Source organism: Rhineura floridana, chromosome 1, assembly GCF_030035675.1.
Source record: "Rhineura floridana isolate rRhiFlo1 chromosome 1, rRhiFlo1.hap2, whole genome shotgun sequence".
NCBI lineage: Eukaryota > Metazoa > Chordata > Lepidosauria > Squamata > Rhineuridae > Rhineura > Rhineura floridana.
The window spans coordinates 172,503,702-172,638,570 of NC_084480.1; the positions used below are offsets into that span (position 1 = coordinate 172,503,702).

Consider the following 134,869-nt stretch of genomic DNA (forward strand, 5'->3'; position numbering starts at 1 on the left):
CAGAGATTCTCCCAATCATTATCATCATCAACATACAATTTATATATCACCTGGCATTCAGGGAAGAAATACCAAAGTTGTTCACAAACAAATAACAATGAACAGCTAAATAACAAGGATAAGATCTATTATAAAAATTCAGCAACCCATCGTTAAAATACATAGTAAAACAACTACATTGCAACAGTAAAACTTCCACAATTAAAATACATAATAAACAAACTGGTTAAAACAGGGTAACAGTTGAAACAACTATCAAAACAGGAGGTTCCAGTCAGGCGTTCCATTCTACTTTATATGTGGATGAGGAGGCATAGAAACACTAGCTGTGGCTTCCCCTGTAACATCTAGTTTGGCCCTATGGCACATCCCTTGTCAGTTAAGCCCTGAGAGGAATGATTACCAGACAGTTGCTGATTAGAAAAGCTGCACAGCAATGGGCAAGGAGACAACTTATCTTGAGAGTTGCCAACGTGGTGCCCGGGGCTGCAGAGGTCTTCCCTGGAGCTCACAAGGTCCTGTTCCCCATCCCTTCCCCCCTGAAGTTTGCCTTGAAAGAAGCATTTGGTTGCAGTGTATGCTTAGCTGCAGTGTGTATGTGGTGCCCATGACAGTTTCTCTGGTTTGCAATTGTGCCCACGGGCCCAAAACGGTTAAGGACCCCCAACTCATCTCCTATAGCAAGTCTGGGCAAGGGCCTGGCCCACCTAGATGATGCAAGGCAATATGTGGTGGGACACCTCCTGTTCAAAGGTCTGGCAGCCTTGTGTGGGCTTCCCTCTGTGAAACAGCAAGCTCCTGACATGTACCTGACTGCTTACTGCACCGAGAGCTCATCTTTTTCTGCCAATCAATGTCAGGTGCCAATTCACAGTCATCAGCATTGGAGATGACAGTGTATTAATGACTGCGCTCAGGAACAGGCAGCCTCCACCACGTGAGGAGGGATAATGGTTCTGGCTCACTCTGCCTCTCCAGTCTCCTGTCACTTACTCTTTGGAGCCCTGTCAAATGCATAGTATCCTCACCCCTCCTTTCATCCTGACAGAGTATATCACTGCTCCCAGAGCGATACACCCACTCTTGCACATATACAAACAAACTCACACAGAAGCAGAGGACCCAGATGGAGGAAAGCTTGCACAGAGAAAATGCACAGACCTGCAGAGAAAACACAGATACCTATAGATAGTGCATCTTTAAGGAATGATACCCATACAGAGGCAAGACACACCCACATGTATTCTCATTCTGCTGATTTATCAAGCATGCAGCCACCACATATCTACAGAGGCAGGGTTTTATGTTCTTATCTAAACGATCAATACATTTTATACTCAATAAATAAAATAAATGTGCACCAAAATAATAAAATTATATGCCAAGAAGATCTGAATGCTGCAATATTCATTAAAATTGCATATTTGTCTTATAGATATTTATTCATTGTCTGCTAGCTATAGGTTAAGGTAAAGAACTATTTAGGGCAATGAAGTCCTCCTCACTCACCATCTGATAACTAGCAATTCTGCTGAGCGCCATCTGCATTTTTTTAATTCAATATTGTCCATGTATCTTCAAGCCTATCTTTGTGACCATACGAGTTAGGGAAGTACTTTTTTTCAAAAACATAAAACAAGTGGGAGTGCTATTTTGTGTGTCAGCTTTTTTGTGGGTAGGGCTTAAATATTTTAATACATAAATAAAAAGCTGAGACAATCAGGATCCTGAATTCCATGACCAATACCAAATTTCAGGACTGCAGGGTGAGATCACTGAATATGCACATGACAGTCTGTCTGCCCCACTCCCAAACCCTGTAGGATTCCTTTCCCACATCTGGAAGAATAAACCACAAAACTTGCTTCCTGATTTAGTGGCAACTCTATTTGTCCCTGCTCAGTTCTCTGAATTAACCCTCTGCTCCTCCTCTGATTCATTGCCTCCCCATCACCCTTGCCTCTTGCTGACAGCTGTCATTTCTTGTCATTGCTCCAGAGCAACATTGACACACAGAGGTTTAATTAGCAAGTGCTTGTATGCAGGGAATCCATCCTGGGCCTTGGGGTGGGAAGGTGGACTTTCCTTTCCCTTTCCTTGGCCTGGCAGTTTCCTCCAGGTAGGTATCACCAAGGTGTCCCCACTGGCATCACAGACAGGCAGAGATGGAAACAAGAAATAGAAGAGAACAAGCAAGGAGGTTTTGCCTGATTTGTAGACACCCTAAGGGCAGAAGCTGCCCTCATTATCCAAGGACACGATTCCTCCACATTTTTAGCCATCCTTTGTCTTCCATCACTTTATCCTCTCTGTGGAATTAAAGATACAGTCACTTTTGCAAGATGTCTGAGTAGCTGTGGAACAAAAGGCAGTAAAATGTGGACTAGTGGCGCCTCTCAGCATCCCATTGGATTCCTTTTATGTAGTTGTTAATGTCCACGCAGGACAAAGCAAAGAGGAACGGCTCAGGTCCAAATGCTTACACGACAGTCACACAGCATTCACCAGCCCTGATACACCTAGACCTGCCCCCTCCTGAGAAAATACTCAGAAACTAGATGTTTCTGGCCAGTAGTTCCCAGAGCTTTTACTCCATGGACCATTTGAAATGATACTGATGGCCTTGGCAAACAATTCAATGATTTGTTGAATTGTATTGCACTGTGCTAGATGCTGTATAATTTTTAATTGTATCTCTATTGCTTCTTGGATTTCTTACATTGTATTTTATGATACTAATTCAAATTGTAATACCATAAAATACAATATAAGAAATAACAGAAGCAACAAAAATACAATTAAAAATCAATATGATTATTTAATACAGACATACCATGTACCACCTGAATGAAGTCCATGGACCACTGGTGGTGCATGGACCACAGTTTGGGAACCCTTGTTCTGGACAATACCACTCTTTGGGCCCCTTTCACTCCTTCTTCTGTCCTTTGGCCATCAACGCATGAGCCAAACTCACTTTCTCTGTCTCAGCTTATCACCTGGTTCCGTGTGCATGTGTTAGTTTATCTATATGCAAGTAAATTTACTGCCATTTTTTCACTGAAAGCTAATGTGGTCCTGTTCCTACAACTGTTGGGTGATCTCTCTACAAACATGGGGGGGGCACGATACTTTGTGTATTAGAGAGAGCCTCATGGTGAGAAATGCCTTATATCTTTCAATATAAGATCCTCAGATGCCCAATTTACAGGCATTCCTTCCTTTTGAAAGGATACCCAGAGACATACAGAGACAGGCTTCAGATGATACAGAGGGAGAATGAAGAAGAGGTAAGTATTAGCAATTTTATAAGGACTTTTATATGTTGTGCAATATATCAGCTTTCCAAGTTCAGTATTAAAATTATGTATGCAAGCTTGCAGGAAACTATCAGAGATCAATTATTAGCAAATACTGTTGATTGATTAGCTTGCTCTTGAGCAAGAAGCCGCTGGATGAGGTCATCCAGGGAGTTGGAGCTCAGTGTCATCAATATGCAGATGACACCCAGCTCATTATACCATCTGAATCAGATGAAGCTGTACCGGTTCTGAGCCATTGTCTGGAGGTAGCAATGGGCTGGGATGCGGTCCAATAACCTGAGGCTGAATCCTGACAACACAGAAATACTGATGGTGAATACACCATGTCTGGGAGGTGGGTAGTTGGCCTGTGGTAGATGGGGTTATACTCATCCTAAAGAAGCAGGTGCATAGCTTGGGAGTACTCCTGGATTCCAAACTGTCACTGGAAACTCGGATGGCTTCAGTGGCAAGGAGTACCTACAACCGTTCCTAGACCAAGATAGCTTAGTCACAGTTATCCATGACCTGATAACTTCATGGTTGGACTACTACAATGCTATTACTAGCAAATGGACTACTACTAGAAAATGGCAGGAGGACTGCTGTACAGGATCCCAAGATGGAATCATGTAACACTGCTTCTGCAGGAACTGTACCAGCTGTTTGTATATAACCAGGCCCAATTTAAGGTTCTGACACTAGTATATAAAGCCCTAAATGGCTCAAGACTCAAATACTGGAAGGAGCACCTCTCCCAATATGTGCCAGCCAGTGCCTTGAGATCACAGGGAAGACCCTGTTAGTGGCCCTGTGCAATAGCATGGGGGGGGTTCCTTCTCCACAATGGCATTATGACTATAGAACTCCCATCTTTTAGCAGTTCAGTCCTCCTCCTCACTGATCTTCTGATGCAAACTTAAGGTGTTTCTATTCATTCAGGCTTTGTGGGAGAGATGATAATGAGAACCATGTTTGGACACTAGAATGCTGTGCACTCAAAGCCATCTGCAGCATATAATGCTTTAATGTTGGTTTGAAATGTTATTGTTGAATTTTATGAGCCACTGTATTTCATGGATTGTGCATACAGCCATGGGGACTGGTTCGGCAAAGGGTAGGGTAGAAATAAAACTAATATACTATATATTTTGGAAAGTTGTTTGCCTATTTGCTGTGTGTCTGGACACCTCTTAAGGTATTGCAACCATAACGGTTCCTGATAAGAAAGAGCAGGTTTTCATCTATGCTTGAATACAATTGGACACCATTTTGAATCAAGATGGTGGACAACATTTCAAAGCTGCACTAATTTTTTTGTTGCTTAGAATTCCCGAGCAAGAGCAGGTATGGACTGCTAGTAAATAAATAAAATACATCCAGGTATGAAAAACAGTGCCATATAAAATAAGGACAGTGAAACTATAAGAAAAATATAGTTTCTTCATATATACCTGCCATAGGCATCTGACATCAATTTCACAAAAGACATATACAATTGAGGGCCAATACCCCCAAAAGGAACATAAAAGCAGAATTCTAGGTCTCCACATCTCAGCCCAGGATGAGGAAGTAAGTTGTGTTCGGTCCTAAAAGTGGTAGAAACTGGAAGAAGAAGAAGAAGAAGAAGAAGAAGAAGAAGAAGACGACTAAACCGTTCTTTGAATGTGGGAAGGGGCCTCATATAATCCTGTTTTCTGCATTGTACTGTAGGGTTGGATTTTGGTTTTCTCTGTTTCTCATTTTTCCAATGTTAAGTTCAGATCACCCCGTTTTCACGTTTGCAATTTTTTTAAAAGTATGCACTAAAATTCCTATGCATTATCATAGGCATTTCCCTCAATATATGCATTTTTCTATGCAATTTTGCTCAATATACACATTTTTGCAAGCCATTTTCCTAATAAAATGCATTTCTTAACATTGTTTTCAGTAATACAATCATTTTGCATGCACTTTCCCCTAACATACCTTCTTTTATCTTCTTTTTTGGGTTGGAGATCTGCATAGCATAACCTGAAGGAGTGCACATTTCGAGGGATAGTTATTCACATATTAGTTCAGAAAGTACAAATTAGGAAAGTTCGCATGAAAATGAGAACCAAATGAATCCCTATGGCACTGCCTTTGACAGATGAACTGCTGTAAACAATACTGAGCCTGTATTGCCCTGTTATCATGCTCCCACTGCGCCTTTTGCCATTCGTTAATATACTCGCTTCATTGCCTGCCTAAACAGTTTGCGTATGTGGAGATGTATTGTTTTTGAAATAATAATGCAAGGATGGAATACCCAGCATGAATGATGGGGCTGTAATGATGCCAATCAATAGGTGACACACTGAACAATGTCTCCACTCATATTAGTGCCAAATTAAGCTGTTTACTGAAACTTTTCTCACCCAAAGAGAAACCGAATCTATAGCAGGGTGGGAGAGATGGATGGCTCGCCAAGGGCCCTTTACGAGTGATTTTTCTTACTATGACAGTTTTTTTTTAATAGGAAGAATCTCTCTTCACTAGTGATTTGAAAGCTCTGAAAAGAAGAATGAAGGTAAAGTAGGGAGGCACCAAAGCTCCTGTATTGCTGAATGAACTTTCAAAGAATCGTATGCTCTATCAGAGCCTGGTGATGGTCCTAGAGTAGGGTCCCTGAATTCAGGTGCTAGAAGTGATTGCTTGAGTCTGAAGTGCAGCAAGCAGATGGTACCATTGTATTCACTATAAATGGACAGAAGGCCAGGCTCCCAAGATTTGCATCAGCTTGGCCAGCCCAGAGGCTTCATGCTGCCTGACAGCTGCACGTCCCTATTTTCTTCTGCCCCTCAAGAGCCCTGAGCATTCACTGCCAATTTTTGCCCACTGGGTTAGGTCCCTGACTTAGTTCCTGAGGTTCCTGACTCAAGCCCCTGAATCCCCGTGATTTGACCTTGTCATTCTTTGGGAGCAAATCTTAAGAGGAATGGTTTGCATTCACTTCCTTTGAGAAAGAGAACAGATTGTATACAATATATACAATGAATAATGTGATGTTTATATGAATGTCTCCTATCCCTGAAACCAGGACAAGTGATTCCTACTTGGTTGAGCATCACAAATCCACCCCAAGCCTCCTTAAACAGCAAGACACCCATCTTAGGTAACTATAAGCAATTTCCCAAGTCAAGCATTAAGAACATCCTGATCTCTGGAACCCCTAGAGAATGCAACCTTTCCCCCTTTAGGTCTTCAACATGACTGGTTTATTGCCTACCTACTGACATTTTCAAAGGCTAGCTAACCAGGGATACAACAACATTTAAACTCTGCCCTGTAAGGTCCTGTGGAGAAAATATATCTATGCTTTTTAAGTACATTAATTTTGGAACTGGCCAAAGAACCATTTTTTGTGATGTAAGGCCTGTAAGAACCAGAGCACCAATTTTCAGACTCAGACATTTTCTCTGAAATGGAACACTTGATCATTATCCTGTTCAATTTAGTATTTCCTGGCAGATAGGACATTGCAGAAATCTTATTTTCTCTTTTAAAAATATTTTATTCAATGTATGAAACAAAATAAACAGTATAACACCTCCTCCAGACCTTACAAATGGAGGAGAGATGGCAAACCTCCAGAGTACAATTGGGAGATTAAAAAAAAAAATCATACAAAATTGAGAAAGATGAACAGAGGAAACCAATATTCCCTTCAAATTTGCAGGAGGGGAAAGGAAAGGAATTCTGTCCTTGTAGATTCTGTCTGCCAAGGTTCCCTTTTCCTAGCAGGTAGCTAGGATCAAATCTACATAATAAATACTGTTGATTGGCTCTAAATTACTTGGGATGGGATTATCACTGGAACATCAATATCAAAATGTCATTTTTAATCTCATAAATTTTGTGTTCACTTTTGTATATTTGACAGTGCAAATTCTATATCTGCCTATTCAGAAGTGTCTCGCTGAGTTCAGTGAGCCTTACTCCCAGATGGGGATGGGAGCCACTTGTTCTGATCTGATTCTGGCAAACTGGAAGGCTGTTCCATCCCACATTTTTTGTTTTCGCTATCTTCTGCAGTTATCCAGTTCAGTTCTCCCCTTGTCCCCCCCCCCCCGGTGAGATTGCAAGGAAATTTAAAGGGTTAATCATTCATCATCATTGGCGATCACTCGTGGCCGAGTAAGATTGTCTTCCAAGATAAGGTCTTTAACAGTGGGTCCGTAAGTGACTGTGGAGGCCAATTCTGGATCCACACAGCTTCCCACAGTGAGGACATACGCTTCCAGATGGAAGATGGTCGTGATGAGGATTTGTTTGACGTCCCTTCCGCTTGGCTCGTTTGTCCCGTTCACCCTGTATTCGTGCTTCTTCAAAGTCCACAGCACCTTTGATAATGGCGTTCCTTTTAAGGGGCGTATTTGCCCTCACCATAATTACAGGGAAGGCTTGTGAACATTCTAGAATCAAGAGTTAGGAGCCACGTGAGATCAATCAACCAATAGATGAAGGCACAGAGCAGCAGATATAAGGCTGCTCCGTCCTTCCCGCGCTTGCCTTTTTCGCCTTGCGGCAGCTGCGTTTATTCTCCTTACACATTGCTCCGTTTGCGGTTTGGGCGTTCCTGCTAAGTATTTTCATCGCTAGAGCTTCGTTTGCCAATTGTTTCCTTGTTTAAGCCTCTTCAGTTGCTTTATCTGATCTCCGACGATCAGCTGGGCGGCGGGCTCCGCCCACTCGCCCCACGGCGCGGGCGACACGCAAGCTTTATTATTTCCTTGTCGTGCTACCGTTACAGTTATTGCCTTTTCAGTAAGAAGGGTTGGAGTTGGTTGATTCTTTGTTCTTGTTACAGTTTGCGTGCATTTAAGTAATTGTGCCCTATCTATCGTTAACGTTATAATATTGACCCCTCCCCATACGTTCTTGTTGAGTTCCTTTAGTTTGCTTGGTGATCCTGTGGTTTAGTTGGCAGTTGCCTCATCTTACTTTGAGTAAACTTTTAAATATATTCATAATTATTGCTTAAGTTAATTTCATTATTAAGGTATTGCATTAGTTTTAAATTACATTTCATAGTGGTTTATTGTTCAGTTTATTAGAGTGTAATACATTACCCCACCCCCACCTCCCACTTCCCTTTACCTTAAAAATTCCCCCCTATATCATAGTCATATATACATAAATAAATAAAGAATAAGTTAATATATTAGAAATAATAATAATAATAATAATAAAAGTCAAATTTATTGTTATAGTGTAATTAGCACTTATGTGTGCCATTTATTATTAAATTTGTCAACTTTATAATCTAGTAGAGATTGCATTTTGGTACGTTGCATAATTGTGTGGATTGTTTTTTACAAATATGCCACCCAGGAAGGCTCAACAGAAAAAAGGGGTGCGGGTTGTGAAGCAAACGACAAAGCGTCCTCCACCCCAGCAGAACTTGTCTTCTGACGAAGAGGAAGATTTGGAGACCATCCGTGCCTTGGTGGCTAGGGTGGAGGCGCTGGAAAAGGAACGCAGACAGCCCCTGGATGCTGAGGCTGGCACAAGTTCCGCTCCTGCAGGTAAGAAATCTGCAAGGTTGGCTTCCAGAATGCCTACAAATCGTCTTCTTGCTGATTTAGTTTCTAGGATCAGAGTTCTGGAAGCGGCAGCGCACTGTGAGGAGCCAGCTACCCAGACGCGTTCCGCTTGTTTGCCAACTGTTCCTGCCTCCGTTTCTTCTGTCACGCCTTCTTTTCAGCCGGCTGTTGGGACTATGCAAGATCAGCTGCCGGTCCCGCATGATGCTGCCGCGTTTACTCCTAGGGCTTCCGGGTTGGCAGCACAGCCCGGAGTTGCCTCTCATGCTGCGGATACAGGTGAGCAACTTTTGCACTCACGAGCTCACAATACACATGTACAAGATTCCAATGCCCTTAACAGGGAGGTACAAACGACTGGCTCTCCTTTGTCGGGAGATGCTACGCACCCAGTAGTTTTTATGGGAGGTGTTTTGGTCCCCCAGCACCCACAGCTTCCGTGGCCGGCGGCTGCCGTGAGTCCTTGGCAGCTGCCTTCGACTACCTCTTCTCCATCACCTGCTTATTTGCCCCTTCCACATGGGGTTTATCCGCAGGCTGATATTTCCCTTCCATTAGGTGATCATTTATTGTTAGCAACGAAATAAAAAATATGGAGGGGAGAGTATATCGATCTGTTTACTCTCCTGTTTCGTGAAAATGAGGCTAAGATTAAGGATGGTCAGGAAGTTAAAGAGCGTGAGGCAGCGATAAAACGAAAGATTGATCGTGTATGGCCTAATTGGTTGAACGCCTAAACGATTTATATGGGCATTATGATCCAGGCTTATCCGTCTAGGGCTTTGTCCATGATAAAATATCAGGATATTGTGCATAGGGCCTTCCGAGAATTCTCTGGAACCGCTTGGTTGACATATGATACGAATTTCAGGCAAAGAGCAGCATTGGATCCCACCCGTCGTTGGGATATTGAACATGCTGGTCTGTGGCTGAGATCTATGACTTCTGCCAGGCCCACTACAGGAGAGAGAGCCGATAGTGGGCATTTATTGGCACGTGCACAGACTTCCACCTATGGCTCCAGCCAAGGCGGGCATTGGGTTCAATCCCAGCAAGTCTGCTGGACATTTAATAGCAATGGACGATGCTCTAGGCGTCCCTGTAGATTCAGACATGTCTGTGCATTGTGTGGAGGAAACCACTCTAGTTCCTCTTGCCAGAGGGCACGTACTGCTCAACAAGGTACAGGGGAGCATCAACAGCCAAAACGTGGGTCTGGCAAGAGCGGCAGTACATCGCAAGGCCAGTAGCCCAATCAAGCTGGCTCCTTTAGCAAAGCTGTTAGAGCTCTATCCCAATAGGCAGGCTGCTACTTTTCTACTTCAGGGTTTTACGGATGGTTTTCGTATCCCTTTTGAGGGCCCTAGGATTGCTACATCATTAGTCCATCAGCCCACTCTCAGTAATTTAGCGTCTGTAGTGCTGGCCAAGCTTAATAAGGAGATACTTGCCGATCGTATATCAGGCCCCTTCAGTTTTCCTCCTTTGGAAAATTTGAGGATTTCCCCTTTAGGTATTATCCCTAAGAAGCAGGCTGGAGAATATCGCCTTATTCATAATTTGTCTTTCCCGAAGGGAGCCTCAGTCAACTATGGTATTTTCCCATTATATGCCTATGTCAGATATACTTCTTTTGATGAGGCAGTGAGAGTAGTTAGGAAGGCTGGAAAGGGTGCTTTACTGGCAAGGTGTGATATAAAATCCGCTTTTCGCCTTTTGCCAGTACACCCTGCAGATGTGATTTGCTTGGTCTTAAAGTTCAGGACCAGTTTTATGTAGACAGAGCTATGCCAATGGGTTGTTCGGTGTCTTGTGCTGCTTTTGAAGCATTTAGCACATTTCTTGAATGGGCATTGAGGAGGAAAGCATTATCCTCCTTCTCTGCTCATTATCTTGATGAATTTTTTTTTTTTTTGTGGGGCCTGCTGGGTCTTCTCATTGCTTACATCTCATGCAAGCCTTTGATAATTGAACTGAGGAATTGGGAGTCCAGCTAGCACCTGAAAAGTCGGAGGGCCCTACTACTTCCCTTATTTTCTTAGGGATCCAGTTAGATACTGTAGCTCAGTCTTCCCGTGCTGCTAGAGAAGTTGGTGGTACTGCGTCAACTGCTTCATTCAGTCATAGGGCTGAAGAAGATACCATTGGCCCAGTTACAGGAACTTGTGGGCCATTTAGTTTTTGCTTCCGAAATTATTTCACCAGGCCGTGCGTTCCTCAGCGTTTATGTGACGCCATGAAGGGAGCTCGCTCTCGCTTCCATTTCATAAGGATGACATCAGGGATGAGGGAGGATTTGCATATGTGGCTGGAATTCCTGACGGATTTCAACGGCCTTTCCTTTTGGCTGGAGGAATTGCTCTTAGAAGCCGAATTACGATGCTGCCGGAAGCATTGGCTTCGGAGTAATATTTAGATCCCAGTGGTGCGCTGAGCGATGGCCTGAAAGTTGGCAGGCTACCGGAATTACTTCAGATTTGACATTTCTGGAATTTTTTCCAATAGTGGTAGCGGTTCATATCTGGCCACTGGCATTTCAAAATCGCACAGTGCGTTTCTGGTGCGATAATTTTGCCACAGTTAGCGTTATTAATGCCCAAACTTCTAAGTCTCCTCGTGTGATGCGCTTGGTGCGTGCTTTTGTATTGCAATGCTTGCGATTTAATGTTTTATTCCTGGCCAGACATGTTCCAGGTTTGCAGAATACAGTTGCTGATGCACTTTCCCAATTACATATGGCGTGCTTTCGGGAGCTTGCACCTGGCGCGGCTCCGGATCCAGTACCAATCCCTCCTTTCCTGTGGAACCTTGGCGACTAGAAGTTGGGGTTGCTATCACAGCTGCTCTTGCTCCCAGTACTCAAAATGTGTATAAGCGATCTTTTGCGAAGTTCCAGGCTTTCCTCATCGGCTTGAAGCTGCCATTTGACTGGCCTATTCCTGTGGCTCATTTATTGCAGTTTATGATATATTTAAAAGGGCACAATAATTCTGTTTCCACTGTCGCCGGCCACCTCTTGGCGCTAGCCTTTAACTCCAAGGCGAGGGGGCTGCCGGATCATTCTGTAGATTTTAGGGTCAGAAAGGTCCTTGTGGGTTGGTCGCGTTCCGCTCCCAGGTCCGCTGGCCGGAGGAGGCCAATCACGCCCGATGTCCTCCTCCAGATCCTGGCTCTATTTAATTCTTTATGCTCATCTCAGTATGAGTCACACCTGTTCACCGCAGTAACTCTGACAATGTTTTATGGTGCTTTTCGCCCTAGTGAAATACTTGCCCCTTCTAAGCGTGATGTGACTAATCGAGCCTTATGCTTTGGCGATTGCACATTAGGTGCGGTTATAGTGAGGTTCTCCCTGCGTGTCTCTAAGACCGATCAAAAGGGCCGTGGCAGTATTGTGGTTACAATGATGCCAGGTCCCAGTATTGTGCCCTGTGTCTGCAATGCGGCAAAAGGGCCGTGGCAGTATCGTGGTTACAACGATGCCAGGTCCCAGTATTGTCCCCTGTGTCTGCAATGCGGCAATTCTTATCCATTCGGCCAGCGGGCCAGCGTTATTTGTTTCTACATGCAGATGCAGTTTCAATTTTGGGCCATTGTTCGGCGGGCCTTGTTGGCCAGTGGTTGCGCTGTTGGAGTCTATGGGCTGCATTCATTCCGGATTGGTGCGGCTATGGCCGCGGCCCTCGTGGGCACGAGTATAAGCGATATACAGGCGATTGGCAGGTGGCGTTCCGATGCATTCAAGTCTTATGTCAGGTTTTAACAGAGGAATTTGTTTTTGTTTCCCATAGGTTTGACAAACATCCCAATTCCTGTGAGGATCGTCTTGTGTGGCCACTCAATTTTGTTTTGGGCTCACCGGAGGGCATCCTCCTCTGTTCCGGGCACACAGCTGCAGCTGTCGGCCTCAGCTACGGTTCAGTGGGATGCACGGAGGGGCATGTTATGGGATGCGTTGTTGCCTGCCATGTGCCGAATCACGTCCTCTGCTAATAGGCCACACATCGTGTTGATTCATTTGGGAGAAAATGATTTGGTGCAGCGTCCTGCGTTGGATTTGCTGCTGAAAGTTATGCGTGATCTCACATGGCTTATCCGCGTATATCCCAATCTTATAATTGTATGGTCCGAAATGCTTGTTAGAAGGATCTGGAGGGGTGCATTGCACCCCAATAAGATAGATAGATCTAGGAAATGGGTTAATAGGAAGGACAGGGAGCTAGTTTTGTCCTTGGGTGGGGCAGTTATTCCTCATGAAAGGATTAAGTTCCATGCCCCACATCTGTTTCGTGATGACGGTGTTCATCTTTCTGAGCAAGGGTGTGACATTTTTTGGAGGATCTTATGGGGGGATTAAGGGGTTTGTTATCTTCATTGGGTGGAGGGGACCAAGCTTAAGCTGATCCCCTCTTGTGGCATAGAATTCGGGCAGGTGAGGTATATGGGGGTTAAAATTAGGCGGTTAAGGCATCCTGAAAAAGGGGCACTCCACAGGGAACCATCAGGGCTTGGTGTCTGGTGGCGATCTGGGTTGTGTCCTTGTGGGACCTGCTTGCGCATCAGGGTGAACGCCTGTACTGCGGGGCCATGGTGTGGAGGTGGGAACCTCACAGCTGGCTCCAAGAGCAAGGAGGGAGGAATTCACACACGTCCTTGACTCTTGGGTTACGTAATGACATGAATGGATGCCTTTAGAAGGTGAGGGTGTAATCCCTCGTTGTTAGGTTTAGCCTCACCTGCCCAAAGAGTTGGATATTTGAATAATTGGCTGTATTGCATTTGATTTACGATGTTATATTTTAATAAATATAACATTATACCAGTCTGGTGTCACGAGTCTTCCTTGTGTGGGGGCAATGGCTGACCTCCATTTCATGGGCCAAGACTTCCCAGTTCTCGATGTTCATGTTACATTTTTTTAGATTCGCTTTAAGAACATCTTTAAACCTCTTTTGCTATAAACCGATGTTCCGTTTTCCATCCTTAAGTTGGGAATAAAGTAGCTACTTTGGAAGACGGTGATCAGGCATTTGAACAACATGGCCAATCCATTGAAGCTGATGTTGAAGGATCATTGTTTCAACATTGGTAGTCTTTGCTTCTTCCAAAACACTAACATTAGTCCATCTGTCTTCCCAAGTAATTTGCAGAATTTTCCAGAGGCAGCGTTGGTATACTCTTTCAAGAAGTTGGGAGTGTCGTTTATAGATGGTCCATGTTTCACAGGTGTACAGTAAGGTCAGTAGTACCATGGCTTTGTAAATAAGCATTTTGGTCTCCCTGCGAATATCCCGATCCTCAAACACTCTATGCTTCATTCGGAAGAATACGACACTCACAGAGCTCAGATGTTGAATTTCAGCATCGATGTCAGCTTTTAAAGAGAGATGGCTGCCAATATAGGGGAAGTGATCAATGTTCTCCAGCGTCACACCATTAAGCTGCATTGATGGTGCTACAGAGGGACTAGTTCGCACCTGTTGATGAAGCACATTGGGTTTTTTAATATTAAGTGAGAGGCCAAGCTTTCCATATGCTTCTGTGAAGACATTTAGGATCGTTTGAAGATCTTTCTCTGAATGTGTGGAGACCACATTATCATTAGTATGTTGAAGTTCTACGACAGAGGTTGACATTACCTTACTTTTTGCTTTCAGCCTACTGAGATTAAAAACTTTCCATCTGTTCAATATATGATTTCCACACCAGTAGGAAGTTTCCCCTCAATAAGGTGTAGAATCATAATAATGAAGAAAGCAAATAAGGTAGGAGCAATGACTCATCCCTGTTTTACGCCTGATCTGACTCTGAATGGATCACTCTGAAAGCCATTGTTATCCAAAACTGTCGCTGTCATGTTGTCATGAAGGAGTCGCAAAATATTCACAAATTTATCAGGGCATCCAGTTTTCAGAAGGATGGTCCAGAGAGTAGTTTGATTCACAGTATCAAAGGCCTTAGTCAAATCAATAAACGCCATATACAGAGGTCGATTCTGCTCCTGGCATTTTTCTTGAAGCTGTTGTGCAGTGAATATCACGTCCACTGTCCCCCTGGAAAGGCGGAAACCATTTTGAGATTTGGGGAGGACATCCTCTGAGATTGGCAGGAGGAGGTTTGCGAGGATCCTTGCAAGGATTTTACCTGCGGTAGCAAGAAGAAAAATACCTCAATAGTTCCCACAATCTGTTCTATCACCCTTCTTAAAAGGGGTGATAATTATGGCATCCCTAAAGTCTTCTGGGATCTCCTCCCTCATCCAGATTTTTTCGATGAGTTTATGAAGTTGTTGTGTAAATTCGGGCCCACCTTCTTTAAAGACTTCAGCAGGAATCCCATCAGGTCCACTAGCTTTGTTGTTCTTCATTTCATTGATGGCTTTACTGACTTCATCCAAATTAGGGGATACTGCAAGCTCATCTCTAATTTTTTGTTGTGGGATTTACGAGAAGACCTCACCAGCCACGATAGAGTTACGATTAAGGAGGTCGTGGTAATGCTCTTTCCAACGCAGTGCAACAGACTCTTTATCCTTAAGAAGTTTGCTACCATCTATTGAATGTAAGGGATTTGTACCGTGATTTGTTGGTCCATAGATGGCCTTTGTGGCATTAAAAAAGCCCCATACATGGTGAGCATCTGCAAAGTGCTGGATTTCTTGAGCTTTCTTTATCCACCAGGCATTCTTAAATTCTCTAGTTCTTCTTTGGACCTCAGCCTTTCCTGGCATAGAATTTTTTCTTAGCAGCACAGTTAAAGTCTTTCTGCCATATCTGGAAGGCTTTCCTTTTCTTGTCGATGATATGTTCAATCTCACTATCATTCTCATCAAACCAATCCTGATGTTTCTTAGTTTGGTATCCAATAGTTTGTTCACATGCTGCAATAATGGATGTATTCCGTTTAATCCAGTGTTCCTCAACATTTTCAGGGAGCTCCGTCGGTAAATGTTTCTTGAGAGTTGTTTGAAAGCAGGCTCGCTTCATAGGATCTTGAAGGGCATGGATGTTCATTTTACACCTTGGTTTTCTTCCTTGGAGCCTACGCTGAGGAACAATATTAATGGCCATAGTGGATCGAATTAATTGGTGATCTGTCCAGCAGTCATCAGCACTCGTCATGGCCCTGGTGAGGAGTACATCACAATGATCTCTGGCACGGACAATTACATAATCCAGGAGACGCCAGTGTTTTGACCGAGGGTGTTTCCATGATGTTTTAAATTTATTTTTCTGGTGAAAGAGTGTGTTTGTATAACAAGATTATGCTCTGCACATTTAATCAAAAGTAGAATGCCATTCAGGTTGCTATTGCCAACTTCCTCTTTCCCAATGGTTTCTGGCCATAAATCGAAATCACGCCCAACTCTTGCATTGAAATCGCCCAAGAGGATAATTTTATCCTCCTTAAGTATCTCTGACAAGATGGTGTCCAGCTGGTTATAAAAAATTTCCTTGATGTCTTCATCAGCATCTAATGTTGGTGCATAAGCACTTAGAATAGTTGTCTGCTGGTTTTTGGCAAGTTTTAACCGGAGAGTTGAGAGTCATTCATTAATGCCAGTAGGAAGTTCTGACAAGAGCTTCACAAGATTATTTTGAATAGCAAAGCCTACTCCATGTATTTGTCATTCTTGTTCTGGCAGTCCTTTCCAGAAGAAGGTATAACCGCCTTTTTCTTCCTTCAGTTGTCCTTCTGCTCTTCGAGTTTCTTGGAGTGCTGCTATGTCACTATTAAAACGTCTCAACTCCCTTGCGATGATGGCAGTCCTGTGTTCAGGACGTTCACTATCTGTATTGTCCAGCAATGTCCATATATTCCATGTTCCAAAACTCAGTTGTCTTTTGCGACCCCTAAGTGGTGACCCCACTAGATGCAGTGATCCAGTCAGGGAGAGAGATGAGGCAAACTATGTTTAGGGCACCTTTTCTAGCCCCCTCCCCATATGAGGTGAGCAGAGTGGATCCTGAATAGGACTGCTCAGTTGTGGATGTAGCTGCCAAACTACTCAACTGCCTCGGTCCTTGAGCCAGGATGACTGAGTCTGTATCCACCACCCATGTGCCGGTCCATGACTAGGGGCTTCCGGATTTCACAGTCCTGCTCCTGTCGCCATTCGCCAATCACCATGGGACTTTTGATTTGGTTTGGTTGGAAGATGCCTGTGCGTGAATTTGTTTTATGTGGGGAGATCGGCGCACAACGATCAACACACAATCTTGACAGAAAAAGGCTTTAATCAAATGGCATGGATACCATGACGATTGGAAGTCTTTTATCTGCTGCAACCTTCATCCACCTTCACAGCCGTTGTAACGTACACATTGTTAGATTTTTGTATCAGCTTGGGGGCTAGTTTTTAAATATTTTTGCTTTGGCTTTGTTGTTGAGCTTTATGATCATTTATGCTTTGATGTGTGATTATACTTTTTATTATGTGTTGCATTGGACTATTTGTGTGAACCGCTTTGAGCACGTGTATTTGTGAAAAAAATTGGTATATAAATAAATTAAATAATAATAATAATAATTCTTATCCTCTGCCTGTTCTGCTGTTGAGGACTTTCTTGGATTGTTCTTTGTCTCGTTCCTCTCCCTTGACCTTACCGCCATGGGTGACCCTGCTGGGAGTACATGACTCCTGATGGCATCGCTCACAGGGTTCACTGGAACACGCAAGCCCACTCACTGCTACAAGGTGACGATCCAGCGAGGGGTAAAGGGTTAGGGCTTGTTTACATGGGACCCTAGATCCACATTAAAAATGCTGCTTTTTCCATCGCAATTGATTTTGACAGTTCACATACTTCCACCCTTGCTACGAATAAATTGGCTGTTTTTCTTTGTAGCATTCACATGCGTGTGCATTTATTGCTATCAGCATTTCCTTGTTGCCATGCCCACACATTAGCATGTTAACTGTGGAGGCGGGGAAGGGGCGGTGTTTCCCTAAATGAAGGAATAGGCACTTGAAAGAAAGGGAATCTCTCCCACCTGTGGCTGTTAGGCTGTCCCTGCGCGAGATTGGTGTGCCTTTGGCACCCTGGGACAAACCTCAGCATGCATTCTGGGAAACATAAAAAACTCCAAACAATTATCTTTAGAGAGACATTAAAAGCAGCTACTAAAGGAAGCACTGACCATTTAATATTATCGCTCTCCATGAGTGGAGCAGATGCTGTGATGAGATGTCAAGGCAGCTCCCCTTTCCCCTGTGCTTTTGGGCGCTTATAAATTACCCCAGTGGCACCTTCGCCAGCCTCCTCTCACTGTGGCTGCGAAAAGGGCACATGCATCAGCCCGAGGGGGGGGAGATCCAACTTTGGGGGAGAGCGGAGGGATGCTACGAGGCAGAAAAGGTCCTCCACACACACACTTTGTCACACTCTCTCTCTCACACACACACACATGCTAGACGTAAACAACAGTGCCAAAACCACAGCTCCGAGGAAGAAATTTTACGAGCTCCAGCCCTGCTACCCTCGGGGAGTTGTTGGTGTCGCTGCAGAAGAGAAAGAATGAAGGGGTGGGGGAAAAACCCACTCACATCACATGCAGAGAGCTTTCACAGAATTAGATATTCTAGGGTGAATAATTTAGATGAATGTGATTTTGTTTAAAGGAGCAGGGTAGGAAATGTATTGGGAGGAAAGCGGGAGAAAGGAAGGTGAGAGCAACCGGAAGTTGCTTTGTCAAGGGCAGAAAACAAAATGAAGCCCAGAGACAGTTAAAGGGGCGGAAAAAAGGGAGGATCTAATGGCAAAGAAACTGCACAGACAAAAAAGGCGCTTAAAAGGTTATACACAGTAGAAGCAGATGCAGATTTTAAAAGCAAATGCTGGTTTTTGTCACATCCATTTAATCCGGAGTTAAAGGCAAAAGCAGTAGAATGCACACGCATTGGCTAAAATGTCAAGTAAACGGTCCAAATTAAAAGGATCTGCAAAAAGCACTAGATGCAGATTTTTTCAGCATGTAAACAGGCCCTTAATATCACAGAGTTGAAAGGCAAACCCAAAGAGTCTCCTCAACTTGGCCACATACTCAGTGCCCACATTAAGGAGATCCTCTAGGCTTCCTCCTAACATCTGCACTATTAACCCCTTAAATTCCCTCCAGCAGCAGGGTGCAAGGGAAAAACAGTGGTCACAACAGCAGCTCCAAGCTGGAGTAGATCGCAGAGGAAGAGGAACCATCCTTGCACGACACATTCTGGTGTGGGGCAAGCCATGGCAGTAGTGCTTGCAGGCCTGCAGGCAGAGGTTTGGCTCTCTCTCTCTCTCCTGATTCCTCTGTTGTCCCAGTCTTCCAGATCACTCCCCTTCCCTTCCTGCCCTCTCCTCTGCTTTCCCTCCTACTTTGTCAGTTGCTCCATTTTCTGTTCAGCTGCTCAGGTGCAACTTTGAGCCTGCTATTTCATCTCTTACATACATTTCAGTGGGGAGGGAGGTAACTCACCTCGCCATATCGTGATGAAGGTGGCAGTGAGGGGGGCTTAAGCAAAATTCTTACCCAATGCAAATCTGATATCCGGGAAAAGCCACTGAGTTCACAGCAAGCATGCAAACAGAGGGAGCAAGCAAATTATTATAAAATTCGGTGTCAAAATCTGACTTAAGCAGAATTCTCGCCCACTCCCAGATAAGCTGTATAGGTGTGAAGTCTGAATGACCTGATTATGTACACAAGGTGTTTCTTTGAAAACAAGAAACCTGCCTTTCTCTGGAGAAAAAATAACTTTGGTTTAAATATGTAGTTTTTACTTATTCCAAGAGTCACACTGGATTTGATATTTGTCATGTCTAAAGTTAAACCTATATATAGTTAAGCGTTTTTTAATCAATTAAAAAGAGTTTGCATTGGTGTCCTGTTTCCCTGAATAAATTTTATCCTCATCTAGGGTTTAGCCCAAGTTATTCAGAAGTTCTGACTTCTATCCATATCAGCCTCGATTCCAAAACACTTAGATATTATTCTAAAAAGGATGGGCGCTGGAACTGCAAAACTCCTGTACACACATGAAACGAATAAATAGTCTTGGCATCAGTTGCTCCTCTTTGTGTTAACTGGGTAACTTCATCTACTGGTGCCCACTGGACCTGTTGGGGCTGCTAGGAGGTCATAGGGGTGTGGTCAATGAGGTCACAATGGTGTGGCCAAGTTGTTCTGATTTTCTCCCCATCTTCCTCCCTTGCAAAGATATTGTAGGCATTTAAGCATTGCAGTTTTACAAATATGGACCTGAGAGACCAGGGTTCGAATCCCCACACAGCCATGAAGCTCACTGGGTGACCTTGGGCCAGTCACTGCCTCTCAGCCTCATGAAAACCCTATTCAGAGGGTAGCCATAAGTTGGAATCGACTTGAAGGCAGTACATTTACATTTAACTAAACCGAAAAGTGTCTTTCTTTGGTTCAGAAGGCATCCCTGTTGTCACAGTTCCCTCAAGACTAACAAATTTATTATGGCATAAGCTGTTTTGGGCTAGAGTCAGCTTCATCAGATGCATCATTCTTGGCAATCTATAAAAACTTGTGAAGAATACATTTTCTAGCCTTAAAGTGCCTCTGGACTGTTGTTTCATTTCTGCTGTAAGCCATGACTAGCTGGCTATTTCTTTGACTGAAAGTGCACCAGAGTAATGTGTCCACTGTGCACCATACAGTGAGCATGTGACAGGGAGGAGGGATTTTAAATTAGGCCTCCAGATCTTCTAGTAGACTCTTTTGTTTTCTGTTTTGTTTTCTGTTTTGTTTTTTTAAAAGGTGTAAAGACAAGGAGGCTTACTAAGAAGGAAAATGTGCAGGCAATATTCTACCCGATCAAAGTATTGATAAAGATAAATAACCCCCTTAGTATGTTGTACCTTCCAAATGTTACTTTCATTGCAGTCACGTAAATATTACCACCATCTTCACACGTATGCACTTGTTGTTTTGCTGTATTCTTGGCCTTATAAGGCAATGTTCTTTTGTAACAGTTTGTGACTGAAATTATGGGATGCAGAGACAGAGCCCAGGCAAAGTGTATAAGTATTCTCTGTTTTTGCATTTTGGCGCGCTGTTGGCTGAGCTTGACTCCCTAGCGCCTTGCTGCAGCAATAAAACTTTGTTATACCTACCTTGATCTAGTAATGCTTATTCTCAAGGACATCCCTTATCATTTGGCACCCCAGATGGGACGCGAGAATAGTGCATTATTGTAGATTGTGGTATTCCACCTCTCTTTGCAAGTGGACTGGCGGGGCAAGGGCCCGGCCGAACGTCACCAACGGGAGTGCGCCGAACGAAGATTTACTGTTCGCCCTGTGGCACGAACGGCCGGCTCCTTCTCCAGCACCTCCGCTAGAGACTAAGGGGGTAAAACAAACTTTCCAGTAAAAGACCGGCCGGCACGGGAAGGGACTGATCCACCAACACACAGGAACAGGCGAGTATAGTGGGTCCCTTAGACAGTTCTGGCCAGTCCTTAAGGACTGAAGGGGGGACAAGGCCAGTCCCTCACCTGGAGTCATAGGAAACGGGTTGGTGGGTTTCCTGTTGGCATGAATGGTGAATGAGTGGAGTGAAACGTTCGAAAGTGTGTTGCCCAGTGATGAAAGTCCGGAGTAAAGGTACCTCTGGACCTGGCTAAGCACTAGTGTTTCCCGCTCCTAGTGCCTCTGGCTCCAGGCCAAGTATCACCAAGGACTAGTAAGCGCTGGTGGCGACCACAAATAGAGCGGAATTCACTGAGAAAAGAAAACCCTCTTGTTGACCGCCCTGTAGAGACCCCTTACTCTATGGCGCCTTACACCCGCTTTTGTGTTTACTATCCTAATAGATATTAGGAATAGGCAGGATGGGAAAAGGGCAGAGTACTCCCTTAGATGTGGCCACTGCCCAGTTTAAAAATTACTTTGACCAGACAAAATGTAACCTGAATACAACGAAGACCAAATGTGAGGAAACATGGCCTAACATGGCCCCTAGTTTCATTTGGTGGCCACCGGAAGGAACATTTTATGTACCGGCCGTCGCAAGACTGCTTAACTATGTGATAGTTGATACGAATCCGGGAATACTGCCTGATGATGCCGGTTACACTCTAGGCTGGTTGGAACTGAGTAAACACCCGCCCAAAACAGTTAAGGCCATCCAGAAGAAAGAAGGTGATGGACCTGCCAGATTGATGATAGCGCAGTGTAAAAACCAACCAGAAAAAAGGTCAAGACCACCGGTGTTGGAAGATTCCCGGCCCCCTGAATTACTACCACCATATGTGGCAAATACTGCGAGGCCCCAGCCCCCCCGAGAATTCTGACAGAGATCAAGAACCAGATTCAACCCAGCCAAATGATAATTCCAGTGATTCTCCACTCTGTCTATATCCAGAACTCTCGCAGCTGTCTGTTGACATACGGCCTATCGTGCCATCTGCCCCGCCTGAAGTTCAAAGACTTACCCCCGAACAGACTAGAAACCAAAGCCGTATCAAGAAAGAAGGAATACTGACAGCGCCAGTTCGAGTCACGGCAGGAATAGTACCCCAGACTGATGATGATGGACAAGTACAAGGAATAGTAGTGGAAACTCGGTCTTATGTGCCCTTTTCAACTGCAGATTTATTAAACTGGAAAAATCATGGTCCCTCTTATGAAGCAGATACAAAGAAATTCATTGACATGCTGGAAGGCATAATTCAAGCTCAAAACCCGACATGGGCAGATATTCAGCAATTAGAGGCATATTTGTTTACAAGTGAGCAGCGTCACACTATCCAGGGCAACATGGAGAGTGCCGTACGACAGGCAGCTACAGCCGCAAATCAAGCTGATCCGTCAATCTGGGTAAGGGAAAGAGCCCCACTCACCAACCCGAATTGGGGTCTAAATACAGCCGCAGGACAAGCTGCCCAGGCAGACTATCAAGCGCTCTTCCTAGAGGCAGTGAAGAAAGGGAAGAAGAAGTTGATGAATATGCAGAAAATTCATGATGTGGTCCAGAAGAGGGAAGAAACACCCGGCGATTTCTTGGAAAGATTGCAGGAAGCATACCGAAAATACAGTCCCCTAGACCTTGAAGAGGAAGGGAATAGGTCTATCATAGTAATGAGTTTTGTGGCACAGTCAGCTCCTGATATCCGGAAGAAATTGCAGAAGACCGAGGGGTTTGAGGGAATGACCCTATCACAATTAAAGGCTATAGCGGACAGGGTATATACCAACCGGGACGCCGAGGAAGCTAAGGAAAAAGATAGGAGAATGAAGGACAAAGCATGTTTACTGGCTGCAGCATTGCAAGGGACAGCTGGGCCAATTAGAGGAAGAGGCAGGGGCATGGATAGAGGAAGAGGAAAGAGAAACGTGGACCGTCCAGTTTTGGATCGGAACCAGTGTGCATACTGTAAGGGATTTAATCATTGGAAAAATGAATGCCCAGAAAGAAATCAGAATAGTCAACGGCGAATGGAAGCTGAAGGAACCATGACGGAGATCAGAGGGATGCTCCGGGAACGAGGAAGGCAGCAGGGAATAGGATACAGAGGGAGAGGCAGAGGCGAAGGAATTCAGAGAGGAGATGAGGACAGATTATACCCTGTCCAACGTTAGGGAGGCCTACGGGCAAACCCCCCTGAGCCCGTATTGGAAATGGAGATTGGGGGAGTAACAGTCGCAGGACTAGTAGATTCAGGGGCCCAACGGTCAGTTTTAAATCAACCCCTTGGGAGTTGTAGCAAACATACAACTCCCATCATCGGAGCATCAGGGAAGTCTGTCTTGGCAATTAATTTAAAGGGGCAACCAGTGGCAATTGGATCTCAAATACTTTTCCATGAATTTTTGTATATGCCCGAGTGTCCTGTCCCTCTTATTGGAAGGGATCTTCTGTGTAAAATGCAAGCTACCCTGGAATTCAGCCCTTCGGGCCAGGTGAAGATGAGTACCCCAACCACAGAATTACCCGTACTGTTATGTCCAATACAGGAGGCCTGGAGATGTTATACTTCAGTGTGTGTCATGAGGGTTAGGACATCTGAAGAGTGGGAACTGATACAATCTGTACCTGGGGTGTGGGCTGAGAACAACCCGTCAAGTTTAGCAGTACGTGCAGAACCAGTCCGAATTACCCTGAAACCTCAAGCCAGCCCTATACGACTTAAGCAGTACCCAATTCCAAGTGAAGCCAGAGAACCAATTCAACATCACATTAACAGGCTGATGGAGTTAGGGGTGCTGACAAGTATTACTTCTGCATGGAACACACCTTTGCTGCCTGTTAAGAAGCCAGGGACAGAAGGCGATTATCGTCCAGTACAGGACTTGAGGGCAGTAAATGAATCCGTCATATCCATGACCCCTATAGTACCTAACCCCTACACTTTGTTGGGAAGAATACCTGGAGGGAGTACTATCTACACAGTAATTGATCTGAAAGACGCGTTCTTCAGCATACCGTTGGCTGCAGAAGCAATACCTTTGTTTGCCTTTACTTGGGAAGATGTCCAAACAGGAGTTACTAGCCAGTACTCTTGGACCCGGCTGCCCCAAGGGTTCTGCCACTCCCCATCTATTTTTAGCCAGCAGTTGAATAAAGACTTGATCAGCTGGCAGGAGGAAAATGGGCCCCTGTTAATTTATGTGGATGATATTTTGCTTCCCAGTCCAGACTTTGATACTTGTTGGAATATTCCAAATCTTTGTTGCAAACCTTGGAGGCCCTGGGTTACCGGGCAAGTCAGAAGAAGGCCCAGATCTGTCAGCTGGAAGTAGAATATTTAGGATTTATAATCCAGAAAGACCAAAGGTACCTTAGTCCGGCTCGTACTGCTGCAATACACTCACTACCGAGACCTGAAACTAAGAAAGAGCTCCGTACATTGTTAGGAATGGCCGGGTATTGCAGGATATGGATTCTGGACTATGCCACCATTACAAAACCATTATATTCCATGTTACAAGAATGGAGGCCAGAAACTGCCCCTTTAGATTGGGAGCCCTCCCACGTTGCGAGCTTGGAAAAACTGAACAATGCCCTGCTAAACCCACCAGCATTAGGGATACCCGACACGACAAGACCATTCAAACTATTTGTGGATGATAGAAGAGGAGTTGCGGTGGGAATGCTGACCCAAGCCTTGGGCTCCTGGGAACGCCCCGTGGCGTATCTAAGTAAGAAATTGGACCCCGTAAGCCAAGGCTGGCCAGGCTGCTTGAGGAGCATTGCGGCTACATCCTTGTTGTTAACTGAAGCATTGAAACTCACCTTCGGGAAAACCATTCAAGTGACTGCATCACACTCCATTCAAAATCTGCTGGAAAAACAAGGGCCAAAATGGATGACGAGTTCCCGTTTAATTAAATATACTGCCCAGTTGTGTGAAAATCCAAACGTGATTGTACAGGATAGGGCAACATTGAATCCAGCTACATTAATGCCAGTGCCAGAGCAAGAGCCAGTACACGATTGTGAAGAAATAATGACTAAAGTGTTCTCCAGTAGACCGGACCAAAAAGATCAGCCATTAAGGAAGGGATGATCCCTATTCTGCGACGGAAGTAGTTACTTACAGCAAGGGACTAAAGTAGCAGGATACGCAGTAGTGGAACAAGGAGGACATATAGTCCGGCATGGCAAGCTGCCCCCAGGAACTTCGGCTCATAAAGCTGAAATTATAGCACTTACTGAAGCCCTACGGGAAGGAGCAGGACAGGAAGTGACAATCTATACAGATAGTAAAAACGCTTTCCTCACCTTGCAAGTGCATGGAGCCCTGTATAAGGAAAGAGGATTCCTCACCTCTGAAGGAAGGCCTATAGCGTACGCACATGAAATCAGGGCACTCTTAGACGCAGTGTGGAAACCTAGGAAAGTGGCTGTGATACATTGTAGGGCTCATAAAAGACAGGATGGTCCGGTCCATCAAGGAAATGCTCAGGCCGATAAAGCAGCTAAGTCTGCAGCTCTTAAAGCCCCCCCTGTTGTCAGGAGTTTTGCTCACCTGTATTATGTAGAAGTCCCCACGGATGTGGGAAGTCCTGTCTACACTCCAGAGGAAAAAAGAGAAGCTCAAGATTATAGTTACCGGGATGTGAGTGGATGGAAAGTCTTGCCTGACGGTTGTGTCTGGATACCTCAAAATTTGGCTCATCCTATAGTTTCCAAGGTTCACCAACAATGCCACTTGGGAAAGATAGCTCTGGAAACGTTGTTAAAGAAATGGTATTATATTGACCATATATCTAAATGGTGTGATATGATCACCAAAGAATGCCTTACCTGTGCACAAGTGAATCCTCATCGTGGACCAAATCTGACCCCAGGAGCCATACTGAAGGGCACTAGGCCCTTTCAAGTGATTCAGGTTGACTACAGCCATATGCCAGCCGCTTGTAGACTAAAGGTATTGCTCGTTGCTGTTTGTACCTACACTGGATGGATAGAGGCTAAACCAGCAACAGGAGAGACAGCAGCTGTAGTGTCAAAATTTATTTTGGAAGAAATTATTCCTCGATATGGTTTACCAATACAAATCAATTCTGATAACGGACCAGTGTTTGTAAATACTCTAGTGAATAGCCTATCGACGGCATTAGGGTTGACTTGGAAGTTACACTGTGCATGTCGACCACAGAGTAGTGGAATGGTTGAGAGGGCAAATCAGACCATTAAGGCTCATCTCACTAAGTTATGCATAGAGACTAAAGAAAAATGGCCTCGGCTGTTACCATTAGCCTTATTATACACCAGATGCACCCCACGAAGCTCAGGCTACACTCCGTATGAATTAATGTATGGCAGACCACCACCTCTGCCAACTGGAGTTGAGGTATTAGAAGATCATGGACAAGTACGCCTTCAGAAACAGCTGCAGGCTCTGAATAGGATTGTTGGACAATTACAACAGTATACTGATCCCAGTCCATTACAAGTTACAACCATCATGCACGCCTTTGAGCCAGGGGATTTAGTATGGGTCAAGGTATGGGATGATAAACCATTGCAGCCTAAGTGGAAAGGTCCATTTGCAGTAATAAATGGTTACTCCCACGTCCTTGAAGGTTGAAGGGCAGACTCCATGGATTCACTGGACCAGAGTGAAACCAGCAGCGAATCCAGAATGGGAAGTAGTAACCAACACACCAGGGGCGTTGCGGATGAGGATCCGGAAACGTGCCACTACTGGAAGCAGGGACACGACGGGAGAAGCCTCCTCGGGACCGGCAACCGAGTGAGCGAAACCACAGAGGGTGCTGCATCCCCTACTTACCCGGAAGAAGTAGTGGGACACCGCCCAAAGATCCAGATCTATCCAGAAATAGCAGTTATGTCCTGTTGTAAATTGTCTTATGTGATCATTTTGTTTCAGTTCTTAGTTCTTTTGATTCTGATATTGTTTCCCCCTTATTGTCAAGCATCTGAACCCCCAGGCATGTGTCAAAATTGCCAAGAAAATACCTTTCTAACATTGGTAAATCAAGTGGCAAAAGAATTTAGATTGTCAAATTGCTGGATTTGTGGAAATCCTCAAGGGTTTCCTCAATGGCCGTGGATGGCAATCCCCTTAAACCCTAAATGGTTGTTAAGCAACAAGAGTGATGTTCATAATGGAAGTGACCTTTGGACTACTAATCACAATTGGGAAGTCCGCTGGAATCCTGGAGGTCATTATTGCATACAACAGAATTTGTCGGAGGGGGTCTTGGTCGGAAAATCATATTGTAATTGGACTATGCAATGGGAACGATTTTGTGTTATTGCCTACTGTCCCATTACGGATTGTAGCAAAGAAATGCATAGGTGGAATCAAACCCATATTCAGTTGAAAAATGGTACTTGGTGTGTCTGTACTCCTGGTAATGATAATCCACTTATAAAATGTGATGTGGTATGTGATGCAGCAAATTCCACCACTTTGTTATGTCAGTTGTATAACTGTACTTCAGATCAAATACTTGAGGATTGGGCCTGGCAATGGCGCCATCCAAATGGAACCATAGTAATGGGGTTCAGTCAATACTGGAGTATAGCAAATGATACCAGGACTGGTAGAAGTTGTAAATTTAATAACTCCACAGGAATATGGAAATGTACACTTCAGGGGACAAAGGCGGCATTGCTGACAGGGCCACTGGGGAATAAGGATACAAAATATTTCTCATATGAACATTGAGCTCCACAATTACCTGACTCAATCCGATATGCCCTAAAAGGACATTACTGGATATGCGGTCATAAAGCATATGCCATCTTGCCAGTAAATTGGACAGGTACCTGTTATGTAGGAATCATTCAACCCATGTACACCTTAAAAGGGGAAAATCTAAACCCCTTAGTTCCAGTGTTTGCTGATGACAAAGATGCTTGGAGAAAGCGGACCATAGATACAAGTATAGCCAAAGGTCAGGGAAATGATTGGGAGGACGAATGGCCACCCGAAAGAATCATTGCCACTTATGACCCTGCGTCCTGGGCACAAGATGGTATGTGGGGCTATAGGACTCCTATTTATATATTGAACCGTCTCATCCGATTGCAGGCGGTAGTGGAAATAATCACAAATCAGACTGCTGGAGCGCTGGATCTCCTAGCAGACCAATCCACTCAAATGAGGGAAGGTATTTTGCAGAATCGTTTAGCCCTGGATTATTTATTGGCTAAAGAGGGTGGAGTTTGCAAACTGTTAAATCTGACAGAATGTTGCTTAAAGATTGACAACAATGGGCAGGCTGTAAAAGATCTTACAAATAAGATGAAGAAACTCGCCCATGTACCCATACAAACCTGGAAGGGAATAGATTTAGGTGATTGGAGTTCGTGGTTCAATTGGTTTGGAGGATTGAAAGGGTTAATAGGTATTGTCACTGTATTATTATTGTTATGTTTGTTGTTGCCATGTGTTTTGTCAGTAATCGTAAACCGCTTTAAAAGTATAATTTTAGGTACAGTGGAAAACCAGGTAGCCCGACAGATGGTGTTACAAGCCAACCGATATCAGCCAGTACCTCAAGAAGAAGAAGAAAAAATTCATTTGTAGTACAGTATTGTGTAATACTTTAATTATTAAAAATAAGAAGTTAAAGTATTAAAGGGGGGAATGATAAAGATAAATAACCCCCTTAGTATGTTGTACCTTCCAAATGTTACTTTCATTGCAGTCACGTAAATATTACCGCCATCTTCACACGTATGCACTTGTTGTTTTGCTGTATTCTTGGCCTTATAAGGCAATGTTCTTTTGTAACAGTTTGTGACTGAAATTATGGGATGCAGAGACAGAGCCCAGGCAAAGTGTATAAGTATTCTCTGTTTTTGCATTTTGGCGCGCTGTTGGCTGAGCTTGACTCCCTAGCGCCTTGCTGCAGCAATAAAACTTTGTTATACCTACCTTGATCTAGTAATGCTTATTCTCAAGGACATCCCTTATCATTATGATGCAGCCTAAGGAGTTTATCTTGAGCATAGGATACATGGTTTGGGACTATGAAAATGGAAATGGAAAAAAATGACATGATCATGCACAGAGTATGCCTGCTTACCCAATGAGGAATCTCTGATTTAATAACATGATTCCACAACAGTAACTTCAACCTGAAATATAAACTCTTCATTGCAAGTGAGGTACATGATACAGGGTACATGGAATCACTACTGGTCTTTTACCAAAATGCCAAGAAGGAAAAAAACATAGAGGGCAGCATCCATGTAGCACGGGACATGTGCAAGGATTTCTGCTTGCGCAATGGAACTTTCTTCCCTCTCCTCCTCCCACTGGGCATGCCCTGCACCCTCCCCAAATCTGCTCCAGAGGAGTTGGAGAAATCTGTTCGATTTAGCGGTGCACAGGGGAGGAACATGGGGAAGTTCCGTGCTGCAAGCAGAAATCCTTGCACTGACAGAACAGTTTCCTTAGCACAACTTTGACTACAACCCACAAACAATTGGCTCTAGCACCATCAGATAGTAATCACTGTAAAGTTAAGGGAATCTATGCTTTATGTGTTCCAGGTCACTAGAGCCTAGAGCACTTCCAATGCAGGTTTTACAAAACCCTCAGGAGCCTAGGCCCTGACACAGTTGAAAGATATAATTCTGGGGGGGCTTTTCTCATGCCTAACATGTGTTCCAGTTTGTTGTAAATAAAATGATTTGGTGACCCTCCCTTGTGTAATGAGTACACCTTACAATCACCACAAGATTATTGTACTGCACTGTCTTCCTGCACCATACTGGCAACAGTAATTGGTACATTTACACAATAAATAATCCTAGGTCAAATCAAGCTGTAAACACACAAGCCCCTTCTTAGACTGTATTCTTATGTGACATCCCTGTAGTATATGGTATTCCTGATCATGCAACTGGAGCAACAAGACTCACAACATCTATTGCCTGGCCAAAAATAAATACATGTCCCAACATGTCTTTGAAGAAAGAAATAAAACCATCCTGCCTCTCTTCTTCCCTTCTCTTCCCTGTCCTCTTAGCATTATTATCTTAATTCCATCAGATTTTAATGAAGGTGGACTGCTACAGGAAACATGTCAAATAAAAAAAAAATATTGTCCTCCCAATCACCTTCATTCATTAAAAATTGTATTTTTAAGATATATACATATATAAAAATAAGAGACTTGCAGTGTGTCCAGTGGAGCTCACACAAATAGTGAAAGGAATAAAGAATCAGTCAAACCACAGGCTGGTCAGGGAAGCTTTCTTATGTAGGTGTGGCCTCCAAGGAACTGGCTCTTAGCATACTCAGAAAGTGGATCTACCCCAACAGTAGACCTACTAACATTAGATTGTGTGGCTGGATTGCCTGCATGACACAACAAGAGGGAGGAGGAAACTGCACAACCAAGGCTAAAAGCCAGCAGCTCTATTAACATACACATAGTATTTCTTTCTGGAGGCAGATGGGTGGGACTCCCTGGCTGTAGCAATGCTTTTGGCCTGAGATTAGCTGACGGATGCAGAGAGCTGACTGGCCAGAGAACAAGAGATTGACAGAAATGTCTCCAAAAACCTCTCTAAATTCAAATGGTTTGTGGCAGGATGTGTGGGACAGGAAAGAGTATGGCTTGGAGATTTGGTGGGAAACTAAAAAAAAAAATGCTTGACATTTCACTTAGTAGGGCTAAACGCCTGGTTGCCCAAGTGGACCAGCCTCCACTGTCTACCTGGCTATAAACACATGTTAAGATGTCAGCAGTTAATCTTAGTGATTTGGCAGCATGGAAGCTAATTAGCCTCCTCCTGTTTTTCTGTTTGCTGCATAAAGTGTGGAGCTGTTCTGTGAGATATTCCTGGATCCCCTTTTCTTGGTCTAACAGCAATGGGATACAGCAGTCTTACTGAAGCAAAACCTGAGCTTGGAAAAGTTACTTTTTTGAACTACATCTCCCATCAGACCCAGCCAGCACCATGCTAGCTGGGGCTGATGGGAGTTGTAGTTCAAAAAAGTAACTTTTCCAAGCTCTGAGCAAAACAGTTTTGGGCCTAGCCAGTGGGGGCTTGGGTGGGATATCACTTGAAAACCCTCTATATGCCATCTTCAATTTCCTGGAGGAAAGGCGTAAGGCAAGAGTGGCTAACCTGTAGCCCTCTAGATGTTTTTGGACTCTAGATGTCTCATCATCAGTGACCACTGGCCATGCCAGCTGGAACTGATGAAATATGGAATCGAACAACATCTAGAGCAGTGGTTCCCAACCTGGGGGCCGCAAAATAATCTGGGGGGGCATGAACAGTCAATTAATTAATTAATTAATTAAAGTCTTCCCTTCCTGGATGCTGTCTGCTCCCCACTGCCGCTGCAGATGACACCTCCCCCTTGCTCCAAATCAGAGGGGAGGACTTTTGCTGAAGCGGCAGAGTGTCTTTCAGGTACTCTGAGGGCAGGGGTCTCCGTCTGCCTATAAAACATGTGGCAGATGCCAAAGGAAGCTGAGGGAAGAGCTACCAGGAAGAAGAGGGGATTACTGTTGCTGACTCCCATCTCCTTGCATTGCCACTGCTGATGATGCCCTTGCTCAGAACAAAAGGAGAGGGCTTTTTGTGAAGCAAAAAGAAACAAGGCTGCAAGGAAAGGCTGTTTTCTCCCTTCCTTCCTGGCAGTCGGCCTGCCTGCCTTTCTTGGCTCCTGCTTCGCTGCCACCTCCTTTTAAAAATTATTATTATTTGCGAAGCTGCCCAAATCTCGTTTTCAGTCCAGACAGAGCCAAGAAGCAGTGAGGAAGCGTGGGACTTTGCTCACCCTCCATTTCTGAGGCTAAGTGTGTGTGCCAATGTCCCCTCCTTTCTTCCACCTACACTCCGCTCCCCCCAATCTCTCTCTCCAAGACTCTGCAGCAGTTGAGGGCTTCCCCACTCCCACGTGCCTGAATGCATGCACGCCTGCAGATGCTTGCAAGAGGGGCAGGCGTGTTTGTGTGTGCGTGCGCTGATCTGTCTTCTGCTCCTCTTTCATTCTCCAAGTGCACACTAACCAAATCATCAGTTCTGATGATCACCAAAAGCACTAACACCCCTCCTCAGTCTGTGCACCTTGTTGTCTGCAGTGCACAGTCTAGCATCCCCATTGCTAAGACATTGCTGCTTCCTGATTATTATTAAAAAGAAGAAGAAGAAAAAGCTCAGTGGGTTGGCTGAGGCTGGGATCCTGGTATTGCAGCAGAAACGTATTTATTTATTTAATTATTATTGCATTTATATCCCACCTTTCCTCCAAGTTGCTCAAGGTGGTGCACATGGTTCCCCCCCCCTTTTCATTCTATCCTTACACCAACCCTGTAAGATATGTCAGTCTGAGAGACTGTGTCTGGTCCAAGGTCACCCAATGGGCTTTATGGCTGGGTGGGGATTTGAACCTGGATTTTAGTTCAATGCTGTAACCCACTAGTGTTGGGAGGCAGGACTGTACATCTTCAAACTGTGGGGCGGGGTAGGGGGATATCAATTTGATTGGATCTTGGCATTAAGAAAAGAAAGCAATACTTTCCTGTCTGCAGGGAGCTTTTAATGGAAAGGGATATTTGGAGATATGATTTTGCCACGCACCATTTTTTCAATTGATGGTAAAATTACAATTAGCGTTGGGGGGTCATGAAATTTTTTGAGCTTACGAAAGGGGTCCCATACCCATAAAGGTTAGGAACCACTGATCTAGAGGTTCACAGGTTAGCAACTCCTAGTTGAAAGTGATCCCTGATTTCTTAGGATTGCCCATGTGGCCTTTATTTATTTATTTATTTATTTATTTATTAAATTTCTATACCGCCCCATAGCCGAAGCTCTCTGGGTGGTTCACAACAAACAAGCAAAACATCAAAATACAATTAAAACCAATATTAAACAATTTAAACACATTAAAAATACCAATATACTAGCATACTAAATAGTAGAATGTAATAGGATGTTAAAATGCTTAAAATGCTTAAAATGCCTGGGAGAAGAGGAATGTTTTAACCTGGCGCCGGAAAGATAATAATGTTGGCGCCAGGCGTGCCTCAGCAGAGAGATTGTTCCATAATTCGGGGGCCACCACTGAGAAAGCCCTTTTTCTTGTTACCATCCTCCAAGCTTCCCTCTGTGTAGGTACCCGGAGGAGGGCCTTCGATGTTGAACGAAGTGTACGGGTAGGTTCGTATCGGGAGAGGCGATAATGGACTTCTCCTGCCCTTATTAACCCAAGCAAAACACATAACTATGTAGCTAATCAGCTTAACCCTTTTCCTTTTCCCCTCCTTTTCATTCTTATTTATTTTACTATGTCTTTTTTGTTTGGAGGTATGAATCATGGTTAGGTATTTTAAAAGCTCATTAAAATCCATCATTTTTAATTGGGGGGGATTTTACAAATGATTTGCAACTGCAAAGATTGTGATAAAGAGAAGTGGGAGGGTGCTGGAAATTTAATGAAATTGCAAACATACATATGATAAATTGTTTCAAATTAATTTTATTGATTTACAGATTTGTACTAATAAAACGTAAGTAATGGTGGCAGCAGAGTGGGATGGGGGATGCATAGCATTGTGACATCATTATATCCAATAAACAATTCCACATTGCCTGGGATCACTCAAAGAGGAATGAAACATAGAGAGAAATGGTAATGAATGTAGCAGAAGAGGAGAAAACAGTGACTGCAAACAGTCGCCAAAAAAGCTTAGACATAGGGCTTTTCAAGGGGTTAACTTCAAAATCATTGCTTTCAAGGCGAAGGTTGAAGCTGGAGAACATTCACCTCTCAGCACTAGAAATCAATGTAATATCAAATCCAGGCAATTTATTCACACAGGAAATCAGGAAATGCTTCATATATGTCCATTGATTTTCTGTAATCCCATATACACTTTAGGTTCCCTAGATCTGGACCCTAGATCACTGTTCTTCAACTTTGGGACCCCAGATATTGTTGGACTACAACTCCCATAATCCCCAGACAGCATGGCCAATGGTCATGGATGGTGGGAGTTGTAGTCCATGAACATCTGGAAACCCAAGGCTGAAGACCAGTGCCCTAGATCACAGATATTCAAGATCCCACAAATAGCCAAAGAAAGAACCACCATGGTCAAAATCATGTCAACATCACCAGTCAACACCAACAGCTGTCATGATTTATTGATACTCTATGTCAGCTTTAGCTGAATTCTCCTAGGGCCAGTTTACACTTGATGACAATCTTGGGATGATGCTGGACTGCAGCAAGGCACATGGAGGGTGCCTCTACATGAGGCTTGTATATCTTGACGTTGTGATCTGGGTAACTATAGTATCTTGAAAAAAGTATCTCTGCAATCATAGAAATTGCAGCAGCTGTATAAAGGCCTCCATGTGAAGTCAGCAGTTAACACATATGGCACCTTTACTGGGGCTGTGGACACATTAGGCACTTCAAAAGCAGAGATAATGTTTTTTCTGTCTGCATTTGGAAGCAACTCTGCCGGACACACCTCCCTTCCCTACTGCTGACTTTAGGCCTTTCATGACTGCCCACAGCAAAGTGTTGGGGCAATTCTGTCTCTGCCTGCTCAGAGCAAAGTGTTTCCATTGGCCGCACCTGGAAGGCAAACAGGCTGATCTACCAATCAGTTGCAAAAGCTCTCGGAAGCTGAATTTTTAAAAACTGCACTCAAGTTGATCCAACAAGGTTTTAGAGTAGAAAGGGGCAGAGTTTGACTAGTGTTGTGTGCCCCGTTTTTTAGAAAAGAGAGGTGGAGACACAGTGGAAGCAGCACAACAGTAAGTGTGTCTCTACCCGTAGACACGGCCTGCTACAAACCTAGCACCAATCCTGTTCATGTATGAACAATGCCTGAGTGTTCTGTTTTTGGAAAGTTGTTTTCAGAAACTGGCTGAACACAGACTCTCCTATTCTGGCGAGGATGAACCCATAGGAGTGTGGAGGAAGGAGGTTAGGCAGTGATCTTGAATAGAAAGCCAGAGCAACAAACAGACATGTAGACAGGCACTGTATCCACTAAAAGTTCAAGAGCCAAACTTTTTCCTTCCTTTCCTCCCTTTCTCCCTTCCTTCCTTTTCCCTCTTTTATTTATTGAATGGTATGCCTATTAACAAACAAAAACAACATCAACAAGAAATAACAGGCATATATCCAATAATAATAATAATAATAAAGATGATGATAATTAGCATTGGCATTGGCATTAGCATTTATTGCCCACCTTCACCCAGAGGTCCCAGGGCAGGTTACAACTTTAAAACATAGTGTTAAAAGCAATTAAAAACAACCAGAACAACAAAATAGGGTGGGTCCTAAAAATATACGCCTCAGGCCAAGATAAAGAGGTGTGTTCTCAGCATTCTCCTAAAGCTGTACAGTGAGGTTGCCAGATGCACCTCGGTTGGGAGGGAGTTCCATAACTTAGGGGCTGCAACACAGAATGCCCAATCCCAGGCCACCATCACCCGGGAGCTTGTCAGGGTGGTACCTCATCAGGGCCTCATCTACTGATCTCAACACCTGAGAGGATCTGTAGGGAAGGAGGTGGTCTTTCAGATATTTGGGGCCTAAATTGTTTAGGGCTTTAAACACTAGCGTGAGCACCTTAGTTTGGACCCAGAAACAAACTGGCAACCAATGTAGCTGTTTCAAAACAGGAGTTATATGAAATCTAAAAGGAACCCCACTCAGTAATCTGGCTGCTGCATTTTGGACCAGTTAAAGTTTCTACGTTGTCTTCAAGGACAGCCCCAAGTAGAGTGCATTGCAGTAATCTAATCTGGAGGTTACCAGAACATGGACTCCTGTGGCCAAGTCATCTCTGTCCAAAAGGTGTTGAAGCTGGTGAACCAGCCGGAGCTGGAAAAACGCACTCCTAGGCACTGATACATATCTATAACCTCCTCCTTCCAGTGGAGTGCGACCCCATCCACAACAGGTCTCTCCACCTTCTGGACATGAGAACTCTCAACCCATAACACCTCTGTCTTTTCAGGATTCAGTCGCAATTTATTGGCCCACAACCAGTCCGTCACCACCTCCAAGCACAGGTCCAGCTTCTCAACTCCCTCTTCTAGGTACAGTGCACTTCTTAAGGTGTTCTCCTGCTTTTAGTTAGCTTCTATAAAAAGTCAAATGTCTCCAGATTCCTCGGAGATAAACAGTACTCCCATCATAATGAAAAACACAGAAGAAGTAAGATAATAAATCAAGATAATAAATTTACAAATTCAAATTCAAAAGAACAGACCTGTTTACAATATAACATGTTTTGGTATATTAAATGGTTGAGAGCCTTAGTCGCAATTTATTTAAATATACTTGTTCATGAGCAAAATTGTACAATTGCTCTTAGTTTCTTTGTGTATTTAATTGTTGACTGGTCTTATGACTGTAATAAAGTGATTCTGATTCTGATAATAAAGATTGGGATCATATCAGGTGCTCAGCCTTTTCCCCATTTTTGTGAGCAAAATGGATCTCTGAAATTCAGTACTGTTTGTATAGGTAATAAAGCTATTCCAAATGACAGTGTGGTGTTTCTCGGCCTTTCACTGTTCTGATTTGCTGTGCGACTTTCTCCTTTACAGCTGTGTTCCACGAAGAGTTTTCAAGTGATGGGCTATAGGCAGTCTGGCTGCAACTATCATATAGTTAAATTTCTAGATATAAAAGACTCATTATTTCCCTCAAATATATTTAATAACATTAACTGTGGAGTCAAAACTACTGATTTGTTTAAGATTTTTGACATTTCAGAGTGGACCATCTCCAAATAAGTGACCACTTCCTCATACTCCCAAAAAAGGTGGAAGCATCTCCCCATCACCACCGTTCCACCATTCCACATCCTCTCCAGCATTCCAGTGTTATAATCTGTAAATTACAAAACAGTCATGGTCACCTGTCAGATATGAGAGGCAGAAAAGAGAAGAGAGCCTTCACTGCTAGAGCATGTGGAATAATTTTCACTGACCTATGCATTGACCCTATGCTTCCATCTTTGCTCTGCTCTGACCTGTATGTAACTGCTCTGCTCTGAACTATATGTAACACGTGCAAAAGTGAGGAAAACAAATGACCATAAGAATTCTGTGACATTTAAACTGCCTAACTGCTGCAACCGCAAAATGCCCTACTGGCCGAAAAACATGCTTTTGTAAATTTCCATTGCCTATCATAAAAGGGAAGTTTGCTTGCTTCTATACAAATCATATACCTATAAAAGATGCTGTTTTAACTTCAGCAAGCAGAGAACTGGTGGTGACAGTCTGGGTTACTAGCTGTCATTTTCCGCTCCCTCCTTGCATGCATGTATCTCTGTTTATAATAAGAGTATCTTTCTTGACCTGGTCTCCAAAGTCTATGGTGGATTTCCACAACAAGCAGCTAAAAGAGTAAGGAGTGAGAAAGAGCTTGGAGGCTATGGTGGGAGCCAGGGAGGATAAGAGGCAGGGATGGAAGGATAGTTTCTCTCCAGACCATTTTTTAATCTGAGCTGGAGAAGAACCTTTGGAGTTGTAGTGCTTGCTTTGCATTGCAGCTTGCTTGGATTAAAGCTTGCTTGGATTCATCTCCCAAACTGTGCTGGGATAATGTTTGGATCATCACAACTTGCATCCACATCTGACACTTACATATTAAAAGAGAGTTTGTTTTTCTCCAAATGTCTTGGAAGAGATCCCAAGGAGTGACAGCCTTCATTCCTTTTCACTGCACATGCCTCACAATCCTATGAATATTTATTTGGAAGGCTCACTGAGTTCTTCCAAAAAGTATGTTCGGGGTCGTAATCTAAATGTCAATTCGCCGGGACTTAGACTCCTATTTAATAGCAGTTAATCCTACTGAGGTGTCCAGAGCACAGTCTTGTCATGTTTTGTTGGATGAGTTTCAGTTCGTTCAGCTCGAGGACGTGGACAAGGTGCTTGGACAGGTTCGTGCGACCACTTCGGTACTGGATCCTTGCCCCTCTTGGCTAATTAAAACTAGCAAGGAAGGAACAGTTGGCTGGGCCAAGGAAGTGATTAATGCCTCTTTACGAGAGGGAGTGGTCCCTGGCTGTCTGAAAGAGGCGGCAGTGAGACCACTCCTGAAAAAACCTTCCTTGGACCCAGAGGATGTCAGCAGCTACAGACCAGTAGCCAATGTTCCGTTCCTGGGCAAGATCCTGGAACGTGTGGTTGCTGACCAGCTCCAGGCGCTATTGGATGAAACCGATTATCTAGATCCATTTCAATCGGGGTTCAGGCCTGGTTTTGGCACTGAGACTGCCTTGGTCGCCCTGTTTGATGACCTATGTCGGGAGAGAGACAGAGGGAGTGTAACTCTGTTGATTCTCCTTGACCTCTCAGCGGCTTTTGATACCATTGACCATGGTATCCTTCTGGAGAGGCTTGCGGAATTGGGAGTTGGAGGCACTGCTTGGCAGTGGTTCCGCTCCTACTTAGCGGGTCGTCTCCAGAAGATAGTGCCTGGGGAACATTGCTCGACACCGTGGGTTCTCCAATGTGGGGTCCCGCAGGGTTCGGTTCTGTCTCCCATGCTTTTTAACATTTATATGAAGCCGCTGGGGGCGGTCATCAGGAGTTTTGGAGTGCGTTGTCATCAGTATGCTGATGACACGCAGCTCTACTTCTCCTTTACATCTTCTTCAGGTGAGGCAGTCGACGTGCTGAACCGTTGCCTGGCTGCGACAATGGACTGGATGAGAACTAACAAACTGAGACTCAATCCTGACAAGACTGAGATGCTGTCGGTGGATGGTTTCTCTGATCGGATGGTGGATATATACCCTGTCCTGGATGGGGTTACACTCCCCCTAAAGGAACAGGTGCGTAGTCTGGGAGTCATCTTAGACTCTTCCCTCACACTTGAGGCTCATGTAGCCTCGGTGGCCCGGAATGCGTTCTACCAACTTCGGTTGGTAGCCCAGCTACGTCCCTATCTGAGTAAGGAGGACCTCTCATCAGCGGTACATGCTATGGTAACCTCGCATCTGGATTACTGCAATGCGCTTTACGTAGGGCTACCTTTGAAGACGATTCGGAAGCTACAGCTAGTGCAAAATGCGGCAGCCAGACTGCTAACAAGAACTAAGCGGTCTGAGCATATAACACCTGTGCTAGCCCATTTGCACTGGCTTCCAATATGCTTCCGGGCCAGATTCAAAGTGTTGGTATTTACCTATAAAGCCTTATACGGCGCGGGACCACGATATCTGTCGGAACGCCTCTCCCGATATGAACCGGCCCGTACACTACGGTCTACTACGAAGGCCCTCCTCCGGTTTCCGACTCATAGGGAAGCCCGGAGAGTGGTGACAAGATCTAGGGCCTTCTCAGTGGTGGCCCCCGAACTATGGAATGGTCTCCCCGAGGAGGTGCGCCTGGCGCCGACACTATCATCTTTTCGGCGCCAGGTTAAAACCTTTCTCTTCTCTGAGGCATTTTCATTCCTGTTAATTGTAAATTATTATATTTTGATTTTAGACTGTACAGTTTTGTGTACAGTTTTGTGTTATTTTTATTGTATTTTTAATGTTCACCGCCCAGAGAGCTGTTGCTAGTCGGGCGGTATATAAGCTTAATTAAATAAAAATAAAATAAAATAAAAACTGAGAAAGCAAACAAGCCAGATGAATCTCAGATCCATCCTAAACTTGTGGTGATCATATGTGCAGTTTCTCTATTCCAGGATCCATACCTGCTACCTTCCCTGGCAGTCACTGCCTTTCATGATTCTACCATGCTCACAGGTGGTGCTTTTGTTCTGGTAAGGAGGAGGAGGAGATGAGGATAGCCGCTGGGGACGGTTTGGCAGCGAAAGGTGTGTATGTAGTGGATCTGTTTGAGGCAGTTCCTGAGTCAGTGCTCTGTTCCTTCCTTGTCATTCCTGCATCTTCAGTTAATAAGACAGTGCCCATTTCCTCTGTGTTGGACACGAGTGTCAGCCCACCTTCTCCCCCTCTCTCCCATGCTGAAAAAAGCAAGCCATGGGAAGGGGAAGCTAGCCTCCCTCAACAGCTGTGATCAAGAAGAGCTGCAAGATGTATTAAGCCCCAAGCAGGGTTTCTCAAAGAAGAAGGAGGCGAGACCGAGCGAAGCTTCTCCTTGAGCATGAAGAGCACTCTCACCACCAGGGGGCGCACCGTCAACCTCAATCTTTCCAAAGAAGGTGTGCTATTGACTGTGGGCCAACAAGGTCACAATCTGCAAACCATCTAGTCAGGATACAGAGCTGGCCAACTTTGAATGAAGCCACTGTTGTGAGAAAACATGCTCCATCACTTGATATAACAAAACAACTATGTAGGCATAGATGCAAACACAAGCAGGTGTATTGATATAGTCATTCTAATAACTATCTAGAAATGGATAATTTTAATGGATACATGTAAGACCCAGAGGCTTCTATTACTGTTGCTATATGGTTTGCTGTCTAATACTGCTAACATGGGTAAATAGAGTGTGACATTCTCAGAAAGGAATAGTACAGAGGATTTACAAAGTAATAGTGCCCTGACCTATGTGAGGAGGCCCATTGAGGATGTCTTGTCCAAGCCCCCGCCATTCAAAAACTGAACCTAACACTGCCAAGGATAATACACTCTACACTTTATCTGTTAATTTTAGCACTTTTCATTTTTTCACAATTATTAATTATTATTATTAGTTGTTGTTTGTTAGGTAAAAAATTTCCAAGTGACTTAGATTTAAAAACATAAACATAAATCTATTATGCCATTTAAAAATCTTATAAAACATTAAAATTTTCATACAAACACCTACCATTCATTAATAAAAGTCTCACACGGTCCCAATCCCTAGCTTTATTCGGAACCCTCCTCCATCATCAGAGTCCTTTTCATTTTTGGAAGAAAAAAAAGCTTGTTCTGAATGGGTCCATCATTTTAGCCACATCTAGCTTTTTCACAAAGTTGCCACTGCTTCCAGTCATCACCACCACATTTGGCACTCTTTATTAAATGGATTGGATAAATAATCATGCACAAGTGCAACTGCAGAAGTACAGCTCTATTTAAGGGGGTTGATTTAAAAAGAGCCCCATAAATCCGGAATTAGGGCTGGAAGAACAAAGGGGATTCTGAAAGGAAGAACAGTAGTTTGCTTGTGGCTCTATGCAAGAATGCAACCAGAAATTTCAACTCTACATCTGTTAAACTTAGTTTGCACCCAGATTCATATTTCTAAGAGGGCCAGGCCCTCTGAACACAACAATTTTCATGTAGATGAGCATCCCCTGGTTGAATTCTCATGACAGACGTAATCTCTAAATAAAAACCTAACTGAACATAGTTCATTAGCAATACCCAGGAGGGGCATGTTGAAAGAGATGGGCTTGTCGTTTGTGAAATGAACAATGAGAAAATTCAAAGACAATTGTGGGCAAAAGGAAACCTGACATGGATGGGCCAAAATAAGGGCATATTGACCTTAGCCAAAGCTACTGTTTCAGCTGAATTTCAGGTGGTTGTTCCCCCTCTTTAAATGGGGGTGTGATTTCACAGGGTTTGGCCCCTAAACCATTTTGTGATGGTTCAGAGGATGTAGAAAGGCTTACCGTTGAGACAGTAGCAGCGGCAGCTTCTCCCCCCCCCCTTAAAAATGGAAAACAGAGAAAAGAATCCATCGAGCTCTTCACTGTTTTTCATTTTGCAAAGAAAAAACTCCTGGTTCCATCATTCCCACCACCACAGCACTTGTCCCCTTCTCCCAAATGTCATGAAACAGTGTTTGTAGTCAAAAAGGCAGGCCACATGATACAATTCCTTCAATTTGCTACCCGAGAAGTGGGTAGCATTGGGGAGTTATGTTTTGAATCAGCCCCAGCCAAAACTATAGAAATGGGAACAGCTATAGAAGCAGCAGTGAAGAACTGGAAAGATTTACCTCTATCCTAAGGAAATGCAGGTATAAATAAACATAAATAAACTGCAGTATGAGAGCCCTTGTTGTGTAGTGGTTAGCAGTGTTTCTCAACCAGTATGCCTCCAGATGTTGTTGGACCACAACTCCCATCTTTCCTGACCATTGGCAATGCTGGCTGAGGCTGATGGGAGTTGTGGTCCAACAACATCTGGAGGCACACCAGTTGAGAAACGCTGGGTTAGAGTGTCAGGCTAGGACTGCTGAAATCCAGGTTCAAGTCTACACTCAGCCAGAAAACTCACAGATATAAACTCAGCAGATATAATTGGAGAAAGAGTGAAAGAAATTTAACGCAACAAACACCCCCAAACGATTTATCAGTCACTATCTCTCTACCAATCCTCCCCCCACAAGTCTATTGTGATGATAAAAAGGAGGGGGGGAGGGACATGACTTAGACTACTTGGAGGAAAGGTGGGACAGGGATTAAATACATACATACATACATACATACCCTACAATGAAATGTCCAGGCCCTGGAAAAGTGCTTCCTTTGTGGAGGGGTTAATTCAGCTTTGTTATGCAAGCATAAATAGAAACCTAAAAACTGTACGCAACCAGCTAAAATAGACATGGCAATCAGAATGAAGGGGCAGAAAAATTGGCCCACACTATGTAATGGGGAGAAAGTGGACCTTTACAAAGGAATTGTGCGGTTAAAATTATCAGCCTTTAGATACTTTTGTGACAGCAATTAATGACAAGACTTATCAGCAGTGTGAAGCAAGCCTAAATCCACTAAAAATTTGTAAGAGTGAAACTGTGAAGTTAGAATAGGGGGTAAATGTGACAAAAGCAGAGCTGTCACCTCAAATGCCCTGTCTGCAGCATCATTCCTGAGCACTGCAGGGGGAAAGGGGAGACAAAAATGGTGGCCCCTATTGGTAACCACAATTTTTTCACTGTGGTTATTATTTTTTCCCAACCACGTCCTGGAATGATGCTGTATCCTTGGTGAGGAGTGGGGGAGGGGAGAGATAAAGTAAAAATAAAAAGTAACAAAAAAATTGAAATAAGGCCCTGCATTTGCTAAGTGTAATGATGATAGTTGCAGGAAACATGAATTTCAGCGGTTTACATCCCAGTCCTAACACACTTACACACTCTAGTAATAAATAGGACCATACTCGTTGGTCCAAAGTGTCTGAAAGAGGTCCTACTTGAGAAGAAATAAGTAAATTGGACCTCAAAAACAAGCCAGGTGTACAGGAAGTGCTAGATGTTCATTCTTCAGTGTTCAGTGAAGGGTCAAGTACCATAAATGAAATTAAAACAGAGGTTTATATGCTGGTGGGGAGCTAAAGGAAATTTAATTAGTACCATTTCCTCTGTAGAGTTTTCAGAAGGGGCAAAAATCATCATAGCAGCAGCTAAGCCTGGTGGAACTTTCTGAACCAGGGACAGGGTCAGTTTCCAAGCTGATTCCATAGCAAAGGACCTGCTAGCCATACTTAAGGGAGCGGGGTCAACATTTCAGCAAGTTGGATATGATCTAGGCCTACCAGCAGATATAATTGGAGAAAGAGTGAAAGAAATTTAACGCAACAAACACCCCCAAACGATTTATCCCAGTACAACAAACTATCATGTCTCTTCCAAGCCAGAGGGTGTCATATGGAAAAAGAGATATCCGAATGCACGAGAATAGCTCTTTGAACCCAAGCTTAAAGTTTTACTACCAGGGTCTTTGCCTTTAACCTTTACCCAATGTTGTTTTGTAGCTGTTGGTGTTTCTATCAAGTGGCAGAGTAGACAAGTTGGTTTTTCTATTTTTAAAGCACTTTCAAATACCTATACACCCTCCCAGCAATCAACCATTTAAAGGAGCTATTAAAAATTATCTTAAAAATACAATAATAATAATAATAATAATAAATTTAATTTCTGTGTCGCCTATCTGGCCAAAGGCCACTCTAGGCGACATACAAAACAGTTAAAACACAATGAGATAAAATACAATAATACAATAAAAAACAGCATGAGAATAATACAGCAGCAACAATATTAAAACAGGGTAGGAGGCATTTCAGTCACAGTAATTAACCCTCCCCGGAGATCCCAAAGGCCTGTTGAAAGAGCCAGGTCTTTAAGGCTTTACGGAATACATTTAGGGAAGAGGCGTGCCGGAGATCTTGTGGGAGGGAGTTCCAGAGAGTGGGGGCCGCCACTGAGAATGCCCTCTCTCTTGTACCCGCCAATCTAGCTGTTTTTGTCGGCGGGATTGAGAGAAGGCCTTGAGTGGCTGATCTTGTCGGGCGGCATAATTGGTGGCGTTGAAGGCGCTTCGTAAGATAAACTGGGCCGAGACCGTATAGGGATTTAAAGGTTAATACCAACACCTTGAATTGGGCCCGGAAAACAACTGGAAGCCAGTGTAGATCGAACAACACTGGTGTGATGTGATCCCAGCGGCAACTATTCATAAGTAGTCGAGCCGCCGCATTTTGTATAAGTTGTAATTTCCGGACCATTTTCAAAACACAAAGCATCCATTTCCCTGCTCTTTAAATTAGCAGGCCTCCCATATGTCTATACATATTACAAAACATAGTTTTGATTACCCCATTTTAAAAAGAAACTGCAGAATTAGGAAAAAACACAAGAAGGAGAAAAGCAAGCAAAATATCAGGAGTAAAGAATGCCTAAAAGGATTAGAACCCTTCAATTTGAAAAGATGATTGAGATGGGATATATAAGAATATAACACAGTAAATTATTCTGGGAGGAAAGTCATTAAGGAGCTGTCAGTTACTCTTTCCCAAAATGTAAGAAATGGAGAACACCTGGATTAATTAATAGGCAGAAGATATATAATGAAGAAAAAGAAAATATGTTTCATACTGCTCTAGATTGGCCTATGAAATTTATTCCTGTGGTTAGAGCTGTAGCTTTTAAATTGTGAGCAACTGCTTATTTCATGGTAAAACTTGTATATTTCTCAGCAGACTTTGTTCAAAAGCAGCTATTTCATAATAGAACAAAGAGAATAGCCTTGAGCCATTGTAAGTATACCTGGCGACCATGACAAGAGGAGTGGGGAGCAGAAGCTTTACTGGAAGAAAAGAAAAAAAGACCGAACAGTTTCTTTTTATAGAAAAAATAATTTATTGTTCATTCCTTACATCATAGTTTTAGCTTGAAAAGTGATTATCTTGATTGTTTTCAAAACAATCAAATCCTCTGGCTCATCATCTCAGTTTTCAGTTAGGGAAAAGAAGCACTTGACCTGAATGGGCCATCCAGCAAGTCCTGGCAAATTCTTAACACAGAGGGTATTCTTGTGGGAAACCTGGGTTCAAGTCTTACTTAGCTAAGGAAACTTACTAGTTAGTCCTGGATAAGGCACTTGCAGTCTATTTTTATTTATTGGGATCAGGGGTGTAGTCGTCCAGGGACTCAGGGGGTCTTAGACTCCTTACTTTTTTGGGAGCAGGGTCCAGCATCCCGTGATCCAATCATCATGAGAGTGTGCTAGCCACTGAGAAAAGTCTTCTAAAATGGTACCTTGTCCTTTCCTGCTGATTTGAACCAATCAGAGTGAAAGGAGGTGAGTCAGCCACTGAGAAGACTCTTCTCAGCAGCTAACACTCTCCCCTTTCATTTTTATCGGCTCCTAGGGATACTTGCATTAACAAGGATCTCATTCTCAGAAAAAAAAAGGATGGGAGAGGGTGTGTCTGTGACTATCATGAGGGGACCCTATACTTCTGGATTTGCCACTGCACTACTAATTGAGATGTATTTAAAGTTAAACACATTATCTACTAAAAAGTATAGTCTACCAAGCATAGCATAGTCAACAGGGCTATGGAGATGTTTTCATTTTAAAAGAGACCAAATGCTATACTGAAAATCACTCAGAGCCGAATCTACACTTGTTTGCTAGGTGTAGTACAAACATGTGGAGAAGGCAGGAGCAGGACCATGTCACTGGCCCCCTTCCAGCATTGTGCACACTACTTGTTCCATCTCTGCAAGGGTCACCTGTTGACATTCTGCTGCACTCAGATAGGCTGTCCATTGAGACAACAGGGGAGAGGCATAATTTGCATGCCCTGCTGCTGAACTTCTAGAGGAATCTGGCTGCCCACTCTTGGTAGTGTCATTGGTCAGTCAGGTAGATCTGCGATCTAAAAATCTGTTGTTTCATTCCACTGATGGTGTATTGTATTTTCAGATATATAGTGAATTTGGTTTTAGGTCTCTCTTGGCTAGAAATGTTTATGCTGCCATTGTTTTTATGATATTTTTTGTATTGTATTTTATCTTTGTGAGCCACCCTGAGAACTATGTTATTAGGCAGCTAATATAAATACAAAAAAAATATCTGGGGTTATATTCAAAGCAGCGCAAGGATTTTTCCTTGTGCAATGGAATATTCTCCCCCTTTCCTCCCCCCCCTTTCCCCAAATCTGGACCAGATTTGGGAGAGGCGCGGGGTATGTGCAGGAGATGCGAGGGGGGGGGATCTGATTGCCCTAGCCTAATCTAATTGCCGCCCTAGGCTCCTATTGGGAGGAAGGGTGGGATATAAATCAAATAAATAAATAAATAATCTTTGTACTTGTGCAAGGATTTGGTTGAATACCGCCCATAATTTTGCAATTATTTTTGACAACTTTACGTTTCATCCAGCTAGCAGCCAGCGAGGCTGAAATTGGAAGGATAAGACTGGTGCAGGGGAGAGGATTTCCTAACCCTTTCAGCTCATGCTTTTCTCCCCACTCCTCCCCCACCCCACTCCAGACAACAACCTGTTTTTATCCCCATAAAGGAAAGGATAATGATGATAATGATGATAAAATATATTTATTGATCCAACGGCCATTACAGACAATCCGATACAGTAGAATTACTTTTATGTTCTTATATCAAACTAAAGACAGTTTCTCAAATGCATGGATGCTTTCAGATGGGGGCTTTATGTCGCAAACAGGTCATTCAGATCCAGTTTTTCTGTGTGCAGAACTGGCTGCCACCATGCACAAATTCCATTTTTTAGCCTTAGATTTTTCATAGGTACTCCACTGTTTCCCATCCACACTAGTGGGCAGTGGTCCTTGATGGAATCATTCTGTGCTGCTTTTTTTCTGCCCCTCTCCTCAGTCATTTTGCCCTCTTCTACCTTTTTCTGTTTGGGGCAAGCATGCAGTTATTTGTCTGTTTGTTCACATTCACCTTTAAAAACATTTTTCCCCATGAAAGGGCACAAAAGTGTGTACTTTTTTGGGAGGAGGGCAATTTCCATTCGGTGTTTTTGTTTTAATTTTTAATACAGGGGTCTTGCGCATCACTGATATTTAACTATACCGAAGTGTGATAAAGAGGTCCTTTGCAAGTCCTCTGTCTTAGAAAATAAATAAATCTAAAAAACCCCAATGTATGTATTACAGTTACAGTCTCCAAGGTAAACCCCCACATCAGTTGGGATCTTGAGAGAATAGCTTATCCAAACTGGTTTGCTGAAATTCCAATGTAGGAGCGCTATATACAGCCTTTGTGGATTTTAAATCCGCATTTGACAGCATTCCCTGGAACAAACTGTGGGCAAAGCTGGAAGCCTCCTCTTTGGATCACAGATTACTACTATTAATACGTACTCTGCATGAACAAAACTTCCTGAGAGTCAGATGCAATCCACAGGGACACATCTCGGCTCCGGTTCCACTAAATAAAGGAGTGAAACAGGGCTGTATCCTGGCCCCTCTTCTTTTTAACCTTTACATCAATGCCCTAGCCCCAACCCTTTTGAAAACTGATATTCACCCTCCTAAACTAGCGAATCGACCCATACCAGCCCTTCTTTACGTGGATGATACAGCAATATTATCCTACTCTGAAGTGGGACTTAGAAGAGCATTCCGTGCCTTTACGGCATATTGCAAACAAGAGGAGCTTATAATAAACTATGAAAAGACCAAAATTTTTGTCTTTTCTAAAAAGTATACCAATCGCAGATGGACTATCAATGGACACAATATTGAACAAGTCAAGATATACAAGTACTTGGGTGTAGTCTTTCAATCAACTGGCATCTGGAGAGCACAAACTGCCCACCTAACAGAGAACGCCCGTAGAACCGCCTCTGCCATACTTAGGTTCTTCCATACGAAGGGAGGTGCCCACATCCCGTCGGCTATTAAAGTATTTCAGGGTAACGTGATGGCCCAACTACTTTATGGCTCACAGGTATGCATCTATAAAGATGCCCGCCGCTTGGAGGCAGTTCAATCAAAATTCTTATGCTCTATTCTTGGTGCCCCGTGTGGCATCCCCAACGCCATATTTAGATTGGAAGCCGGGCTAATTCTCCTTGAAGCCCAAATGTGGATAAATATATTCAATTATTGAATCAAGCTAAATGCTAACTCGCTGGGATTAACTCCGCTGATCCTAACAGACAATCTGACACGAGGGTGGGCAAGCCAAGTTGAGGAAAAACTACACCATTATGGGTTCTCTCCCTCAGTCTTGGCCCAGCTGGGCACTATTAAGGCCAAAGAAGTGATCAAAAATAGGATAAGGGATGTAGCCCTGCAAAATGACAAAGCTCGGGTGGCAAACTACCGGTCTCCGGTAAACTTTAATATCAATTTTGCTCCCGAAACATACCTTTACGCCTTGGACATCCCTAGGCTTCGTAGAGCCTTTACCCTGGCCCGTTTAAATGCACTCCTGTCAGCCTTATTGGAGGGGAGATACCAGCAAATCCCATACTTTCAACGCCGATGTCCATGCCAGTCGGGGGAGGCTGAAACAATCACCCATGTTCTCATTTACAGTTCATATTACAAGGACATTCGTGCCTTCTATATTGCCTCAATCTTACAAACCCTGCCCCATAGTTCTGATACAACATACGTTTCTTTCTTCCTCTCAGATCTCAGGAAGGAAACAACCCTTAGTGTAGCGAAATTCTGTGCCGGTGCATGCATCACAAGGAAGCAGATGGTAAAGGCACTATGCTCTTAACTAAATAGGACTAAAAGATTCTTCTTCTCCTTGTATAAGTTTTATGTCGTATTTTGTATATGCTCAGAGTATTTGTATTTGTATGTATGTCTATGACTGGTCAATGACCATAAATAAAATGATTTGATTTGAAATTCCAATGCACTTTAAGCATACAGCAATCCGTGGAAATAGGAAGGCTTCTTTTGTTTGGGATGCTGGAAACAAAATGGCTAGGCTGTGCTCAACTGAGGAGCTAAACATCATCACACACATGACAAAGCACCCACCAAAAAAAGTGCGAATGAACTTCCACACCAGCAGTGACTCTGGATGTATTTTAGGTTATTTTTACATAACAGATTTTCCACAGTAAATCTGGATTTAATGTAAAAATGGTACAGGCTGGCATTTTGATGATGACATCATGTGGATGGTGCAAAAAACTTATGTGCATGAGAAGCACCAATTCCACAACAGTCATCCATTTGGAAGCACCCCAAGTGTGGCATTTGGCTCACCACCAGCCTGAACTTTATTTGAAAAATTGTAAAGGATGGACCTTTTTTTGGCTGTCAGCCAAGTTGGTTAAAGGATATATCATCATGCTCTGAATTCTCCTAGGCAAACAAGCCTGCATGGATCTTTCTACGACAGTCTTCTTTCTCCTTCTTGTTTGTGTTTTCTGCACCTGCCTCGAGTACTGGACACTTTTGAAAAAAGGAAGAGTGGCTCCTAATGGTCAAAGCGTTCCTGGCACCTCACTGTTTGCTATTTTCTTAAGACAGAATTCCTACCTGGCATTCTAATCCCCCCTCACAGGTTCTCAGAAGGGAGTGCAACGGGTAAAGGCCAGGCTAGCAGCTTCCTTCTCATGCTTTTTAATAAAACATGAATTAGGTTCCAGCATACATTAGATTCACTTCTCCTGTGACAGAAAATCAAAGTCTTCTCCCATCTTTTTGCAAGCTTGCTGCTGATGGATGTGTAAGGAGCTCTGCTGGCCAGCACAGGAGAAGGAGTCTATATACACTGAAACAGCTCTTTAATTTCTTAATTTAATATCTGACACGTAAAGATTCTCATTAAGCCAGTCAATGAAGCCTGGAAATACAATTTTCGTGCAAACTGTCGCTATCATAACTTACACAAAACTTCAGATGGTGCCCTGTAAGCAGTGTGATTAAATCCATTCATCTTTGCTGTCAGCCACCCACTCTGGGTATTACACAGAGGGGCTTTTTCACTGGGACCTGGCTGCTCAGGCGCCATTCCTTGAGGAAAGGCCAGAAGGAGTATGAAATCATCTCTTAACCGCCTCCACCTACGGAAGCAAGAAAGTCTGTACCAGGGGAAGGAAGCAAATGGGAGGGGGGAGTTATAGCAACCAGATACTCTGGAAAAAAGAGATGATTTGTTAAGTTGGAAGGTGTCAGGAAAGCACAGACTGAGCGAGTATGGACTGCTGGGTCATCCCTTAGTGATCATGACATGCCTGACATGGGGGTAACTCACCGGCTACCTGGTCCATAAAGTCGGTTAGCCAGAACAGTTTCTCAGCAGTGGCTAAATTAATTACCTGAACAGCTCTAGTTTGTCCATGGTTCAATTTCTCACATCTGCCTTGTAACAGAGCCCAGTCATATTAAACAGAAAATTTCACTTCTTTTAGAGCACGTAGTACCATAGCAAAGCTATATGGAGCACGGCATGCTAAATGAATAAGACAGCAGAGTAACCACAGTCTGTGAGGTTATCCCTTCACTCTCCCAGCCTTTCTGGGTGATAAGAGTTTTTGGTAGACACGTTCTTAGCAAAGTGCAGGAATAACTAGTCGGCTAAGACTGGTGGTTGCAAGAATAAAGAAACGTAAGGTTTATTACTACAAAGAGGTAAAGTTATACATGCTGAAGTAGCTATGCAGCCCGCACTCAGGGAGCCATCACTAACTAACCGAGAACAGAGACAGGAAGAGAAGGGAGGAAAAGGGGGAGCAAAGCCTGCAAAAAACAACGAACATGTTAGAGGAGGAATCAGCAAAGAGAAGTACAGATCACCATCTGTCATTCCCCTCCCCACCCCCGCTCAGGTCACTTACAAAATGTGTTGGTGCTTTACTGCCAACACTGGGGTCATCATCTGTGTCATCATCAGGTCAAACGCTAAAGGCAAGCAGGCAGAAGGCAGCCACATATGTCAAGCAGGAACTGGAGAGACAAAAGAAATGATAAAGGGACCGTCACAGTAAATCTCAGGCAAATTAATACAATGCAAGTATATATGCTTCATACAAAAATGACAAGTATTCAACACAAAATAATCCAAAAGAATTACTGTAATCTTCCAAAGAGTCAGAGCAGTACAAGACTAAAAGCAAACATAAGATTCAGCAAGCAGGCTTGAAGATCAGCTAAAGAGCCCCAAGCAGAAGCTGTGGACCAGCCACCAGGAGTGCTTTTCTGGTTCCTTTTAGGGGCTGCTGGGAGTCTGAAGTCAGAAAAAACAGCGCAGCTTCAGTGGCCTCAGGCAACTTTGACTTCTATGGCAGGGTGTGCAACTGAGGAGCTGGAATCCTAATGGGGTGAGCAAGGGATCTGTACCTATCAGCATAAAGTTGTTTACCTCTCTTATTTCAGTGTGAATTAGACTCCAAAATACCTACTACCCCTCAAATTCAGGCATACTAAATAGCCAGTGGGGCAAGCACTGACTGCCTGTACCCCCAGAGGCCAAAGCAACCTTGTGAGTAAGTCTTTGCAGATAACTCTTTTTGCTGTCACCTGGGCCATTTGCAATCTTTTCCCAAAGACAGTAATTAGGCAAATTAATTCCTATTGAGCCGAAACTCTTCTCTGCCTTAGGGAACGTGGTTTATTCCACTGTCGGCAAAATCCCAAAGAGCAGGGGAGGATTAAAGCAAAGTGCTTTTTAAGGAGAGGCCCTGACACTTGGAAATCAGTGCTGCTGCCCCCCCCCCCGCCCCCAGGGAAGCAGCTCAGCCCACACAGGCGTAGGGCCCTAAATCCTGCATTCTCTCTAGGGATTTTTGTCTCTGGGCAAGAGAAACTGGATGGCTCTTCATCATGTCAGAATTCATGATTAAATTTCCTTGCTCAGCTCCTATTCATTTCAATAAGGCTTGCCTTGCACAAATGGATCAGTATGTGGTAAATTAGTGGATTAAACACCAGTGTAAAGCATGGGTCACTTATAGGCCACTGGATCCAGGACTGGGTCTAAGTATGACAAGGATATTGGTTCAGCTCATCCTCTGCCACGTTTCCTACCTCTAGTAGCTAGTCTAGCCCATTTGACCCTCATCTCCCTTGCCAGAAATAAATCCCAGCTGCTGCAGCCTGCTACAGAGCTGGGCCCGAAGCCTGACATCAGCATTTGTAGAGTCCTAGAGCACTTGGACTGCAGCTGGCCATTGATGAACTGTAGAGATGAGTTGCTGTACCAGGAGCAAGATTAGGCTTCATGTTTCCTATACTGGCCTTGAAGATATTTGCCAGTTTGCGGTGGGGGAGGGGGAGATGGGATTGCTGCTAACAGAGCAAAATAAATGAACACCCCAAAATGAGCTGATTTTATCCTGGTGTAGCATAGTGTCTTAGCTAAGAATATGAACTGTGTGAGCTAGGAAGCCCCTTGTTCAAATCTCACATCAGCAACAAGCTTACTAGATGGCCTTACATAAGCCACCATTCCTCAGCACATGTTCCTATATAGGTTGCTGTAAGGATTACAACAGAGAGCCAGTGTGGCGTAGTGGTTGGAGTGCTGGACTACGACGTGGGAGACCCAGGTTTGAATCCCCACACAGCCATGAAGCTCATTGGGTGACCTGGGCCAGTCACTGCCTCTCAGCCTCAGAGGAAGGCGGTGGTAAGCCAGCTCTGAATACTGCTTACCATGAAAACCCTATTCGTAAGGTCACCATAAGTCGGGATTGACTTGAAGGCAGTCCATTTACATTTAAGGATTACAACAGTAAAGGTATGCATTTGTTTCAAAACAAATGAAAAATGTAAGTGAATAGGAGACATTCAGTTGTGTTTTTTTGTTCCAAAATAAATGTGTTGCTGAACAATTAATATGAATGGATAAATTTTCCATTATTCCCATTTGTACCCATTAATTCTTCATTCATGGTATTTGGGGTGGGATGCTTACCACTGGTGGCAGGAGAACCGATTTCTACAGCCCCACTGTTAGTTGCCATTTTATGTTTCCATGATGCCCGAGATGTTGTTGTTGTTCATTATATCCTGCCCTTTCTCCCAGTAGGAGCCCAGGGCGGCAAACAAAAGCACTAAAAGTGCTTTAACACATCATAAAACCAGACTTTAAAATATATTAAAACAAAACAACCATTAAAAACATATTAAAATAAAACATCATTAAAAACATTTTTAAAAGCTTTAAAAACATCTGTTTATTTATCTATAAAGATTGCATCATTCCAGGGCAGTATGAGAAAATAAAATGGCAATCACTAGGAGCAGCTATGAAAAACAGTTTTTCTCCAGCTGCCATAAGCAACTCAGAGGGAGAAAGTCAAAGAAAGAAAGAAGAAAAATGTAAAAACAGCAAAAGCTAATGTAAGATCAGAAGCAAATGTGATTTTAATGAATAAATAATAAAACAAATGTGTTTTTAACAAATAAATACATGAAGTGTCTTGAATACAAACATGAATGTAATAATGATTTTTTTAAAAAAAAAATTGCAAACCCTACAAGAGACAATAAGGAGTTCAGACAAACACCTCCCACCGTCTGATTTGATAGAATGTAATTGTAGGGTCATAAGAGTCTAGCCCCAGCCACTGCTGCTGACGCCTGCAGGTATCGAACGAGTTCTTCCCCTTTACCCTCTGGCTCAATGTGAGGATGGTGAGGCATATCCTCTGCATGTGTTGGTAGCTATCCCACAGAACCATTCTTTCTTTCAATGAGTGGGAGGAGTCATCTGACTCCTCCCCTTATATGTTAACTGTTTTGAACATTCAAACATGCTCTATAAATGCTAAGTATTGTTATGTAGCCTATTCTGCAGCTCACACAGTTTATTCTGTAGTGGTCCAGGTTAAGAACAAAGGTTTCTCTTTATCATCCACTGATCACAAGATACCAAGCCACTTAGTTATATCCAAAATAGTTGCTCATGCACACATGCACACACACAGGCCGTCAGGCTTCCAGAACTCTCTTCGGATTTAGGGACAGCACCTTCATGCAAGGCTAAGGCTTAGAGGGCACCTCTAGAAACGCATATGGCATACAACATTCCAACTTTCTGTTCCATCATCATCATCATCATTTTCCAGATGCCAAGTCACCAGAATAAATAAAGAAAATGCTATTACAAAGGAAATAAAAGCTGCCATTTGATAGAATTCATGCTAGGCAATATATTTAATTCAAGGTTTTTGTAGGAGATGATTTAAGAGCATTGTTGCAGAGACAGCAGCCGGCAGGTGCATTGGCTACATGCAAGGATCCAAATGGCAGATTAGAATACTGTAATTGCTTGTGCAATTATCCTGTCCCAGATTCAGACCAACAGCAATGCTAGGACATTCTGAATTCTACTGTTTCTCCATTTCTTTGGGGGTAAATCACAGGAAGGGAGATTTCAGCAGGAAACCAGTGTAGGGCCCCAATCTGGATCAGGACCACAATCTGGATCAGGACCACAATCTGGATGCGGACACAATTCAGCTGCTTTTCCTTCAAAAGAATTGGTAGACCTACCCCCAAGCTTGCTTGGGACAGAAGATACATTGTAACTGATCTTTAGTAACAGTTCATTCAAACACGTCCTGTTGTTGTTGTTATGTGCCTTCAAGTCAACTACGACGTACAACTACAAACAAGTCCTACTATTCTAAAAATGTTGTATGTTTTCAGTAGTGTTTCAATACATGTGAGAGGGATTGTGGATTGGAATAATCATCATCATTTATGTAGAACCTTTGTTCAGAGTGGTTCATGTACATTATCATGTCATAAACCTTATAACAACCCTGTAAGAAGGTCAGTATTTTTAGCCCCATGTTTGTCATGTACTAGAGATTGCCTGGATCAGTAGTCTAGCTAACTCCTTCACAGCAGCTCCCAATAAGGTTGTTTAAAATTTGGATTTATTTTCATTATTTAGCAAATAATGCTTAATAATGACTTGGCTGTAACACATCCATCCACTTTCCTAAGTATTAGCTCTGGAATTAGTTAGTTCGTGTTTATTTCTGTGCTGCCTTCCAGTCAAAAAAGCCCCCCAAGGCAGCTGCCAAAGAATAATACTGTTTGCTTTTTAGACCCATTCTGGCTCTGTATTCCAACAGTTTTATTATTATGCCATACCCCTCTTCCATTGCAGCAGAGTTTATCCCCTTGAGCTGAAAGCCCATAGACTGAGGTTCTGCAGAATGCTGCTATTAGAGAAATGCTTCCAGACCCACAATTAAGCTTTCCTTTGTTTGTGTAAAAGTGTCGTGTGTCCCCCCCACTCTTGTTAATAGCTTTGTTCTGCCATTGTGTAATGTAATTGTCCACAGGTATTTGTTGATATTTCAGCCAAGCTGCATACGCAATTGCTGCAGCTTGAGGCCAGTGTATTGGAACCTGGATGTGAAATCAGCCAGCAAATACCCAACCACCAGGAGAGAGGAGGCAAGCAGACACACACACACACACATGATTTAATGCTATACCTATTGGCATTAAATGGGGTTAGGCTAATTCAGAGGATGGGTCTATTATCTGCTATTAACCATCATTCAAGTGGAACCTCCATTTGCAGAGGCAGTTTACCTCTGAATACCAGATTCACAAGGGAAGACTGCTGTCTTGTCCTGTTTGTTTCCTAGAGGCATCTGGCTGGCCACTGTTGGAAACAAGATGCTAATTGATGTGGATCTTTAGTCTGATCCAGTAGAATTGCTCTTATGTCATGAGAGAAGGGGTATCAAAAAATCCAGAAGTGGCTATGGCAGGAGGCAGCAGACAAATCTGATCCAAGACACACAATCCACCAGGAAGTTTTCCATTTGGATCTTGAACAGCTTTTGTTAATTTCAACAGGATTCACACAAAAGACAATTTCAATAGATTGTGTCTTGCATGAACTAATGGAAACAGGTACTATTTGGATTTAGTGGGCACAAAAATGGCATGACATTAGTTCAATAAGGCCCTATTTCATGGAATAAATTTGCTACTGTCACAAGCATAAGTAGAAAAAATATATTATGGGTCCTGAAAGCTCCACCTTTCCATCTCTCACCCCATTCATTTAGCAACACCCCCTCCATTTGTTGAGATGTCTCATCTTTAAAGATATAAAACCATAATATAGTAAAAGGTTGTCCCTTTCTACTGAGGATCTGTGCCCTGTCTTCACACACTGTCATGACTTTGGGTTCTGATTCCCTCTTCTAATGGAATGAAGGTGTGGATTTGGAGGAAAAGTCAGAAGGGATGGGAATTGCCCTGAGACCTAGCCTCAGAAGTGCCCAGTTCCCTGGAAGGTCTAGCTTCCAGGAGAAGTCCATTCTTAAGATGACCTTAGGATGTAACAGTGCTGCCTTCAGACTCTGAAGATTCGGGCCTGGAAGCTCCACCCAGAATGGGCTGCAGCTCTATTTAAGTTGTTGAAACAACATTCAAAACGTGCTCCAGCTCCACATGGAACTTTGCCTTGCCTTTACCTTGCCCTTGCCTTGTGTGAAGGAATAGAACTTTAAGCCATTTTGTGTTTGGTTTTGGGTTGTAAAGCTTGGGTTGTAAAACGGCGGCTTAGGCTTTAGAGGCTCTCCTATCTAGGAGGGCCAAAACTTCATAGGAAGATTAAGAGTAAAAGAGGATGTTTTGCACAAAAATATTTCCAAAGAGAGTCAAAAGTACAAGGAGATGCTTTGTACAGGAGGGTTGAAGGTTCTTCCTTGGAACCTGACAATTAAGGAGAAATAAAACTTAACCGGGAATCCATTCTCCTTTTAATTAGCTGAAGGGTTGGGAGGAGGAATAAAAATATTGGATATAGGTCAAGCTATAAAATACAGAAGTTAGTTGTGGAATCAGAGAGTTGAAGAGCTGGAGCTGAAGATCTGCAAAAAAGAGAAAGGGCTGAAACACTTTAAGAGAGTTAGAACTCTGGAAAGTATTAGAGCCCAGTGGTGTGCTGCAGCAGGAAGGAGCCAGATAAAGACCGTAATGGGACCCAGAAGTTGAACTGTGCAGAAGGCAGCAGCTAGAGTGCTGATGGGGTCAGATGGCCAACAGCATGTGACACCTCTCAGGGCCGGTGCCAAAGGGCAGCCAGGTTGGGCCCTGGCCGAGGGGCCCCTGAAGGTCCCCTCCTTAGGGTGAGGGGGTAGCGCTCCCCTTCTGCTATCCTCGGCAGGTTCAACTGCCGCAGATTGCAGAGACGGAGCTTCCAGCCCCCCCTACAGACCGTGTGGGCCTGCAGCACCCACCTGCTCCACCTGTCTCTCCTCTCTTTCCGTGAATGCCGTGAGCACTGCACACACAGCTGCCGTCAACCAAGATGACAGCAGAGGCTTCTCTAAGGGGCTAATGCCCCTACCGCCATCTTGATTGATGACGGGTAAATGTGTGCATGCAGCATAGCGCTCCTACGTGCCATCAACAAAGATGGTGGGGGGGTATCAGCCCTTTAGAGAAGCCTCCACTGCCATTTTGGGTGATGGCAGGAACCTGCACGCCCAGCACACAGGGCATTCACAGAAAGAGAGAAGAGGTAGGTGGAGCGGTCCTGCACAGTTTGGGGTGGGGGTCTGAGAGCAGGGGGCCTGGGGAAGGCTGGCACTGGCCCTGACACCTCTGCTAAAACATCTGCACTGGCTGCCCATCTGCTACTGGGCCAGGTTCAACTCTTGAGTTGATATACAAAGCCCTGAGCAACTTGGGTGCAGGATACCTTAAGGACCACCTGAGCCTTTATATCTAAGCTCAGTCACTATAATTGGGATGGCTGCTAGTTGTCCTCATGTCAGAGGCCTAACTGGCCTCAACTGGAAGTTGGGCATTTAGCATTGCCAGTCCCACGCTGTAGAACACTCTTCCAGTAGCGAGCAGGTGTCCTCGCTTTTGACTTTCAGGCATCTCTTGAAGACTTTTTGTATGCCAACAAGCCTATGCAGCTGTTTAAAAAATTATTGATTAGCCAGACACACTAATGATTATTTTGTGCTGTTTTAAAAAGCTTTTTATGTTTTATCATTGTACATCACCCTGGAGTTTTATAATATGACAGAATTCATCCCCTTAGAAAGGCCTACTATGCCTGCAATTTCATCCAATCCTGCCAAAAAGAAAACAATTAGAGATGGTTCTTTTCTTTAAAAAAAATCAAGTTTAAAGGTGACCATTAAAGGTGCCCATCAAAACACAAAAAATCCTGGACCTATTTGTCTGGGATTTGGCAGGCTTTGTCTACTTAGGAGGAGCTACTATGCCTGCAAATTCCATCCAATTCTTTCAATAACAAAGAAGGTTATAACCATTTTAAAATTTCCCCATAATAGTAAATGGAGGGTAGAAAGCTTCAAATTTTCTGAATCTATCCAAACCATATCTGAAGTACTGAATTGGGGTCCAAACCAAATCTTGTGGTTGATGCATACTCCTATTATAAACTCTCTGCTAACTTACAGTAAGTCCCCCTCCCCCTGTATCTGTGGCCCCAAAGCACAGATCCAAGTAGCCTGTCTTCTGGTACTGGACATGCAGTGGAAACTAACTTGCCAAAATGAGACTGCACAATGAGATTGCACATCCTTCCAGCTTCATCTTGGAGGAGGACTTTTCTGTTCTTCTGTTCATGCCACAATGCATTAACATCTTCCCCAAGCAGATGAGTACTTGGTATATTTGTCAAGCTCATATACAATGCACAGAGGCTGGATGGCCATCTATCAGTGATGCTGTAACAGTGGATTTTTTTTACACTGGTAGGGGGTTGGACTAGATAACCTTTGAGTTCATTTCCAACTCTATGATTCCATGAGTCTCTGAATGCAGCTGGATTGTTGCAGACAATCCAGAGAAGGATTTGGACAATATAACATCAGGACACAACAGGCCTATGCGTTGTCTACTGATTACGATAGATGCTCTCCGTCCTGTCTTTCTTCCCTGTGAAGAGTTTCAGCTGGCAGATCCTGCCTGCACCAGCGCGTTCTGACATCGGTGCAGCTTGGAAGAACATCTTGTGTGTTTGAAGTCAGGATTACTGGCTGGGTTATTGTAAATGCTAAAATGAAATAAGAAGATTAGTGAACAAAAGTGCAGCTCGGCAGCATATTGCCAATGATTGCTTTCTGCTCTATCTGCAACAGATGATCAGCCATGCAGGAATTTAGCAAGCTGCAAATAGAGGGGCCTGAAACCAGTTAAAAGGGGTGTGCTTCATGGAGAGCTATCCCAGCCCAAACCACCAAAGTGCAGGAGTCAGGGAATTTAGCTAGCTACTCTCAAAAAAGTTTCTCAGTAAGACCAAATACATATTCATTTGGCTTACAAGCAGGATGTGTTCATCTTTCATTATCCTTTTCTGCCACTTCCCTTGGGGAACTGTTTCATCCTAACTCTCCTTTCCCCTTCCAAATACACAAGTCTTTGGCTGTGAGCACACTGGTCATCTATAGCAAAGCTTTTCCACTGGCCACACCTGGAGGGGGAACAGGTTGATCTGCCAATCAGTTGCGAAATCCCTTTGAAGCAAATTTTTAAAAAGGCACTCAAGCTGCTGCCACCAGATTTTACAGTAAAAAGGGACAGGGTTTGACTACCGTCGTGTGCCCCCGTTTTCAGAAAAGAAGGGTGGAAAAGCACTGGAACTGACAGAACAGTAGGTGTTTCTCTACCTTTTGTTTCTAGAAGGGAAGGGCTTTAGCTCACTGCTAGAGGATCTGCTTTGTATCCAGAAGGTCCCAGTTTCAATCCACAACATCTCAAGGTAGGATGGGGAAGGTCCTGTCTGAAACCCTGGAGAGCCACTACCAGTCAGTGTAGGCAAGACTAAGCTAGCTGGACCAATAGTTTGACTTGGTATAAGGTAGCTTCCTATGCATAACAAATACGCTGTCTAGGGATGGGGGGAGATTCAATTCAGTTCACATTTAAAGCCGAATCTATTAAATTTGCACTTCCTGAAACAATATGAGGATCAAAACACATCTTCCTCTGAAATTCACAGTTATCCAAATTTTGTGATGCAGGTCTCCAACCAATGTTTACAAGAATGCACATATTAAGAGGAAGTGTGTATAAAAATGAACATACAAAAATGCATTATTAGGAGACATGTCTTGCGCAAAGTGTACATTAGTCAAAACTGCATACAAAAATGTGCTTGTTAAGAAAAGCTTGCACTAAAATGCTAAAGAATTTTCATGAGGATTTTTTTTTTAAAGACAAATAGCTGCAAAAATGCCACACCCATCTTTCAAATGGCAGCAGCCTGCAACTGACATTGGATTCTATTCGGCCACTGTTTACATCAGGGATTTAGGCTGCAATCCAAACCCCTGATCCACCATGCAGGGGTGTGTGTGGATGGGGGAGCAGTCTCCCTCTGTCTCCCCAAAACAGTTCTACTATTCTCTGCCTATTGAGTGATGCCAGTATAATTCCTCTGGCATGAAGCTCCCCATTCCGCCTGCTGAAAGGGTATTCTGGGTGCAGGGAGGGACTGCGCTGGCCCAGGATCAACTGGATCCCAATTTGGTCCCACTGCTGTCACTTGATGGAATCAGGCCTGACTGCTATATGAGCTCCAAGCTGGCAGGGCAGGGTTTTGCCTGCCCTCTGCCTTCAGTCCCAGATGGCATGAGCAGCAGGGCTATGGATGGGATGGTGAGTGATTATGCCACTCTGTCACATCCCGCTGCTATCTGGCATTCCCTGGGAACAGCTCTTGGCCTACACCAGGTTTGGAAGCCACTGAGCTAAAAGGCAGCCTGGTTGTGGGAAGGGAAACAGCTCAACAAGCTCTCCTTAGGCTCCATTCCTCTCTGCATTTCATAAATGAGACATCAGACTTGCTGGGCCCTGCCTGCTTTGCCTCCTCCTCACAGCTACCTGTCTCACTACCATTATCTCTTACATCTGTTCCCAATCAAAGTTTAATTTAAATCAATTCAGGGAGGACGTTTTCCTTCTCTTGCAAGCAACTGCTATTGTGTGTGTGTGTGTGTGTTTGCGAGATGCAGCAGCCATCAAGAATGGCTGCTAAGTGACTATGTGCCCGCACCAGCTCCACTTAAACACTTGTGGGCAAGCCCACGACCAAACCCAGCTCATTTCCTTGCTGCTGGAGAATGGAGTTGATTACATTTAAATGACAAAGCATCAGGAGTGTTGGAAGATTTCGAGGAATGGGAATGGAAAGTGCCTGCTGAGCAAAGCAAAAAGGCAATGGCAAACACTTGGGAGATGCCCCGTTTGCAGCCCATAGGGTAGCTCTGAGGACTTACAGCTGGGTCAGGGAAAGAAGGGAGACCATCACCTTGACTATGGGCTGTCAGAGGTCAATTTCACAGAGTGCAGCATGGGAATATGCTGCCTCTGTGATCAAGGAAGGCTTGGCACAGCCTAAATAGGCATAAATCATACTGCAGAAAGCGGAACTGTGCTGGGCTTTCAGGCCTTGCAAATGGCATGTGCATTCTGCTACTGGAGAAGGGAGTGCATTTTTGCCAGAGCCTGACATATTAGGTCTTGACCACACAATCTTTTTTAAGTCACAAAAGCACTTTACTTGTCTGACAGTTAAACTAGTACAAATACTGATCTAAGCTCTCACTGTGTATATGCAAGCCTATACCATTAGTGCTTTCACAGTTTTTCAGCCTGCATGTACTCTCATAGCAATACCCAGAATGGCTTCCAGAGCTTTTCTGGATCTCATCACCCCGGTTGCAGTATGGTATCTAGATAGATCAGATGCATCTCCCAGAAACACCCCGAGAAGGTGAAGAGCTGCCAGTCTTTACCAGCATGGCACAAACATCTGCACAGAAAGACAATTTAGATCTATCTACATATTGCTATTTGTTTATTAATATTTGCACCCTTCAGCTCACAGCTCCATGCACAGAGCTGTTTGTCTCCCCACACACACACACACACACACACACTGAATAACCATTGTCAGCCTGGCCACACCCATCTATGATGTAGGGAGAGTTTTCAAACCAGAAGCTACGACGTCCAGATAGGCTGGAGCTGTGGCATCTGCTCTCACAAATTAAGCACCAGTTTTAACTCCTGCACCGTTTTCCATGGGAAATGGGTTTGTCTCACTAAGAAACTGCCTCTTCTTCCCCAGCCCAAGCCAGCCAGCCAGCCATATTCTGTCCTGGGGACTTTGTTGCCGCACACTAATTATTGAGCAGTAATTGTGTGTAAACATGTTCCCAGCTGTGAAGGTTTGGTGGGAATTGAAACTTTGGAATTCGAGCAAGGGAGCTTAGCAACTGTTGCTATGGGTGATTTGTTCTCTGCCTAAAAGGCTATTGCTAAGAGGAGCTGACCTAGAGGCTGGGGCAATGATCCTCCAGAAACACAACAGACATTCTCTGGTCATTTCCTGGAGCCCATGGTAGTCTCTCTTTCCTTTATTACAGAAAAGTACCATTCACGGCTGATTCATTATGGAGGGGGCCACTAAAGAGTATTTGTATCTTGTTGGGATCTGGAGTCTACTGTGATGTTCCTGCTTATAGTGTAAATATGGTAAGGGCTGTTTATATAGAAGACATATGGTAAGTGGAGTGAAAGAGGAGGGGGGAGTACATGAGCAGTAGAATGCTGGATGATTGGCTGAGCGTTTGAATGGCTGGGAGTATAAATGGAAGGATGACAGTTGAATCTGGGTGGTGGATGTTGGGAGTGTGGAGAAAGAGGTGTTTGAGGGTGGAGGTCAGGAGTGTGGAGAAAGAGGGAGTTGGAGTTCTGATTAATAATAAGTCAAGTACAAAACAGGAACAGATGAAACCATACGCTTGTGAAACATTCTAAAACTAATCTTGTTATTTCTGATATTTAATAAATACTTATTTGGTTTACCAAAGGCCTGATCCTTGGCTGGGGGATATACAGACCGGAAGGGAGAGCAAGGTAATTACCAAGGCTGAACAGAAACAGTATCTAATGGTGGCAGCGGTGAAGGGAGGAATAATAACAATTCAAGTATCCAGAGCAACCCAGAGTTGTATGCGTTATCTATAAAGATACAAGGGGGTTGGGAACAGCATAAGCACGCAGTCACAAACGTAACCAGCTAGAGAGAGACTCAGGCAAAGTCTCTGGGAGTATTGGTTATAGGATGTGACTGGTGGTGCTGCCTAGCAGGGGGATCTAGTGAGATCTGTGCTAGAGCGGAGTGAGAAACCATATAAAGGACGGTCCGGACTGGTGGTGTCCCTGGTGGTGCCTAGTGAAAGGCAGTAGCCACAAGCAGGTGGGAACCTGACAGGGAGAGCCAGGGAAGGACGTCACATCTACCATTAGGGAAAGGCTACTATAGCATGACATAGTGCAAAAGGGTAACCTGGGCACATAGAGTTAAATGCCTGCCTGCCTGCCTGCCTGATTGCAGGGTATAGGAGAACTTTGGAATTACACCAGATGACCTTCTTTGCCAGGGATTCCTGTATTTGAGAAGTGACTTGAGCTGTTGCAAGAGTCTCATTTCCTTATGCCCAGGGCTTCTACCAGCTAACTCCAACCCACATCTACTAGGTTCTGCCAGGCTCCACTTCAGCCCCTGCCCTGCCCCAGTTTTGCCCCTGGCTCTACCTGGCCTCGACCCAGAGGGTCGGTATTTTTAAATTTTAAAATGTGCAACTTGTAGTTATACTTCTAACAAATGATTTGGGATGATCTGCCGTTTCTTATCTAGTGGGTCCTTATAAAAACCATTTACTTAGCTCCTGCAGCTGGGAGATGTCCCTTGTGGGGAAGGCTATATTTGTGGGGCACAGTCCCTCCCTAACAGAAGAGGCTGTTTAGGGGGAGGGGGCTTCAGGGAAAGAGCAGAAGGTAGGAAACATGGGTGTCTGTGGATGAATCACTGGGGCTGTGTGTAACACCAGCTCCTTCAAAGGGTGACGGGTATCTCTTTTAACACAGAGGTTTTGCATGGCTTCAAGCTAGGAACTGCCAGACATTATATCGTTTGGCTCCTTCCCTGTCCATGCTCACTTATCCAACGATCAGCTCTTCTACCAGGCCACTCTGCATCCTTTCTGCCTCTCACTCAGGCTGGTCCAGGCTGTTTGAGTGTTGCAGGAGTGCGCACAGGGTGGGGTTCCAACAGGCTGCAGAGCAAGATTCCATTGTGTCACATAGCATTGCAGCGCCACCAAGCATCGATCTGCTGCTGCAGCAGCAAGCATATCCATGTGATATTGGCTGGAAGGGAGGGGCATGCAAAACAAGTCACTCAGGGAATCTGTGGATTGCTCTCCCTCTCTTGCTGCTCTTTGCTCACATGTCTCCCAGCACCTCTTCTCTCCCTCCCCCCCTTGCCAGGGAAGTGTGTGCAAAGCGTGAAATAATGAGGTTTGGAAAGGTCAGGGAACTTGGCGGCAGCAGCGTTGTTTCTGTAAATGTTATTTTCTAGCTCACTGCCCTGTAACTCTCTCTGACTGTTGTGCTTAAGTAAAACAAACAGTGCATTTTAATCACATGCACATGCCAGCTTAGAGACGCTTAACTCACCTTCCCATTTAGAACTGCACCTCTGCCTCCGTGGTGGGTCTGCACCCCCTGTGAGCATCAGCCTCCCCCTCCCTTTTTACTACTTGACTTAAATGCAGCTTTGAAGCAGAAAAAGTGTCAGTTATGGGTTTTAGCGGGGGGGGGCTGAATCTACAGACGGTGGCTCAACTGAATGGCAACAAAATGGAGTGAAATCTCACTGCTGCCAGAACAAAGTCTAACCCCAGGCAGAAGGTGCAGGAAACTCAAGCCGAATTCCTGGATTCCTAGGGTGGCTACCTATGAAGGTGGCTGGGTATTCCAGAGCTTGGAAAAGTTACTTTTTTGAACTACAACTCCCATCAGCCCAATCCAGTGGCCGTGATGTCTGGGGCTAATGGGAGTTGTAGTTCAAAAAAGTAACTTTTCCAAGCTCTGTATTAAACACATATATGGCAACCTTGGTCACACCTGTCATTCACCCTCTTCTCCACACCTGCACTTGTCTCTCACATTGGTGCACCACACATTTATGCACAAAGAGCACAGCAAATGCTTTACATGCAGAAGGTCCCAGTTTTAATTCTTGACAGTTCCAGTTTTACGGGAGGGCTCATGGCTTAGCAGTAGAATATATGACGTGCAGAAGGTCCCTGGCTCCCTCGACAGTTCAACAGAGCCGTAGTAGCAAGGCTGAGAGGAAAGTCCTCTGCCGGAGACCCAGCAGAGCGGCTGCCAGGCAGAAGAGAGAGCACAAGACTAAGTGAACATACATGAGGCAACTTCATTTGCTCTTTGTATTCAGCAGAAATGGCAGATCCCTCTTCAAGGGGTTTACTGTCTTAAGGAGAAGGCAGTCACGTCATTTTAGAAATGGTGGAGGTACTTGTCTCAAAACACATATAACCCTTGAGCCAAGTCAGGGTGGGGGATGGCTCCACAGGTTTTCAGCATGATTTTGTTGAACCACAGCAAAGCTGGCTGTGGTGGGTTCTTTTCTTTCCTACAATGCTGACGCATCTCCTCCAATCCTGGAGCAGGGCTGCAACATAAAAGTGAGCTCCCGTTTTACATTTTCTTTAAAGTAAACTCTCAGCCTGATGGATACGGAGTGGGAGAAGACTGAGGAGAACCTCACCTCCTTGGGGTGTGAAGTAACCTATCAAAACAAGCATTCAGCTTGCTGGTATGTATGTTTTTAACACTAGTTATGAAGAATCCACTGTTAGAATGTCACATCCACACCGTACATTTAAAGCACTCTTGTGCCACTTTAACAGCCATGGCTCCCTTCAAAGAATCCTAGGAACTGTCATTTGTTAAGGGTGCTGAGAGTTTTTAGGAGTCCCCTTAACAAACTACATTTCCAAGGATTCTTTGGGGGAAGCCATGACTGTGAAAGAGATATAAGAGTGCTTTAAATTGTATGCAGTGTGGGTGTGACCTGATTTAGGAAAGGAGACAAGGGATGAAGACAGTGGCCACATGCACACTAGTTCCTTTAAAAGCAGCGAGACCTTTTTGTCTGGGTGCAATTTGAAATGAACCTGCACCCAGCTGTACCCATCTCTGTTGTTTGATTCGAATACACCCAGCCCCACTGCTGTTGTCAGACTTTTTAGAATTGTCCACAACAAAGCGTTTCCATTGGACACAACTTGGAGTCACAATGGGTAGATTTACCAAACAGTTTTGAAGTCAGCTTGAAGCTGGCTTGAAGGGAAAATGCATCCGAACTCAAAAATCCCAGATTTTAAGTAAAAAGGGGTGGAGTTTGACTGATGTTGTATGTCCCCAGATTCATAACACAGAGATGGAGATGCACTTGTATAGTTGCAAGTGCATCTATAGCCAGTGTCTGCCAAAGTAGTTGTAAAGATGTAGTTACTTCTGTTGCTAAAACATGAAATTTGGATGATCCTGGAAAAGCTTTGAAGAATGCACTGAATGAATGCTTATGAGCTGCAAAAGATCCTATGCAGACACACAAAAGTCCAGAAATACCACATTTGCTGTCATTTTGGAAAGGAAACAAATTTTGCATAGCTCCGTATGTTCACAAACACAGCTCCTGCACATGTAAACATGCTCCCAGTTCTGGACCTTCCCCTTCTCCCTAACCCATCAACCCTTTCCTCCATATCATCAGCCTACTCCCATCTTGGACTCATGGCCTCCTTCTACTCAGCTTTGTGGTAAATACATTTAGTAAGATTTACAAGGGCTGCAGAGAGCTCTAGCTCTATTTTTAGGTGTGGTTTATAGATTTCTCAGGCAGCATAGTCAGATTAAAATGAAAAGTCCTAGACCAATAAACTCAGCTGGGTTTCCATCCTCTATTCAACAATGTATATAAGGACTGGGGTTGGGATGCTTCCAATCTTTTGCCTGCACTCTGACAATTGCCTACATTCACCTAACCAAGATCTTTGCTTATGTGCTAGCACAACGCATGTCCCCTTGGCTACCTTGGTAACTCTCACTTCCTGCCCACAGCCAGCACTGTGAGTAGAGGAAGCAGTGGGCATGAGAGCTCCATTATGTTAATGCAGCAAAGACCCCATGGTCCCTGTGGCTAAGCTCAGGTAGAAATTAGCACATAACCCATCCTGCAGATTGGTTTTGGTCATAGATCTCTCACCACCATACAACGGTTGCAGCCCATGCAAGCACTTATTTATTTATGGATTTCCTTCCACCTTTCAAGACAAGACATTTTCCCAAAGCAGCTTACAATCAATCATAATTTTTTAAAAATATCTAATTTTTTAAAACTAAGGACAGCATAAAGCAATTCTCAGTCTAGACCAATAAAATTTCAATTTTAAAAGAAGAAAAATGATGGTTTAAACTCCAACCCATCATGTTTAACCAAAGGCAAATTGAAATAAAAAGGTATTTAAGGCCTGCTTAAAAATAAACAAGGAAGTAGTAGTAGTAGTTTATTATGGTCAAAGACCAGACTAAATACACTCAGGGTCAAATAATCATAAAACGGATAATTATGACACGACACACATTTTTTGTATAAAAATAATCACTAAAAACCCAAACTCTGGTCTGTATTGGCAGTTGAGTTAATTGTGCTCTTCGGAGTGAAATAGCAGCAGCACAAAATCTCGCTACCTTAATTGTGACCTGCGAAATTTGGTCAGATAAAAGATATCCAACATGGAAAGCAGCATCCCTGCCTGGGAGACTTTGCATGATTGGGGTGATCAACGTGTGTCGAAGACAGGAGGTGAGACGACTAGAACGCCGGTGGCGGAAATCCCGTTCCGAAGATGTCCGGACACAGGTTAGAGCAGCAGTAACTGCCTACCAAGTGGCAATAAAGGCAGAAAAGAAGAGGTTCTTTGCTGCCTCTATTGCGTCCGCAGAGTGCTGTCCCAGGAGGTTGTTCCAAGTGGTCCGAAGCCTGGTCGGTCCAGTTGCTCAGGAACCCTTGGAACAGTCTAAGGCCTCCTGTGACAAATTAGCAAAGCACTTTGCCGACAAAATCGAACATTTATGGAGCTCAATTCCGTACGCCGTGGACACAGTAAATGAAACAGAGTTGGCCAGTTGCAATCCGGTCAAATGGGATCGGTTTCGACCTCTTCCTTCTGAGGATGTGGACAAGGTGCTCTCGACTGTGAAGCCTACCACCTGTCTAACTGATCCTTGCCCATCGTGGCTCCTTGTGAGCTGCAAAGAGAAATTGGGTGAGGGGATTAAGGCGGTGGTCAATGCATCCTTGGAGGAGGGTGTAATGCCATTAGCACTCAAGGAGGCAATTGTAAAGCCCATCTTAAAGAAGTCCTCCTTGGATCCCCATTCCTGGGCAAGATCATTGAGTGAGTGGTGGCTACTCAGTTGTCGACACACTTGGATGAAACGGATTATTTGGATCCATACCAATCGGGTTTCAGGACTGGACATGGAACTGAAACAGCATTGGTCGCTCTAGTTGATGATATGAGGAGGGCATTAGATAGGGGAGAATTCACCTTTCTTGTCCTTGTCTTGTCTCAGCGGCTTTTGATACTGTCGACCACAGTATCCTTTTACATCGCATGGAGGAATCGGGAATAGGAGGCACTGTACTACGGTGGTTCCATTCCTTTCTTTCCGACAGGCATCAACAGGTAGCATTGGGGGAGGAGGTTTCAGACCCTTGGCCTCTCAATTGTGGTGTGCCACAGGGCTCTATCCTCTCTCCCATGCTATTTAATATCTATATGAAGCCGCTGGGGACAATCATCAGGAGATTTGGGCTGCAGTGTCACCAATATGCGGATGACACTCAGCTCTATCTCTCGTTTAAATCTTCACCACAGTCTGCTGTGGAGACCATGTCCAAGTGCCTGGAATCCGTGAGTGGATGGATGGGAAGGAACAGGCTGAAGTTGAATCCTGATAAGACTGAGGTGCTACTCGTGGGAGACAAGGGAAGGCTGGGAGATGTTGACCTGGTGTTCGACGGGGTGGAATTGCCCCTGAAGGACCAGGTCCGCAGCCTTGGGGTTGTTCTTGATTCCAAGCTGTCCATGGAGGCTCAGATTTTGGCAGTGAGCCGGGCAGCTTGGTATCAATTACACCTCATTCGTAGACTGCAGCCCTACCTTCCTGCTCATCAGCTCCCACTGGTGGTACATGCCCTGGTCACCTCTCAGTTGGATTACTGTAATGCGCTGTATGTGGGGTTACCCTTGAAAACGGTCCGGAAATTACAACTTATACAAAATGCTGCGGCTCGACTACTTACAAACTGTCGCCGCCGGGAACACATCACCCCAGTGTTGTTCGACCTACACTGGCTCCCAGTTATTTTCCGGGCCCAATTCAAGGTGTTGGTATTAACCTTTAAATCCCTATACGGTTTCGGCCCAGTTTATCTGATGGAGCGCCTCCAGCGCCACCAACCATGCTGCCCAACAAGATCAGCCACACAGGACCTTCTCTCAATCCCGCCAACTAAAACAGCTAGGTTGGCGGGGACAAGAGAGAGGGCATTTTCAGTGGCGGCCCCCACTCTCTGGAACTCCCTCCCGTATGACCTTCGACATGCCCCTTCCCTGAATGTATTCCGCCAAGCTTTGAAGACCTGGCTCTTCAGACAGGCCTTTGGGACTTACGGGGAGGGTTAAATTTTTACGACCAATAGCCTACTACTCTGTACTGGAACTGTTTTATTGTTTTATTGTTATATTGTATTTTATGATGTATTTTATTATGATGTAATGTATTGTTGTTAAATTGTACGTCACCTAGAGTGGCCATTGGCCAGATAGGCGACCCACAAATTAAATTATTATTATTATTATTATCATTATAAAAAGCACAGTCCAATAGAACATGTCCCACAGTCTCTACGGAACCCACTCCACAGGGGCATAATCGCTCGCCATAGGGGATTTTTTGAAATCTGCCATCTAAAAAGGCGAAGGGTAGTACATTAAACTTGGCCATCGTGAATGCTTTCTGGAGCCTTGGGGTAGGAAGGGAAGCAAGGTAACACGCAGGGGTAAAGGGTCCAGGGCAAAGTATAACTCCAAACATTGGGCACTGGTGGAGAACAATGATTTTGGAGTTCAGCTTCGAGGATTCGTTGAGAGATTGCCTCCAGCGCCTTGGTATGGCCTAACAAAAGCACAGCAGTAGCCGAAAATCCTAGACTGGAAAGTTTCATAGTTAAAGTTTTCTTCCACCTCGACTGGAAGACGTCTGACAGGACAAGAGGGGCCAGAACCACAGGTAGAAACAGGAGTTTTAACTAGTACTTAAACTTAAGTGTCCATATACGGGCCTCTATCGAGGGAAGCCCGGTTTCCAGGCGAAGGTAGGCATTAGGGACACAGGATGGAATGCCCAAAATCGTCCTCAGGAATTTGGTTTGGATCACTTTGTATGGTGTGTATTTATCGTATACACTAATCTGGGAGCCGTATGTCATTTGTGAGATAACTTTGGCAACAAAGACTTGTATGACAGAGGGAACATGTTGCCCACCTTTGGTGAAAAAAAGGACAGGAGACCCTTAATGTTCCTCTGTGCATTAGTAATGACAGTTTTAGTTTGTGGTTGCCATGATCCCGTAGAATGGAAAGTTACTCCCAGGTACCTAAACGATGGTACTTCTTCAATTTGGTGGCCATTTAAGAGCCAGCGGTGCTTCAGCTTCTCTTTGGTAAATGCCACTACCTTTGACTTGCCCTGGTTAATTTCTAGCAGATCTTTTTTGCAATAGTTTCCAAGTGCCCTCAGCAGGCGACGCAGGCCAACACTAGTTAGAGATAGAAGTACTGCGTTGTCAGAACTGACAGGGGTTTGCTCGCCAGAGCGGGGTGATGGGAGGAGACCGACGTCAAGCTGCTGACCAGGAAGTTGATGTAAAAATTGAACAGGAAGGGGGCCAGGATACAGCCCTGTTTAAATCCCTTGAAAGTGGGAATGCGTCTAGTCAAGCTACCGGAGTTGTTACATCTTATGCGTAAGTAAGTATTTTCATGTAGCCGCCAAATAAGTAATAGCAGACGCCTGTCGATGTTTGTGGCCTCAAATTTTCCCTACAGCCTATATCTGGGAATAAGATCAAAAGCTGATTTCAAATCTATGAAGGTGGCGTAAAGGGCTCCTCTCGATTTGGTTGAGTATTTTTCCACCAAGTGTTGGAGCACCAGATCATGATCAATAGTGGAACGCTCCGCCCTAAACCCAGCTTGTTTAGGGTTGCCATATTCCAGTTCCACAAATCCGGGCAGGTTAATTTGCATATAATGTAAAGTATTTGCATATTATGCAAATTATTTGCATATTATTTGCATATTATGCAAATATTTGCATATTAATACTTGGATTGTCCAGTTGTTTTGTTTTTGTGCCTAGGAATTACCACCAAAAACTGGGGAAAGATGTGAGAAATCTTTTTTTTAAAAGCAACATTTTTAGCCTTAAATGCCTAGACTCTAGTTTCCAACACTAGGGAGTATTTATTGATTGATTAAGAGAATTTATATCCTGCCCTTTTGCTGTTAAAAACAGAGCTCAGCACAGCTTACAAATATAATAAAAACAATAAAAATACACAATCAATATAAAAACATAATAAAAACACAAAATAGCAACAAACATAAAGTAAGTCAGGGCAACAGTACGGTTAACCATATACGATATATTTCAAAGATGTGGTGGGTGGAGAAAAACAAGAAGCCAAAATGTTAGGAAAAGGAGTCTTTCACACCACATGCTCAGTTGTAAATACTGTTGCAGCAAGTTTTACAAGTTCCTCCAGTATTCCACTGGTGCAGGCACTCAGACATTCAAAGTATCTGTATGTTTCTTAGGTTTTATAAAAGCAGAGCTTTGCTTAACTCAAAATTTCTTCTCCCTTTGATCAACCACATCTACACAGGTTCCACCTCCATACTCAAAATGAAACTGGGCCTGGAAGTGTGCAACAACCCCACACATACCTTGCTAATTAGATTACCAATGCCAGGATGTCTGTCTTATCGACTACTCTCCTGCTCCCCCCCCGGGCATCATGAAAGACCCAGTCCTGGGCTCAGAAAGAAAATAAATATCTGGTCCTCTTCAAAGTATTGATAAGCCTCTTGTTTTAATTGAAATAATAATTATAAATTCTTGTTCTTATCACTAATGGGAGTTAATTGTCTTGCATATGCTGCTGTTGCTTCTATGGCTGTAATGGAGTGAGGTTAAAGATAAGTGAAATGCAAATAGGAAAAAAAAACACAAAAGGCAGTAACACTTTCCTAAATGTAATACCATACCAACCACAAGATTCCTATGAGTAAGGCAGAAAACTAAGCATCTCACAACCAAAAATATGATAAATGAAGAAATATTTATATAAAAGCATGACTATCAAATATATTTATTATTTACACAAACTGTAAAGATATTTATAGTGCAATCCTAGGTTTATTTATTCAGAAGCAAGTCCCAGCGTATTCAGTGGGGCTTACTCAAACAGGGACAGAAATGCAACTTCAAATGATAAGCAACTTCATTCACACAACCCAAAATTCTGAATCATGCCACTTTACACTGTTTTACAACTGTTTATACTTGTTTTTATGGTCATTGGATTTTAAATGGCTTTATTTCTTGTTGTGAGCTGCCTTGGTTTCCAACCCTACCTCACAGGGGTGTTGGAAAGACTCCATACACGCACACTCACACGCACACACTGCAGATGTATAAATACATACAGCCCATATAATAGTTTATTGTCAAACCATTGGTCATTGCAGAAAAATCAGTATTAGTTTTAAAAAAATCAGTATTACTTTCCTACAGAATAAAAACTGTAATACCTAAGTAAGCCCTGCCTACTTGCTTTAAAATAGGACTGGAGGGCACAAACACAATTCTTTTTTACATTCACTCCAAAGTCCCATTGATTTTCAGCACATTCATAACCATGTCTACTCAAAAGTAAGTCCTATTGAATTCAATGGGATTTACTCTGGGCATATGAGATTAGCATTGCTTTTACAAAAAGCAAGCATTGGGAAGGTTTTCAAAACACTGCCCAAGCTCTGACTCCTCCACACAAGAGGAAAAAAAACTGAAATGTATATACTTACCCAATTTATGAGATTTTCAGATAAACAGGGGGTGAAACCACCATTTTGTTTTCTAGACACTGCCTAAGGTCAATGAAACTGAAACACAATCCCTGATTGGCTGCAATCCTGAACGGGCGGGGTTAAAGCTACGTAGTGCTATACAGTACTGTTTAAAGAAAGATTTAACAGTCGGGGGTGGCTGATGTTTTTATGTATATCTCGAGAACCGGACCACCTAGAAACTTAATTTTTTTTTTAAATTAAAGCTGAGAATCCGGGCCACCTAAAGGGCTAGCCGGGCGCCGGGTGGCATGCATAGAATCCAGGTAAAACCCGGCTAACCGGGCAATATGGCAACCCTAAGCTTGTTCCTCTGCCAAGATGTTTTCATGGTCCAGCCAGCTTTGTAGTTTTTCCAATAGGTGGCTGGCGTATAATTTACTGATGATGTTTAACAAACTAATAGGTCTGTAGTTGGCGGGATCTAAACGGGAACATTTTTTTTGTAAATTGGAATAATAATTGCTGAGCCCCAGTCATCAGGAATATCAGCAGTGCGATCGATATACGTAAATAGCGCTGCTAGAACCGGTGCCCACCGTTCAGTGTTTGATTTAAAAGCTTCCGGGGGATATTATCGGGCCCAGGGGCCTTAGCCGGCTTCAGCTTTGCAATTAATGTAGAAACTTCCTTAGTTGTAACCAGAGGCCATTCAGGAAGATCTTTTATAGAAAATTCAGCAAAATGAGAACGAATTTGGCCTCTAGCATAAATGTTGTAAAAATGCAGTTCCCAGGAATACATGGGAATATAATAGTCCAGGTTGGTGGAGGTTTTGGGCCAGCCCCTAGCCACCAACCTCCAAAAGGTGGCTGAGTCCTTAGATCTAGAGGCTTGTATCAGAGACTGCCAAAGCTGTTTCTGGGCCAGATTTTTTTTCATCTTAATTAAAAGTTTATGTCTTCTCTTTAGATCTAAGCATTCAGTGGGCAATACTGGTAAATTCATGTCTCTGTACAATCTGTATTTCTTAATTAGCATTTTTTTCATGTCCATACATTCCCTATCAAACCATGGTTTGGAATTGCATGAGCGTGGATGGAGCCTCGTCGAGGTCATAATAGATAGACAATTTTGGAGGTCTGCCAACAGGGCTTGATACGCGACGAGCAGGGATTCCGTAGTTACTGCAGTCGTCAAGAATTTGTGATGGCGGAGGCATCGAGGAGAGTATAAAGTTCTCTTTAGATTGGTCTCTAGTTTGGTGGACCATTTAACGCGGGCAGCTCTTATTTTATATTCCTCTTCTGAAACCGGCACACAATCAGCGTGAATGATTTGATTACCACAAAGAAGGGATAAAGAAAGGGGTAGGTGATCACTTTCGGTGCGGTTACCTACTGTGCAAGAGGATATGGCGCTAAGCAGCTTGGGGGAGACAATTAAAAAGTCTATGGAGGATGCCCCAGAGCCTGAAAAATAAGTAAATTCGCTGTAACGGTTGCCTTCCACTGATCCATTCAGCAGAACAAGGTTCAGTCTATGCAGCATTTGGAGTAGACAAAAGCTGGCATAATTGTATCCCAAGTCTTTTGATCAGCGATCTGGTAAATTTAGGGCCTCATCCGGAGCAGGTGGAATTTAATGAAAATGGGCATATAGCGCTATATTGTTTGGGCCTAGTCTGGCATTAAAATCGCCAGCGATAATTATCACAGCTTTTGGGAATAATGATGTTAAGTTAGTAATATAGTCATCCAAATTTTGATTAATAGTTTTCACCAGGTTTTTTTGACATAGGGGAGGAAGATAGACATTAATCAATAGTAGCCAAGCCCATTTAAACTTGATAACAAGCGACATAGCTAGTCCTGGCAAAGGGGTTGGACTACTAATAGAGGCTTAGAGATTAGTGGCAACCATCATGCATAGGCCCCCTTTGGACCTTTGTCACTCGGGGTAGCATCCAGAGAGTAAACTGAAAAGCCATTTAATTCGGGCTCCTCTCTGGCCCAGGTCTCTTGGAAGAGAATAATGTCATATCTTTTCAGAAAGTCCAGTAAAGATGGGTCCGAGGCTTTAGTCTTCCACCCTGAGATATTCCAGGACAGTATATAGGTGGGATGTAGAATAGGGCGAGATATGTCATGCTGGAAAAGATGGCCACATAGCATTGGGTTGAGCTATAGTTGCGATCTGCCGGTCGAGTATTTCTGGCGAAGAAGTTATTGTCTCTAAGTGTGGATCCAATTGGCTGACATTTGTCACCACCGCTTTAGCAGGAATAAAAGTGGGGGCCATAGGAGCAAAAGCCTTTTGCAGTGAACCTTCTTCTTTTCCCCCCAAGTATCTCATGTCTGTCCAAGATGGAGTTGGACATAGTATAGATCTTGAGTAAGTTGTAGTAGGTATTAAGTTGTTTGGGGAGCATTTTTGGACTCCACTAGTTGAGGCCATAACAGCTTCAGGCACTGGGAGGAGAGTACTTTTAACTTCCGGGGGTACCCAGATTTGGGGCTTACATTCTGTAGAGCTGGCGTTTTACATCCTGATGGGCTCCTCAGCACTTTTGTGGACTACTTTCTCAAGGTAGATGCTATGTCCAGATTTCATCATCCTGTCACAAAGGTGTGAGGTCAATCTCTGAAGTCTATGGATAATATTGGTTTGGTCAGGTGGGGGTAAAGCTCCAAAAGCAGCCTCTCCTCCTCTTCAATACACGGGGCCATCTCGCCAGTATGCACTGCGCTATTGTTTGCAGAGTCATGTTCAATACTTGTCACATTCATCTGACGTTGGAGAACTTTAGGTGGCAGGTGGACTAACTCAGCTTCCAGCGTGATAGGTTTTTTGACTGCCTCACAGTGCGAGATTGATGGGGGTGCTTTATTGTGTGATAAAGGGCAAACAATTAGAGGTTGTGGTGGAACGCTGTTCACAAAGCTTCTGTGTGTTTTTATGCCCAATGAGAAGAGTGCTCCTTTGTTTTTGATAAGAAGACTAGCTTTATCTGGAGTACTAAAGGTCACTAGCGCACGTACATTGATGTAATTATAATGTAGATATTCTAGCTGAGATATGTCCTCCAGTGTGATAAGACCAGGGATTATTCTGTCCAGGATCTTCAGAAGATGGCCTTTGTGTTCGAGCTGCGTGCGACAGCCTAGAGGTTTCGGGTAGTTAGATAGAACTAACTTTTGGCGATTAAGCACCAGATGCCAACTCGGCTCTGGGGGCATATTCCGAGGGTGTATTAGTTCCTTAGATTCGAACATCGATAAGTCATACTGTTTAAGGGACTGTAGTTTGTGTGAACTGTCAGTTGGAGGAAACAGTGGGGGGGGGAATAGCGTTTCGCCAGCCTGATTAGAGTTAGCAGTATCATTCTTGGTGCTTTCCTCATGCTTAGCAGCTTTAGTTCTCTGAGTTCCCTTTGACTGAGCACAGAGTCCAGTAGTTTGAAAAGCCTAGTAAAGTTCATCTTACTATAATGAGGAGGCTTTATATGTTTGATGTTCTTAGACTACTTAGCAGTAAGGTTCCTTCGTTTACTGGGACGTCTCTTAAATGCACAAGTGCCACTATGTTTTAGCTTGACGGGTGTCGTTGGTTGAGCAGAACTTGTACAGTGCCGGGAACTCATGTTCTTATTGTCAGAATGTAGATCAAATTTTCTGTAAGCCTCCACCAATATTGTTAGAAGATTATTGGTTTCGGTCAAAAAGTTTTTCATACAGACTGTGTCCCTGGCTATCATAAGGAGACAGCACTCCATTGTAAAGCTGTCCTCTTTATCTTCTAGGCATGGCTTTGTTATTGGGTGAGAAGGCCCACTTAGGAGGGCACTGGTTTTTGAGTCAATGCAGGTTGGCTGCATAATTTGGTGCAGCCTCCGGTTTGATGTCTCATGCAATTGATTATTATCCAATGGCACTGATAACTTTGGTACATCGTGTGGTTCCTTATTTTCCACATTTTCTGCCCACGCTAACTCCCAAGCTAAATTGGCAATGGGGGGGATCCCCAGTGACCATTTGGAGGGCTCCATTGTTATCAACAAAGAAGGAGCCAACACTCGGGGGGGTTACATAGATCTGGGGCTACTACTGAAAAGGCCATCTATTGTGCCCACCAACCCACTTGACCTGCAAGTAGGGCTGCTCCAGCAAACCTTAAGATGCTAGTAGATCTGCTAGTGTGCCACTGTATACATTTGCATGTACAGGTGTCTTACACATGTATTGGATAAAAGCTAATTTGGGGAATTAGCAATACTATGTCTTAGGATCTTTATTGAAGACTATTGTGTGCACACACACAGAATTGCATTGGCTTAGATAACCTCTAGGATGCACACCTTAATGTGGTGAGGGGGTTTGAGAATGTTGAAGAAGCTGAGAGCAATGCCATCAGGAGTCTAGACCAAGAGGCTAGACTCCTAGCAGGGGCACCCAAGGCGGAATGGTCAAAGCTGAGACACCAGACCAAGGTGCATCCAAACTCAGAGGAAGGCAATGGGAAACCACCTCTGAATACCTCTTACTACGAAAACCCTATGAACAGAGTATCCAAAATGCAACATGAGATAGTGCTGGAAGATGAGACCCCCAGGTCAGAAGGCACTCACCGAGCTACTGGGGAAGAACAAAGGACAAGTACGAGTAGCGCTGTGACTAATGACGCAGCTGGGTCAAAGCTGAAAGGAAGCCCAGAGGCTGATGCGCACAGATGGGAAAGGAGAGTCCGGAGTTGTACGACACACACAGTAGGAACATGGAATGTGAGAAGCATGAACCAGGGAAAGTTAGAAATTGTCAAGCAAGAAATGGAGCATATCAACATTACAATACTTGGCGTGAGTGAATTAAAATGGACTGGAATGGGAGATTTTCAATCAGGCAACTACAAAATATTTTATGCAGGAAATGAGAAATCAAGAAGAAGTGAGAAGTGATGTAGCAAAAGCAATTAGGAGCTACAACGCAAGGTCTGAGCGAGTGATATCAATGAGATTAAACGGGAAACCTATTAACATAACCATCATCCAAGTCTATGCTCCAATGTCAAACGCAGAAGAAAAAGAATTGGAGAGATTTTACGCAGAAGTGCAGGAGGAAATTGATCACACACCAAAACAAGATATGATGATAATAATGGGGTACTGGAATGCAAAAGTAGGAAACAGAGAACTAGGAATTGTGGGGAAATGGGGCTTAGGTGACAGAAATGAAGCAGGAGAAAGACTTACTGAATTCTGTGAAGCCAATAATTTGTTTCTTGCCAACACATTTTTTGAGCAACCAAAAAGACGACTGTACACGACATCACCAAATGGTCAATATAGGAATCAAATTGATTATATAATTGGAAACAGAAGATGGAGAAGTTCCATACTTTCTGCAAAAACAAGACCAGGAGCAGAAATGATCATATCGAAAATCAGAGTAAACCTAAAGAAGAAGAACAGAGCACTCATAATGCCAAAAATACAATTTAAATAACATCCCAGAAGAATATAAAGATCAAATAAGGAACAGGTTTGAGGATTTAAACTTAGTTGACAGAGAACCAGAAGAACTATGGACTGAAGTCAGACTCATGATCAGGGAAGAATGCAAAAAGACAATACCTCTAGTTAAAAAGAGAGAAAGACCTCAATGGATGAATGATGAAACTCTTTAAATGGTTAAAGAGAGAAGGAAAGCAAAAGGAGATAGAAACATGGTCAGAACCCTAAATGCAACTATACAATGACTAGTATGTAGGGACAAAGAGAACTATTACAATAGTTACTGAATAGAAATAAAAAAGGACAACAAAATGGAAAGAACAAGAGCCGTATTCCAAAAGATTAGAGAAATGAAAGAGAAATTTAAACCATGAGCAGGGATGTTGAATAATCAACAGGGCAACACACTGACTGACCGAGATGAAATAAAAGGAAGATGGAAGCAATACACTGAAGAACTCTGTAAAAGAGATGCCAGGATGACAGATTCATTCATGGAGGAACCACATGATGAAGAACCAGAAATTTTAGAATGTGAGGTGAAAGCTGCTCTTAAAATACTTGGAAGAAACAAATCACCAGGAATACATAGCATACCAATAGAGTTGCTACAAGCTACTCAGACTGAATCTGTCCAAATTTTGACAAAAATTTGTCAAGAAATATGGAAAACTAAACAATGGCCCACAGACTGGAAGTGTTCAATATATATCCCACTTCCAAATAAAAGGGATCCCAGAGAATGCAGTAATTATCGAACTATTGCCTCAATATCCCATGCAAGTAAAGTAATGCTCAAGATTCTACAACACAGTCTCTTACCATATATGGAGCGAGAAATGCCAGACGTCCAAGCTGGATTTAGAAAGGGAAGAGGCACCAGAGATCATATCGCAAACATACGTTGGATAATGGAACGGAGCAAAGAATTTCAGAAGAAAATCACCCTGTGCTTTATAGACTACAGCAAAGCCTTTGACTGTGTAGATCATGAAAAACTATGGAATGCTTTAAAAGAAATGGGAGTACCACAGCATCTGATTGTCCTGATGCGCAACCTATACTCTGCACAAGAGGCTACTGTAAGGACAGAATATGGAGAAACCAATTGGTTCCTCATCAGAAAGGGTGTGAGACAGGGGTGTATTTTATCACCCTGTTTAATCTGTACCAGAACATATCATATGGAAAGCAGGATTGGACCAAGATGAAGGAGGTGTGAAAATCGGAGGGAGAAACATCAATAATTTAAGATATGCAGACGATACCATACTCTTAGCAGAAACCAGTAATGATTTGAAACGAATGCTGATGAAAGTTAAAGAGGAAAGCACAAAAGCAGGACTGTGTACTGTCCAGAGCCGAAAGAATGAGGCATCAACTGGGGGCGGTGCACTCGGCTCCTCGGAAAGGGCGTTACTCGTGGGAACTGACTGGAGAGCAGGCTGCCCCCCTCCCGCACGATCCTGCTCAGACACAACAATCCCCAACTCGGCTTCTTCTGGCTCCGGAGGTGCCTGAAACTCATGCCTCCCCCCTTCCTGTCCCTTCTGAGTTGGCTGCAGCGCAACATCATCCATGCTTTAACCCTTCCCAACCCTGAGGTCTAGGGTTCTCTAGCCTCATGGAATTCTCTCACCAAAGTCGGAGCGTGCACATTCTCCTCTGTTTCCCAGGAATGTTCAGTTGGATCGTACCCCTTCCAATGAATCAGGTACTGAAGACGCCCTCGGCGTTTTCACGAGTCCAAAATCTGTTCTACTTCGTCTTCCTCCTCCCCCTCTACCAACAACGGCGGTGCGGGCTCCACTCGCGGACGGTGAGGGTCGGGGGCAGCGTCCTTGGTAAACAATGCCCTGTGGAAGACTGGGTGCATCTTGAAGGTTGGCGGCAATTTTAGTCTGTAAGCCACGGGGTTAATCTGAGCCTCCACCTCAAAGGGCCCTACACGCCGATCCTGCAGTTTACGACACCGGCCAGGCATAGCTAGGAAACGTGTAGAGATCCAGACCTGGTCTCCCACTCGTATGAGGTCCCCCTCTCTCCGATGCTGGTCAGCTGCGCGTTTGTAATCCGCTTTGGCCTGTTCTAGTTGCTCTTGGAGTAGCTGTTGCATAGCGTGAAGTTCCTGCAAGTAATCCTCAGCGGCTGGGACTGAGAGACTGTCTTTTGGGGCAGGGAAGGCTCGGGGGTGGTAGCCAAAATTGGCAAAGAAAGGAGTCTGTTGCGTGTGCGAATGCACAGCATTATTATAGGCAAATTCTGCTAAATGCAGGTAGGACATCCAGTTGTCCTGCTGATACCACACAAAACAACGTAAATATTGTTGCAACACTGCGTTGACCCTCTCAGACTGCCCATCCGTTTGGGGATGATGGGCAGACGACAGTCTCAGCTCACTTTGCAGCAACTTCCACAACACTTGCCAAAAACGCGAGATGAATTGTGTGCCCCGATCGGAAACCAGGCTGTCTGGCAGACCGTGCAGCCGATACACATTTTGCACGTATAACTTGGCAGTGTCTTGAGCGCTTGGGAGCCCTGCGCACAGAATGAAGTGAGGCATTTTCGAGAAGGCATCAGCGACCACCAAAACTGTGGTTTTCCCCTGCGAAGGTGGAAGGTCTGTTATAAAATTCATAGTAATCATTCGCCAAGGTCCTCCTGGAGTAGGAAAGGGTTCCAGTAGCACTGCTTCCCAGTGGCATGTTTAGCCGAGTGACAGCTTGAATGGTCTTAAAAACCCCAAAGTGGCCTGCCGTGGGGGCGTCATGGCACTGACGTAGTACCCTCACTCGCAGTTCTCCAGGGGGCACATAAACAGCTTCCTGATGGTGCAGTATGCCATCCTTCCGTATAAGGTCCTTCTGTTCTGCCTGGGGTGACGTGCCCTCTTTGACCCGCTGCTCCTGCAGGAAAGGGTCCTGTTGTGCTTCACGCACTTCAGCTTCCCAAGAATCTTGGCAGGCCCCTACTACTCCCCGCTCGGGAGGGATTATGTACTGTAACGGTCTTGGGGTGGGATCCCTCAGAAATTCTGGCTTCCTTGAGAGGGCATCAGCCCACTTATTCTGTGCTTGGGAGATATAATGAATTTTGAAATGGAACCGTGCGAAGAAGTGAGCCCAGTGCACTTGCCTCTGATTGAGTTTACGGGAGGTATGAAGACTCTCTAGATTACGATGGTCCGTGCACACCTCCATTTCATGCTGCGCCCCTTCCAGATGGTGTCTCCAGGCTTCAAAGGTATCTCTAATGGCTAATAGCTCCTTTTCCCACACAGTGTAGTTTTGTTCAGAGTCGGTTAACTTTCTGGAAAAGTAGGCACAAGGCATCAGTTCTCCCCCTTTCTGGGCCGGTTGCAAAAGAACCCCTCCGATCGCGACGTCTCTACCACAAAAGGGAGCACCGGGTCAGCATGCTGTAGTATGGGTTCGGTAGCAAACCTTCGCTTCAGGCTCTCGAAAGCCTCTTGTGCAGCTTCTGTCCATTGGAAAGGTCCTGAGCCCTTCAGGCAATCCGTGAGCGGTGCGGTCTGATGGGAGTAGTTGGCTATGAAACGATGGTAGTAATTCGCAAAGCCCAAGAAGCATTGCAAATCCTTCTTGGTCTTGGGGGGTTGCCACGTGAGTACACAACGAACTTTTTCTGGGTCCATTTCTACTCCTGCTGGAGAGATCCGATACCCCAGAAAGTCCAACGTGGTTAGGTCAAACCCACACTTTTCCAGCTTTGCGTAAAGACGGTGTTCCCATAACTTCTGCAGCACTGCACACACATGCGAGTCGTGTTCCTCGGGAGTATTCGAATAAATCAGGATATCATCCAAATACACTATCATAAAGCGGTCCACAAAGTCCCGAAAGATGTCATTCATAAAATTTTGGAAGACTCCAGGTGCTCCCGACAACCCGTATGGCATCACCAAATACTCAAATTGACCGTAACGGGTCTTAAACGCAGTCTTCCATTCATGACCTGCCTTAATCCTCACCAAGTTGTAAGCTCCTCTCAAGTCCAGTTTCGTGAAAATTTTGGCAGAACGCAACCTCTCCAACATTTCCCTAATGAGCGGCAGTGGGTAACTATTGGGGATAGTGAGCTGCTTTAGGGCTCAATAATCATTACAGGGACGGAGCTCCCCCCCTTTTTTCTTCACAAACAGCAGGGGTGCACCAGCTGGGACTGTGAAGGGCGAATGAAGCCTTTCTTCAAATTGGTGTCCAGAAACTCCCTTAACACTGCCAACTCTGGTTCAGATAGACAGTAGATCCGCCCGGCGGGGATGCGTGCCCCAGGCACCAAATCAATGGCACAATCATAGGGCCGGTGAGGAGGGAGTTGCTCCGCTTCCTTTTTATTGAAGACGTCCCGAAAACTCCCATACTTGGTGGGCAAAGTTATCTCTCTTGGGGGAGACGCCCCTGCCAACACCTGTGGCTCCTCTTCAGGCTGGCAATGTTGATGGCAGTACTTGGAGGTAAAAACCACCACAGCTTCATCCCAAAAGATTGTGGGGTTGTGCCTAACCAGCCAAGGCATACCCAACACCACCGGGAAATGCGGCAAGGACGCCACATAGAACGACAGGTCTTCCCGATGCCCAGGGACCTTCACTTCCATGGACTCAGTCACCCGAGTCACCCCCCCAGACTTCAGAGGCCGGCCATCTATAGTTTCCACTGCCAACGGCTGACTCAGTTCTCTTGTGGGAATAGCGTGGTGTAGCGCCAACTCTCGGTCTATGAAACAAGAGGATGCTCCGCTGTCGATCATAGCCTTGGCTGAGAAGCTCTCACCTGAGGATAGGGTGATGCGAATGGGCAACAGAAGGGCCGCTTGGGAGGGAAGGGGTCGTAATGGAGGCTCAGTGTCTGTAGCACCCCCCAACTCTCTAGCCTCTACGAGAGCTGGGATGTGAAGTTTTCCAGCGGCTGGGATCTTCCGGTTTTGGCTGCACAATTTCTGGCGAGGTGTCCAGACTTTCCGCAATAGAGACACAGTCCTTCCCTCCGGCGTCTTTCCCTCTCCTCCTCTGTCAATCGCGGTCTAGCCCCCCCAATCTGCATGGGCTCCTCTCCCGAGACAGTAGGGATGCCAGGATTGGGCACAGGGCGCGCACGGGGCAGCGGAGCAGCAACCTGACTCCGTGAAGGCTCCATTCTTCGCTCCAACTTTCTTCCTTCTAAGCAGCTGTCTATCTGCAAACTCAGTTGAATCAAACCCCTCAGTGAGTCGGGGTGTGTGGAGCGCGCCAGTTCATCCAACACTTCTGGACTCAGTCCATTTCTGTAGAAGTACATCAAGGCTGGGTCATTGTACTCCGTCTCCTGAGACAGAACACGAAAAGCATTCGTGTATTGCCCTACAGACCCCCTTCCCTGTCTCAGGGTCCCTAACTGGCGGGCAACCGTCTCCTTCCTCTGGGGGTCTCGGAACATGTCCCCCATCGCATTCTTGACAAACTGGCACAATATCTGGTCGTTGCGAATCAAATACGGGGTGGCCCATTTTGCCGCTTCCCCTTCCAATAAACTGATGATGAACGCCACCTTCGCGTCATCAGTTGGGAACTCAGCTCTGCGCACTTGAATGTACAACTCACATTGGGCTAGAAACGTGGCAAACTGTTCACTCTGGCCCCCGTATCACACGGGGAGCCCCACTGGAGACTTTACAGGGGCTGCCGCCCCGGGAGGCGCAGCCTGGACTTGGGCGACCAAGGCATGGAGATTCTGGTTATCCACTTGCAAGGCTTGCGTTGCAGCTCTGAGGTTTTGGTTCTCGGCTTGTAGGGCTTGCGTAGTCACTCTGAGGTTCTGGATCTCGGCATACAAAGCTTCCATGGTGATAGGTACTCCCCCTCTTGCTCCGTTCTGGTCCATGTCATCCGCCATGGGAACAGGTTCGAGTAGGGATGGTGGTTGAGTCAATCTGTCCCGTCCAGAGCCGAAAGAATGAGGTTGGAGTGTGTGTGCAAGTAAATCTCATTTTATTAGAGTAATGGATACATCAAAGGCATTGCGCTTCATAGGAAACTCTACACTAACTCACTAGAGTCCCTAACTATACTCTAGACATGCTCTGCAGCGTGTGAAGGAAGTTCACTCAACAACCCCCCACTGGGAGCGGCAGGCTTATATAGGAAATGTTTTCGAACGTAATCTCTGACTCCTTCGTAATTCCTGTCTTTGCCCTGTCCGTTTCTCGCGGCGACGGGAATGAGGAGACGGGACGCACATCCAACAGCTCATCTGAAGACACCTGCTCCCGAGCAACAGGCTCGAGGTCAGGGGGCGGTGCCACACTGGAATCCTCCTGGGAGCTGCTTGGTAAAGGAGGAGCTGGCACTGACTCTGAAGCTTCCCCCCACAAGTCCTCTGCATCAACTGGGGGCGGTGCGCTCGGCTCCTCGGAAAGGGCGTTACTCGTGGGAACTGGCTGGAGAGCAGGCTGCCCCCCTCCCGCACGATCCTGCTCAGACACAACAATCCCCAACTCGGCTTCTTCTGGCTGCGGAGGTGCCTGAAACTCATGCCTCCCCCCTTCCTGTCCCTTCTGAGTTGGCTGCAGTGCAACAGACTGCAGCTGAACGTCAAAAAGACTAAAATAATGACAACCGAAGATTTATGTAACTTTAAAGTTGACAATGAGGAGATTGAACTTGTGAAGGATTATCAATACCTCGGCACAGTCATTAACCAAAATGGAGACAATAGTCAAGAAATCAGAAGAAGGCTAGGACTGGGTAGGGCAGCTGTGAGAGAACTAGAAAAGGTCCTCAAATGCAAAGATGTATCACTGAACAACAAAGTCAGAATCATCCAGACCATGGTATTCCCAATTTCTATGCATGGATGTGAAAGTTGGACAGTGAAAAAGGCGGATAAGAGAAAAATCAACTCATTTGAAATGTGGTGTTGGAGGAGAGAGCTTTGCGGATACCATGGAACACGAAAAGGACAAATAATTGGGTGTTAGAACAAATTAAACCAGAACTGTCACTAGAAGCTAAAATGATGAAACTGAGATTATCATACTTTGGACACATCATGAGACACATAATTCACTAAAAAAAACGATAATGCTGGGAAAAACAGAAGGGAGTAGAAAAAGAGGAAGGCCAAACAAGAGATGGATTGATTGCATAAAGGAAGCCACAGACCTGAACTTACAAGACTTAAACAGGGTGGTTCATGACAGATGCTGTTGGAGGTCGCTGATTCATAGGGTTGCCATAAGCCATAATCAATTTGGAGGCACATAACAACAGCAAGATAACCTTGCTCAATTTGAGGAATTTAGCATGGATCAATCTTAGTGTGCTGGCTCTGAACAGCTAGCAAGAAGCACACTACAGCTGAAATAATAATATTTATGAATGAATGGATGATGGTTTAAAGATGATAGCATGTCAATAGAAAACAATTTAGGACCAACAAAATCAGAATTGCAGCTTGAAATGCCATTATAAAAAAATAAAGGGAAGAAGGAGTTAATAATGTGTTGTCAGAATCATTCACTTCATTACTGTTATAGAGACAGAGGGAAGAGACGAAGAGTAGAGAATTACCCAGTGAGGAACTGTGCGGTAGAATCTAAAGACACAGCCTTGCTGTGGGGAGAAAGTGAAAGAGCCTGGGAAAGATTATATGCGAAGTAGTAGTTCTTCTGTCGAATGAAAACCAGACTGTAGTGAGACTGAGAAATTACAGGAGGTGAAGAAATTCGAAGAGTTGGAGTGCAAATATTACCTGTCCTGTGATAAGAGGAAAGCATAGAGGAAACTTGGGGATTTCTTCACTGTAACTGGGAAGGGGGGCACTGAGACTGATTTAGCAGCAGCACAGGTGAAACCATTGTGACACCTTTATGGGTTTCCAAAAACAACTGAAGACCTTGCTTGTTGTCTCTTATTATCTGGGGGACAAGTGATCTGTTGAGACCCTGGAGAGACCAAATGAAGTGTTTTTCCCAGCAGTCTCCTTTTATTCTATCCTTGATTCTTTTGGACCAAAGAAATCATTCTCGGCTGGTACCTCCCTATAGAGAGCACTGACGAGTCCCAAAAATAAAATAACAAACCCGGATTGGAGGCAAGGAAATAGTGGGTGGTGGCAAGGAAGGAGCCTTGCTAAAGCCTAAGTGAAAGGAAGGAAGAACTCTCGCAGTCCAGCACAAGGGCAGCATAAGCATATCTTAGAGAAGAATGACATGGAGCAACCTCCTTTGCAGATGGCTGAACAAGGTGGAGATACCTTGCACACTCAGTTATAGGAAAAACGTATCTTAATGTTGCCCTGAACATCAAAGGGGCTTGTTCAGAAAGGGTCCAGGCTTATATCTGGGTGACAATTCAAAACAGAAGACTTGGATGGAGAGTTCTTAGGATCCTGAATTGTTAATTAACTGTCTTGTCACAGGATGAAAACCCAGTCATAGGGCATTTTTGCCATATTCAATCTATTTTAGCAAGGTTCCCTTTGTTTTGGTGATAAAAAGAGGGTGAGCTTGGAACTGGCAAATGGAATATTCTTGCCCTAACTAACACACTATTAGCAATGTGTCCTTACCATGCTGAAAGGGGATGAGCTTGGACTTCTCAGCATGGGCAAAAGATTATTTCATTTAATTAGGGCAGAACATGTTTTCCATCTTTTTTTTTCTTCTTTTGCTGATGGGGATTATTTGCTGAATTAAACCTGTTGCTTACCTTTAGATGTAATGCTGGATTCTGACTCACACACACTGAGAGTTTCCCTGCCTACCACAAGGATACTCTTACAACTCAGAGCAAAGCCAAATTATGCACACAGATTCAGGGCATGTACAGAGTTCCAGCTGAACTGAGCTTCTCAGTAACAAAGGCACGGGCTTTTTGATACAGGTCTTTTGAGTAACCTGGTCCAAAATCATTTAGGACTCGAAAGGTCAGTAGAAGCAGACAGGGAATCAATGCAGCTGACATAAAATTAGTGCAATGTGCTCTGAACACTGGTATCCCAGCCTCGCATCCAGATGCATTCTGCACCAACAGAAGCTTCCAAGCAATCTCTATTTAAATCATTTTTACCCCACTCTTCAGCCAAAAAAGCTTACATATCAGTCCTTCCTTCAGGATTATACTTTAAAAGACGCAATACAAAAAGAAAAGGGGATAGGAATTGGAGAAGAAAGGAAAACAATCACATTCAGGCACCATTTCTTAACATTACAAAATTCTTAGAGCAACCAGCCGGGATTTAAGCAGTTCAAGAGAGGGAGGGGCCACAAGGAGCTGGCCTCTCAGCAGAGCTGATGGAAAAGCAGCCCGACATAAAGTGCATTGCAGTGGTCTAGTTTTGATGTCTAGAAAATATCACGCCAAAATAAATAACTATGTTCATAATAATGAGATTTTAGATATTTTATTCATTGGTATATATATTTTGTTGTTTTCTGTATTTTTTGCACATAATAATTGTCTGAGGAGAATAAAGTTGAATATTATTTTTCTATTTTTTGTATGTTGGCATTTTATTTTCCAGAGTTAAGACATACACGGCCAATTTTGTATTATTCCTAGCGGCTGCCACCAGCTTCACTTCCACAGACAGCACCAAGTGCAAGAGGGCTCCCAAGTTGTAGAATGGGCCTTTCAGAGAATGTACAATCCTATCCAGAACCCCATTTCACAGACACTGGGTGTATCTGACAGTCAAGCAAAAATAGCAGAACACTTTCTTAATTTTCTTTTAGATTTATTTTAAAAGGAGCACAAGTGGAAATGAGACCGTGGCCTTGCAAAATTTTACTGAGTTTGGTCCAAACAGGCTTCCACACACACCCAAACTTGCACATACATTCCTGGACCTCCTATTTCTGACAGTCTTTTATACTGGGCCATACATGTGGTCTGAGTCTGACCTCAGAGAAATTTCTGGCATGCACGGTTGGCCATCTCCTAGGAAAGAAGAAACTGGACATAGGGCACCTGTGCTCCCAGAAATCATTGTCTCCAGCCTGCTCCTATTTCCTGATTGTACATGACAAGAAACAGAAGCTCAGAGTTCTTCCTTCCTGGCCAAAGGAAAGAGAGCCTTTGATAAAGCCTAACTCAATTTGTGATTGCAATGCAATTTGTTGCTGCTGGACTGGACTGGGCTCTTTCATTGCTCATCAGACAATTGGATTATGAAGAAAACTGCAATAGGAGTTGAGAGGGTTTTTTTATTACCCTCTCTTTCTGTGCCCTCCACATGCACATTCAGAGCAATGTATTCTTTGGCACTGTGGGAAATTACGGATTCTCACAGATGCAACCTCTGTGTCTGAGAGGGGTATAAGGCCCATTACTGTTCAGAGACAAGGGTGTAACAGATTCCTCAACTATCCTCAAATTAACTCTGGTCTACAAGGGAGGGCACAGGGGCATCATAACAACCTTTTTAAAAGAAAAGTTATTCCTACTTTCCACCAGCAGAACTAGTGACACAGCTATTGGACAGGCACACAGACCAACCACTTGGCCATGTTCCAGCGACTGAACTTGCACACTGCCTTCTTGCCCAACTGAGAGTTACAAAAACTAGGCTCAGGGAACAGCTTGCCTCCTTTGAGGGGCTTACTTAGAGGTGACAATCAAATGGGACACCCCATAACTTTCCCTCTTTTCCATACTCCATGAAAGGCTAGGTCTGGGCATCAGGTGGAAATCAAGAAATGAGCTCTGAAGCTGGTTCTAGTGGTTACAACTGCAAGAATCTTACATTTTTCTGACCCAGCATCTTATCTGAACTACAAATGGTGGAAAGCATTCCTTCTAGCTGGCTAGAAACCATATGTTCACTTTCTTCATTCTTCCACATCCTGCAAAATGGGGTGAAGTAGCAATAAGTGGGAGATCAAACGGGGTAAGGTGTTCAGAGCCAATGCTACGTGAGATGTGTTGATTGAAGCACATCTGATTGCCACAGATTTGCTCTCCCCAAATCATAGTTAGATGTGTCAGACTCCTAGATGTGTAGGATTTGACCCCATTGTGTTTATGGAGCTGGGAGAGGAGCAGGAGCCAACAGGCTTACGCAAAGCTGACATGTGTGCCTCTGGTGAGGGCAAACAGACAACTTCATTGCAAAGGAGATGGGGATGCCTGGACTCTTTCCCCCAAAACTAGGGCTACTCCCATGAGCAAGGAAGAAGAAGCAGGACGGCTGCTTATGTACTCTCAACCCTTGCCTGTCCTGAAAAATTAAGACTAAACTGGGAGACTTGATGTTTGGATACAGAAATAATAATGCCTCTTTAAGAAACAGTGATACTTTATCAGTGCTGGAGAAGTTAATTGGACATCCCTTATGTTATTTATTTATTTATTTATTAACAATCTACCTTTGGACTCCTCTGATTTCAATAATTACTATCCAGCATTTAATAATCCATTTTTAGGCAAGGTGATGCATGTGGTTATGATGTAGCTTCAAGTTTTCCTGGGTGCTACTAGCCCACTTCAGGCATTACTCTAACATGCATTGTAGAGCCCTGCATAATGGCTGAAGAGTGGGGATCCTTAAAGGGGCACCTCTCAGGCTGTCTGTCAGTCTCAGGATCAAGGTCAAAGACTGGGCTCTGTTGGGAATATGGATGAGACATAGGAACATAGGAAGCTGACTTAGAATCTAAGACCATTGGTCCATCCAGCCCAGTATGGCCTACACTGACTGGTAGCCAATCTCCAGGATTCAGATGGGGTATATTCCCAGCACTACCTGGAGTTGCTGAGGAATGAACCTGAGACCTTCTGCATGCAAAGCAGATGTTGTACCACTGAGCTAAAGTTCTTCCCCATAGACTGAACCGGCTTCTCTCCTCCTATGTCCAAGTCCTGACTGCTGCTCAGGACGATGACAGGTGTTCAGCCCAGTTTTAGTTGTTCAAGCCTGCCGGGGGGGGGGTCACCACCAACACAGCACCCACAGGTGCACATGTGGCACCTGCAAGAGTGGGTGGTCTCTTCAAGAAAAAAAAAGCCTTCTGCAAGGCTTTTCACAGCAGAACAGTTACTCCTTTCTGTCTGGCTGCCTCATTATTCAAATGTGCCCCTCTGCTTCTGATTGGATGCCAGAAAGGATTACCCTTCCTTCCCATTGGACAGCATGAGGAGAGGGGAGTAGGGGAGTATATGAACTGGGGCTGTCAGGTGTAAGGGATTTCAGGAAGCTGCATAGAGGGCTGGCTGCGAATCCCTCAGGCTGAAGCTTATAAGAAAATCAGTAAGCTGGCAAATGAATCTCAGTGTGAAGGGCACACACCTCTTGCTCTTCCTGAGCCTGTTCTGAGAGGCAAGATGCCTTTCAGGAGACCCACACATACCCCTCTCCTCCTCCTCACCAGGATATGGGGAAGGAAACAAGTAAGAAGAGAGTGGGTCCTAAAAACAAAGGAAAAGGGGACACACACACCCAGCACCTCTTGCCAAGTTGCAAGAAAAAGACCCTCCCGTTTCTCTTACAGAGCTTGTTGGGTGTGCTCTCTCCAACACATCCAACAGCTTCTACCAGACGTTTTGAGTGAAGGTTCTGAAAAGGGAAGAGACCCTTGCTCACTGCTGGCCTGCCGAGGACCTGGTGTCATTCCTCCCCTCCTCCGCATCCCAAAGCAATTAATTCATCTCTTCATGATAGGACAGCCAAGAGACATTGGGAGGGGGATTTCGGGGAGGGGTTCTACTGCCGGTACTGCTGCATTTATGTGGTTGATGGTGAGCTCAGGGGAAATAGCTGCTGGCCAGATAAAACTGGATGTAACTGTTGGCTGATATGGCTCACAAAACAGGCTCAGACAGAGCAAAGAAAATAGGAGGTGGGAAATGTGTCCCTGACAATGAGATTCCTTTGCCTGTTTACTAATTTTCTGATTAGCCCCTGTCTGAGGCATTTGCAGCCAATCCATGCAGCTTATTCAAAGGCAGTCTAAACTTCTTTAGCAGCAAACAGGGGGCAGACTCTGTGCCATCCTCACCACATAGTTCCTTGGGAGGTATATGGTGCATGGGGCAGCACTTGTGCAGAAGACAAAATGATCATAATACTGACACCCTTGTCATCTCATGTGGGTGAGAATTTGGATTCCATTCTCTTAAAGCCCAATTTATCAATATGAGAACTGAAACACTGCCATCCTTTGAAATTCACACTTATTTGAATTTTGTGATGCAGTTTACCAACCACTGTTTATAAAAATGCATATATTAGGGGAAAGTGTGTATATTTATTTATTTATTGCACTTGTATACCACCCCATAGCCGAAGCTCTCTGGGCAGTTTACAGCAATCAAAAACAAATACACAATTTAAACACATATTTTAAAAACAATTTAAAACACAATTTTAAAATTTAAAACAATATAAAAACAATTTAAAACACATGCTAAAATGCCTGGGAGAAGAGGAAAGTCTTGACCTGGCACCAAAAAGATAACAGTGTTGTTGCCAGGCGCACCTCATCAGAAAGATCATTCCATAATTTGGGGGCCACCACTGAGAAGGCCCTCTCCCTTGTTGCGACCCTCTGAGCTTCCCTTGGAGTAGGCACCCGGAGGAGGACCTTTGATCGTGACCGTAGCGTACGGGTGGGTTCGTATCGGGAGAGGCGTTCCATCAGGTATTGTGGTCCCAAGCCATGTAAGGTTTTATAGGTCAAAACCAGCACCTTGAATCGAGCTCGGAAACATACAAGCAGCCAATGCAAGCAGGCCAGAATCTGGTTTCTTTGTTCGAACCGTCTGCTCCCTGTTACCAATCTGGCTGCTGCAATTTGCACAAGCTGCAGTTTCCGAACCGTCTTCAAAGCCCCATGTAGAGTGCATTGCAGTAATCTAATTTGGGAGTTACCAGAGCATGGACAACTGAAGCCAGGTTATCCCTGTCCAGATAGGGATGTAGTTGGGCCACCAACCGAAGTTGGTAGAAGGCACTCCGTGCTACCAAGGCTACCTGAGCCTCAAGTGACATAGATGGTTCTAGGAGAACCCCCAAGCTACAAACCTGCTCCTTCAGGGGGAGTGCAACCCCATCCAGAACAGGTTGGACATCCACCATCTGGTCAGAAGAACCACCCACTAGCAGCATCTCAGTCTTGTCTGGATTGAGCCTCAGTTTATTAGCCCTCATCCAGTCCATTGTCGCAGCCAGGCACTGGTTCAGTACATTGACAGCCTCACCTGAAGAAGATGAAAAGGAGAAATAGAGCTGCGTGTCATCAGCATACTGATGGCAACGCACTCCAAAGCTCCGGATGACTGCACCCAACGGTTTCATGTAGATGTTGAACAGCATGGGGTACAGAACTGACCCCTGCGGAACCCCATACTGGAGAGTCCAGGGTGCCGAGCAATGTTCCCCAAGCACCACCTTCTGGAGGCGACCTGCCAAGTAGGAGTGGAACCACCACAATGCAGTACCTCCCACTCCAAACTCAGCCAGTCTCCCCAGAAGGATATCATGGTCGATGGTATCAAAAGCCACTGAAAGATCAAGGAGAATCAACAGAGTCACACTCCCCCTGTCTCTCTCCCAACAAAGGTCATCATACAGGGCAACCAAGGCTGTTTCCGTGCCAAAACCAGGCCTGAAACCCGACTGCAATGGATCCAGATAATCGGTCTCATCCAAGAGTGTCTGGAGCTGGCCTGCAACCACTCATTCCAGTGTACATGAGTGTACATGAGTGAAAATAACATACAACATACAAAAATGTATTATATGACAAGAAATGACTTGCAAAAGTGTGTACATTAGTCAAAACAGCCTATAAAAATGTGTTTATTAGGAGAAATGCACACTAAAAAGCTGGAGAATTTTCATGAGGATTAAAATTGCAAATTGCTGCAGAAATATGGAGAACTGAATCTAAGAATGGAAAAATGAGAACCTGAGTGAACCAAAGACGACCGATCTTTCCATCCCTAGTTGCATGTGTGTATGCATGAATGGCACACTACTTCCAGGGAGAGGAGTTGAACTGCTCTATTCAGTCGCTGACATGCAATCTTATCCCAGTTGCCGCCACCACCACCACATGAATACTGATTGATTCCAAAATCCATATTAGATTTTTAGGCCAACCAAAATGCCACAAAATTATGTGTGAGCTTTTGAATTCTCCAGAACTTTTCATCAGGCTACACAGGAAACAAAACGCGAGAGGGGAGAAATGGTGGCTGATGGTGATGCCACAGAGTCTGCATCTAGTCAGTCACACTCTCAAGAGAGAACGTGGGAGAAAGTAGCAGACATTCAAATGAGTCTCTGACAGGGGCTCAGAAGGTTTCAGGTTATACCTAGTGCTCCTGGAAAGAAAAATCCATAACATGGTTGTCCCACATATTTGAAACTATATAATCCAGTTCTATAGATATTCATGTGGTTGCGAGCCTTAGACACATCAAAACAAGCCATGTGTCCCTCCCACACCCAGGATTTCAATTCTAGGGTTAACAATTTCTCAAAGAACAAGCAAATATTACAAAAACATTGTAATATTACAATACATATTACAACATTCTCTCTCTCTCTCTACATATATATATTTGTTTTCTTTAGATTTTGTAGACTAGATTGATTTGAGATTTCAGCCTGTTTTATGCCTCAGGAGGGGAGAGTGTCCTTGCACTCGGGTCCTGCTTGCGGGCTTCCCCCAGGCACCTGGTTGGCCGCTGTGAGAACAGGATGCTGGACTAGATGGGCCACTGGCCTGATCCAGCAGGCTCTTCTTATGTTCTTATGTTCTTAATTATTTTGTGGTATTATTTATTGATACTGTTGTAGTTTTTTATTATTATTATGTTCTGAATTGTTTTTATCATATTATTTTGTTCTTTTTATGGAAGCCGCTTTGAGGTCACCTGGTGATGAAAAGCGGCATACAAATATACTAAATAAATAATACTAAATAAATAATAAATAAATAAAAAGTGATTAGAGAGTATCAAGGTTTTTTTTCTCTTTTAAAAAGCCTGATTATGCACATGAGAACAAATCCTGGAAAGAAAATAAATTTCTTAAGGTTCTTTCCTGGGAGGAAGGAGGCAGTCTTTTCTGTGTTTCCCACTTTTAAGAGTCTATATGAGTCATGAAGCTCAGTTGGGAAGAGCTCACCCTTTTAAAATGCGTCCACTGCACAGTTTTGGGGGAGGAGAATGTTCACCCTCATTAGTGATATCATAGATACTAACCAATCAGGTACCCATGCGTCACATAAACACCTTATTCCCCACATCCCACATGGCAAATGAGGAGCTAACTGCCAGCCAGGAGAATTGTATTTAAACTGCAACCTTGGCATATGTATTTGAGTGTTTGGTAAACATCATTGAAGTGATCTAGCAAAAAAAGCAAAGGAAAAAGGTGCACCTTGAAATTGTGGGGTATTTTTCTTTTCAAAATGCCACAGGAAAAGACATGCAGTTTCCCAGGAATTGAAGGGCCTTGCTGATAATTTCCTCTTTCAAAAAGTAGAAGAAGGAACAAGGGGATCGGCAATCCTGGCCCTGATCTTAACTAACAGGGACGAATTGGTCACGGGAATTAAAGTGGTCGGTACCCTGAGGGAAAGTGACCACGTAATGCTGGAATTCGTGATTCTGGGGAAAGCCAAAGAAGAATATAGTCAAATATGGACCTTGAATTTCAGGAAAGCCGATTTTAGCAAGCTCAGGGAAATGATGGGTAGGATCCCGTGGCTAGATAGACTAAAGAAAAAAGGAGCCCAAGAAGCGTGGGAGTTCATGAAGAACGTATTACAAAAAGGGCAATTGCAAACAATTCCAAAGAGGAAGAAAAATGGAAGACAGCAGAAAAAGACAATGTGGCTACACGGAAGACTGGTGGAGGAGGTAAAAATAAAAAAGAGCATGTATAAAGAATGGAAGGAAGGACACATCACCAAGGAAGAGTACTGACGAATGGCTCGGGCTTGCAGGAATAGTGTAAGGAAAGCTAAAACCCAGAATGAGCTGAGGCTGGCGAGGGAAGCGAGGAACAACAAAAAGGGATTTTTCAGATATGTTCGAAGCAAGAGAAAGACCAAAGAAACGGTGGGTCTGCTGCTCAATGAGGATGGCAAAATGTTGACAGATAACAAGGAAAAGGCAGAACTGCTCAATGCCTATTTTGCCTCCGTTTTCTCCCAAAAAGGGAACGCTGTGCAACCTTGGATCGGTAGCAATCTCAGTAAGGGGTCGGGATTGCAGTTCGAGATTGATAAGGAGATAGTCAGGAAATACCTAGTTAACCTAAATGAGTTCAAATCTCCAGGGCCTGATGAACCAGAGTATTGAAGGAACTTGCTGATGTACTCTCGGAACCTCTTGCCATCATCTTTGAGAAATCCTGGAGAACGGGAGAGGTGCCGGAGGATTGGAGACGGGCAAACGTCGTCCCGCTCTTTAAAAAGGGTAAAAAAGAAGATCCGGGGAATTATAGGCCGGTCAGTCTGACTTCAATACCGGAAAAGATATTAGAACAGATAATAAAAGAGTCCATTGGCAACTATCTAGATGACAGTGCTGTGATTGGTAGGAGCCAGCATGGGTTTGTCAAGAAAAAATCCTGTCAAACTAATCTCATCTCTTTTTTTGATCGGGTCACTAGCTTAGTAGATGGTGGAAATGCTGTATATGTCATCTATCTAGATTTCAGCAAAGCATTTGACAAAGTCCCCCATGACCTTTTGATTAGCAAACTGGTAAAATGCGGACTAGATGGAAATACTGTCAGGTGGATTCACAAAAAAACGTACTCAAAGAGTGGTCGTCGGTGGCTCTGTTTCTGACTGGAAGGAGGTTTCGAGTGGAGTGCCACAGGGTTCTGTCCTGGGGCTGATACTCTTCAACATTTTTATCAATGACTTAGATGACAGGGTGGAGGGAAGCCTTATGAAATTTGCGGATGACACGAAACTGGGAGGGATAGCTAACACAATGGAAGACAGGAATAAAATCCAAAGGGACCTGGATAGACTAGAAAATTGGGCTGAAATTAATAAAATGAAATTCAATAAAGACAAATGCAAGATTCTGCACTTAGGCCACAAAAACAAAATGCACGGGTACAGGATGGGAAATACCCGGCTTAGCAGTAGTGCGTGTGAGAAGGACCTTGGAATTGTAGTGGATCGCAAGTTGAACATGACCCAGCAGTGTGATGCTGCGGCAAAAAAAGCATACGCGGTTTTGGGCTGCATAAACAGAGCTATAGTTTCCAGGTCGAGGGAAGTAATAGTCCCACTATATTCTGCATTAGTCAGGCCTCATCTGGAATACTGCGTTCAGTTCTGGGCGCCTCATTTTAAGAAGGATATAGACAAGTTAGAGCGGGTTCAGAAGAGGGCGACGAGGATGATAGCCGGTACAGAGAACAAGTCTTATGAGGACAGGTTGAAGGAACTTGGCATGTGCAGTCTGGTGAAGAGAAGGCTGAGGGGTGACATGATTGCACTCTTTAAGTACCTGAAGGGCTGTCACATAGAGGAGGGTACAGATTTGTTCTCTGCTGCCCCAGAGGGTAGGACTAGGTCTAATGGTTTTAAGTTGCAAGAGCATAGATTCAGACTGGATATTAGAAGGAACTTCTTGACAGTAAGGGCGGTTCGGCAATGGAACCGACTGCCTAGGGAGGTGGTGGGATCCCCTTCACTGGATGTCTTCAAGCAGAGGCTAGACGGCTGTCTGCGGGAGATGCTCTAGCTGTGGATTTCCTGCTGTGATCAGGGGGTTGGACTCGATGGCCTACAAGGCCCCTTCCAACTCTATGATTCTATGATTCTATGAAGGGATTGCTGTGGGAAGATCACCTGGAGCCTTTGCAATAACTTTTGTAAAATGTAACCACTGCACAGTCCCAATACACAATTTCCAACAACTAGAAAGGCCCATAATCTATCTATGGCACATTCTTCATTTATGCAAGAAGACACCAAATGCTGTGGCATTTTAGAGACTGAGGGCCACTTCGCTCATTGATTCTCCAGACGTAAAGATTAACTGGGGAGTTGGTCAACAATTGCATCCAAGGCCAAAAAACAAAGTGCCACATGTGCCACAATGTATACATTAACCAATTGTGACGTGCATGCTTCTGGGACACAGAAAAGAAACTGGTCCTAATTGGTTTACTGCCACTTTGTGCTCAGGCCATGTAGAACAGGATTCTGAATCGTAATCAGAGTGTGTACACATGCGTGTGCACACACACACACACCCCACACACAGAAGTCTCTAGGAAGAAGAGAAAAGATACTGAGATTCCAAGAAATACGTGGAATAGCTCTTTATCTTTTCTTCTTAGGCCATTACTCTTTCTCTAACTTTTATCAGAGCTTGATACTGGCCTCTGCGCGCAGCTCACCCCAACTTTAACTAGATATCCAACAGGAGTGTGGATTGATTCAGCATTGTAACTTCAGTCCATGCACCATACCATCCTACAAATATAAAACCTGAAGGTAATAAACTTAACACATTTGTCCCAGAGTTGTTGCACGTTAAGTCTGACGTGCTGGTCTAACTGCAAACTAACTGGCACACTGGTATTAGTGCTTTGGTATATACTAAGAGCTCGGGGGGTTGGCTTTTCCCAGCTATGTTTGCTTGGCTTGTCATCAGCACCATCCAGTCCCCAAAATATTTTGATGATTTATTTATTTATTTATACACTGCTTAATCATTAGCATATCTAACAGCAGATCAGCTCTGACCCCATCTGTACTCTTTTTCCAGACTGAAAACACTGATGACCACCTGTGTAGGATGAGGTAGGGCCCAATAACTGCAAGCAGCAAGTATCTTCTCTACATGTCCTGAAGCCTCCTCCAGGCCATGTGAGGGCTTTAATGCAGAGGTAAATGCAACACAGAGCAGCCTTTGCAGCCAGCTTTTTCCACCCAAGCAAGAACATTTTCTCTCCAATTGGCTCCTGCCTCCAGGTTAGCAGACAGAGTACCAGTGAGTAGACTTTCTAATGACAGAAAAGTGCCTCCCACCAAATTTGATATTCTAGAGGTTTCCAATCCACACACTGGCTAGACTGATTCTGCTTAGCTCCAACATCATCTCAAAAGAAGAAATTGTTGCCTGGCCTTAGCTCCATGGGAGAAAGGGAGGGCAGGCATTGTTTGCCTGTGTGATGCCGCTGCTATGAATACATTAGGGCAGCCGATAAAGCTCTAATACTCTGCAGGTCTAAGGCTTCGGTTATTGGAATTGATTTTCTAACATCTTATTAAAGTGTTTGTGCAAGCTGCCTAGCCAGCTGCACCTTCCTGTGGCCTTGCGCAGCTGAACGCTCTTTCACAGTATCTCCATAATGGGCTCCTTTTGACCTTGTGGTAGGTAGTTATAGACTTCACCGTGCCTCATCATGTGCTCAGGTAAACACCGGCACAGGAGCAATGTCACTGTCCAGAATACCAGCCTGAGCTGCCAAAGAGACAAGGGTGACAACAGCAGAATGGAATGAATGTCATTGACCACCACAGTTGTGTACTATGCAGAGCCAGGCCTTTGGCTAGCTTTTTGCAGGGCCATTTTCCTTGCGAGAAGACAGTAATGGAGACTTATGTTTATTTACAAAGGTACAAGTTGAGCTGGAGGGAAGGAGGCCAGTGCACGGTGCTAATCTTGAATTCAGCAACAACTCACCCAAAGGCAAACAGCATTTCATTGGAGCCCCATGTGATGTTCCTGCTTATAGTGTAAATATGGTAAGGGCTGTTTATATAGAAGACATATGGTAAGTGGAGTGAAAGAGGAGGGGGGAGTACATGAGCAGTAGAATGCTGGATGATTGGCTGAGCGTTTGAATGGCTGGGAGTATAAATGGAAGGATGACAGTTGAATCTGGGTGGTGGATGTTGGGAGTGTGGAGAAAGAGGTGTTTGAGGGTGGAGGTCAGGAGTGTGGAGAAAGAGGGAGTTGGAGTTCTGATTAATAATAAGTCAAGTACAAAACAGGAATAGATGAAACCATACGCTTGTGAAACATTCTAAAACTAATCTTGTTATTTCTGATATTTAATAAATACTTATTTGGTTTACCAAAGGCCTGATCCTTGGCTGGGGGATATACAGACTGGAAGGGAGGGCAAGGTAATTACCAAGGCTGAACAGAAACAGTATCTAATGGTGGCAGCGGTGAAGGGAGGAATAATAACAATTCAAGTATCCAGAGCAACCCAGAGTTGTATGCGTTATCTATAAAGATACAAGGGGGTTGGGAACAGCATAAGCACGCAGTCACAAAAGTAACCAGCTAGAGAGAGACTCAGGCAAAGTCTCTGGGAGTATTGGTTATAGGACGTGACTGGTGGTGCTGCCTAGCAGGGGGATCTAGTGAGATCTGTGCTAGAGCGGAGTGAGAAACCATATAAAGGACGGTCCGGACTAGTGGTATCCCTGGTGGTGCCTAGTGAAAGGCAGTAGCCACAAGCAGGTGGGAACCTGACAGGGAGAACCAGGGAAGGACGTCACACCCCACTTCCAGGTTCTTCCTCCTTACTGCAGCATTCCAACTACTAAGTTGTTTCAGTCTCCCTACCCAAGTGGGTGGGGTATAACCAGAGCTTGGAAAAGTTACTTTTTTGAACTACATCTCCCCATCAGCCCCAGCCAGCATGGCCACTGGATTGGGCTGATGGGAGTTGTAGTTCAAAAAAGTAACTTTTCCAAGCTCTGCGCCGTATAACCAACAGCTAGTAGCAATCTATCACAAAAGCTGAAGCTCATTCAGAGAGCATCTTAGCTATCGGCTAAGCAAAATCCTACAGTAAAGGTTATCTCATTGTGCATCGCCAAAACAATGTATTTCCCATGTTTGGAGTTCTCAAAGAGGGTGGAGGTCATTTCCTTTGTTTCTGGCATCTATTTAACCATTGCAGAAAGCAGAATTTCCCCAGAGCTTCCTTCCTCTGACCTCCAGCAGCCCACTCTAAACTTCCTGGCACAATTACATCACAGATCTATTGCTTTGAATCCAGTTGGTTGAACTGCCCTTCTGTTCCTCATTACTTTTGTGCAGTCCTTAATTTAATCTCTCTCCTTGTTTTTTTCCCCTTCTAGTTTTGCCTATGGGAGCTGATGGCTTGGAGGCAAGCAGGTAGTGGCAAGAAGGGTAACTAGGCTGGTAAGGAGGTGCACCATCAAGTCTGTTAGCAGGTACAGAGAGAAGAGCACCCCAAAACAACTCAGTCTGCAGCTGAGCAAGGACCAGGCTGACCTTTCTTGTCCTCACTGCCTTTTGTTGAGCTGGTACAAACAAATACCACCCAATAAAATGGTGCAGAGATTAAAGTACCTGGGTCCCACTGCCAGAGATCCCAATTCAAGAGGTCCAGTGCTTCAAGTTTCTAGCAACCTGCAATTGTGTCCAGTTACTATAGTCCGCACTGGCAAAACTAACTGCAATGAAATCATTTTTCATGGAACAGAATTAGATTGTGTCCTGCTCAGGGAGGAAGCCATGAGACAGAGTCAAAGGTAGGAGTAATTCCTGTTTTATTAAAGGAATTGATACATCAAAGGCACAACGCTTCATATAGGTCTCTATGCTAACTCACTGAGGTCCCTAACTAAACTCTACACATGCTCTGCGGCATATGGAACAAGTTTACTCAGCACCCAAACCCAGGAGCTGCAGTCTTAAGTAGGAAACATTTTACAGCGTAATCTCTTCGCAAAACCTCCCTCTGCCCCATCCTTTTCTCACAGCGTCTGGAGTGAGGTGAAGGGGGACGAGCTTCCGTCAAGTCATCTGAAAGAACTGGCTCCTTAACAGCAACCTTGAGGTCAGGGGGCGGGAAAGCATTTGAATCATCCTGGAAGCCACTTGGCAAAGGGGGAGTGCACGCACGCTCCGAAACATCGCCCAACTGCTGTCCTGGCATGACCGGGGCCTGCGCGCTGTCCTCTTCGGAGGCTGCGCCTTCCGTGGAAATTGGCATGACGTGAAACCCACTCCCTTCCCCAAGGTCTTAAGAAGACAACAACTACTGGTTCCTCCACGCCTTCTGACAGCTAGGGAACCTGAAACTCATGCCTTTTCCCTCCCTGGACCTCACGAGAGAGCTGGGGCTCAACAGATTGCCTTCTTCAGAAACAGGGAAACCATGATGTCATAGAGAACTAGGAGTTTAATGTGAAATTAAAAGAGTTACATGTGATCCTTCATTCACGTGTTTTCAGCCGGCCAACCTGCCTCCATTTCTAACAGGGTTACATCAGGTTACCATATGTTTTACTCCAGATACGGACTTCTCATGGCATACATCCTATTTTAGGACAGCAGGAAGGAAGGTGGGGAGGTTCTCAAATTAGAGTTCCCAGGAGCCAGAATCCGACATCTTGCCTCATGTACCATGAGCACCCTGTTTCTACTGTAAACCTGACAGACTGAGCTCTTTGCTTCAAGAGCACCATCTAGGCTGAGATACTAATTTTCCTCACCATCCAGCCAGCTAACTCCAAGGGCTAATTCTGGTGCCACCAGGCCATACAAAACCCTAGCCCCAAAACTTAATTTGAATGTTTAAAATATGTCTGGTTTGAGACAGTGTATATGCCTGCTCATTGCTGCCTTAGATTTTGACTCCTGACTGGTTATGACTATGTACATACTTCTGGCTACTCTAATCTTTGCTTGCTGCTCTGGAACTCAATGCCTGCCTGCTGTGGACCATACTTGGGCTGACACCCTTCTGCCTCACTTGGACTGATGGCTTCCTCCCAGAACTGAACTGCCTGGAACCTGACCTTTGTTGAGGCTTGATATGTAAGGACATAAAAAGAGCCCTGTTGCGTCAGGCCAGTGAGTGGCCCATCCAGTCTACATCCTGTTCTCCCCGTGGCCAACCAGGTGCCTTTGGAAAGTCTGCAAGCAGGATGTGAAGTGCAACAGCATTCTCTCAACTTGTGATTCCCAGCAACTGGTATTCATAGGCAAAGTGCCTTCGACAGTGGAAACAGAACACAGCCATCATGGTTAGTAGCCACTGATAGCCTTTTCTTCTGTAAATTTGTCTAATCTCCTTTTAAAGCTATCCAAGCTTGCAGCCATCACTGCCCCTTATGGGAGTAGATTCCATCGTTGCTGTGTGAAGAAGTATTTTCTTTTGTCTGACGTCAGCTAACATTCAGCTTCATTGGATGTTCATGAGTTCTAGTTTTATGAGAGGCAGAAAAACTTCTCTCTATCTACTTTCTGCACACCATGCCTAATCTACACCTCTGTCATGTTGCCCTTGCTTATCTTTTTCTAATCTAAAAAGCCCAAAATATTGTAATCCTTCCTCATAGGGAATTCCTTCAACATTTTGGTTGCCGTTTTCTGGAAAATTGTGGTAGTTAGTCAAAACTGCATACAAAAATGTGTTTATTAGGAAACTAGGAACTTTGCCCCTGCAGACCTCATGAGCCAACCCCACCCTATCAGGCACCCCCATCCCCCACTTGCAATATCCCCCAGTGCCTCCAAGTGTTAGCACATATCGGCCACCATGGGCCCGCTCACCTCACCTGTTCCTGCACCACTGTAGGCCCCTGCTGCCCCCCATCAAGTCCTGCCAGCGTGCAGCAACACCTGAGCCACTTACCGGCCTCTCACCCAGATGCTCAAGCTGCTGCCACCCCTCTTCCTCCCACCCATCTTCCTTTCTTCCTCTCCAGCCTGAGCAGTGTGGCTCAGTCGCAGTTTGCAATGCCACCTGTCTGTGGTCAAGCAAACTGCAGCATGATGGATTAGCAGTTTAAAAAAACATAGTATAGAGAGAGATAAAGAGAAATTCATATTAAAATGCTGACAAATTTTCATGAGGATTTTTTTTTTAAATCACAAATTGCTACTGAAATGTGGAGAACTGAATTTAAGATTTGAAAAATTAGAAACTGAGAGTACCAAAATTGATAGATCTTTCCATTCCTATTGGAATGATACATCACCACCAGATCATAGTTCAGGAAACTGCCATGCCGAAGTTTCCCTAGATGAAACTGCTGGAAGGAAAGGTGGGATATAAATAAAATAATAAATAAATAAAATAATAAATAAAACTGGTGCAAATAGGACACAGTCTCTCTGTGTGACCCACAATAGTAGGGCATAGCAGAATTCAGTGTCTTTTCTTTCTTTTAAAGACTTTGAAAAATATGATTAGTTAAATTTTAGTTTCCTCCACTCCGACTTTTAAAAATTTCCTCAAATGTACAGGAAATAAGGAGTCAAACAGTTTAATAACATATGATGTACATATTAAAAATATTAAATAGTAATAATTCTAACAATGTTAATGTCAGTCTACAAATCATGTAAAGCCTGGTGGTAAGCAACTTTGCCTGATGCTGAGGTTACATTCTTCCTTGCCATCATAATACTGCTGTGTATTATGTCCTTATGTTTATAAGTATAGCCCCCTCTGCAAATATGCAAGCCATGGCCCTAGGCTGACAGGGACAGCTCCACCAGTAGGCAAAGTGAGGGGAATATCTCAGGTGGAGGTTCTAAGGGATCTGTAGCAGCCCCCCCCCCATTCTGCTGAGGTAGCGATTCCATGGCTGTGATACTTGCTTGTTGCTATGAATGTCAGATAATACCAACAAAAACAGAAATGCAGATGAAATTGCTGATGTTCACTTATTCGTCCCATGTCCGGAACAGAAATCAATCCAGTAAATACAATCAGTGTTCACTGTTGTACTTGCTTTCAGTCTGCAAATGATACATAATTGAGTATGGGTTTTTTTCACCATTTACATTGCATTTCCTTTGCATTCAAATGAATAGGGTAGAATAACATGATGACAGCATAACTTAAGAACTTGATTTTTGACAGACTAATTGTAGCAGAACAGAAACATTGCTGCATGCAGCGAATACAGGGCAGAATGGAAAACAATGCCTTTTTTACATCCTTCCACAGTCATTAACCAAAATGGAGACAATAGTCAAGAAATCAGAAGAAGGCTAGGACTGGGGAGGGCAGCTGTGAGAGAACTAGAAAAGGTCCTCAAATGCAAAGATGTTGTATCGCTGAACACTAAAGCCAGGATCATTCAGACCATGGTATTTCCAATGGATGTGAAAGTTGGACAGTGAAAAAAGCTGATAAGAGAAAAATCAACTCATTTGAAATGTGGTGTTGGAGGAGAGCTTTGCGGATACCATGGACTGAGAAAAAGACAAATAATTGGGTGTTAGACCAAATTAAACCAGAACTATCACTAGAAGCTAAAATGATAAAACTGAGGTTATCATGCTTTGGACAAATAATGAAACGACATGATTCATTAGAAGAGACAATAATGCTGGGGAAAACAGAAGGGAGTAGAAAAAGAGGAAGGCCAAATGAGATGGATTGATTCCATAAAGGAAGCCACAGACCTGAACTTACAAGATCTGAACAGAGTGGTTCATGACAGATGCTCTTGGAGGTCGCTGATTCATAGGGTTGCCATAAGTCGTAATCGACTTGGAGGCACAGAACAACAACAAAACTTGTTGCTGGCCTCGGCTGGATAGCTATCTTGCTTAGGTCCTTTCTCCTAACAAATCAGAAGTGCTGGGAGGAAAAACCAATGAACAAGCAGGCAGAGGCAGCCAGTCTAGGCCATGCGCTCCAGCAGAAGTAGCACACATGCATGAAATGCTCTGCTTGCATGATGCACACTTCACCACCCCTGCTGCATTGCAGGATTTGTTTGAACAGGTGCCAGGTAAGTAAGTCGAAGCAATGAGGTGTTGAAGGACAGAGCTGTATGTTGTGCCACGCGGTCTGCCCTACTTCCCCTAAGCTAGCCTGCTGCCCTCAGGGATACTGAAGGATGCTGTCCCATTGCCAGTCTTAAAGTAAGAACCAGCTGCCAGTCTGGACAACATAGTGTCCTTTGCCCCAGGTAGCAAGATGTCTTCAGTGAGCCCTGTAGTTACTCTTAGACTGGTGTTTGAAAAATAGGTCCCTGGGTCGTCTGTGTTCAGGTGCAAGCATGCAAGGCTCATATCATAACTGTTTCTTTACCATTCAGTCTCTTTCAACAGATCCGCAAGTACAGTGGGTATACAGTATTCATTCCTTCATTGCCTCTACCTTGAAGTGTGCTGACAATGTTGGTGCTGATGCTAGTGTTTGCATCATAGGAAGAGGAGACTGGCTTTCTGGCTGACCAGGGAGCAAGGGGTGGCTTACACTGCCATGTGATGATGCTCTAGAAGATGAGCCATTTCATTTCTCCGCAGCTGGTTGGCACAAGTTGCTGGCAGCAATTCAGTGTTTAATTGCTGGTGCTGTACTGACTGAGCTATCTGAGGTGGGGAAGGCCTTTGCTTTTTCATGGCAGTATAAACGAGCCTTGTGGAAGACAGTCCTCAGTGAGGACAGCAAATAGCACAGCACGTAGACAGTAATAGCATAAAGTGTATGCAACAAGCTTGATGGCAGGTATGTGTGATGCACATGCCCTTGGGCTGCAAAGATCACATAGTGTGCACGTATATAAGCAATCACATACAATTCTGCAGTTGCTCACTGTAATATAGGGCACGACAATTATCTCACAGTGTCCTTTGTAGAAGCCAAAAACATAGCCAACATAGTTGGAGCTCATTACTTGTCTTACTGCAACTGCAGCACTCTGCCTTTCCTAGCTCTGTCAACAGCTCCAACAGAAACACTTCAAAGGGAACAGCAGTAGCCACAATGAGTGAGAAAGTTAAATTTAACTCTGTGTGCATTATCCCGCTAGGAGTGTGTTGGTCGGGCTGTGGCACGTGCATATACTTCTGTAGAATTGCAAACATTAGTAACCCGGGTTTCTTTTTGCAAGAGTTTGTATCTATTGGGCCCATAAGAAGAGGTAATCTTGTCAAGGCTCCCTAGTATGGTCTAGCTCAAGACATGTGATTGCAAAGTTTATATCTCAGTACTGCTATGTAGACATTACATGTTTTCACATCTCAGTGATAAATAAACTTCAGCATTGCAAGTGCTACTTAAAAGGACTTACCAGTGATCACCCTTGGAACTTCTTAAAGAAATACCAATGTATTTGGATAAAGATGTCTCCCAAATGATAACCTGAACCCTGATACCAACACATCAGTTCATTCTAATCTACAGGCATATAAAATAAAAGCGTGTTCCCTCACGCAAGTGAATATAACAGACCCTCCGTGGCTATACGGATGGATCACTTTCACATCTAGAAAAATAGAACCAACTCCACTGTCCATTGTGAAGCCTGAAGTCAGAAGGTGGTGTTTGGCCCTGAACTTTTGATGCATTGCTGAAGAGTGTTTTGGAGCATGTGCAGAGTTGGTGGCCATCATTGCCTCTTGTGGGAGCGAATGCCATAGTTTAACTATGCGCTGTGTGAAGGACTTTATTTTGTCTGTCCTGAATTTTCTGACATTCAGCTCATTAGACGTCCATGAGTTTTAGTGTTACGAGAGAGGGAGAAACTTTTCTCTATTCACTCTCTCCATGCCATGCATAATTTTATACATTTTATACACCATGCATAATTTTATACATTTCTATCATGCCACCTCTTACTCGCCTTTTCTCTAAACTAATAAGCTCATAGGGGAGTTGATTATCTTGGGTGCCCTTTTCTGAACCTTTTCCATCTCTACAATATCCTTTCTGAGGTAAGGCAGCCAGAACAGTACACAATATCCCAAATGCAGCCACAATATACATTTATATATCGGCAGTTTTATTTTCAATATCTTTTCTAATGATCCCTAGCATGGAATTTGTCTTTTTCACAGCTGCCTGACACTGGGTCATTGGGCTAACCTCTACGACCCCAAGGTCTTATTCCTGGTCAGTCACCACCAGTTCAGACCCCATGAATATATATGTGAAATTAGGAATTTTTGCCACGCTGTGTATCACTTTATACTTGTTTACATTGAATTGCATTTGCCGTTTTCCTGTCCATTCACTCAGTTTGGAGATGTCCCTTTGGAGCTCTTAACAATCCCTTTTTGTTTAAACAATCTTGAACAATTTGGTATCATCAGGAAACCTGGCTACCTCACTGCTCACCCTCTAGATAGTTTATGAAAACGTTAAAAAGCAAAAGTCCCAATACCGATCCTTAGGGGATTCCACTTTATATATCCCTCCATTGGGAAAACTGTCCATTTATTCCTATGTTCTTCCTGTGACTTAATCAGTTCCTGATCCACAAGAGGACTGTCTTCTTACTCCATGACTACTAAGCTCGCTTAGGAATCTTTGGTAAGGTTCTTTTTGAAAGGAAGTACACCATGTCAACTGGATCACCCAGGGCTAGGGCCAGGCATGACTGGGCCCTTAGATACCACACTGTCCTGAGCTTGCAGCACCATAACTCAACACCCCCCCAATGCAGATGGTGTGGGGATAATAAGCCTGTCCACATGCCCCACCTACCTCTCACATTTTGTGAATGACACATACACGTAGCATGTGTTCCTGTCATCGACCAAGATGGCAGTGGGGGCACCAGCCTCTTAGGGAAGCCCAGGCCACCATGTTGGGTGATGGCAAGCATGCCCACACAGCACGCAAGGCATTCACACTGATGGGAGAGGAAGGTGGGGTGTGCAGGTGGGTTTATTCAAGCCTGCACTGTCTATATTGGGGGGGTACCTGAGAGCTCCCTCTCCACGATCTGCAGCAGTGGGATCACAAAACAGGATAGCCACCCTCCTACCCTAAAAAGGGGCCCTTCAGGTGCCCCTCTGGGCCGCAGGGGCCGTCAGCCAGGGCCCAATCTGACCGCCCTCTGGTGCCAGCCCTGGGATCATCTCTATCTATAGGCTTGTTGACACTCTCAAAGAACTCTAATAGGTTAGTGAGATAGGACTGACACTTGCAGAAACCATGCTGGTTTTGCTTCAACAAAGCTTGTTCTTCTATATGCTTGGCTATTTTATCTGTAACAATACTTTCCACCAGATTTCCCAGGGCAGTTGTTAAGCTAACTGGCATTTAATTTCCAGGATCCCACCCCAGATCCTTTTAAAAAATTGGTGTTATATTGGCCACTTTCCAGTCCTCAGGTGTGGAAGCTGATCTTAGGGACAAGTTACATATTTTTGTTAGAAGATCAATTATTTCTCCCAACATTTCTTTAACAAAGAAAAGAAAAAGAAAAACATTTACACAAGGCTGAAATCAACAGGGGCAGAAGGGGGGTGCTTAACCCTCTTACTCCCTGCCATTTGTCTGCTTTTCTCTTTGCAGAAATCCTGTGTCCTTTCCCCTGTTAGAAGAAGAGTGGGTTGGGAATGAGCTTGAGTAGACAAGCAGGAAAGGACATGGTTTCATAGCTCCTCGCTTCTTCAGTCTCCCTTAGCTGCTTTTTCCTTAAAAAAAAAAAAGAGTTGAGGGAAAGAATCATAGATAAGGTCATTGTTCCCATGGTGGTGATAAAGGGGCAATATTGCCACTGTGTTACATAATAGCCACAATCATTTTTGTTTGTTCCAGTATTTTGAAAAAACCCAAGAAAAACTTTTTGATCAGATGCAGAAGTGGAATGATGAATGTCTGCTTCATACTACTGGACAATAACGCCTCTATCTCCAGCATGGCTCAACAGTTAAATATCTGAGCATATCACCATGTCTCCTACTCAGATTATTTTTGGAAGGTGGATATTCTTTGGTCAGGAAAGGCTACACTAAGTTCCACAAATCCAGATGGGCTGAAGACCACTGTGTGACTAAGCCCAAATGACATGTAATGCTAAATGTGTCATTAGAAACTATATTAAAATTTTAAAAATGTATTAAGCCTGGGCGTCCTTAATTTTCAAACACCATTATGTAGTTTCTAATGGCACATTTAACATCACATCTAGTTTGACCCTAATTTTAATCCTATCCACCAACTAGACGCATGAAATTTTGCTATGATTTCCTAAACTGCTACATTCTTGAAAGGTTCGTTGATCAAGGTGGAGAGTAAAGGGTCTCAGACTTGCTGAGCATTGATGGATGAAGGTTGCCACTTACTACTCAGTTTTTAAACACACACACCGTTGCTATTGGACAGTTTGTCAAGTTATTGGACAGCTTGAGCTACATCTACACAACAGTAGCTAGGTGGAGAGACACTGGGCCAGTCCACCTCTGGAGCTGAAATGATTTTTTTTTTAAGTGCACATTGGGAATTGAATTCACCAAGGCCACAATCCTGTGCTCCCACTCACCCCTACGTGTGGCCCTCAGGGGCAAAATCTGGCATGGAATTAGTGCCCACAGAAAAGTACCCGGTTCTTCACAGATTGTTCAGTAGCATAGGACCAAATCAGCAAAGGGAAAGAAAGCAAAATGCAAACGGATAGACAAACTGTGACACATTTAATGGAGGACCCTTTTCCATTTCTAGCTAACCAACAGAAGTCTGGATATGCCCCCTTCTTCAGTGTCTGATGTGGAGTCTCTCCATCTGTGCCTTTTACCCGATTCTCTCTGCCTTCAGATCTGCCTGTGATTACATAGGAAGCAAGGCAGCCAGCTGCACACCCAGCCAAAGCCATTTGCCTAAGCTGCTTCCAGATCCCCATTGTTCTCCCTGCTTTATCCTTGAATGTGTTCCACAATGCATGTGGCATGAGCTACTGCCATTAATCCTTAGGAGTGCACAGACTAAGGAGTGAAAGTCCCCCAACCCCACCACGGCTGCCTTGCGGGGGGGGGTCAAGTGAACGGCTGGAAATTCTCACTACAGCAGCAAGGACTTGAATATTTGGCCGGGGGTGGGTGAGGTTTCTGTGCTCCCATACTAAGGTGGGTACTATGACAACTTTCTGAATCATGCCATTCCCCATTTCTAGCTTCTCCTTTTGTTTCTTGTTCTCATGTGATTTTAATACGATGCCCCTCCTATCTCTCCCCCACCCCACCCCAATCCTCCTAGGGAGTGTGGTTAGCAGCCAAAGTGCATGCAATCAGTCAGAGCCAGCAATTAAGCAGCAGCTGCAGAAGCAGAGCCCCTGGTACTGCCACGTCAATATCCCATTAGCCAGGAGACCCATCCATTATTTGCAATTGGACAGAGCCCAGAAAGCTGGGGGGTGACGCACCCCCCACCCTCCATGAGTCAACTGGAAATTCAATTGTGGAGCTGAGGCCCCATCCGTCTTCCCCTGCACAAGAGGCAGAGCGCTGGTCCCATTCAGCCTCATTAGCACAGCAGCAACCAAGCTCCCCAACACAGGCAATCGCTCCTCACATGCACATGTGACCTGCTCACTGAGTGGCTAGAGCACCACATAGTTATACTCAGGGCTTGGCTCAATGCAGAGAAGGCAAAGGAAGCCATCTGTTAGTGAAGGGATGGATTCTTCACCGTTGCCAACTGATCAGACAAATGGTGTACCTTGCTCCGGCTTCTTCTGCAGACATCAGCTGGTAAAGTTTTGCACAGTCAGAGACAGAGATGAGTATCACCACCTTGGTACACTATTCCCACACTTTCTCCCTTCTCTGCTTCTGTTTTCCCAAACTGGCTCTCTGGGGAGGGCAAGACAACATAATGATAAAAGAACTGAGGAAGCCGTGCTAATTGGTCCTGGGCCCCATGGGCTTGGCCGTTAACAAGCAGAAAAATGACCACAGAGACATAAATCCAGTTTTCATTAACTTGTAAACAATGCACTCTCAACTGTGCCTATTTGCTAGTCCCACTTTTTAATCACCGCCCCTGTCTTTTGGGGACACCTGGTTAATTTTGTAGTGCGAGTTGCTATATCAGTCATTCTCCAGGCTTCAACTCTCCCCAGGATCTCTGTACATGAAACTGCTAAGTGGCTGCATTTTGCATTAAATGCATCTTGTGTCTAGTACACTTGCATGTAAATGTTTATAACATAATCATCCAAGATACACCAATGCCCACATACACCACCGGTGTAACTGCAGTGAAGCTGAGTTGGGATCCTATGCACTCCCAGAATCAAAATGAAGAAGAAGGGAGGGAGGGGAACAGAACACATTACTGAGAACATGGCAACTCAGGCAGGCACAGTGACCATGGCAACACTATCTGCACACACCAATCAGATCATGGCCTATGAAGCCAGTCCACACATGGGGATGCGTAGGGGAATACATCCATGACATCATCCACATACACACACATAAGGCACAACCTGCCAGACATTGGGACACTTCAGTACATTCCACTGCATGCACTACTGTGAGTGAAAGCTTCCAACAATCTATACACAGAGGTTTAAATCGCCTTATACAACTCACACAGACAACCGTCTGCTAATAACTAGCCTCTTGACAGCAGAAGTAAGGAAGTGTAGTCCAAATAGCTCTTTGGGGAGGAGGCCTGCAAAACAACCATCTCTCTCTCTCTCTCTCTTTCTGTAGGACAAAGTTTCAAGACCTCCTCCAGGCGAGTTGAGAGCAAAACCCATCTGGGGCAATGAAGAACCATTTTGCAAGGCAAGGCTAGGATGGAACCTGGCAGAGCTTGGAAAAGTTACTTTTTTGAACTACAACTCCCATCAGCCCCAGCCAGCATGGCCACTGGATTGGGCTGATGGGAGTTGTAGTTCAAAAAAGTAACTTTTCCAAGCTCTGGAACCTGGACAAGCAACAAGAGAAGCCCCTCCTATTTGAGCACGATTTAGCACTAGGATGGGAAACAGATGTAGCAGGTTTGAGCCCCATCATGGGAATGGTAGAATTCAGGCCAAATTCACATTTTGCATGCCTGTTCAGCAGCAGGTATGTCCAAGACAGAAGGCAGGCTCCAGGCACCACAAAGCAGCTCTCTAACTACAGTGCCACCACAGCTGACAGAAGGAGGGCAAATGATGGGGCATTTTCCATCCACCAGTCAGTTCCAGCCGTACGTGCCTGGACCAAGGGGAGGAACTCTAGGTTTGTGGAGCAGCACATGTTCCACATGCAGGAGATTCCAGGTTCAAACCCTAGATGTGATCTCCCACTGACAAAGGCTGGGTGGAGTTAGGCATCCCTGAGGGAATCCATTGTCAGGAGTCAATTGGAAGGAGCACTGCGTGAGGCTCCCAGTCATCACTCGCCCCCTCTAGCCACACCTCTCCACTGCTCATGGCTTGATTGCCCATTGCCCCATAAGAACTTGTTCTCCTCTCACATGGATCAGTTGGAGGTTGTTCTTCATTCATCACACCAGCACTAACCAGGAGACTGTGTAGCTGCTAGAGGACAGCCCCCTTACCCTTGCTGGAGCTCAAGTACCCAGAGGGGGGAGAAGCTGCAGGTACTGAGTCCGACTAGCAGAGAGGTACCTGCCCCCCTCCATTCACAATCCCATCTTAAGGCCAGCTTCAGTGAGTCGAAATCTGTGTAGAAAGGCAGGGATCCTTAACTGCTAAGCCCTATTAACAAAGAAGCAACAAAATGAAAGCTTGTCTCCAATAGCATGCAGTGGAGTGGATTGTGGAAGCAGGATGATTGAAGAGTGTTGTCACACACCTTGCCCTGTGCCTTTACTGCATGACCAACAGCAAAGTAGCAAGTGTACTTCATACCCAGTCTCAGCCTGGCTTTACCAGTACATAACTGTCCAGCACTTGCAAAGGCATAACCGCAGCAGCATACCACTGGAAACAGGAAGGCTGGCAACCCCCCAGGAGGACAGCTGGGAGCATGCTGACCACTGCTGGCCCTCATGCTACAGGCCTTTCTTCTGGCTTGCTCAGCACTGTAACTGGGGAGTTGCCTTGCCACTGTACAAGCAGTGAGCCATGGGTGGCAGCTGCAACAGAACACTGATGCTCAGTAGGCAGAAGAAGTTACTGAGAGAGAGGGCTGCCACCTAGGCACTTTTCTAGTGCCCTTGCCTCAGTCTCTTTTCCCCAGTTGAGAGACAGCAGGTAGCCATCGTTGCTGTGGAACTCCATGTGCAATGGTTGTTTGTGCTGCTCAGACTGTGTTCCTGCAATACAAAAGGGGCCATGAATATGTCCTCTGTGCCTTGCCATGTTTTGCTCTTGCTGGGCTCCTGTACTGCTGTAAGCCCCTCAGCAGACAATTACATAACATGTGATGCTAAGCCCAGCATGGGGATACAGCAATGAAGAACGCTGGCCCTGTTCCTTTGCTGTCATGTAGTTTTCACAGGCACAGGATCCCTTGAACAAAAACATTGGCAACCATGTTCATGAACCACTCCATGATGCAATTAAATGAAAAAATTGCCTGCTTTCCAGCTCTGTCTCTCTGTAGCTCACCTCAGCCATCTTCAGGATGGGACTCTCAATGAGATGGAGTTCAAGGCATTATCTATTACCACATCCCAGCCAGGCTCAAGGTCTGCTTTCTATTCATTTGAGCTCCAGCAAGGGCAGGTTTTAGTCAGCCAGTTTCATTTACACCATAGGCAAAATGGACTATATAGCTGGAAGTGAATGGATAGAAAATTACGTCTGCTGGAGGAATAACAAGTAGGTAGTCATAACCTAGCATTAGCAAGGGGCAGGGAGATTAGCAAAGGTTGGGTGATCAAAAGGCAACCTGGATCATAAGAGAGCCGGGCAATTGGATTATGAAGCTCTTCTCCTTATTGGTTCTGGCTGTACACTCTCCCAGGTGCGTTTCCTGTGCCTATTCTCATGGGACATCATATCCAGAGATTGAAATAGAGATATTATTTGCCCTAAAAATAAATTAAGTTTTTTAGGTGTTCCAGCTGATCATTACTAAAGCCTCGAGGGGCTTTTTGAGTGCCCGATATGAGCACTCGAAAATCCCAGATGAATTGCCACAGTGCTAGAAATCCAAATTCCTCTCTGGAGCACAGTTGGGAATCTTTAGACGTCAAAATGGAAAAAAATTCTGACAAGTAAAACTTTCAGACATTCATACTTTATTGTCCTTTACATACACTGCAGATGTTGTTATAATTGGTTTTGGGTTACAAATCTCCTTGTCTTCAGCAATAGCTAGCACACGCTAAATGTCTCTGCTATGCTAACATAAAATCCACTGCAGCAAATTATGTAAAGCCTATTGCAAAATCTCACCACTCTAAAGTTCAAGCAGATCAAGCCATGAAGTTCACCTGGGGAAGCTGCAGAGAGAGAGAGAGATGCCAAATGTGTGGTTCATTATCCGTATTAGGGCCTACTTCCACCCACTTTTCTGATACTGGAACTGTTTTTCTATACCTGAAGGATCATCTGTCTCCACATGAGCCTGTCTGTGCTCTAACATCCTCCTCAGGGGCCCTTCTCCAAGTTCCTATCCAGGGTATGCTGGGTGGCTACTGCAGAAAGAGCCTTGTCAATGATGGCGCCCCACCAATTATAGAGATCCTTTGGGAGTTGGGCAGAGAACTTCCATACCCATTTGCACCAGGCTACTATGTCAGATATACTACTACTATGCCAGCGGAATAGACACAGAAAAAATACCATAAAGAAAATAAAAGAAAATGGCAGAAAAATTACAGACACCCCTATGCTGTCCCTAGAAGCACTGCCTCATCCCACCAAGCAGGACACCCGCATGCCGCGTGGACACAGATGTAAAAATCTGATTCAGTTCTCATTTAAAGGCACTACCAAATTCACAATTTCCTCTTCACAATTTCACCCTTCTCTGAATTTTGCAATATATTTCCCCAGCCAAGTAAGGTGTGCAAAAATGCATATACTGGGGGAAAGTCTGCATAGGAATACTTATGATCGTGAAAACAATATACAAACATACATTACATTAGGGGGAGATGCTTTGCAAAAATGCATTCACTGGGCAAAATTACAAACACTAAAATGCTGGTGATTTTTCATGAGGACTTTTTTTAAAAAATTGCAAACATGTGAAAATGGGGAGAACTGAAATTAAGACTGGAAGAATGAGAAATGGAGAGAGACAAAAACCAACGAATCCGCCCATCCCTAGAAGCAGCCAATGAGCTTGGAATGACATTGGCACGCTCCCAACACGCCTCCCTGCAATAATGCCATTTCACCCCCACACTGTCAGCCACAGTGGCTCACTCCATTGGCCATGGGGTTGGAAGGAGAAAATTGGAGCTCAAGCCCCACCAAGAGGAAGGGGGTAACTCACTTTCTGCATGTGTGCGGGGGAGCCACGCCAGCAACACAAGAGAGTGAGGTCCCAGAGGTGAAACTCACACTGCAAGCTCCACAATGCAGTTCCCTAACCAGTCAGCTGCAGCAGCAGAGAGCAATCAGGCACATAACGGATCTGCCCCCACCCCAAACACAATCATAGCGTGGGGGCTGCATGAGGCCCAGGCAGGCGGAACAGCTCCTGTTTTGTATGCTGGAGGTTCATATCATGGAGAAAACCTCACTTTGAGAAGGCGATGAGAGAGACCCCACGTACACAGATACACTTGAGCTGACAAGCAGGAGTGCTGCATAGACCAATAGCCTGACCTCTAGTTTTGCCCCTCCCCCTGGAAACCCATATAACAAATACACATACACTCCGCCATGTTGCCAGATAGGCCAGCATCCCAACAGACCTCAGTGTCCCTTCAGCGTCCCTTTCCCTCCCTACTCACTGCTTCACACACCCCACTTATGCAACCTGAGAGTCAGAGAGTCGGAGACCTGCCTCTTGACCAGCCAGAGAGCCAGACTGAGCATTGAGATGAAAGCCTCTTCTCCTGCCCCCCCATCCCCTCCTAAATGAACTGAATCCAGATCACACTAGAGTGGAGAAATGGGACCCCTAGCAACAAAGAAACCACACATATGACAGGATCAACGTTCTTATTACAGGAATGGAGAACTTGTGTCCCACCAGATGTTGTTGGACTACAATTCCCATAGTTCCTGACCTTGGCCACGCTGGCAGGAGCTGATAGGAGTTGGAGTTTAAAATCATTAGGGGGCCCACAAGTTTCCCATGCTTGTTTTATTGAAGAGAATCAGGGATAGGGGAGATCATGAAAAGGAAAGACACATTTATATCATTGCCAACCAGTCTCCAAGCAAGGCTCCTATGTCTTAAACATGGCTTGACAGACAGAAAGGAAGCAGGTGTAGAGTCCCTTATGTTACTAGCTCCATGTAAGGTACACCTTCAGCTGTTGCATAACTGTCTGTCATGGAGCTTGCAAGGCAACAGGTTCCTGCCTGGAACAAATAGGTTAATAACCCCCTTGAAGAACAACCCAAAGCACCTTAGTCACTGCTACTAGTCAAGAGGTGGGCCTTCCTCCTGGACAAATAGGACAGGGCACACAATGGATCCTGTACCTGGGAGAGAGTGACCTGCAGACAGCCAAGGGAAACACTGTGGGTATCTCTGGACTGTCACTGTTTTGTAGGTGGGATTCAAGCACATACTGAAACATTAGGTTTGCACAGTTAAAGTTAATTAGAGGGATCTGTTGCCCTAGCACAACAAATCCATTTTTTTAAAAAATCTGGCTTTTTATGGTTTGGAAAGCAACCAGGAAATGCATTGGAAAGTGTGGAATGAATGAATGTGTGTGATGACAAATGAAAGTGTGAGATGAACAAATGACTAACAGGAAGATGTGTAAACACCCCACAAGCAAATCAAGATGAATACAGGACAAATGCTAATTGTTGTATACTGACCCACAAGCAAATCAGAATGAATGCTCAATAAATACCCAATATAACCTAACCTCTGCATAAGTTTTGTGCAAGCAAATCAGGATGAATGCTCAGGAAACAGGTCCCCTAAAGCAGAGTTTGGAAGTAATTAGTTGCAAAAAATTAATTACTTGTAATTTATTACTTTTTTGAGGAACGAGTGGGTAATTTCTTCACATTTTGTTTGTAATAGAACGAGGAGTAATTTTATTACTTTTGAGGAATAACTGTAATGTTACCAGCATTACTTTTCAGAGTTACTGGGGGGGGGAAGCAGGGAAAGTTTTCTGCTCCTCTGATTCATGGATGAAAATCATGGTGCCTCATACTGGGCTTCTGTGCAGCATTGCTCTTCTGTCATGCTCTGTGCATATTCAGGAGGTGATGGAGGGAGGAGGTGGAGAGCCAGACAGGGTGGGATGGAGAAAACAATTGTTAAAAAATGGACGGTGGTGGAGTGGAGGAAGAAAGGAGGCAGAGGGTAAGGGCATGAATGAAGGAGGAAAAGGAGGCGGCAGCAGCATGGAGATAAAGAACTGTGGAGGTGAAAGATGTGTGTGTGTGCATGTACATGTACTGCCTTCAGCACCCTCCCTGGCTACTTTGCTGCACTTGCGGTGTTTTAATTTTTTTGCACCCCAGGGGAAAATGTTTCCTTGAGTTTCTACATTTAGAACAGCAGTTTTAAGGATGTGCAGATTTCCAGATATCTGGAAAATAAACAATAGTCTGGTCCCTCAGCTCTTTTTTCTCACTGGTCCAGAAGTGCACAATTGCGTACTTCCTTCCTGATGGGAGGAAAGAGGGCTTTTTTTAAAAAAAAATGCTCCCATCTGCAGGTCAAACAACCTTGCACATGCCCATTTACTGTTGACTTTTATGCTGAGAATGCATAGTATCCCAGCTAAACTATCCTGATGCTACACCAATGTTAGCAATTGAAGCTACAGCAGCCTGGGACTAGAGCTGAGTAGAGAGGCACAGTTGCGGTTGTGCTGGTTTCAGTGAGTCTCCAGCTCTGTTCTCTGAAGCTGGAGACACACAACACTAGTCAAATTCCACTGCTTTTACTCCAAAACCTGGGAAAATGCAGCTGCTGTGCATTTCTCTGTGAAATCAGCTTCACACAGAAATCAAAATTGTTTGGTAAATCAACTTGTTGCCATTCCATGGTGTGTCCAATGAAAACGCTTTCCTGTATGTTGGGCCGAGACAGTGACTGGCCCAAGGCTTTGCTGTGGACAGTCCTAAAGGTTCTGAGATCAGCAGTGGGTAAGGGAGATGTATCCAGCCATGGGCAAATGTGTTTTAAAGCAAAGCCAGAGAAAACAGTCTGACTGCTTTTGAAGCAGCTAGTGTGTCTACAGCCTAAAGTGCCAGTGCAGCTGCCACTTTATCTCCATCTTCAGGCCACTTTTGCATGGGTCTGGGAGTGCTACCAAAAGGGGTGTCTGGAACTGTGATGGCAGGTGGTGAGAATTTTCATCATACTGGACAAACACAGGGGCAAGGAAGGCAAAATAATGTTCCTGTTTGGTACTAGCCCCTCTCCTCCCTGCTCACTGGCTGTCTGGGACGTTTCATAGCAAGGAGTGCACATAGTCATTAGGGCTGCATCCTCTCTCAGTGCCAGACATCTCTGCTCCCCCCCAGCCCAGCTCAGCCTGGAACTGCTGACCTCTCTCTGACTCATGCTTCCACAGGCAACATTCTGACAGCAATTTCATTTATTTCCTGATTTATCTGCACCTTAAGAGAGACCATCTCTCCTCCACACACACACACACACAGAGCCCTTAAGGAATGGATGGTCAACTGTATTGTGCACAGGCGGACATACAGCTGGAACTGTAGGGTCTGAGAAAGCCAATTGTTTTTAATCTGCTAATTTATGGTGCTGTCAAATACTGCACCAGCCAATAACTTTGTAACAATGTGGAGATCTGCAGTCAAGCCCTCTCATAAAGAGATTTAGGAGGGTAAGAGACAGAATTAAACATCCTTTCCCTGAGTATTGACTTCCAGGTGAACACAGAAAAACAACTACATTTCTCACAGTCCAGATGAATAACTTACAGTTCCTCACATTCCGGCCTAGCTAACCTGAACTTGTGTCCTCTTACCATGGCATGGTTAGGGTGTGGCTTATAACGCAAAACCTCCCAAGCTGATGTGTGAAGTTGTGGCTCATTCTTGATTCGTCCTTGTGCCAATTATCCATCACACAATCCATCCACAATTGGCATGCACAGAGGTGAACCCAAAGATCCTCAGCACCTCTCCTCTTTGCAGCACACATTCATAAGGACACAAGGTCAGTCCTGCTGGATCAGACCAAGAACCTGCCTAATTAAAATCCCATTTCCAAGAGTGGACAGAGAGGTTCCTGTTGCCTCTTATATTCATTTCCAAAATACAATGCACATTTCCCATTTGTCTAAGTGACTAGCCAGAGTCAAAGGCAGCCTTTAAGAGAACTGCTCTCCCATGCACAGACTTGTTATCATTAGGAATAAAAAAAATGTTTCCAAATATTTTGATGAGAAGGAAGCATTCATTCTGCCAGTTCAAAAGTTGCAACAGGACTCCTGAAGCTTAAGCAAGCCAGCTCTTAAACAAATACACTTATCCATCCATTTCAAATTGCCTTCTTTCCAGGCCTCTTGACACACCCTGCACTCTGGCTGGGCAAACCAGTTTCATGGTTTCTGCCCACTCCATAGGTGGCTGCAAGCTGACCAGCTAAGCAGCCAAACTGAACTGCTTGATCACTCATTGATAAGCACATACTGTTAGCTAGCTGCTGAGGTCCAAATTAGAAAAGGCACACCATTCACACAGTTAACAAAAAATCCCATTCTTTAAAAAAAAGTGTACATACCAGGGCAAGACTCCTAATCTGGATCAAGGCCTGGCATGGGCAGTAGGGAACTTTAGCCCTTTGCCCCACTATGGTCTAGGGTCGAGAGAGGCATTTGGTACGTTCAGATTTAATATGAACCTACCTAATTTTCACTTCCCAAAACAATATGCAAACTGAAACACAGCTGGCCTTCAACATTTACACTTTTCTGAATTTTGCAATGCAGTTGTTCAGCCAAGTAACGTGTACAAAAATGCATATGCTAGGATAAAGTGTGCATAAAATGCATGTTTTGGAGAAAATAACACAAAAAGACATCATAGAGAAAATTGTTTTTGAAGCAAAAGTACATGCAAAAATGTGTATATTAGGAGAAATTCAAACTAAGATGCTGATAAATTTTCATGAGGCCTTTTTAAAAAAAGAAATCACAAACTGATGTGGAAATGTGAAGAACTGAATTTAAGATTGGAAAAATGAGAAACTGGGAGAAACTGAAACTGACAGATTCACCCATCCCTACTGTTTCACGTGCCTGCCATTTGGAATGAAAGAAAAACTCTCATTCAGGCCAACACTGCAAATTGTTCCAGTGCAAAGAGCAGGCAGGGAAAGCTTGATTTGGACTGGGACCAAAGCAGGGGCAAAGGGTTTAGAAAGTCCTTGTATGCCCCCTCACACCACACCAGAGTCCTGGTCCTGCTATTTACATTTTACAACCCATTCAAACAACTAGAAATTGTGTAAAGGGTGCCTTCTTTCTTTTGGCCCTGAGATGTGCCAAAATAAAAGGCAGGCACTGAATACCAGGGTAGTACAACTAAATAACAACAAAACAACAACAATTCTTGAGAGCAAGTTATCAAAGAATATCCCCAGAAGTCTTTGCTACCTTCCTAATGCTGAAATGCTGTGCACATTTACTAGGGAGGAAGTAAGCTACACTGAGCACGGTAGGACTTTTTTCTTTTTCGCTTTTTTTATGTTCAGCAACACAAATTCAAAACAACAGCAACAAAAAAAACCCAGCAGCATGGATTCCTTGGATACATCCAGAAAATAATACAAGATATTCAGTATATTGTTAATACACAGAGAAACTATGATTAAATTTTTTAATTTTCTTCTTTTGTACAGGGTAGTTTACACTCAGAGAGAAATTAACTGAGTCTTTGGAGACTTGCTCATCGCAAGACACAGAGCTGAAGACTAGCAGAGGATGGGGAGTAGGCAAATACAGAATTGTTTGTAAGTGAATAAAATTTTGCCACACAGCATAAAAAGTTTGCAGTAGGACTTGTTTCTGAGCAAACAAGAATAGGATTGAGCTGTACTAAGCAGGTGCAACTCGCCTATTAAAGCAGGGGTGGCTAATCTTTGGCCTTCCCAATGTTGCTGGCCTGCAGCTCGCATCATCCCTGACTGTTGGCCATGCTGGCTGGAGCTGATGAGAGTTGAAGTCTAACACCATATGGAGATTCTCCACCGCTGTATTATAGGGCCAAACACGGCTTTTGGGTTTATTGCCTCATCCTATGCATACTTCCTCAGAAATAAGCCCCACTGAGTTTACTGGGGCCTACTTCCAAGTATATGTGTGCAGGATTCACAGCCTCATGTTTTCTTGGTCTGTTGTCATTTGAGGTCCATTCCTGTTGGAGTAGAAAACTGCGGTGGATCCAAATCCCAAGCCAGCTGTTTCTTTCCTCCTAGCCCAGCCTCTTGTACATTTAGGTTGCCTTCCCACACAAAATCAATTTCTCTCAGCCATTCTTCCCTCTTCAGCGTGTTCATTTCTGTCATGCATGGGCGCTACATTCAGGACAGAAAAAGGAAAGTACTTCTTTATACAATCTATACTTATTACAGAATTCCCTGCCACAAGTTGTGGTGTGGCTTAGAGGGCTTTAAAAGGGCCTTAGTGAAAACCATGGAGAAGAGACCTATCAGTGGCAACTAGCCATGCTAGCTAAATGGAACTCCCATAAGCGGAAGGGTCATAGCTCAAGGGTAGAGCATCTGCTCTGCATGTAGAAGGTCCCTGGTTCAATCCTTAGTATCTCCAGGTAAAATCCTGCCTGAAACCTGGATAGCCACTGCCAGTCAATATAGACGGTACTGAGCTAGATGGACCAATGGTCTGACTTTATACAAGGCAGCTTCCTATGTTCCTTTTCAAATTCCAGTTCCCAGGGAGACAGACAAAAGGGTGGACTCTTGCCTTCATAAGCCGCTTGTGGACTTCCTGAAGGTATCTATTTGGCCTGACCGACCAGGGTTCTTATGCCTGCTCTACCTCCTGTTGATAAACCAGCTTCTCTCTCCCTTGGGCCCTTTGATACTCGTTCATCCATAATCAGAATTAAAACTGTGGGTGGCATCCAGCACATGCATCCTGGCAGCACGAGGATTTCTGATTGTACAACAGAACTTCCCCTTCTCTCCTGTCCCCCTGTGTACCCCCAAAAGTTGTTCTAGGGGTTTCCCCAACACTCTGGAGTAGATTTGAGAAGGGTGTGGGGTGCAGGGAAGGAAGTCCCATTGCACAAGCATAAATCCATATGCTGAAGGGATTCATTGGCTACTACCCTGTGATTCCAGGCAACACTTAATATAGTGCTATATTCCCCATAACAATCCTATAACGCCCATCTCCACAGGAAATATCACAGCTATATTTACTCAGACTTAAGTCCCATATGGTTCTACAAAGTCTCCATGTGACTGTAGCCTTCAGTCAGCAAAGATCTCTACATTTGGTGTTTTCCTGCTTCTCCTAGCCACTAGCATGACTGAAATAGACCCTTTAATTATTCATTTGTTATTCCCTCCTGCCCAGAATTGGCCCTCTTAATTAGTCACTTCCACCATGCAATCACAGCGATCCCATCATTTGCTCATTAACATGTTTACTTTCTTTTTATCTGTACACTTGTACTGTAGAACAAAAATGAAATGAAATTAATTTTTTTAAAGGCTAAACTTCAGCTATGGGTAAAAGGAACCGCATAGCAAGACATGATACCTGTTTAACCCTGAAATGCAGGGCAAAAAGGTTATCAGTTCCATCATAAGAGCGTAAGAGCCTTGATGGATCAGATCAATGGGCATCCTCTTCTCACAGTATCAGCTAGATGCTTCTGGAAAGTCCACGAGCAGGACATGAATGCAATAGCATTTTCTCTAGTTGTGTACCCCAGACTGCCTCTGATTCTGGAGGTAGCATAAAGCCATCATGGCTAGTAGCCGTTGATAGCCATGTTTCCATGAATTTGTCTGAACTCATTTTAAAGCCATCCGAGTTGGTGGCCATCACTACATCTTGCAGGAGCAAATTCCATAGTTTAACTGTGCCCTGTTTCTTTTGTCTGTCTGGAATGTTCTAACATTCACCTTCATTGGATGTCCCCAAGTTCCAGTGTTAGGAGGGAGAAAAATGTCTCTCTATCCACTTTCTCTACACTGTGAACAATTCTGTCCTGTTATACTCACCTTGCTCTCTTTTTTTCCCAAATAAAGGGTGCATTCCCAACCCTGGCAGTCAGCAGTGGAGCTTAATGAAGTGGTGGAGCCATTGCTGCATCCTGTGCCCCACTACCTGCACTGGCTGGGATGAAAGGTGGGGAAACAGCCAAGCCTGCATCCGAGATGGGGCAAATGGGTGCACCACTACCCTAGAGCTCCGCTTTGCCCGCCGCCCATTGTTTTCTTTTGAATTTGTGACATAACAGACAATGGCACCCTCTATTTAAAAACTGATAGCTTGTTTTAAGAACAGGAGCAATTTAAGAATAGGAGCCTCTGAAAAATTCAGTGAATAAGGCAGGGTGAGTGCACAAGAAAAGCCTCAGCTGGAAGAGTCCCCAAAAGTCTACTCACTCAAGACTTTCACTGACTGAGGGTGGATTTCATGACCACAGTCTCCCTACAAATGATCCTGAAAAAACTAGCCTGTATTGTAGCATGACCCTTGAAGAGTTAAATAGTAGAACTTTGTATTATGGGCTAGAGTTAGACTCCACCCCTTTGACTTTCCTTTGCTCTGAGTTTCAGTTTCAGTTGTGTTCTCTACCCAGCCAACAGTAAAGAAGCATGTTTGCTTGCTTGCAGTAAGAAGTAAGAGTTTGTTTATTCTGCAGTTGCTTCTGCTCCCACTGTTGATGGGAGAAACAGGGACCTCCACAGTAGTGGAGCCTCCCCATTGGCAAAGCAGGACACAGCACGGCAAAACTAGGGATAGGGGAGAAATATGATTCATTTAAAGGGAAACTTACCTAAATCACACTTTTTTCAAAACTTTATGCAAACTGGAACTCAGCCATCTTTCAGAATTCTTACTTCTCTGAATTTTGTAACTGAGTTCTTCAACCAAGTAATTGTGCATAAAATACATATACTAGGGTAAAGTATGCATAGAAATGCATATATTAGTGGGGGGAAACATACAAAAGTGCATTATATTAGAAAAATTGTTGCAAAAATGTGTGTATTAGACCAAAATTACATACAAACTGTGTACATTAGCAGACATTTGCGCAAAAATGCTGATGAATTTTTGTGAGACTTTTTTTTAAAGCAAACTGATGTAGAAATGTGGAGGACTGAAGATGGGAGAAATGAAAAACAGAGAGAAATTGAAATTGGCATATTTGTCCCTCCCTATACAAAGCAGGACAGAAAGATATCACCACCTCATTCAAACTGCCTTCGGTGTGGTGAGCCAGAGATTTGCCCAGCTACCCTACCTATATGATGCATTATTATTTGATTTATTGAAGATAGTTATTTACCACATAATCAATATTTCTAAGATGTGCATATAGAATGACAAAAATAAAAATAAACATTACGAAGAATAAGAACAATAACATTCATTATAAAACTGACAAGGATGATGCCTATCTAATCTCAGTCAGGAGGGAGTTCCACAAGTTTTAGCCCATAGCACTGAATGCACAGCTTCTAGTGGTTACAAGCCATGCAGCTGAGCCATGGAGGACCACCAACAGAGAATAACCCCCCAAGGGCTCAGTGATCAGACTGAGGTCTGGGATCAGGCAGTCCTTAAGATATCCTGGATGCAAGTTGTTAAGGGCCTTGTAAATTAATATAAGAATCTTGAACCTGGCCTGGTAACCTATGGGCAGCTAGTGCAAGCTTTTAAGCACTGGAGTTATGTGCTGGCGGTAGTCTGTCCCCATCAACAGTCCGACCACAGCATTTTCAGCAGCTGGAGCTTCTCGACCACACACAAGGATAGCCCCACATAGAGTGCACTGAAATACTCTTGAGGTTACCAATGCATGAATCACCACGGCCGGGCTGTCCCCATCCAAGAATGGTGGTAGTTGGTACATCAGCCATAGCTGGTAAAAGGTACTCCTAGCCATTGTAACTACCCGAGCCTCAAGTGACAGAGGTGGATCCGAGAGCACATAATCTATGAAACTTTTTTCAGAAGGAAAACAACCCCCTCCAGAACAGGCAAATGACCAGACACAGGGACCACCCACCCACAGTGCCTCCACCTTCCTGGGTTCAAGCTTAGTTTATTTGTTCTCATCCATTCTTCAGCTGCATCCAAACAACAAACATTCCAGATCATACTCAGCTCTTTTCTCCTGGCTCAGATATTACGGAGAAAGAAAGCTGTGAAACATCAGTGTGCTGATGACACTTTGCCCCAGTGGAGGCTGGTCCGTTGGGCTAACAGGGCACTGCCCCACCAACCTTAGCTTGCCTTCAACCAGCCTTTACCTGCCTGCCTTCTTACTTACAACCAGTCCAGAGGTGGCACTTCCTGTTAGCTTCCTCCTCCCTAGTCTCAGTGGTGGTGGCTACAGGTTTTTCAGTAGTGGCTCCCCATTTGTGGAAGCGGCTCCTCAGAGAGGCTTGCCTAGTGCCTACATTAATGTTGTTTTAGCATGAAAGACCTCTTCATTTTCCCAGACCTTTAAACTTATGCTGGGGTTCTTCATATTATTTAGTGTTGTTGTTTTTTATTCTTCAGCTCCAAGTGTGGGGAGCATGTGGCCCTCCAGATGTTGCTGGACTCTAATGAGCCCCAGCCAACATGGCCAAAGGTCAAGCATGATGAGAACTGTAGTTCAGCAACACCTGGAGAGCCACAGGCTCCCACATTTGCTCTGCTCTCTGTTTTTAATTGATCTGTTTTGGTCTTAATTGGTTTGTTTCATTGTATTCGATTCTAATGTAAATTTTTATTTTTATTGATTAAATCTGTAACCCGCGTGGAGAACATTCGGTTACAGGGAGGCTTATAAATTGCATTCACAAATAAAATAAAATTAAAAAATGTAGCACTGCACCCAAATAGTGGGTTGAGCAGGATTATCATGAATTGTTGTCTGGGCTTGTGAGAAACCATCTAAATGATCACCTCACTACAAATTACATTTCAAAAATAAAGTTAAAATAAGTGGTTTCCAAGGGAGCTCATCATGATCACAAACTTCCAATTGTAATAACAGCTAAAGGTGTGCTCAAAACAAAAAGACGCAAGATTCTTCCTTGTCCAGCTTACAGTTGAATAGCAAGAACCTGGAGGCTGGGGGAAGAAGGGAAGGGAATGGCTTTACTGGATCAGACCACTGTGTATATAGTCTAGCATAATTTCCAGCAGCCCTTGTTTGTCCATCTAATGCTTAGGGGTATACTGCCTCTGACCATGGAGGTTCCATTTAGTAATAATTGCTATTGATGGACCTGTTCTCCATAACTGCTTCAAGCGAGAAAAGTGAGTGTAGTGCCCAAGCAGCCAAAGAAGTGTGTACAAGGGCAGAATCATTCATCTCTTTCAGTTTTGAAGTTGTTGCTGCACTGAGAAATCAAATCAGACTGGAGAGGATGGGAAGGTGTGGATGCAGCAGCGCCTGCCTGGTTCACCCACTCTCAGGTAGGGTTTGGTGGCTTCTGGCTCTGGCTGTTTTGGAAGCTTTCCTTGTCACTGCTTCCCAAGCTGACATAGCAAGGCAGCCTTTAGCAGTGTCACTTTTGTTCTGAACAAGACCGTGTTGTTTATTTAGTAATTTACAGACAGATATAGATAAACTTTGAGCAGCTGGGCAGTGGGCAAGCAAGCGCTGGCTTTCTTAGTCCTAAAGCTTTAGTAAGACTCCTGGTGCTCCTGCAAGCCAGCGCAAAACTGACAATTTCAAACTGCCTCCTTTTTCAGGCCTCTTGGCTCAGACCCCACAGTCCAGCTGGGCAAACCAATTTCACAGTTTCTTCCCATCTTATAGGAAAAGTCACAGCCCAGTCGTGTGAGCAGCTGCCATGGCTCTCCCTTCTTCCATTCAGTAAAAACATGTGGAACTGTCAGATCATGGATTTGATGCTCACACGGGGAGGGGGGATGGAGGAGCATAGCAAAGCAAAATGGGGAGTAGGAGGCAAAGAAAGGCCAGCAATGTGTTGTACACAGAAGAGAGGAGTAAAGTCTGGGCTCAATTTGCAGCAGAATGAAGTAGTAGGTTGCTAAAGTGGAAGGGTAGAGTGAACCATTTCAACCTGCAGGTGGGTGCCATTTTCAAAGCTTTATCACATAAAAAAATAATAATCCTGCAAATTCAAAACTAGCACACCACTAAAAAAATGTTCTACTTTGCCTGCTTACTGTAGGGAAGCATTCAAAAATGTGATATCCTGCCTACAGTCTGCATAGTCCAGTCCATTCTATTACTTCAGGACTCTACTATCTCATTTTGCTGCATATGCCAGCCAGCATTTGACAGAGGACCAACCTAGATGTGGCACAGGAGATCCATGATTAGGATCTCCCACCGGTGATGATATTTTGTTTGGTTTTTAACTAATTAGCAACACCATATGGCTGCTTTGAAGAAGCATTGCTCTGGAAGAGAGTATTTAATTCTTTCCTCCTTTGCCCTTTCTGTGATCTATATCCCATCCACCCACCACAAAACTGCTACTAGCACTGTGAGGTCACCCTTCCGTAACTAACAGCAGCTTCAAGGGAAGGGACAGTGAAAGTGATGAGAGCTAAACTTCTTCTCTCAGGGCAGCGTTTTCCAGATCCTCAAAGTAGCTATACGGGCTTGCTAATTAACCCCCCCCCCAATAGGGTTGAACAGACACGCACAAAAACACAGGAGATTCTGATCATGGATCTCTCACGTCATGTATGATTTTTGTGCATGTGTCATCTGTGGCTTGTAGGGGTGTAGAAGAAAACTCTGGGTCCTCCCCTGCCCCAAATCTCTCTTGGCACCCCTAATTCCCAGGTCATTCTGTTGCACATGCAGAACAGGCCTGAGGCTAGAGATGAGGCCGGGAAAAGAGGGGCAGAGAGGGAGACCCAGAGAGGGGGGAATGGATGGACACCAGATGGAAAGGAAAGGGAACATTCAGAGGAAAAGAGAGAAAAGCCTCCGTGAGCTTTATCAGCAAGGGGAGGCATTGAGGCCAAGGGGGGACTGGGAGTAAAGCTGGAGAACGGAGGAGAGGATTTGAGGAGTTAAACTGCAATTTAGTAAGATGACTGGAAAAGCCAATGTGCCATTTGTTTGTTCCTAAGCTAGGAAGCACTGGTTTAGCTGACTACTTGCCTCTCTCCAGTGCCAGATGGGTGATTAACGGAGGTCCATTAGATAGGCCTTCTGTCATCTCTGTCAGGCTTCAGTGGGCACAGGTCAGAACAATATTACTGACTGAGCATTTTGAAAGTGCTTCACAGCAATTCATATGCTGCATTTCATACGCATGGTTTCCGTGATTACAGCAGGGTAGATAAGCTGGAGCACTCCAGATGTTGTTGGACTGCAGATATAGTTTGGGTGTGGTTTCCAATTCTAGTTTGTCTGGTTCCAGTGTAGCAGCAGCAATCTGTAGTTCCTGCAAACAAACTAAGGAAGGGAAATTGAGCATGCAAATAGATGGGGAGGGGGAACGTGCAAACTGACGGCTTGGGCCCAAATGGCAGGCCACAGTTTTCCACTATGTGTGAACCAAGTCAAGGTCTGTTCTGACCCAGAGAGATGTCAGCCCGGCTCCACCTGCCTTCTTTCTACATGTCGTGGATCGGAGAGTGTTGGGCTTAGAGCACCTGCTGGAACATGTATGTATGATCCCTGACAGCAAAACTCAAGACTCTGTGTTCTTTGTGAGCAATATGGTATTTGTAAGTGCTTCCTTGCAAAATCACAGATAGCTCCCAGCGAGCGATGCTCTACACTGCACAGAGACAGCTCTGCGTCAGAAACCAGCAAACATACCACATTGAGAGGACTGGAGGAGGGAGTGGTGTAGCATGAGTAGTGGATGACATATAGATATGCTTATCAGTTCATAAAAGCACAGCTATACTACAGAAGTGAGTGCATGTGCAGAAAAAGGCCATGTCCTGGTCTATTTGTATTATAAAGTGTACAATAATATTGTGGCAAATCCAGTGGGGGAGTGATTGGACAGTATAGAAGGCAATGGTGATTACACAACACGTTGTGCTTGGCAGTGTCTCCATATGAACAAGAGGTGGGTAGGGCTGTCTATGGGGTTGTGACGCAATTCTGTCCTGCCCTTTAGCATGCTTCCTATTGAACCTATTAGTTCCTCCAAACAGGCAGTTCAGATCTTTTTGCCCACAGGCTAAACTAAATAATCCGTCCCCCTTCCACCACACAGTACAATTTACCCTTACTTTACAACCTCAAACCATTCCCAGGAACCTTCAGTGTCTGGGAGCATAAGCATCCACGCTTTCCAGTGCAATACTTCATTTTGAAAATCTTTATACTTAACTGTCACTATTGATTCACTCACTCTAGCAGAAACTCAAAACTACTCCGACTCTGTTATGCATGCAGTCAGATTTTTTGGCCTAATTATGCCAAGGTGCAAGACTGCAAACTCTGCTGGATAATTTGAAAAAATTATTTCAGTCCTGCATAGTGTTACTGTGTGTCCTTGTCTACATGTATACATGCCTGCACATGTACCTGTGTACCCAACTGGCATGTGTCGTTTTTGGTCTTGAATTAGAGTAGCAGCACACCACAGGCAAATTGCATTTACACCAGGAGGGGTTGGCAATCAGACAACAGATAAAAGCTTGAAATCAGCCACTAAAGAACTCTTTATTTTTGGAAGTATCATTCTAGCTGTGAGAGATGAGGAATGAGGTTTAGTATCTAGGTTATATGCCATTTCAATGGAGAAGACTTGTCTGGCCTCCAGAAACAATGGGAAGGAGACTAAAATGAAGTAACAGATGACGTCAATTGGATAATTTTCTGGAATAAGCCTATAGTTTCTACAATGTCCACTCAGGTACGGGAGCCCATGCTCAAGTTGGCTCATTGATGGTACATAACACCTGTGAGGCTGGCCCATATGTGACTGATAGTCTTGTCACAGTGCTGGAGAGAATGTGCAGAACACGGGACCTACCATCATATGTGGTGGTCCTGTCCATGGGCTCAGACATTTTGGAGATTTTTAGTGAAATTTAGACCATCCTATCTCAGCCTGTGGACAAGTCTCTGCGTCTGGCCCTCTTAAATTTCTTTGCAAACTCAGATTTAGATGCAAATGTTAAACAATTGGTGGATCACCCACGTTTGGTGGCCCACCTTACAACTATAGAACATTGGGAGGATACGAAAGGGGCTACATTAAAATATTGGTACCATAAGGTGTGGTTTATTGCTGTTATGGAAAAAGTGACACAAATACAGGCTCCTTTGTGAAATTACTAAAATGGATAAGTTTATTCTGGTACCCATTTATTGCTCATGTTAATAAAAAAAAAGAGCATAATTAAAATTCCCCGCCCACTATGTCAGAGTTTGGAACACCTGAGTAACTTTCCCTTTTGTTTGTACTTTGTCATTGAATCATACAGACCTATATTTGTTTTGTCTACAACGCCTTTGGTGAACTTATTCTTTCAGTCTCATAATGCTGCCAGTCCTTGTTTACCTGTTGGGGAAGGGATTTTTGTTAGTAATATGATTATTTATCAATTATAAGATTTTTTTTCATTGTATGATTTCAATGCAAGATGGTGCATGTACTTACCTTTATTGCTTATTTTATTTTCCTTTTTGAAAATCAATAAAAACTTTACATACAAAAAAATGCTTGAAATCAAATAGAGATTTATTGCAAAAAATAGAAAATGGACTCTGTGAATAGCATTCAAATTGGACTGGTAACTGGGGTTAATTTTTGAGGATCCTAATGCCAAATATGGTGAGGGAGAAGCAATAGATGCCAGGCAGGCTGGCATGGAGTTAAATTATGGGCCCATCCATATAAATGTATAATCTGCAATGTAACTGCTTTGTGTCTTCATTAATTCACCGTCGTCCATATGACATTACAAGCTAGTACGGATTTTCGTGTTAACAGATCCTCATTAGAAATAACCCTGAAAAACTGATAAGATTTCCCAAACTGATAATCAATCTCATTAATGTCTGTGGGCTCGGACGCAATGCCATGGACTTTCCTGTAATAGACGGTCCATGAATGTTCCTCAGTCGTATGCCAAGCCCTTTCTCCTTCCCCCCACCCTCTGTCCACGCTTCCTCCTCCTTGCTTATAGTTCATTCCTGCTTCTGGTAGTGAACTGGGGTACTTCCTCCTTCTGGCTTCTGTAACTATTGCATTGTTTTTTTTAAAAAAAATACTATTTTGCGATCAAACGTAAAATCAAATGTTTAATTAATATTTCCACTTAAAAGCTATTTTGCGATGTTACACAAACAATTCATTAAAAACACGGAGTTTAAAGGAGGAGGTTTTTAACTGAGCTTCCTTGGGCTGATAGGGGGAAAGGGGGGGTGAGGAGCAAGCTCTAGTACTTTAACTTTAATTGATCTTGCAGCCGATCCAGCAGCAGGCAAAGCCTCTCTTTTCCTGCCCAACAGCTGATGGGGATGGGAGGGAGAGTCAAACATGCCAAAGAGCCAAAAATTGAGGACAAGAAGAAGGGGAGATCTGCTTCTCTCCCTCCAGGCAGCCAGATATCTCTCTGTGTGTGTGGGTGTGTGGGTGTGAGCACACACACTCTAAATTGTGTTCTTTCCCTTAGAGCCTAAAACTGACTAATCTGGGCTTTGCTGACTTGAAACTGAATGACCGGGGGATCTCTTGCTTTCTCCCATGGCAGGCGGTCAAAGATCTAATACAATTTGGGAGGAGGAGGCATGAAGAGGAGATGTGGTGGGTGCACTGGGCAGAAGGTAAGCTCTTTCAAAATGGTAACAGCAGGAGATACTGGGAAACAATTGGACATGGAAAGGGATTGCCTCTCAGTTTGACAAATTCAATGGAATCGGGAGTAACCAGTGGCTCTCATCCTAAGTATGCACTATGTTACATGTAACAACCCAGACATTTATTTTGCTTGCACGTGGAGGGGCATTAACAGTGCCCTTTTGCACATCCACAAACCTGTGCATGCATGAGAATTAAAAAAAAACAAAAACATTTCTGCACTCTTCTGAAAAGTCATATGGACCAATCACTGAAAAGGGGTGGATTTAGGGGAGTGGCCAATGCTAAAGCAAAAAAAAAAAAAAAGCCCACATGTATGGACGCTTGATAAGCGGGTTTTCACAATAATCCAACCACAAACAGGACACGTATTGATCTTGAGGCCACCAACCAAATACGGTAAATGCAGATTTTGCAGTTAGGTATGGATGGGCCCTAAGTTAGGAAAGGAAACTGGAATAAAACCAGTGGTGGCTAGTAACAACCATGGTTAACTTATTACCAGAGAATTAGGTAGGCTGAAAAAAAAGAAACAAATGATGAAAGAGAAAACTAGAGTGCAGATATTATCTCTTCTAGAGTGAGGTGGGGGAGGAGATTTCTTCAGGGTGAATACTTGTGGGTTGTCTAAGGGAGGGATGAGGAACCTGTGGCCAGATGTTGCTGGACTACAGTGTCCACCTTCCTTGATTATTGAGGATGTTGGCTGGGGCTGGTGGGAGTTTCTCCATGCCACATCCTTTTTCATATCACTCTGTGGACATGTTGTATGAATATCAAAGTTCACTCCACAGTCAGCCACTGAGGCCTGTCTGTGCTTTCCCTTCTGCATTAGGAGTTGGCATTCCATGCCAATACTAGAGCCCCTTGTCTCATGAGCCCAGCCTGTTGTACATGCCAATGCCTCTGCAACAGTATCTAAGCCTCATGTGTGTTGATATGGCCAAAGGTATAACATAAAAGCCCAGCTGAATCAGACCCAGGAGCCATCTAGTTCAGCATCTTTATTTCTAAGAGCAGCCAGCCAGATGCCTCTCAGAAGCCTTCAAGCAAACAGGGCCTGAAGGCAACACCTGATCCTTATTGTCTGCATCCCAGCAGTTGCTATTCAAAGATACACTGCCTCTGAACCTGGAGGTTTTGTTTAGCTGTCATGGCTAATAGCCATTGAAAGGTCTATCCTCCTTGAGTTTGTCTAACCCCCTTTCAAAGTATCTAAGATATCTGGGCAGGGGAGTCATCTAAGCTAATGGCCAATTGTGTATTGGTGTGAAAAAAATACTTCTTTTCCGCAGCCCTGAATCTACTGCATTTCAAACACCTCACTGGAACATCAACTCCACATCTCCAACTAAGAATTCAAGGACAATGCACCCCATGCTAATACATAAAAGGGGTATTCTGTGCCTAAAACTTTGACTGCTGCACATGTCTCTGATATCTCTCCCTACTCACCCTTGCAGCATACTGTAGTAGTGGTGGTAGTAGATAATTCACAGCAAAGCTATAAACCTGCACAGTATCTTGCACTGTATATTGGAAACCTTCCTCTGTCAACAGCCATCTTCACAGAAGAAACAAAAAAGTCTGCATTCTGCAGGAAGGAAGCCCCTACCCATGGATCTCCTCCACATGCAGGTAAGTCCACCCTATACACCAGAGCTTGGAAGTTATTAGTTACAAAAAACCAATTACTTCTAATTTATTGCTTTTTTTTTTTGAGAAATGAGTGGGTACTTACATTTTTATTGTAATGGAACGAGGAGTAATGTTATTACTTTTGAGGAGTAATTCTAATGTTTTCAGCATTACTTTGGGGCATTACTGGGGGGTGGGGCGAGCAGGGGAAGTCTTCTGCTCCTCTGATTCATGGATGAAAATCATGTGCCTCAAACTGGGCATCTGCACAGCATCGCTCTTCCCTCATGCTCTGTGGGTGTTTAGGAGGTGACAAGGGAGGAGGTGAAGAACGATATGGGGGTGGAGTGGAAGAAAAAATGGTTAAAATATGGACAGTGGTGGAGAAGAACGGAGGGAGAAAGGAGCTCGAGGGCAAGGACATGGATGAAGGAGGCAGCAGGG

At 44.2% G+C, this 134,869-nt stretch overlaps 2 long non-coding RNA genes across 2 annotated transcripts; one reads left to right on the forward strand and one right to left on the reverse strand.

The window, feature by feature from the left end:
- Positions 1–47,162: 47,162 nt before the first annotated feature.
- Positions 47,163–120,625, reverse strand: LOC133388055 (uncharacterized). Its single transcript, XR_009763654.1, has 4 exons — positions 120,545–120,625; positions 51,324–51,432; positions 48,887–49,025; positions 47,163–47,405 (listed from the first exon to the last, which is right to left on the reverse strand). It is a non-coding gene; the product is annotated as an uncharacterized LOC133388055 (long non-coding RNA).
- On the forward strand, positions 73,741–104,731 carry LOC133388028 (uncharacterized). Its single transcript, XR_009763635.1, has 3 exons — positions 73,741–73,861; positions 99,655–99,783; positions 101,137–104,731. It is a non-coding gene; the product is annotated as an uncharacterized LOC133388028 (long non-coding RNA).
- Positions 120,626–134,869: the final 14,244 nt, after the last annotated feature.